Raw genomic sequence first — 144179 nt, 5'->3', positions numbered from 1 at the left:
TTGTTACATTTATATTGCATACAATATAAAAAGACTTCTTTTTAAATATTTATTTGTTGTTTTTATAGAGAATGCACCCAAATTACCTCAAAAACTACTCTAAATTGACAGCACAGAAGAGAAAGATTGGGACCTCCACCCATGCTTCCAGCAGCAAGCAACTGAAAGTTGACTCCGTTTTTCCAGTCAAACATGTGTCTCCAGTCACTGTGAACAAAGCTATATTAAGGTACATCATTCAAGGACTTCATCCTTTCAGCACTGTTGATCTGCCATCATTGAAAGAGCTGATTAGTACACTGCAGCCTGGCAGTTCTGTTATTACAAGGCCTACTTTACGCTCCAAGATAGCTGAAGCTGCTCTGATCATGAAACAGAAAGTGACTATTGCCATGAGTGAAGTTGAATGGATTGCAACCACAGTGGATTGTTGGACTGCACATAGAAAGTCATTCATTGGTGTAACTGCTCACTGGATCAACCCTGAAAGTCTTGAAAGACATTCTGCTGCACTTGCCTGCAAAAGATTAAAGGGCTCTCATACTTTTGAGGTACTGGCCAGCGCTATGAATGATATCCACTCAGAGTATGAAATACGTGACAAGGTTGTTTGCACAACCACAGACAGTGGTTCCAACTTCCTGAAGGCTTTCAGAGTTTTTGGTGTGGAAAACAATGATATTGAGACTGAGGCAAGAAGGTGTGAAAGTGATGACACTGATTCTGAAGGCTGTGGTGAGGGAAGTGATGGTGTGGAATTCCAAGACGCCTCTCGAGTCCTGGACCATGACGATGGCTTCGAATTCCAGCTACCAAAACATCAAAAGTGTGCCTGCCACATACTAAACCTAGTCTCAAGTGTTGATGCCCAAAAAGCTCTCTCAAATGAACACTACAAGAAACTCTACAGATCTGTCTTTGGCAAGTGTCAAGCTTTATGGAATAAAAGCAGCCGATCGGCTCTAGCAGCTGAAGCTGTTGAAGCAGAAAGCAGGTTTCAGCTTTTAAGGCCAAATCAAACGCGGTGGAATTCAACTTTCATGGCTGTTGACAGAATTCTTCAAATTTACAAAGAGGCAGGAGAAGGTGCACTTAGGAATATATGCACCTCTCGAGGTTCCAAAGTAAGTGTTTTTCCCCTCTATTGATGTAAACAAATTTAGGTGGTTGTTGTTGTATACTCTTTGATTATGCCGATTTCTCCTGTAGGTTTAATCCAGCAGAAATTCTGTTCTTGACAGAGCGGGCCAACACAATGCGTCCAGTTGCAAAAGTACTCGACATCTTGCAAGCGGAAACTAATACACAGCTGTGGTGGCTGCTGCCTAGTGTCCATCAGTTAAGCTTGAAACTTCAGCGAATCCACCATTCTCTCATGTACTGTGGCCACCTTGTGGATGCCCTACAACAAGGAATCCAAACACGATTTGAAGATCCTGAGATCATCGTAGCTGCCATCCTTCTCCCTAAATTTCGGACCTCTTGGACAAAGGATGAAACCATCATAAAACGAGGTAAATGAATGCAAGCAACATACATACTTGACGAATTCTAATCTGGGCAACATTTGAGCCATACCAATGTAGCGTAAGGTACACTTATACATTTCAATTAAAGAAGTGAATTTATAGTATCACCTTATCACGAATCCTGGAATCTTGTAGAACTCAATTTCTGTAATAATTGGACGCAGACACCAATTCCAAAGATATAAATTGTCAAATTTATTCAAAAACAAAGACTAAATGTAGCACTACACTAATTATACAAAAGGGAAAAACTAATTAAAATTCAACTCTAGATCAACAAATCAAAGACAAATCACTTCCGTGACCAAATCAAAGACCATGGGATCGCATATGATAACACACAAATCGTTAAACAAAAAAAGTTATAAACACATTGACTACAATACCGGTTAGTAAGACGAAGGTGAGTCTCCCATTAGTATTGTTAGTCAGACATTAAATAACTACGCAGGTTAGTATTTATGTCGGGTAACTTTTCGTTATATATATATCAGTCTCATTTACGTTTAGGTGCCGAGAAAGATCCTATCATTACTTGTTACCACAATTTCCCTTAACTGATTATTATTCAATGATTAAGGATAGGCAGGGCCACCAATAATCTAACGTCTATTAACTTGTGTCAATTTCAGACTAAATAGTTAAACAGGAATGAGAAGATATTTCTCGGCGTTGACAGATTTTATTTCTAAAATTATCAACAAAACTGTTTAATGCAACACACATTTATATTTAAGAAAACTAAATGATATTACACATTCTAGAGTTATGAATCACAGATTAACATTTCTAATTGATTTCTCAAATGTCATGAATCATGAACTCCAAACTGTTAAACTTATCTGAAGTTCGTCGCAGAGGCCTCTCTGGCTTCGGGCTCAGATAACAGCACACGGCACGAGGTCCGTGTGGTTGGAACAAAAGCAGTCCGGTTCGGCTTTGTCCAAGAACTTCCACTCAGTCGATGCACCTGGAAGTTGGGGTTTCGCGAATGTAGAGTCTTTTCCAAACAGATTTTCCACTGGTTTGAAGGCTCCAAGGTTGTGCACAAAATCTTCTTTGTAAGCAGGGTTCCACTGTAGTTACTTGAAGACAAAGTCTTTGAGGAAAGCAGGGCCCTGTTCGTTCCAAGGGTCAAGTTTCTTAAGACTCAAATAGCTATTTAAATGACTGACACTTTCGTATTCAGTCGACTTAATCAATTGTCCAGCTGTAAAACTCCACTGATCAGGTGGGCACAGGCGGGCATGCGCAGTCTGTAAAGTTCTTTATTTAATAAAATCCTTTAAAAGAATTCTTCGTACGGCTCAATCTCCTTCTCCCTGTTTAACTCTTCTGTTGCCGGCAAAGACTTGGTTGGTTTCTGGTTCCGGTTCTGGCAACAGAGCTACAGGTTGAGCTGTGGCAGCGAGTTTCTGGTTCAGGTGAGAGAGAGAGAGAGAGAAAGAGGCTGTGCGCTGTTCTTTATAGTCTGTCAGATCAATAGGTGATTGGTTCTTGAGTTTTTGAGATTGGATTTCGGTTTCAGCCCCCAGTGTCCTATTGGAGGGGGGTTTGATTTATGACTGATGTCAATCCATGCCATCTTTTGGAAATGCCGGTTGGCCCGGGTTCGTAGCTCTATGTCGGGATTTCGGCTCTCGTCCACTTCAAAGAGTTTTTTTTATTACCTACAGGCCCCTTTCTCCAGACATCTCATAGCAGGATTCCAAACTATTTGGCCTATTCTCGGTGCCATCCTCCCCAAAACTGTCACTTTGGAGGATGGAGATTTTGTCTAGGACTAGCAGGAATTCTGTTGCAGGAGGAGCCAGGTGGGGCCAATTAGGTGTGAATTGGGGGTAGGTAGACAAAAGCTACTTAAAGCAGCTGTTGAGAAAGAGCTGTGCTGTTTCTCGCTGACAAAAGTTAGGCAGTTAGGAACCAAGAGACATGTGAAAAAACAAAAAACAAAAAACAACAAAACAAAAAAACAAGTAACATTTAGAAGCATGTGGCCACTACAGTGTCAGTCTTGCAGAATGATTGCCTTCCTGGATTAACTCATCCAAGAGGGCTTCATTTGTGAACGTTGTCGACAGGTTGAAATCCTAGAGATCAAGGTTCGTGATCTTGAGTCTCAGCTTGTCGATCTGTGCTGTATTAGGGATATAGAAGAATTGGTCAATCAGCCCATGAGAGAGATGGTGTGCACGCCAAAACCTAGGAGAGTTGAGACCTTAGAGCAGGACAGCGTAGAGAACTGCTGGGTTACAGTAGGTCGTAACCGCAGAAAAGGGCGTGCACAACCCCTAGAGACACCCCAAGAGCTTGAATTGCCCAACAGGTTCCAACTGCTGTACACCGAGTTGGACAATTACAGCTCAGAGGGTGATGGGGGGGCAGTTGAGCACCAGAGCACCATGGTGCCCACTCCCCCCCAGAAGAAGGAGGTAGTTATAGTAGGAGACTCAATTCTTAGAGGTGTAGATCACACAGTGTGTTCTAGTGACAAGGAGAACCGCATGGTATCTTGCCTGCCTGGTGCTCAGGTTGCAGATCTCCCTAAACTAGTAGACGGGCTACTGGCCAAAGCCGAGGGGAATCCACTGGTCATGTTCCCCATTGGAACCAATGACATAGGAAAAGGTAGGACAGAGGTTCTGCAAGACAAATTTAAAAAGTTAGGAACAAAACTAAAGAGCAGAACCTCCACGGTAGTTTTCTCTGAAATACTTCCGGTACCACGTGCCAGGCCAGGGAGACAGACAGAGATTAGAAAGCTTAATACGTGGTTGAAAGCTTGGTGTAGGGAGGAGGGGTTTAGGTTTATGGAGCATTGGTCTTTCTTCTGGGATAGATGGGACCTGTACAAACTGGACGGTCTACATCTAAACAGAAGGGGGGCTAATGCATTGGGAGAGCGTATGTGCAGTGAAATTGAGAATCATTTAAACTAGGAACCAGGGGGGCAGGGAACTCTGACAATGGGAGATGTTCCACTAAGGAAAGAAAATCAAGGGAAACTGCTAGTAGGAAAGTCCTGAAATGTTTGTACCTCAAAGCCAGGAGTATAAGGAACAAGATGTTAGACTTGGAAGCCACAGTGCTGGCGTGTGACTATGATGTTGTAGGAGTGACAGAAACATGGCTTACAGAAAATGATGGGGATGAATACAAGTTGGAAGGATACACACAGTTTAGGAGAGACAGGCAAAATCGAAGAGGGGGTGGGGTAGCATTATATGTGAAAAATGACATTGAGGTAGAAGAACTCAAATTAGATCCCAGTAACGGAACAGAATCTTTGTGGCTGAAACATTTGAACAAGAGATCTGGAGGATTAGCAGTAGGAGTGTGTTACAGGCCACCAAACTCAGATATTCAGAAAGATGCTGCATTGTACAGTGTAATCAGGACTGCATGTAGCAAGGATGTGGCTGTTATAATGGGGGATTTCAATTCCCCAAACTTAGACTGGGAAAGCCCAGTGGGGACTACAGAAGCAGAAATGGAAATGGTTGAGATGGTAAATGACTGCTTCTAACTCAATTTGTCAGGGAACCAACCAGAGAGAGCGCATGTATTGACTTGATCTTTTCAAATGACCAAGATAGAGTCAGGGGGACCGTAGTTAGAGAACCAATGGTAAATTGTGATCACAATATGGTTAGCTTTGAGGCATTCTTTCAAAAGACAAGGTCCAAGTCTAAAACAATGGTCTAATGGTTTAGAAAAGCAAACCTTGAAGGTATGAGAAGAGGAAGACTGAAGCACATTGGATACAGAGTCAGTTGAAAATGGATGGGTATATTTTAAGAATATACTACTTGAGGCTCAGGAGCAATTTGTACCAAAACTTAGCAAATTGAGGACCAAAAAACACTTTCCAAAATGGTTTAATAGAGGTATGCAAAAAAATATCAAGAGAAAGAAAATGTTGTATAGCGCATACAAAAGGGATGGTGACGAAACAAAATACATAGAATATGTTGAGCTGCAAAGAGATCTTAAGAAAGGGATCAGGAAAGCAAAGAGGGAAATAGAAAGAAACATTGGTCTTAGAGCTAAAACCAATGCAAAGAGCTTTTTTCAATATTACAACAGCAAGCGGTCAATAAAGGTGGAAGAGAAACAGATATAGGGCAAACGAACAAGATGTGGCAAAAGTTCTAAATTAGTATTTCACAGAGGTTTTTACAAAAGAAAAGACAGATACAGCAGATACAATCTTGGCAGCACAGGCTATTCAGAGGGACTTAGATAATATTCAGTTGTGGGCTGACACCTGGCAAATGAAATTCAATGTGGACAAGTGCAAGGTAATACATGCAGGTAACAAAAATGTCCACTATAATTACACTATGGGAGGTACAGATCTAGATCTAGTAATGCATGAGAAAGACCTAGGAGTCTATGTGGACTCCTCACTTTCTCCATCCAAGCAATGTGGGGAAGCAATAAAAAAGGCAAACAGAATGCTAGGGTATATTGTCAAAAGTGTAGAATTTAAAACAAGGGAAGTAATGTTAAGACTGTACAATGCGCTAGTTAGACCTCATCTGGAATACTGTGTACAGTTCTGGGCACTACACTTCAAGAAAGATATCGCTGCTCTAGAGGCAGTTCAGAGGAGAGCAACTAGACTTATTCCAGGTCTGAAGGGAATGTTCTACTTGGAGAGACTGAGGGAACTGAACCTTTTCACCCTGGAACAGAGGAGACTACGTGGGGACTTGATCCAAGTCTTCAAAATCATGAAAGGCATCGACCACATCAAACCAGAGGAGCTTTTCCAGATCAGCAGGGACACACGCACCCGGGGACACAAATGGAAATTGGGCTTCCAGGCATTCAAAACGGAAAACAGGAGACACTTCTTTACACAGAGAGTAGTCACAATCTGGAATAAACTACCCAGCGATGTGGTAGAAGCTGAAAGTTTGGGAACATTTAAAAATAGACTGAATAGGATCCTTAGATCACTTCGATATTAATGAACACCAAACGAGCACGATGGGTCGAATGGCCTCCTCTCGTTTGTAAACTTTCTTATGTTCTTATGTATAAATATAATATAAACTGTAACTGCAAATGTAAAGCAGAATCAATAACAGCTGTTAGACAACTTTTTTTAAACACGCTTGATGTTAATTAGTAATTAAGGGTTTCACATTTCTGGACTAGAAAATAACACTGTAGCCGACAAGTATTTTATATTTCTTTGTTTTTTCATTCAACACCATATTTACCTTCAAAGTTAAAAGAAAAAAACTGCTATTTCCAGTTAAACTGAAAGTTGTATTCTTGGCTTCTGTTTTTACATAATAAAAATGTAGTACCTTCATTGGAAGATTCCAGGCAACATAAACATTTTTTTTGTAGTCATCCATCCACACCTCAGCCACACGCAGGGCGTTTCCTTTCAAGGTGACTCTGAGATCAGGGAGATAGGGCTTGTGGGCTCTCTCAATGTGAGCTATCCTGGAACATGGCACAACTTCAATACTGCCTCCACACAGCCACACCTAGGTCAAGCATAATAGTCTTTAATTTAGTTACCAATTGTAGTTGCAAAGTGTATTTTCTGTCCAATTCCATCAGCAAGAGATTATTATAAGTTATAGAGAGTAATTTGTGTGTACAGATACTCATAGACATTACATTAACAGTGTGTTGAACTTCAGTCAGTAGTTAATAGATTATCAATATGTATTTAATATTCAATTAGGCCATGCAATCTAGAGCATTGCTCAATTATATTTCTTACTTCTACAGCATACATGTGAAACTGTAATCCTGTTCAGCTTCACTGTAAAACATTTTGCAGTGTTTTTCCTATATAGGTGTCACATGATTCACCGCTCACTGTGGTTTTTGCATTGCACATTTTAGCACTTCCTTATGATGTAATTACATGTTTTGTTTATTTGAGTAGCCAAATTATTATTTACAATAATTCAAGATGTATTTGGTGTTGTAGCAGCATTTCATTTAAAAACAATAAACAAGATTGAAAGTGATTTTGCAGCTGTTGCCATTCTTTGTATCTTTTTCTTTTTGCTATAAAGAACAAACTATTAAGATAATTGCCAATATAAACCAGAGCCACTATATTCATGTCAGTTATGGACTGTGTACAAAAAATACTATGAAATTAAATGTGTTTGGTGTTTTGACCTTATTAGGTAGTTTTTGTATATATCCTTTTCCTTTTTATACCATACCAAGTTTAGTTGATTGTACATTTTGAAGACAAACAATGAGAATGCTATTCTTATTTTAATTATGATGATTATTACGGTGATAATGATGATGGTGATGACACAGAATAAATTATGTGCTCCTGCAATCCCAATCCCCCCTCTTTGATTCACTATCCAGGAAGTGATGAAACTATCCAGAAAACTGCTTTTTGACATCTGCTATTGTGTGGTGAGGGATATACTTTTAACTGTTAATATACCAAACTTGAACAGACAATCATAGATACTTTACTTATAAAATGCAACAAACATACAAGGACAAAATAAACTTTTTTTTTTTTTTTTAACGGTTGTCTTCAAAAATGTCCAGGTACTTACACGAATTCCGAACTCTACATTTTCTCCTCCGTAGATTTTCATTCCACCGTCTAAACCACCAATTTCTTCAAAAAACATTTTGTCCACAATAAGAATACCCATAATGGAGGGGCTCCTTCACAGACAAAAAACAAACAAACAACAAAAAAGGTCAGTCAAATGTCACACAAATTCATAGGAAACATTTACTGAACATGTTATACAAACTACATATATATCTGAGAATGAAAACAATTTGTTGATTACTAAAAATCATGTTGTATTGTTAAAACTAATGTAATGAAATAAATTCATCCTGTCACGTCAGCTTTACAGTCCTGTGTTTACAATCCAAAAATTCATGTTTGATAGTCACTAAATGCTACTGTATTTCTAAAATCAACAAGTATTTAACATTATAAAGTGTGCAATTGGCTGCAAATGGCAGTTTTATTAATGCTGTAATCAGAGAGTGCATAAGTGTAATTGTTACATTTATATTGCATACAATATAAAAAGACTTCTTTTTAAATATTTATTTGTTGTTTTTATAGAGAATGCACCCAAATTACCTCAAAAACTACTCTAAATTGACAGCACAGAAGAGAAAGATTGGGACCTCCACCCATGCTTCCAGCAGCAAGCAACTGAAAGTTGACTCCGTTTTTCCAGTCAAACATGTGTCTCCAGTCACTGTGAACAAAGCTATATTAAGGTACATCATTCAAGAACTTCATCCTTTCAGCACTGTTGATCTGCCATCATTGAAAGAGCTGATTAGTACACTGCAGCCTGGCAGTTCTGTTATTACAAGGCCTACTTTACGCTCCAAGATAGCTGAAGCTGCTCTGATCATGAAACAAAAAGTGACTATTGCCATGAGTGAAGTTGAATGGATTGCAACCACAGTGGATTGTTGGACTGCACATAGAAAGTCATTCATTGGTGTAACTGCTCACTGGATCAACCCTGAAAGTCTTGAAAGACATTCTGCTGCACTTGCCTGCAAAAGATTAAAGGGCTCTCATACTTTTGAGGTACTGGCCAGCGCTATGAATGATATCCACTCAGAGTATGAAATACGTGACAAGGTTGTTTGCACAACCACAGACAGTGGTTCCAACTTCCTGAAGGCTTTCAGAGTTTTTGGTGTGGAAAACAATGATATTGAGACTGAGGCAAGAAGGTGTGAAAGTGATGACACTGATTCTGAAGGCTGTGGTGAGGGAAGTGATGGTGTGGAATTCCAAGACGCCTCTCGAGTCCTGGACCATGACGATGGCTTCGAATTCCAGCTACCAAAACATCAAAAGTGTGCCTGCCACATACTAAACCTAGTCTCAAGTGTTGATGCCCAAAAAGCTCTCTCAAATGAACACTACAAGAAACTCTACAGATCTGTCTTTGGCAAGTGTCAAGCTTTATGGAATAAAAGCAGCCGATCGGCTCTAGCAGCTGAAGCTGTTGAAGCAGAAAGCAGGTTTCAGCTTTTAAGGCCAAATCAAACGCGGTGGAATTCAACTTTCATGGCTGTTGACAGAATTCTTCAAATTTACAAAGAGGCAGGAGAAGGTGCACTTAGGAATATATGCACCTCTCGAGGTTCCAAAGTAAGTGTTTTTCCCCTCTATTGATGTAAACAAATTTAGGTGGTTGTTGTTGTATACTCTTTGATTATGCCGATTTCTCCTGTAGGTTTAATCCAGCAGAAATTCTGTTCTTGACAGAGCGGGCCAACACAATGCGTCCAGTTGCAAAAGTACTCGACATCTTGCAAGCGGAAACTAATACACAGCTGTGGTGGCTGCTGCCTAGTGTCCATCAGTTAAGCTTGAAACTTCAGCGAATCCACCATTCTCTCATGTACTGTGGCCACCTTGTGGATGCCCTACAACAAGGAATCCAAACACGATTTGAAGATCCTGAGATCATCATAGCTGCCATCCTTCTCCCTAAATTTCGGACCTCTTGGACAAAGGATGAAACCATCATAAAACGAGGTAAATGAATGCAAGCAACATACATACTTGACGAATTCTAATCTGGGCAACATTTGAGCCATACCAATGTAGCGTAAGGTACACTTATACATTTCAATTAAAGAAGTGAATTTATAGTATCACCTTATCACGAATCCTGGAATCTTGTAGAACTCAATTTCTGTAATAATTGGACGCAGACACCAATTCCAAAGATATAAATTGTCAAATTTATTCAAAAACAAAGACTAAATGTAGCACTACACTAATTATACAAAAGGGAAAAACTAATTAAAATTCAACTCTAGATCAACAAATCAAAGACAAATCACTTCCGTGACCAAATCAAAGACCATGGGATCGCATATGATAACACACAAATCGTTAAACAAAAAAAGTTATAAACACATTGACTACAATACCGGTTAGTAAGACGAAGGTGAGTCTCCCATTAGTATTGTTAGTCAGACATTAAATAACTACGCAGGTTAGTATTTATGTCGGGTAACTTTTCGTTATATATATATCAGTCTCATTTACGTTTAGGTGCCGAGAAAGATCCTATCATTACTTGTTACCACAATTTCCCTTAACTGATTATTATTCAATGATTAAGGATAGGCAGGGCCACCAATAATCTAACGTCTATTAACTTGTGTCAATTTCAGACTAAATAGTTAAACAGGAATGAGAAGATATTTCTCGGCGTTGACAGATTTTATTTCTAAAATTATCAACAAAACTGTTTAATGCAACACACATTTATATTTAAGAAAACTAAATGATATTACACATTCTAGAGTTATGAATCACAGATTAACATTTCTAATTGATTTCTCAAATGTCATGAATCATGAACTCCAAACTGTTAAACTTATCTGAAGTTCGTCGCAGAGGCCTCTCTGGCTTCGGGCTCAGATAACAGCACACGGCACGAGGTCCGTGTGGTTGGAACAAAAGCAGTCCGGTTCGGCTTTGTCCAAGAACTTCCACTCAGTCGATGCACCTGGAAGTTGGGGTTTCGCGAATGTAGAGTCTTTTCCAAACAGATTTTCCACTGGTTTGAAGGCTCCAAGGTTGTGCACAAAATCTTCTTTGTAAGCAGGGTTCCACTGTAGTTACTTGAAGACAAAGTCTTTGAGGAAAGCAGGGCCCTGTTCGTTCCAAGGATCAAGTTTCTTAAGACTCAAATAGCTATTTAAATGACTGACACTTTCGTATTCAGTCGACTTAATCAATTGTCCAGCTGTAAAACTCCACTGATCAGGTGGGCACAGGCGGGCATGCGCAGTCTGTAAAGTTCTTTATTTAATAAAATCCTTTAAAAGAATTCTTCGTACGGCTCAATCTCCTTCTCCCTGTTTAACTCTTCTGTTGCCGGCAAAGACTTGGTTGGTTTCTGGTTCCGGTTCTGGCAACAGAGCTACAGGTTGAGCTGTGGCAGCGAGTTTCTGGTTCAGGTGAGAGAGAGAGAGAGAGAAAGAGGCTGTGCGCTGTTCTTTATAGTCTGTCAGATCAATAGGTGATTGGTTCTTGAGTTTTTGAGATTGGATTTCGGTTTCAGCCCCCAGTGTCCTATTGGAGGGGGGTTTGATTTATGACTGATGTCAATCCATGCCATCTTTTGGAAATGCCGGTTGGCCCGGGTTCGTAGCTCTATGTCGGGATTTCGGCTCTCGTCCACTTCAAAGAGTTTTTTTTATTACCTACAGGCCCCTTTCTCCAGACATCTCATAGCAGGATTCCAAACTATTTGGCCTATTCTCGGTGCCATCCTCCCCAAAACTGTCACTTTGGAGGATGGAGATTTTGTCTAGGACTAGCAGGAATTCTGTTGCAGGAGGAGCCAGGTGGGGCCAATTAGGTGTGAATTGGGGGTAGGTAGACAAAAGCTACTTAAAGCAGCTGTTGAGAAAGAGCTGTGCTGTTTCTCGCTGACAAAAGTTAGGCAGTTAGGAACCAAGAGACATGTGAAAAAACAAAAAACAAAAAACAACAAAACAAAAAAACAAGTAACATTTAGAAGCATGTGGCCACTACAGTGTCAGTCTTGCAGAATGATTGCCTTCCTGGATTAACTCATCCAAGAGGGCTTCATTTGTGAACGTTGTCGACAGGTTGAAATCCTAGAGATCAAGGTTCGTGATCTTGAGTCTCAGCTTGTCGATCTGTGCTGTATTAGGGATATAGAAGAATTGGTCAATCAGCCCATGAGAGAGATGGTGTGCACGCCAAAACCTAGGAGAGTTGAGACCTTAGAGCAGGACAGCGTAGAGAACTGCTGGGTTACAGTAGGTCGTAACCGCAGAAAAGGGCGTGCACAACCCCTAGAGACACCCCAAGAGCTTGAATTGCCCAACAGGTTCCAACTGCTGTACACCGAGTTGGACAATTACAGCTCAGAGGGTGATGGGGGGGCAGTTGAGCACCAGAGCACCATGGTGCCCACTCCCCCCCAGAAGAAGGAGGTAGTTATAGTAGGAGACTCAATTCTTAGAGGTGTAGATCACACAGTGTGTTCTAGTGACAAGGAGAACCGCATGGTATCTTGCCTGCCTGGTGCTCAGGTTGCAGATCTCCCTAAACTAGTAGACGGGCTACTGGCCAAAGCCGAGGGGAATCCACTGGTCATGTTCCCCATTGGAACCAATGACATAGGAAAAGGTAGGACAGAGGTTCTGCAAGACAAATTTAAAAAGTTAGGAACAAAACTAAAGAGCAGAACCTCCACGGTAGTTTTCTCTGAAATACTTCCGGTACCACGTGCCAGGCCAGGGAGACAGACAGAGATTAGAAAGCTTAATACGTGGTTGAAAGCTTGGTGTAGGGAGGAGGGGTTTAGGTTTATGGAGCATTGGTCTTTCTTCTGGGATAGATGGGACCTGTACAAACTGGACGGTCTACATCTAAACAGAAGGGGGGCTAATGCATTGGGAGAGCGTATGTGCAGTGAAATTGAGAATCATTTAAACTAGGAACCAGGGGGGCAGGGAACTCTGACAATGGGAGATGTTCCACTAAGGAAAGAAAATCAAGGGAAACTGCTAGTAGGAAAGTCCTGAAATGTTTGTACCTCAAAGCCAGGAGTATAAGGAACAAGATGTTAGACTTGGAAGCCACAGTGCTGGCGTGTGACTATGATGTTGTAGGAGTGACAGAAACATGGCTTACAGAAAATGATGGGGATGAATACAAGTTGGAAGGATACACACAGTTTAGGAGAGACAGGCAAAATCGAAGAGGGGGTGGGGTAGCATTATATGTGAAAAATGACATTGAGGTAGAAGAACTCAAATTAGATCCCAGTAACGGAACAGAATCTTTGTGGCTGAAACATTTGAACAAGAGATCTGGAGGATTAGCAGTAGGAGTGTGTTACAGGCCACCAAACTCAGATATTCAGAAAGATGCTGCATTGTACAGTGTAATCAGGACTGCATGTAGCAAGGATGTGGCTGTTATAATGGGGGATTTCAATTCCCCAAACTTAGACTGGGAAAGCCCAGTGGGGACTACAGAAGCAGAAATGGAAATGGTTGAGATGGTAAATGACTGCTTCTAACTCAATTTGTCAGGGAACCAACCAGAGAGAGCGCATGTATTGACTTGATCTTTTCAAATGACCAAGATAGAGTCAGGGGGACCGTAGTTAGAGAACCAATGGTAAATTGTGATCACAATATGGTTAGCTTTGAGGCATTCTTTCAAAAGACAAGGTCCAAGTCTAAAACAATGGTCTAATGGTTTAGAAAAGCAAACCTTGAAGGTATGAGAAGAGGAAGACTGAAGCACATTGGATACAGAGTCAGTTGAAAATGGATGGGTATATTTTAAGAATATACTACTTGAGGCTCAGGAGCAATTTGTACCAAAACTTAGCAAATTGAGGACCAAAAAACACTTTCCAAAATGGTTTAATAGAGGTATGCAAAAAAATATCAAGAGAAAGAAAATGTTGTATAGCGCATACAAAAGGGATGGTGACGAAACAAAATACATAGAATATGTTGAGCTGCAAAGAGATCTTAAGAAAGGGATCAGGAAAGCAAAGAGGGAAATAGAAAGAAACATTGGTCTTAGAGCTAAAACCAATGCAAAGAGCTTTTTTCAATATTACAACAGCAAGCGGTCAATAAAGGTGGAAGAGAAACAGATATAGGGCAAACGAACAAGATGTGGCAAAAGTTCTAAATTAGTATTTCACAGAGGTTTTTACAAAAGAAAAGACAGATACAGCAGATACAATCTTGGCAGCACAGGCTATTCAGAGGGACTTAGATAATATTCAGTTGTGGGCTGACACCTGGCAAATGAAATTCAATGTGGACAAGTGCAAGGTAATACATGCAGGTAACAAAAATGTCCACTATAATTACACTATGGGAGGTACAGATCTAGATCTAGTAATGCATGAGAAAGACCTAGGAGTCTATGTGGACTCCTCACTTTCTCCATCCAAGCAATGTGGGGAAGCAATAAAAAAGGCAAACAGAATGCTAGGGTATATTGTCAAAAGTGTAGAATTTAAAACAAGGGAAGTAATGTTAAGACTGTACAATGCGCTAGTTAGACCTCATCTGGAATACTGTGTACAGTTCTGGGCACTACACTTCAAGAAAGATATCGCTGCTCTAGAGGCAGTTCAGAGGAGAGCAACTAGACTTATTCCAGGTCTGAAGGGAATGTTCTACTTGGAGAGACTGAGGGAACTGAACCTTTTCACCCTGGAACAGAGGAGACTACGTGGGGACTTGATCCAAGTCTTCAAAATCATGAAAGGCATCGACCACATCAAACCAGAGGAGCTTTTCCAGATCAGCAGGGACACACGCACCCGGGGACACAAATGGAAATTGGGCTTCAAGGCATTCAAAACGGAAAACAGGAGACACTTCTTTACACAGAGAGTAGTCACAATCTGGAATAAACTACCCAGCGATGTGGTAGAAGCTGAAAGTTTGGGAACATTTAAAAATAGACTGAATAGGATCCTTAGATCACTTCGATATTAATGAACACCAAACGAGCACGATGGGTCGAATGGCCTCCTCTCGTTTGTAAACTTTCTTATGTTCTTATGTATAAATATAATATAAACTGTAACTGCAAATGTAAAGCAGAATCAATAACAGCTGTTAGACAACTTTTTTTAAACACGCTTGATGTTAATTAGTAATTAAGGGTTTCACATTTCTGGACTAGAAAATAACACTGTAGCCGACAAGTATTTTATATTTCTTTGTTTTTTCATTCAACACCATATTTACCTTCAAAGTTAAAAGAAAAAAACTGCTATTTCCAGTTAAACTGAAAGTTGTGTTCTTGGCTTCTGTTTTTACATAATAAAAATGTAGTACCTTCATTGGAAGATTCCAGGCAACATAAACATTTTTTTTGTAGTCATCCATCCACACCTCAGCCACACGCAGGGCGTTTCCTTTCAAGGTGACTCTGAGATCAGGGAGATAGGGCTTGTGGGCTCTCTCAATGTGAGCTATCCTGGAACATGGCACAACTTCAATACTGCCTCCACACAGCCACACCTAGGTCAAGCATAATAGTCTTTAATTTAGTTACCAATTGTAGTTGCAAAGTGTATTTTCTGTCCAATTCCATCAGCAAGAGATTATTATAAGTTATAGAGAGTAATTTGTGTGTACAGATACTCATAGACATTACATTAACAGTGTGTTGAACTTCAGTCAGTAGTTAATAGATTATCAATATGTATTTAATATTCAATTAGGCCATGCAATCTAGAGCATTGCTCAATTATATTTCTTACTTCTACAGCATACATGTGAAACTGTAATCCTGTTCAGCTTCACTGTAAAACATTTTGCAGTGTTTTTCCTATATAGGTGTCACATGATTCACCGCTCACTGTGGTTTTTGCATTGCACATTTTAGCACTTCCTTATGATGTAATTACATGTTTTGTTTATTTGAGTAGCCAAATTATTATTTACAATAATTCAAGATGTATTTGGTGTTGTAGCAGCATTTCATTTAAAAACAATAAACAAGATTGAAAGTGATTTTGCAGCTGTTGCCATTCTTTGTATCTTTTTCTTTTTGCTATAAAGAACAAACTATTAAGATAATTGCCAATATAAACCAGAGCCACTATATTCATGTCAGTTATGGACTGTGTACAAAAAATACTATGAAATTAAATGTGTTTGGTGTTTTGACCTTATTAGGTAGTTTTTGTATATATCCTTTTCCTTTTTATACCATACCAAGTTTAGTTGATTGTACATTTTGAAGACAAACAATGAGAATGCTATTCTTATTTTAATTATGATGATTATTACGGTGATAATGATGATGGTGATGACACAGAATAAATTATGTGCTCCTGCAATCCCAATCCCCCCTCTTTGATTCACTATCCAGGAAGTGATGAAACTATCCAGAAAACTGCTTTTTGACATCTGCTATTGTGTGGTGAGGGATATACTTTTAACTGTTAATATACCAAACTTGAACAGACAATCATAGATACTTTACTTATAAAATGCAACAAACATACAAGGACAAAATAAACTTTTTTTTTTTTTTTTAACGGTTGTCTTCAAAAATGTCCAGGTACTTACACGAATTCCGAACTCTACATTTTCTCCTCCGTAGATTTTCATTCCACCGTCTAAACCACCAATTTCTTCAAAAAACATTTTGTCCACAATAAGAATACCCATAATGGAGGGGCTCCTTCACAGACAAAAAACAAACAAACAACAAAAAAGGTCAGTCAAATGTCACACAAATTCATAGGAAACATTTACTGAACATGTTATACAAACTACATATATATCTGAGAATGAAAACAATTTGTTGATTACTAAAAATCATGTTGTATTGTTAAAACTAATGTAATGAAATAAATTCATCCTGTCACGTCAGCTTTACAGTCCTGTGTTTACAATCCAAAAATTCATGTTTGATAGTCACTAAATGCTACTGTATTTCTAAAATCAACAAGTATTTAACATTATAAAGTGTGCAATTGGCTGCAAATGGCAGTTTTATTAATGCTGTAATCAGAGAGTGCATAAGTGTAATTGTTACATTTATATTGCATACAATATAAAAAGACTTCTTTTTAAATATTTATTTGTTGTTTTTATAGAGAATGCACCCAAATTACCTCAAAAACTACTCTAAATTGACAGCACAGAAGAGAAAGATTGGGACCTCCACCCATGCTTCCAGCAGCAAGCAACTGAAAGTTGACTCCGTTTTTCCAGTCAAACATGTGTCTCCAGTCACTGTGAACAAAGCTATATTAAGGTACATCATTCAAGGACTTCATCCTTTCAGCACTGTTGATCTGCCATCATTGAAAGAGCTGATTAGTACACTGCAGCCTGGCAGTTCTGTTATTACAAGGCCTACTTTACGCTCCAAGATAGCTGAAGCTGCTCTGATCATGAAACAGAAAGTGACTATTGCCATGAGTGAAGTTGAATGGATTGCAACCACAGTGGATTGTTGGACTGCACATAGAAAGTCATTCATTGGTGTAACTGCTCACTGGATCAACCCTGAAAGTCTTGAAAGACATTCTGCTGCACTTGCCTGCAAAAGATTAAAGGGCTCTCATACTTTTGAGGTACTGGCCAGCGCTATGAATGATATCCACTCAGAGTATGAAATACGTGACAAGGTTGTTTGCACAACCACAGACAGTGGTTCCAACTTCCTGAAGGCTTTCAGAGTTTTTGGTGTGGAAAACAATGATATTGAGACTGAGGCAAGAAGGTGTGAAAGTGATGACACTGATTCTGAAGGTTGTGGTGAGGGAAGTGATGGTGTGGAATTCCAAGACGCCTCTCGAGTCCTGGACCATGACGATGGCTTCGAATTCCAGCTACCAAAACATCAAAAGTGTGCCTGCCACATACTAAACCTAGTCTCAAGTGTTGATGCCCAAAAAGCTCTCTCAAATGAACACTACAAGAAACTCTACAGATCTGTCTTTGGCAAGTGTCAAGCTTTATGGAATAAAAGCAGCCGATCGGCTCTAGCAGCTGAAGCTGTTGAAGCAGAAAGCAGGTTTCAGCTTTTAAGGCCAAATCAAACGCGGTGGAATTCAACTTTCATGGCTGTTGACAGAATTCTTCAAATTTACAAAGAGGCAGGAGAAGGTGCACTTAGGAATATATGCACCTCTCGAGGTTCCAAAGTAAGTGTTTTTCCCCTCTATTGATGTAAACAAATTTAGGTGGTTGTTGTTGTATACTCTTTGATTATGCCGATTTCTCCTGTAGGTTTAATCCAGCAGAAATTCTGTTCTTGACAGAGCGGGCCAACACAATGCGTCCAGTTGCAAAAGTACTCGACATCTTGCAAGCGGAAACTAATACACAGCTGTGGTGGCTGCTGCCTAGTGTCCATCAGTTAAGCTTGAAACTTCAGCGAATCCACCATTCTCTCATGTACTGTGGCCACCTTGTGGATGCCCTACAACAAGGAATCCAAACACGATTTGAAGATCCTGAGATCATCGTAGCTGCCATCCTTCTCCCTAAATTTCGGACCTCTTGGACAAAGGATGAAACCATCATAAAACGAGGTAAATGAATGCAAGCAACATACATACTTGACGAATTCTAATCTGGGCAACATTTGAGCCATACCAATGTAGGGTAAGGTACACTTATACATTTCAATTAAAGAAGTGAATTTATAGTATCACCTTATCACGAATCCTGGAATCTTGTAGAACTCAATTTCTGTAATAATTGGACGCAGACACCAATTCCAAAGATATAAATTGTCAAATTTATTCAAAAACAAAGACTAAATGTAGCACTACACTAATTATACAAAAGGGAAAAACTAATTAAAATTCAACTCTAGATCAACAAATCAAAGACAAATCACTTCCGTGACCAAATCAAAGACCATGGGATCGCATATGATAACACACAAATCGTTAAACAAAAAAAGTTATAAACACATTGACTACAATACCGGTTAGTAAGACGAAGGTGAGTCTCCCATTAGTATTGTTAGTCAGACATTAAATAACTACGCAGGTTAGTATTTATGTCGGGTAACTTTTCGTTATATATATATCAGTCTCATTTACGTTTAGGTGCCGAGAAAGATCCTATCATTACTTGTTACCACAATTTCCCTTAACTGATTATTATTCAATGATTAAGGATAGGCAGGGCCAACAATAATCTAACGTCTATTAACTTGTGTCAATTTCAGACTAAATAGTTAAACAGGAATGAGAAGATATTTCTCGGCGTTGACAGATTTTATTTCTAAAATTATCAACAAAACTGTTTAATGCAACACACATTTATATTTAAGAAAACTAAATGATATTACACATTCTAGAGTTATGAATCACAGATTAACATTTCTAATTGATTTCTCAAATGTCATGAATCATGAACTCCAAACTGTTAAACTTATCTGAAGTTCGTCGCAGAGGCCTCTCTGGCTTCGGGCTCAGATAACAGCACACGGCACGAGGTCCGTGTGGTTGGAACAAAAGCAGTCCGGTTCGGCTTTGTCCAAGAACTTCCACTCAGTCGATGCACCTGGAAGTTGGGGTTTCGCGAATGTAGAGTCTTTTCCAAACAGATTTTCCACTGGTTTGAAGGCTCCAAGGTTGTGCACAAAATCTTCTTTGTAAGCAGGGTTCCACTGTAGTTACTTGAAGACAAAGTCTTTGAGGAAAGCAGGGCCCTGTTCGTTCCAAGGGTCAAGTTTCTTAAGACTCAAATAGCTATTTAAATGACTGACACTTTCGTATTCAGTCGACTTAATCAATTGTCCAGCTGTAAAACTCCACTGATCAGGTGGGCACAGGCGGGCATGCGCAGTCTGTAAAGTTCTTTATTTAATAAAATCCTTTAAAAGAATTCTTCGTACGGCTCAATCTCCTTCTCCCTGTTTAACTCTTCTGTTGCCGGCAAAGACTTGGTTGGTTTCTGGTTCCGGTTCTGGCAACAGAGCTACAGGTTGAGCTGTGGCAGCGAGTTTCTGGTTCAGGTGAGAGAGAGAGAGAGAGAAAGAGGCTGTGCGCTGTTCTTTATAGTCTGTCAGATCAATAGGTGATTGGTTCTTGAGTTTTTGAGATTGGATTTCGGTTTCAGCCCCCAGTGTCCTATTGGAGGGGGGTTTGATTTATGACTGATGTCAATCCATGCCATCTTTTGGAAATGCCGGTTGGCCCGGGTTCGTAGCTCTATGTCGGGATTTCGGCTCTCGTCCACTTCAAAGAGTTTTTTTTATTACCTACAGGCCCCTTTCTCCAGACATCTCATAGCAGGATTCCAAACTATTTGGCCTATTCTCGGTGCCATCCTCCCCAAAACTGTCACTTTGGAGGATGGAGATTTTGTCTAGGACTAGCAGGAATTCTGTTGCAGGAGGAGCCAGGTGGGGCCAATTAGGTGTGAATTGGGGGTAGGTAGACAAAAGCTACTTAAAGCAGCTGTTGAGAAAGAGCTGTGCTGTTTCTCGCTGACAAAAGTTAGGCAGTTAGGAACCAAGAGACATGTGAAAAAACAAAAAACAAAAAACAACAAAACAAAAAAACAAGTAACATTTAGAAGCATGTGGCCACTACAGTGTCAGTCTTGCAGAATGATTGCCTTCCTGGATTAACTCATCCAAGAGGGCTTCATTTGTGAACGTTGTCGACAGGTTGAAATCCTAGAGATCAAGGTTCGTGATCTTGAGTCTCAGCTTGTCGATCTGTGCTGTATTAGGGATATAGAAGAATTGGTCAATCAGCCCATGAGAGAGATGGTGTGCACGCCAAAACCTAGGAGAGTTGAGACCTTAGAGCAGGACAGCGTAGAGAACTGCTGGGTTACAGTAGGTCGTAACCGCAGAAAAGGGCGTGCACAACCCCTAGAGACACCCCAAGAGCTTGAATTGCCCAACAGGTTCCAACTGCTGTACACCGAGTTGGACAATTACAGCTCAGAGGGTGATGGGGGGGCAGTTGAGCACCAGAGCACCATGGTGCCCACTCCCCCCCAGAAGAAGGAGGTAGTTATAGTAGGAGACTCAATTCTTAGAGGTGTAGATCACACAGTGTGTTCTAGTGACAAGGAGAACCGCATGGTATCTTGCCTGCCTGGTGCTCAGGTTGCAGATCTCCCTAAACTAGTAGACGGGCTACTGGCCAAAGCCGAGGGGAATCCACTGGTCATGTTCCCCATTGGAACCAATGACATAGGAAAAGGTAGGACAGAGGTTCTGCAAGACAAATTTAAAAAGTTAGGAACAAAACTAAAGAGCAGAACCTCCACGGTAGTTTTCTCTGAAATACTTCCGGTACCACGTGCCAGGCCAGGGAGACAGACAGAGATTAGAAAGCTTAATACGTGGTTGAAAGCTTGGTGTAGGGAGGAGGGGTTTAGGTTTATGGAGCATTGGTCTTTCTTCTGGGATAGATGGGACCTGTACAAACTGGACGGTCTACATCTAAACAGAAGGGGGGCTAATGCATTGGGAGAGCGTATGTGCAGTGAAATTGAGAATCATTTAAACTAGGAACCAGGGGGGCAGGGAACTCTGACAATGGGAGATGTTCCACTAAGGAAAGAAAATCAAGGGAAACTGCTAGTAGGAAAGTCCTGAAATGTTTGTACCTCAAAGCCAGGAGTATAAGGAACAAGATGTTAGACTTGGAAGCCACAGTGCTGGCGTGTGACTATGATGTTGTAGGAGTGACAGAAACATGGCTTACAGAAAATGATGGGGATGAATACAAGTTGGAAGGATACACACAGTTTAGGAGAGACAGGCAAAATCGAAGAGGGGGTGGGGTAGCATTATATGTGAAAAATGACATTGAGGTAGAAGAACTCAAATTAGATCCCAGTAACGGAACAGAATCTTTGTGGCTGAAACATTTGAACAAGAGATCTGGAGGATTAGCAGTAGGAGTGTGTTACAGGCCACCAAACTCAGATATTCAGAAAGATGCTGCATTGTACAGTGTAATCAGGACTGCATGTAGCAAGGATGTGGCTGTTATAATGGGGGATTTCAATTCCCCAAACTTAGACTGGGAAAGCCCAGTGGGGACTACAGAAGCAGAAATGGAAATGGTTGAGATGGTAAATGACTGCTTCTAACTCAATTTGTCAGGGAACCAACCAGAGAGAGCGCATGTATTGACTTGATCTTTTCAAATGACCAAGATAGAGTCAGGGGGACCGTAGTTAGAGAACCAATGGTAAATTGTGATCACAATATGGTTAGCTTTGAGGCATTCTTTCAAAAGACAAGGTCCAAGTCTAAAACAATGGTCTAATGGTTTAGAAAAGCAAACCTTGAAGGTATGAGAAGAGGAAGACTGAAGCACATTGGATACAGAGTCAGTTGAAAATGGATGGGTATATTTTAAGAATATACTACTTGAGGCTCAGGAGCAATTTGTACCAAAACTTAGCAAATTGAGGACCAAAAAACACTTTCCAAAATGGTTTAATAGAGGTATGCAAAAAAATATCAAGAGAAAGAAAATGTTGTATAGCGCATACAAAAGGGATGGTGACGAAACAAAATACATAGAATATGTTGAGCTGCAAAGAGATCTTAAGAAAGGGATCAGGAAAGCAAAGAGGGAAATAGAAAGAAACATTGGTCTTAGAGCTAAAACCAATGCAAAGAGCTTTTTTCAATATTACAACAGCAAGCGGTCAATAAAGGTGGAAGAGAAACAGATATAGGGCAAACGAACAAGATGTGGCAAAAGTTCTAAATTAGTATTTCACAGAGGTTTTTACAAAAGAAAAGACAGATACAGCAGATACAATCTTGGCAGCACAGGCTATTCAGAGGGACTTAGATAATATTCAGTTGTGGGCTGACACCTGGCAAATGAAATTCAATGTGGACAAGTGCAAGGTAATACATGCAGGTAACAAAAATGTCCACTATAATTACACTATGGGAGGTACAGATCTAGATCTAGTAATGCATGAGAAAGACCTAGGAGTCTATGTGGACTCCTCACTTTCTCCATCCAAGCAATGTGGGGAAGCAATAAAAAAGGCAAACAGAATGCTAGGGTATATTGTCAAAAGTGTAGAATTTAAAACAAGGGAAGTAATGTTAAGACTGTACAATGCGCTAGTTAGACCTCATCTGGAATACTGTGTACAGTTCTGGGCACTACACTTCAAGAAAGATATCGCTGCTCTAGAGGCAGTTCAGAGGAGAGCAACTAGACTTATTCCAGGTCTGAAGGGAATGTTCTACTTGGAGAGACTGAGGGAACTGAACCTTTTCACCCTGGAACAGAGGAGACTACGTGGGGACTTGATCCAAGTCTTCAAAATCATGAAAGGCATCGACCACATCAAACCAGAGGAGCTTTTCCAGATCAGCAGGGACACACGCACCCGGGGACACAAATGGAAATTGGGCTTCAAGGCATTCAAAACGGAAAACAGGAGACACTTCTTTACACAGAGAGTAGTCACAATCTGGAATAAACTACCCAGCGATGTGGTAGAAGCTGAAAGTTTGGGAACATTTAAAAATAGACTGAATAGGATCCTTAGATCACTTCGATATTAATGAACACCAAACGAGCACGATGGGTCGAATGGCCTCCTCTCGTTTGTAAACTTTCTTATGTTCTTATGTATAAATATAATATAAACTGTAACTGCAAATGTAAAGCAGAATCAATAACAGCTGTTAGACAACTTTTTTTAAACACGCTTGATGTTAATTAGTAATTAAGGGTTTCACATTTCTGGACTAGAAAATAACACTGTAGCCGACAAGTATTTTATATTTCTTTGTTTTTTCATTCAACACCATATTTACCTTCAAAGTTAAAAGAAAAAAACTGCTATTTCCAGTTAAACTGAAAGTTGTATTCTTGGCTTCTGTTTTTACATAATAAAAATGTAGTACCTTCATTGGAAGATTCCAGGCAACATAAACATTTTTTTTGTAGTCATCCATCCACACCTCAGCCACACGCAGGGCGTTTCCTTTCAAGGTGACTCTGAGATCAGGGAGATAGGGCTTGTGGGCTCTCTCAATGTGAGCTATCCTGGAACATGGCACAACTTCAATACTGCCTCCACACAGCCACACCTAGGTCAAGCATAATAGTCTTTAATTTAGTTACCAATTGTAGTTGCAAAGTGTATTTTCTGTCCAATTCCATCAGCAAGAGATTATTATAAGTTATAGAGAGTAATTTGTGTGTACAGATACTCATAGACATTACATTAACAGTGTGTTGAACTTCAGTCAGTAGTTAATAGATTATCAATATGTATTTAATATTCAATTAGGCCATGCAATCTAGAGCATTGCTCAATTATATTTCTTACTTCTACAGCATACATGTGAAACTGTAATCCTGTTCAGCTTCACTGTAAAACATTTTGCAGTGTTTTTCCTATATAGGTGTCACATGATTCACCGCTCACTGTGGTTTTTGCATTGCACATTTTAGCACTTCCTTATGATGTAATTACATGTTTTGTTTATTTGAGTAGCCAAATTATTATTTACAATAATTCAAGATGTATTTGGTGTTGTAGCAGCATTTCATTTAAAAACAATAAACAAGATTGAAAGTGATTTTGCAGCTGTTGCCATTCTTTGTATCTTTTTCTTTTTGCTATAAAGAACAAACTATTAAGATAATTGCCAATATAAACCAGAGCCACTATATTCATGTCAGTTATGGACTGTGTACAAAAAATACTATGAAATTAAATGTGTTTGGTGTTTTGACCTTATTAGGTAGTTTTTGTATATATCCTTTTCCTTTTTATACCATACCAAGTTTAGTTGATTGTACATTTTGAAGACAAACAATGAGAATGCTATTCTTATTTTAATTATGATGATTATTACGGTGATAATGATGATGGTGATGACACAGAATAAATTATGTACTCCTGCAATCCCAATCCCCCCTCTTTGATTCACTATCCAGGAAGTGATGAAACTATCCAGAAAACTGCTTTTTGACATCTGCTATTGTGTGGTGAGGGATATACTTTTAACTGTTAATATACCAAACTTGAACAGACAATCATAGATACTTTACTTATAAAATGCAACAAACATACAAGGACAAAATAAACTTTTTTTTTTTTTTTTAACGGTTGTCTTCAAAAATGTCCAGGTACTTACATGAATTCCGAACTCTACATTTTCTCCTCCGTAGATTTTCATTCCACCGTCTAAACCACCAATTTCTTCAAAAAACATTTTGTCCACAATAAGAATACCCATAATGGAGGGGCTCCTTCACAGACAAAAAACAAACAAACAACAAAAAAGGTCAGTCAAATGTCACACAAATTCATAGGAAACATTTACTGAACATGTTATACAAACTACATATATATCTGAGAATGAAAACAATTTGTTGTCTGGAAATGAACTTACAAACTTACAACAGGGGATATTATGTCTGCAATTTACTTGCAAGCAATCACAGCTGTGTATGCTACAGGCTTTCTGTCATGCAACTGAGTTATGTCTGCATTCAAAATGTATACTGCTTTCAGTCCATTGAGAAAGACACTGAACTTCCTTCACAGAAGACCTTTCTATTGGATTTACAATGATTACATTTTAAGGTATTTCTTCAAGATTTGGTAACTCATGATATCCTATATGCACTGTAATAACTGCTTGGTGGCATGGGAATAGCAGGTAAAAAGCCCAATAAAATATATCAATTCCCACCTTTTCTGAATTGTATAATCAACTTAAATAAGCCAATGGATTTAAGTACTTGTATGTTTTGTTTGATTTCTGTGCTTTTAGTAAGGATTCCAAGTGGAAATCCCATTATCTTCCAGTATATTTTTGGTTTGCTTGAGGTTTTTTCTTTTGAAGTCACTTACTTTTCTGGAGCGTATGGATCCTTTTTTTGATACCACTCAGAGTGAAATGACTCATACATGCCCCACAAAGCCCAGTCAAAGGCAACAGCAGCTGCAGCGTAGCCTGTAATCTCAAAATCATCGAAAGCCACTTTGTCAAACACAGGGCTGACTACAACAGTGCGATTCTCTTTAATCTTTGCCAGTGCAGGTTCAGCCCTGCAGATAAAAAGAAAAAAAAAATCTGTAAAGAAAGTATGTTACTAGGTAATCCAAATAATAAGAACAAATCATCCACATTCCTCAATGTAATAGAAAAGCATATTTTTGGGTGGGATCAATCTCTTGTTTTTGTATATATTTTTAGAAGACCTTGTGTTCATTTAATTGAATATTTTTGCGGTTATGCTTTCTTCTAAAAGTTTATAGAACATTAACTGCAACTCACTAACAGTAGCAGGTTATACAAATCTTTATACATATCACTCACAAACTGGCAAACCCATGTCTGACTACAGAATTCATAAGAAGCAACAGCACACATTTTATCAGCTTTTTCCAGAGGTAGTAACACTTTAGATTAGGATACACAGATTGCAGTTTTAAATTATTTATGTTATGTACTGACTCAGATGAACACTGTCAGGTGTTTTTAACATTGAACTTTACGAGAGAAGACATTTTACTTGTACATAGCAGTAACTCAACAGAACAATATAAGTGCCAAACTTCGTAACTGTCTATGAGCTGTAGGCTATTAGAAAACCATTAAATCATTCTCTCAATATACTAACTTGTATTATTTTAATTATTATTGTTATGGAATCTGAATAACCTGATAGTAAACTGAGCTTTGCTAATGCTTAAGTATAACAAGTTTCAAGTTTATAGTTCTTGGTTATGCATCTATCAACCAACATGTGCAAACTCTAAACTAAACCATGTTACCCTCTAATATGTTTCTCATTCATGGCAGAGGGTATAATACATATACGATATTGAGAGAGGAACCCTTTCATTGTCAGATATTTTAACTTACTGCACATTGCACACTTGAAATTTGTGATGATGCAAAAGGACATTTTGTTGTTGTTACTGTTGTTGTGAGCTTCATTCTCTGTGTGTAGTAGATTATTTGATTGATCACACAAATATAGGTCCCTGTACCTACAGTATGCCCTCTTAAACGTTAAATATGAGTGATGTTTATATCCTGTTATTATTCACCAGTTATAAAAAAAAGTCCTTTATTTACATCCAGAAAAAACAAACATTTGTTTCCTTTTTCACTTTTTCCCTTTGGTTTACTCGAAAATTAAATTGGGCCTTGAAGCATGTTGGGAATTCAGAAGAAGTTAGAGAGAAAATATAATGTACATCTTACCATCCCACATGGACTTCAATATGGGCATCAAAGATAGCCACCACGTCACCTGTTGCAACTTTCACCCCAGAGATGCGTGCCTGAGACAGTCCACGCTGCTCACTATGTGTGACTTTCATAACCAGTCCTGGGTGCAGCTCATGTATCGCACTGATGTATTCATCAAGCTCGCCTTTCAGGTCCTCTGTCAATTAAATACAAGGTAATAAAGGCACAATGCATGTCAAAGAATACTGCGCCCAGCAACAGCTGCTCCAGAGCGACCTGTTAAAGTCATTTTCAGCAGTTTTTCTGTGTTAAATTATAGCAGGGGTGTTCACTCCGGCCACAATTTGTCACCTCCCCCAACCCCCCCACCCCCCCGCAGTCAGCACTTTACCTGCCCCCGCATGGGTTTGGCCCTTGTTAAAAATAAGTTCTGCACCCCTGCATTATAGGACATAAGTGATAATAGGAACATAATCCCACAGGTTAAAGCAGGTAAATCCCTTCTGACAATGGTCAGGTTTGTACTGCTAAAAGTTCAGGAATCTGGAATATGAAAGAAATACTGAACCACCCTGAAGTGCACAATTGAATGTTTGTGATTGGTGCTAATTTACTTTGGAAGCTAGTGCATCTTTTGTCTAGTAGACAAATAAATATAAATATTCTACATCATCAAGTTTTCAATTGAACAATCAGCATGTGCAACACTGTCTTTCCCAGGCACTCAGTCGTGGAAAATCCCAATTACCTTGACAGCAGAGACAGTGTGCTGAAGCACTATTGATGACAACACGGCACTTACAGCATTTATTAACATTCATTTATTGAAACACAAAGACAACTATTAACCGACATTGTGGAGATACTTGTTTGCTCTCAAGAGGTATTCTAATTAAAAGCTACAGATTTACAAATGAAACAAGCAAACTAAAAAAAATACTACATTTATTTCATGTGTAATGGTTTTCATAAGATAATTTTAATCACTTATTCCACTGTGTATTGAGAACAAATCACATCTAGAATACATGTACTAAGCATGATATTCAGACTATTTAATTTGATTAAAGAAGGAAAATGTCCTAGTTTACTGCTCCTTGAATGTTTGGGTGTTGTTCGGTCATGTATTTTTAGCAAGTATTCAAAGGTGTGTCATGTAGCATCTTTAGTGAATGAAATGAATTATCCGTAGTGGTATGCAGTTTGTGAACAACTCATTTTTTTTTATCTGCTCAAGTTACGTCTGAATCAATCCTTTTGTGTCAGTGAGTGGCAGAGGTGTAAAGTACTTGAGTAATTTTACTTGATTACTGTACTTAAGTATTATTTTTGGGAATTTTTACTTTACTTGAGTACAATTAAAAATCAATACTTTTACTTAATTACATTTTTTTTAAGTACTTTTTACTCCTTACAATTTAATTTACAGTCAAAAGTACTTATTTTTTGGAGATCACTTCATTCTATTTTCCCTTACTATTACCAAACCAATTGAATTGCGCTGATGCCCAGTTTAATTTAAATATTATTTATTCTGCCAATGAGATTCGTTTTCACATTCCATGAAATTGGTCAGACATGTTCATTGGTCCTTTGGAAGTGACGTCATGTCGCATCTATTACCACAATGCACAGCTTGACCTGGAAATTAGAGAAATTATAACAGTTAATTATTGGAAGAAAATGGAGGAAGAACATGATTCAGCACAGTCCAAAATCAGCCAGAGGATAAAGAGCACCCGTGGCCGTACCTAAGCGAATTCTTTTATTTTAGTGGTATTAATAAGGATTCATACAAGATGAAATGTGTCCTTTGTCTCCCGCTTAATAAGGAAATATCAGCCTTCAAAGTTCGCCATCAAACCTGAGGAAGCATATTGAGGTAAGTACTTTAAGTGTTTTGTTGTACTGATAGGGTTTTTTTTTTTTTTGCATGTTTTGACCTTGACGGCGGCGCACCTTTTATATGTATAGTAGGCCTATTTTCACAAATGCATGCGATTGACAATATAAGGCTCACGTAATAAAATATTAGGAATGCATTTGTAATTGTCTGTAAATTATTTGCTATGGTAACTTTAGTAGCTCCATGGGAAATTTGGCGCCTGTAGCAGTATTGCTTTGAATCATCATTATCGTTCCGCGCTCTCATTGTGTTTGAATTCATGCACAACTCAAGAAAAGATATCCGTGAACTGATCGACCAAGCGAGAAAATGTGTTTCTGCTTCAAGACCTGATTACTAAAAATCATGTTGTATTGTTAAAACTAATGTAATGAAATAAATTCATCCTGTCACGTCAGCTTTACAGTCCTGTGTTTACAATCCAAAAATTCATGTTTGATAGTCACTAAATGCTACTGTATTTCTAAAATCAACAAGTATTTAACATTATAAAGTGTGCAATTGGCTGCAAATGGCAGTTTTATTAATGCTGTAATCAGAGAGTGCATAAGTGTAATTGTTACATTTATATTGCATACAATATAAAAAGACTTCTTTTTAAATATTTATTTGTTGTTTTTATAGAGAATGCACCCAAATTACCTCAAAAACTACTCTAAATTGACAGCACAGAAGAGAAAGATTGGGACCTCCACCCATGCTTCCAGCAGCAAGCAACTGAAAGTTGACTCCGTTTTTCCAGTCAAACATGTGTCTCCAGTCACTGTGAACAAAGCTATATTAAGGTACATCATTCAAGGACTTCATCCTTTCAGCACTGTTGATCTGCCATCATTGAAAGAGCTGATTAGTACACTGCAGCCTGGCAGTTCTGTTATTACAAGGCCTACTTTACGCTCCAAGATAGCTGAAGCTGCTCTGATCATGAAACAGAAAGTGACTATTGCCATGAGTGAAGTTGAATGGATTGCAACCACAGTGGATTGTTGGACTGCACATAGAAAGTCATTCATTGGTGTAACTGCTCACTGGATCAACCCTGAAAGTCTTGAAAGACATTCTGCTGCACTTGCCTGCAAAAGATTAAAGGGCTCTCATACTTTTGAGGTACTGGCCAGCGCTATGAATGATATCCACTCAGAGTATGAAATACGTGACAAGGTTGTTTGCACAACCACAGACAGTGGTTCCAACTTCCTGAAGGCTTTCAGAGTTTTTGGTGTGGAAAACAATGATATTGAGACTGAGGCAAGAAGGTGTGAAAGTGATGACACTGATTCTGAAGGCTGTGGTGAGGGAAGTGATGGTGTGGAATTCCAAGACGCCTCTCGAGTCCTGGACCATGACGATGGCTTCGAATTCCAGCTACCAAAACATCAAAAGTGTGCCTGCCACATACTAAACCTAGTCTCAAGTGTTGATGCCCAAAAAGCTCTCTCAAATGAACACTACAAGAAACTCTACAGATCTGTCTTTGGCAAGTGTCAAGCTTTATGGAATAAAAGCAGCCGATCGGCTCTAGCAGCTGAAGCTGTTGAAGCAGAAAGCAGGTTTCAGCTTTTAAGGCCAAATCAAACGCGGTGGAATTCAACTTTCATGGCTGTTGACAGAATTCTTCAAATTTACAAAGAGGCAGGAGAAGGTGCACTTAGGAATATATGCACCTCTCGAGGTTCCAAAGTAAGTGTTTTTCCCCTCTATTGATGTAAACAAATTTAGGTGGTTGTTGTTGTATACTCTTTGATTATGCCGATTTCTCCTGTAGGTTTAATCCAGCAGAAATTCTGTTCTTGACAGAGCGGGCCAACACAATGCGTCCAGTTGCAAAAGTACTCGACATCTTGCAAGCGGAAACTAATACACAGCTGTGGTGGCTGCTGCCTAGTGTCCATCAGTTAAGCTTGAAACTTCAGCGAATCCACCATTCTCTCATGTACTGTGGCCACCTTGTGGATGCCCTACAACAAGGAATCCAAACACGATTTGAAGATCCTGAGATCATCGTAGCTGCCATCCTTCTCCCTAAATTTCGGACCTCTTGGACAAAGGATGAAACCATCATAAAACGAGGTAAATGAATGCAAGCAACATACATACTTGACGAATTCTAATCTGGGCAACATTTGAGCCATACCAATGTAGCGTAAGGTACACTTATACATTTCAATTAAAGAAGTGAATTTATAGTATCACCTTATCACGAATCCTGGAATCTTGTAGAACTCAATTTCTGTAATAATTGGACGCAGACACCAATTCCAAAGATATAAATTGTCAAATTTATTCAAAAACAAAGACTAAATGTAGCACTACACTAATTATACAAAAGGGAAAAACTAATTAAAATTCAACTCTAGATCAACAAATCAAAGACAAATCACTTCCGTGACCAAATCAAAGACCATGGGATCGCATATGATAACACACAAATCGTTAAACAAAAAAAGTTATAAACACATTGACTACAATACCGGTTAGTAAGACGAAGGTGAGTCTCCCATTAGTATTGTTAGTCAGACATTAAATAACTACGCAGGTTAGTATTTATGTCGGGTAACTTTTCGTTATATATATATCAGTCTCATTTACGTTTAGGTGCCGAGAAAGATCCTATCATTACTTGTTACCACAATTTCCCTTAACTGATTATTATTCAATGATTAAGGATAGGCAGGGCCACCAATAATCTAACGTCTATTAACTTGTGTCAATTTCAGACTAAATAGTTAAACAGGAATGAGAAGATATTTCTCGGCGTTGACAGATTTTATTTCTAAAATTATCAACAAAACTGTTTAATGCAACACACATTTATATTTAAGAAAACTAAATGATATTACACATTCTAGAGTTATGAATCACAGATTAACATTTCTAATTGATTTCTCAAATGTCATGAATCATGAACTCCAAACTGTTAAACTTATCTGAAGTTCGTCGCAGAGGCCTCTCTGGCTTCGGGCTCAGATAACAGCACACGGCACGAGGTCCGTGTGGTTGGAACAAAAGCAGTCCGGTTCGGCTTTGTCCAAGAACTTCCACTCAGTCGATGCACCTGGAAGTTGGGGTTTCGCGAATGTAGAGTCTTTTCCAAACAGATTTTCCACTGGTTTGAAGGCTCCAAGGTTGTGCACAAAATCTTCTTTGTAAGCAGGGTTCCACTGTAGTTACTTGAAGACAAAGTCTTTGAGGAAAGCAGGGCCCTGTTCGTTCCAAGGGTCAAGTTTCTTAAGACTCAAATAGCTATTTAAATGACTGACACTTTCGTATTCAGTCGACTTAATCAATTGTCCAGCTGTAAAACTCCACTGATCAGGTGGGCACAGGCGGGCATGCGCAGTCTGTAAAGTTCTTTATTTAATAAAATCCTTTAAAAGAATTCTTCGTACGGCTCAATCTCCTTCTCCCTGTTTAACTCTTCTGTTGCCGGCAAAGACTTGGTTGGTTTCTGGTTCCGGTTCTGGCAACAGAGCTACAGGTTGAGCTGTGGCAGCGAGTTTCTGGTTCAGGTGAGAGAGAGAGAGAGAGAAAGAGGCTGTGCGCTGTTCTTTATAGTCTGTCAGATCAATAGGTGATTGGTTCTTGAGTTTTTGAGATTGGATTTCGGTTTCAGCCCCCAGTGTCCTATTGGAGGGGGGTTTGATTTATGACTGATGTCAATCCATGCCATCTTTTGGAAATGCCGGTTGGCCCGGGTTCGTAGCTCTATGTCGGGATTTCGGCTCTCGTCCACTTCAAAGAGTTTTTTTTATTACCTACAGGCCCCTTTCTCCAGACATCTCATAGCAGGATTCCAAACTATTTGGCCTATTCTCGGTGCCATCCTCCCCAAAACTGTCACTTTGATGTAAACCAGTTCCAAGCTGATGAGTTAAGGAAATCTGATAACTTTGGGGGGGAGAGGTCTTCTTTAGCTCAGAGCTAAAATGCTCTTATCAAAATACACCCAACATAACGCTACACCAATATTTATTTTTTTGCACTTTTTAGGAATATTATGAACCGATCTTTGGCTGTAATCTCAATATGAATATTGATATATAGTATTCATGCAGCAGGTTCTAGTTATCCCTCAGTGTTTCTTGAAAGAAAAGTCTCATATCATATGTGGCTTGGAAATGCTGTTAGAATTTATGCTAAAATAAGGGATTTGCATGATTTTAGACATTTAGATGTAGATAACTGCACGTAAATGTAGTTAATGACAAAACCCATAAAATGTGTTCCCAGAAGCCCCTCAACCAAACCTTTCTCTGTGTCTGCTCACTCTGCTTGTAGGCATGGACTACATCAGACTGCATCTCGAGCCTTTGGACCACAATAAGGAATTGGCCAACAGTTCATCTGAAGATGAAGATTTTTTCGCTTCTTTGAAACCAACAACACATGAAGCCAGCAAAGAGTTGGATGGATATCTGGCCTGTGTTTCAGACACCAGGGAGTCTCTGCTCACGTTCCCTGCTATTTGCAGGTTCTCTATCAAGACTAATACACCTCTTCCTGCATTGGCTGCCTGTGAGAGGCGTTTCAGCACTGCCGGATTGCTTTTCAGCCCCAAAAGAGCTAGGCTTCAAACTCACAATTTTGAAAATCAGCTTCTGCTTAAGTTAAATGTGAGGTTTTACAACTTTGAGTAGCATGTTGCATACTGGCATTAGATGGTAGTCTAATAGTTTGATAACTAAATACAAACAGTTCTAAAGCAGGATAAAGCCTTGTATGTGGTTCATTCACTTCATGTTTTAAGAGATTAAAAGCTTAAACAAGAATCTCTAGTTTTCATTCTTGCTGATACTTTTACTTCTTTAATACTCAAGTACAATTTTAATGTGGTAATTTTTTACTTTTACTCAAGTACGAATCTGGCCAGATACTTTTACTTTTAATTGAGTAAAATTTTCCCTCAGTACTTGTACTTCCACTTGAGTAACAATTTTGAGTACTTTATACACCTCTGGTGAGTGGTTTTCAATAATAGACTTGCATTATATGATTCAGGTTTGTTTTGGATTCCTGCCATGACATTTGGTATGTCCCCCACTACCATTTGATTGGTAGACAAGTGTAGAAGTTAAAATCAAAGAATTGTATTGTAGGTCAGGTTATATTGACCAAGCAACTTGTTTTTTGAACAATGAAATTACATTTATAGGAAACATCCGTCTAAAATGCAAATGCCTACATTGGAATACATGTCAGAATTAAATGTTTATGTACCATTGGAACCAAGAGATTGTCTAAATGTTTGAGCTATGTTTTGAGTAAATGCCAGATACAACTGTGGATATAACATCCCCAGCAGACACTGGGAATTGAATCAATATTGAAACATGACGTTGAAAGGATATTGATGTATAATAATAATACAGTGTATGTATTTATTTATTTTATTGGCAGACCCCCCTTATCCTGGGTGACTTACAGTTTACATATTACACATTGTAAAATATTACATGCAAATTGCAGTAATACAATGAGTACAAAATACAATATGTATTGTACATAAGCTATAATAACTAACCTAACCCCTCTGCTAAGGGGACAGGACAACTGCACCGCATCAAAGGGACGATGGATGGGGCCATGTACCGTCAAATCTTGGGTGAGAACCTCCTTCCCTCAGCCAGGGCATTGAAAATGGGTCGTGGATGGGGATTCCAGCATGACAATGACCCAAAACACACAGCCAAGGCAACAAAGGAGTGGCTCAAGAAGAAGCACATTAAGGTCCTGGAGTGGCCTAGCCAGTCTCAAGACCTTAATCCCATAGAAAATCTGTGGAAGGAGCTGAAGGTTCGAGTTGCCAAACGTCAGCCTCGAAACCTTAATGACTTGGAGAGGATCTGCAAAGAGGAGTGGGGCAAAATCCCTCCTGAGATGTGTGCAAACCTGGTGGCCAACTACAAGAAATGTCTGACCTCTGTGATTGCCAACAAGGGTTTTGCCACCAAGTAATAAGTCGAAGGGGTCAAATACTTTTTTCCCTCACTGTATATATATATATATATATATATATATATATATACACACACACAAACACAGTTTATTATTGACGTTAAGGAATACAATACTATTGTAAAGAAAAAGCCCTACCTTTAGCTGATTGCTCCAATTCAGACAGAGATGTAGAGGACATGTTGCGACTGCTACTGCTACTATTATCGTCGTCCATGCCTTCCTCGGAATGGGGGGCGTTTTGCTGGGAGACAGGTGTGCTCGATAGGACTCGACAATATGAGACGGGTCACTTGTGGGCTTTGTGCCCAGAATTGCATCAAGTTTGTCAAACCACATGAACTTCTTTTTAACATCAATCGAGCCGCCTGTTTAAAGCATTGGATTGGAGCATTGCTCGCTGTTTCTGTTGAATCCAGACTCTTTTAACTTGGCACTTAACAATGCAAAAACGTCTGCATTCTTGTGAGTTTTGTCTAACTGCTCCTGTATGTTTTCTTCTCTCCATATTTGAATGAGGCACCTCACCTCTTCTGTGTCCCACAACGTTCCCCTGCCACTCATGGTTCTCATGTGTTGAGGAAACAATGATATCGTCAGTGTCATGCATGCGCTCACTTCCTGAACAAGTGCGCACCCGAGTCCGTGTTGCTTTCACATTCAAGCAAACCGCGCCACGGTTCGGGAGCAACCAAACTCAGACCACCTCCTCCAGGTAGTCTCGGGTTCGGTACTCCAGTTGCGGGTCCACATGACAGCGTTCACATTTTCATGCGAACCATGCCCCGTTCCGAACTAAACTGCCAGTGTGAAAGCACCCTTAGTAAAAATCTGACCACATAACCAAGAAAGAATTTGGATACACTGTTGGTTTCTTCAATTATTTATTAAAATTTAAAAATGGATTGCACCTGAGGTTTATAGATTCCTATAATTTTATTACAAACTTGTCATCATAGTACCAGAACATGTACTACAGTTAATAGGCAGCCTGGTAATTAGCCAATAGGATGTTACATATGGGATGTCCTATAGAGCTCATGTTCATGCTCAGTCAGTTGATTGCTCAAAGATTCCCGATTCAGGCGTCTCTATACACGTCTGGACTGAGTCAAGAGCTTCACTTTGTACTCGTCAAAAATACAGATATTCAGTTTGTTTTCCAGATTTCTATAAATAAACCGCTAAACTGTGGATCGTTTGACGTGTGGACATATTTCAACCTCGCCTCCAAAATATAAAAGTGCATACACATAACCAGGGAGGGGGTGCTCACGGTACCATTGCTTGTATTCACCTAGAAACTCCTACATCAGTGGTGGAAACAGCTCATTTCAATATGAAGATGCATATAGAAAATGGTGCATCCTCACCCATTACAATTGCAGAGCTCCACCTAAATAAATCTGTGATTGACAAGCACCAGAAACCGCATTTAGTTTGCATGTATAATCTCAGTTGATATGTGATTTTTCGCTGGTGATGTGTGGTTGTGAAGCAAAGACATGTTTAAGTCCAAATTTTTCAACTTCAAAATGACTCAGAATCGCGCATTTCAGGTCTCCAATTGTCAAAATCTTCTGGGGGAGAACCCCCAGACCCCCTACCCTCAATTCCTCAGTCATCTTTTCCCTCATTTTGCAACATTAATTTTCAACAGTGTACAATGATAAAGGGAAGTAGTAAAGACAAAATCAGACAAAATGCTTGAAAGTTTCTATTACGTTTATCTCTATGCCTACAATAATCTTTAACACATTACAACAATTAAAAGTGGTCTGAAAGTGCTTTAATACTTATATTTAAATCTATTTAAACGTTTTATTTTCATACTTTGTCAAATTAATGTACTAAATTTAAGCAACAGTGTATATTACTAATTCACAGAATTGTGTGTGTTTTGGAAAGGGGCATTTGGAAGTGTGATTTCCCCCACCCCCTGGGGACCCTGAGAAAAAATAATTGACTACCCCTGATGTACTATTTAGATAGGTTTAACATCAGGAAATAGTTTGGGACAACTGTCTGTGTAAGTGTGTCTGCTAAGAAATTAATACAACTATTTAGTACTGTAGGTGGCTTTGATATCAGGCCCCTCCTCCTGAAGATATATAAGAGAAAATCCCAAAGATCCAATAGCAGTGATTCTAGAAACCCTGATTAACTTATAAATTAGCAAACCTTTACATTGGACTGTAGCTTGGTTCTAAACCAAATTATTTATGTCTTTATTCATGGTAATATATACAACATTCCCCACAGCTAGAAGTCAGTGATAGTGTGTTGGATTTCCCAGCCCTGTCCTGTGCAGTTCTGAATTACAAGCGTGCCCTGGTCAACTTCAAGGCATCTTTGTGTTATCTTATTCTTTAATGCCTTTCCCTGTGAAAAACAAACAAACAGACAAAAAAGCTAAATCAAATAAATAAGCCAATAAATCAAATCAAATAAAGTAAGTAAGGGGAGGGGAGGGGAGGGTGTTTTTGTGTTGGCACAGTGAAGTCCTTTGACTAGCCTGTGTATATTTCGGTTTAGTGTATCGTTTTGGTTGGTCCTTGTGCCTGTTTGGTTTGCGTTTAGTTAATAAAAGTATTGTTTTGTTACCTGTGGTCTGTCTCTGTGCCTCCATTCCCAGCCACCCCGCCACAATATATTTATTATTGTATTATTTATTAGTGTTATTTCAAGAGCTTTGCTTACATTGCTGAATCAATGTATCAGATTAAGATTTAGATTAAGATTAACATTAACATTAACATTTCTAGGAAAGACCTTAGACTTGATTTTTAAAAATGTTACCTTTTTAATTGAGCACACCATAATATTGCTGTTTAAGAAAGGTAATGAGCCATCTGAATTATTATTATCAGTGGTGTATATTGATATAACATACAGCACTGAAAAATAAAAACTTAAATGCTAGACCTTGGACATAACTACATGTCCATTATTTTTAGAAACTTTTTTCTTCCCTTTTGTCTCAATGCCTTTTTCATAATTTCCAATAAAATAGGAGAATGATTTGTATGTTATATCCATTTAACATTGTTATGTTATGTTTTTAACTAGACCAGCAAGCCATCTGTTGTTTTTTTTTATTTTATTTTATTTTATTTTAGTCAATACTAACATCATCTCGTCAGGGTCAATCCTGTTTAAGTGTTTATTATAATATGATGGATTTATATTTTAAAACAAATTTCTCAAATGCACAATCAATTCAAACCTGGTTCACTGTACTGTATATTAGATGGAAGTCCTTGCAAAATTAAATCTCATAAGATTACCTGTTTAAAGTTCCATAAGAAACTCATCCCCTTTTCTTTTGCCACATTGCATTCATATAACCCTGGGGTAGTTCCAGAGCCGGGGTCAACTAAACATCTGTTATTGTTATATTTGTGAGACTTTATTCCTCCAATGTAGAGCTGCCCACTTTTACGGAAGTATGTATACTGTAAAACAGAAATAGAGAAAAGTTACACCTTAAAGGTCTTCTATAATGAGAATTCTGAATTTAAAACAAACACAGCCATACGAAAATATTCAGATTATATGGACATTGTTCTTCTTTATAAACATAACAACCCTAGCGATCTGGGGAAAAAACATTTAAATAATCCATGACGCAATTTATTTATTTGTATACAAAAGTGTATAATATGTCATTAATACAACAGTTATTGTACACAGACTGTTCACACCTTTGCATAGGGAAATGGCGTTTTGGTGCATATACTGTAGCCTATTGTTTTCAGTTTCAGATTTTGAGTCAGACAATTAACACAATTGTCAAAGCAGCAGGAACGATAGCATCTTTATTTAGCCAACAAGTAAAATAAACTGTGTTTCATTCACATTATACTTTTACACCTGGTTTCTATGAACTTGGCAGACAACCTTATCCAAATAAATATTCATTTTGCATGGAGGGAACAGGAGAAATAATACATAGGGAGTAACCATGGCAACCAGACTCCTATTTTAGTATTGAACAATTATTATATATATATATATATATATATATATATATATATATATATATATATATATACACTCACCTAAAGGATTATTAGGAACACCATACTAGTACTGTGTTTGACCCCCTTTCGCCTTAAGAACTGCCTTAATTCTACGTGGCATTGATTCAACAAGGTGCTGAAAGCATTCTTTAGAAATGTTGGCCCATATTGATAGGATAGCATCTTGCAGTTGATGGAGATTTGTGGGATGCACATCCAGGGCATGAAGCTCCCGTTCCACTACATCCCAAAGATGCTCTATTGGGTTGAGATCTGGTGACTGTGGGGGCCAGTTTAGTACAGTGAACTCATTGTCATGTTCAAGAAACCAATTTGAAATGATTCGACCTTTGTGACATGGTGCATTATCCTGCTGGAAGTAGCCATCAGAGGATGGGTACATGGTGGTCATAAAGGGATGGACATGGTCAGAGACAATGCTCAGGTAGGCCGTGGCATTTAAACGATGCCCAATTGGCACTAAGGGGCCTAAAGTGTGCCAAGAAAACATCCCCCACACCATTACACCACCACCACCAGCCTGCACAGTGGTAACAAGGCATGATGGATCCATGTTCTCATTCTGTTTACACCAAATTCTGACTCTACCATCTGAATGTCTCAACAGAAATCAAGACTCATCAGACAAGGCAACATTTTTCCAGTCTTCAACTGTCCAATTTTGGTGAGCTTGTGCAAATCGTAGCCTCTTTTTCCTATTTGTAGTGGAGATGAGTGGTACCCGGTGGGGTCTTCTGCTGTTGTAGCCCATCCGCCTCAAGGTTGTACGTGTTGTGGCTTCACAAATGCTTTGCTGCATACCTCGGTTGTAACGAGTGGTTATTTCAGTCAAAGTTGCTCTTCTATCAGCTTGAATCAGTCGGCCCATTCTCCTCTGACCTCTAGCATCAACAAGGCATTTTCGCCCACAGGACTGCCGCATACTGGATGTTTTTCCCTTTTCACACCATTCTTTGTAAACCCTAGAAATGGTTGTGCGTGAAAATCCCAGTAACTGAGCAGATTGTGAAATACTCAGACCGGCCCGTCTGGCACCAACAACCATGCCACGCTCAAAATTGCTTAAATCACCTTTCTTTCCCATTCAGACATTCAGTTTGGAGTTCAGGAGATTGTCTTGACCAGGACCACACCCCTAAATGCATTGAAGCAACTGCCATGTGATTGGTTGGTTAGATAATTGCATTAATGAGAAATTGAACAGGTGTTCCTAATAATCCTTTAGGTGAGTGTATATATATGACCCAAAACAATTTAAATGTACAACATTTACATCTCTGCATTATTATCTTCGTTTTCCTGTAATGTGTCATTCACTTATGTTTCAAAGCTCTAAAAGTTTTAAACAAACAGGAAGGTGTACCTGGGCATAGGGGTGGGTGATATGCGTTAAAAACAATACCACAATATTTTCAACATTATAGATGATAATTACATTTATTCCTGTATGTTAAACATTTGTATCAAGGTTTTTTGAATTATACTTGCATGCCTTCTACAGGATAGCAGGTCAGAGGACATAAATAAGATTAACATTGAAATAAACTGTAGCACAACACGAAATCTGACACTGGACAAATGCCTTGATGTGGCTAAGAACTGACTAGCAAAACATAAAACCTACAATTACAGCACATAGTATGCACTTTTTGTGTATTGTCAGCACTGGTAATATGCAGGAGTTCTGAATGTATTGGATTATCCTTTTTTTACATATTCTTTATGGAATAAAAATGAAACACAGTTACCTGTGGCCCATAGTAGTGGCATCCATAGGCTATGGGTACGGTTCCAGGAACAGGACCTTGATCAACACAGACATTGTCCTTCACAGTGTTCTTCAGCTTTAGATATAAGAAAACATATATACAGAAACCTCCAAATTAAATAAATAACATTGAACAATGATCATGTGTTGCCATTATATTGGTAAATTGCACAAAGTGTTGTGATAAACTGATCTTAATCCAGCAGAATTTTTTAAACAAGAAACAATATATTACCCTGTAGTACTCCAATAAACTATTAATCATATACATTTACTGGACTTGAAGAGCACTGCAAGAATAGTTCTGAACCAGCAGCACAGCAGTTAAGGACAACATTACTATTTTTATTTCCTTGAAATTTTTAACGTAATTAATTTAATACAAAATAGGGTTTTTTTGACAGTAATACATGATAAATGTAATTAATATATGAACTAATTTTTGAAGATCAAGAAAGATTTAAGCTGAGCAAAGGAAATGCCTCCAAGCAAACATGAAATAATAAATTGGCTTACAGCTCCATAGCCAACAACGTCATCCCATGGATCCAGCTGAGGATACACATTTTCTATATACCACTTGAATGGCTTACATTTTAGCTTCTCTCTGAGTTTTTTTCTGTCTGAAACATCCCCAATATCAATTCCATGGTCCTAGAAGGAAAATAAAAGATAATTACATCTCATTATATAAATAAACCTTTGTTATTATTGTTAACAGCTATTCCTGTTAAACAAGTCTGAATTCAATAGATAATGCACTGAATCTTACTGATGTATATCAGTAGAGGTGACTATTGAATCTATGCCAGAAATGTTAGCAAATGTTAGCAAATGTTAGCAATGTGAAGTGACAACAAGAGCCCTTGTCCAAGTGGATATATCAACATCAACATCAAACATGACAGCACTGGTAAGAATTGAGCTTCTGACACCTACAAGGTATCTGGTTCACCTTTCATATATTACAAGATTGTGTAGAAGATATTTAATTTATTTATATTTAGGTTTTCTGTTTCAAGAGTCCCTCCACAGTTTTTTTTTTTTTTTTTTGATATTACCTTATATGGAAGATTCCACGCAATAAGAATATTTTTTTTGTAGTCATCCATCCACACTTCAGCCACACGCAGGGCATTTCTTTTCATTGTTATGCTGAGGTCAGGGAGATAAGGTTTGTGGGCTCTTTCAATGTGAGCTATTTTGGAACATGGCACCACCTCAATGCTGCCTCCACACATCCACACCTGGGGCAAAGATAAATGCGGTGTGTATAGTAATATGAAACTATGATACAGTCTCATTTCTTTCTTCTCTTAAAAGACTGAATTCTTGTCAGCAGCAAGTTCTAACTGTGCTCACTGTTAGCATCCTATTCCTATTGTTAGCAACATTCCACAGAAACACTGTCAACTGTTGTAATCCTCGGGCAACACTGACAAAGTACATTTTCAGACATTTTGTTTCATTTTAAACTTTAGTCTTCCTTTTTCAGAAATTATTTTTTCCCTTATTATTTTTTTTTCTTTTGACCTATGAAAATTAGAGCATCTTGCTCACTAGCATGGAAAAAGCAAATTGGCAGATTTTTATTTAAGAACAAAGAACATAAGAAAGTTTACAAACGAGAGGGGGCCATTCGACCCATCGTGCTCGTTTGGTGTTCATTAATATCTAAGTGATCCAAGGATCCTATCCAGACTATTTTTAAATGTTCCCAAACTTTCAGCTTCAACCACATTGCTGGGTAGTTTATTCCAGATTGTGACTACTCTTTGTGTAAAGAAGTGTCTCCTGTTTTCCGTTTTGAATGCCTTGAATCCCAATTTCCATTTGTGTCCCCGGGTGCATGTGTCCCTGCTGATCTGGAAAAGCTCCTCTGGTTTGATGTGGTCGATGCCTTTCATGATTTTGAAAACTTGGATCAAGTCCGCACGTAGTCTCCTCTGTTCCAGGGTGAAAAGGTTCAGTTCCCTCAGTCTCTCCGAGTAGGACTTCCCCTTCAGACCTGGAATAAGTCTGGTTGCTCTCCTCTCAACTGCCTCTAAAGCAGCAATATCCTTCTTGAAGTGTGGTGCCCAGAACTGTACACAGTATTCCAGATGAGGTCTAACTAGCGCATTGTACAGTCTTAACATTACTTCCCTTGTTTTAAGTTCTACACTTATGACAATATACCCTAGCATTCTGTTTGCCTTTTTTATTGCTTCCCCACATTGCTTGGATGGAGAAAGTGAGGAGTCCACATAGACTCCTAGGTCTTTCTCATGCGTTACTTCATCTAGATCTGTACTTCCCATAGTGTAATTATAGTGGACATTTTGTTACCTGCATGTATTACCTTGCACTTGTCCACATTGAATTTCATTTGCCAGGTGTCAGCCCACAACTGAATATAATCTAAGTCCCTCTGAATAGCCTGTGCTGCCAAGATTGTATCTGCTGAGCCACCTATTTTAGTATCATCTGCAAATTTGACAGTCCAGATCATTAATATAGATTAGAAAAAGCAAAGGCCCTAATACTGATCCCTATTTAACTACTTACTACATATTTGAAAAGGTTTGGAATTATGTATTTCTGGGTTAGAGACAAGGTCATTACAGAGATATAGATATTAACTGAACTCCACCTAATTCAAACATTTTTATTTTATTTAAACATCTTATTAATACCAATATTACACAATCTTGATACCAGAAGTACATTATATTATTATAAGGAATTATACTGGTAGTTTTGTAATTTAAACAGATTAAAAATAATAATATAAAAAGGGATGAGAGAATATTAAAACCCCTAATTGAAAAACAAATGCCTTGAGTGACTTACTCGAAGACCCAGTTCTACATTTTCTCCACCATAGATTTTCATTCCACCATCTAAAACACCAATTTCTCCAAAGAATTTTCTGTCTGCAATAAAGATACCCATAACTGAGGGGCTCCTTAGGAGATAAAAAAACAAAACAAAGAGGTCATATGAACAATATAATCAATTCACAGTTATGCATGGAATCAAATAAACAAAAATGATCAGGTGTCCCAGTTGTTTCTTGTTTGCATTAACATGTTCTGTGGATCATTTTTGAATGATTAAATTTGTAAATTTGCACACACATTCTGAAAAGAAAGGTCCCACTACTTCTTGGTGTGTGTTATAGTATAGTAAGATACATACCACTCTTCCAGATTGAGTCCATCATATAAGCAACTAGGGCTGGGTGGATATGGCCAAAAATGTTATCACGATAAAAAAAAATCATATCAGTCGATATCGATAATTATCATAATAAATGACCAATCATTATTTATTTCAAGTTTAAAGGCTAATTTTTGCTTCTGAGTGAAAGTTGAAGAAACCAGATGGTTAATTGTGGTTTTAAACTATGGTCAGAACATGACAAACAGTTGCCAAACAGAGGATCATTTCACAGATCTGAGGTAGAACATTAAAAACAATTATAATGATACAATATTTTTTCAACATAAAAATATGCATGAGTAAAATTATGTAAAATCCCTTTTCAGTCCTTTTTCCTCAACAAAATAAATATCTGCAGTCTGATGTATAACAGCCCCATAGAGAATCAGCATGAACACGATTTAGTTACCATGTGTCCATTTACAAGTTAAATGAATGAATTAATAAATAAATAAATAAATAAATAAATACAGCAGATCTGGGTTTCCCTCAAAAATATTAAGGACTGGTTTATAAATGCGTCCATAAATACCATGACTGAAACATGCACACTTTTAATTAAACCTGCTATATTGTAGCTGCTGTTACTGTATGATTAGTCATGAAATGTGTATTTTGTTTCAACTGTAAGTTTGCTAACTATCCCAGAGTCCAGATCATTAAGCAAAGCAAAGGCCCTAGTACTGATCCCTGTGGAACTCCACTAATAACCTCACTCCAATTAGAAGTGACTCTTCTAATCGACACCCTCTGTTTCCTATAAATCAACCAGTTCATAATCCATCTACTTACATTACCCTGAATGCCTACAGCTTCCAATTTGAGGATCAGTCTTTGGTGTGGAACCTTATCAAAAGCTTTTTGGAAATCTAAGTATATCATATCATATGCTTTCACGTGATCTACAGCTGCAGTTGCATGTTCAAATTTTTTTAATAAATTAGTAAGACATGATCTGCCTCGTCTAAACCCATGTTGACTATCTCCAAGAATATGGTTTTCATTGAGATGCTCCTCTATTTTCTGTCTAATAATTTTTTCCAACATTTTACAGGTGATGCAGGTGAGACTGATTGGTCTGTAATTTCCTGGCTCAGTTTTGTCCCCTTTCTTGTGGATTGGTATGACATTTGCTGTCTTCCAGTCAGTTGGCACATCCCCTGTTCTAAGTGTCATTTGGAATAATCGAGTTAGCAGCCTATAAATAATTTCCCTCATTTCTTTAAGTACTGTTGGAAATATCCCATCTGGCCCAGGTGATTTGTTTGTTTTTAATTCTGCTAGTCCCTTTAGTACCTCCTCCTCATTTATCCTGATCTCTCTTAGGGTTTGACTGAACTGATTGTCAACCTGTGGCATGTCATCTGTTTTTTCTTTTGTAAAAACCTCTGTGAAATACTCATTTAGAACATTTGCCACATCTTCTTCATTTTCCAAGATACCTCCATTTTTGCCCTTTATCTGTTTCACCTCCTCCTTTATTGAATGCTTGCTGTTGTAATATTGAAAAAAGCTCTTTGCATTGGTTTTAGCTCCAAGAGCTATGTTTCTTTCTATTTCCCTCTTTGCTTTCCTGATCCCTTTCTTAAGATCTCTTTGCAGCTCAACATATTCTATGTATTTATTTTCGTCACCATCCCTTTTGTATGCGCTATACAACATTTTCTTCCTCTTTATATTTTTTTGCATACCTCTATTAAACCATTTTGGCCAGTGTTTTTTGTTCCTCAATTTGCTAAGTTTTGGTACAAATTGCTCCTGAGCCTCAAGTAGTATATTCTTAAAATATACCCATCCATTTTCAACTGACTCTGTATCCAGTGTGCTCCAGTCTACCTTTTCTAAGTGCCGTCTCATACCTTCAAGGTTTGCTTTTCTAAAATTGTAGACCATTGTTTTAGACTTGGACCTTGTTTTTTGAAAGAATGCCTCAAAGCTAACCATATTGTGATCACAATTTGCCATTGGTTCTCTATCTACTGTCCCCCTGACTCTATCTTGGTCATTTGAAAAGATCAAGTCAATACATGCACTCTTTCTGGTTGGTTCCCTGACAAATTGAGTTAGAAAGCAGTCATTTACCATCTCAACCATTTCCATTTCTGCTTCTGTAGTCCCCACTGGGCTTTCCCAGTCTAGGTTTGGGAAATTGAAATCCCCCATTATAACAGCCACATCCTTGCTACATGCAGTCCTGATTACACTGTACAATGCAACATCTTTCTGAATATCTGAGTTTGGTGGCCTGTAAAACACTGTAAAATACTGGGATCTAATTTGAGTTCTTCTGCCTCAATGTCATTTTTCACATATAATGCTACCCCACCCCCTCTTCAATTTTGCCTGTCTCTCCTAAACTGTGTGTATCCTTCCAACAAGTTTTTATTATTCCGATGAGTGTTTAGCTGACTGGATAGTTGGATAGCAGTTATGGTCAATGAGGCCAGTACACACTTTACTTTAAGTAACTGAATATTTTACATTTACTAACTTAACATGCTCTTATTCATTCTTACATTCAAAAGAAACAGGAAATCAAATGAAAGTTCAGCATAGTTATGTTTCTGCAGATTTCACATCCAATGCTGAGGATCCAAGGCCGTTTGAGGTGATATCACTGGGTTGGCAGGGTAATCGGCAAATCAAGTGATCCAGTGCAGCTCCTCTAACAACATGAACAGCCCTAACAAGGCTCTCTCTCGAAGAAGAAGAAGAAGAAGAAGAAGAAGAAGACACGGGTGGCTATCCTAAACGAAGGTTGACCACTGCAGTCCACATCAACCCCTTCCAGGCGCTGAATCACACTCTCTAAACAAAAACTTTCTAATTATATTGTTGCTTCACAGCGTAAGTGAGTTTGTTCTGTCGAGAATATAAGTTTTATTTCTTCTAATAAGCTCAGTCCCGATTCTGGATTCAATAAAAATACAGTACACTAGCAACTATTTCCCTTTCAAAAGTTGTAGTCACGTTTCAGTTTTAAAAAAAAACAGCCATCAAATGCCATTACTTGTGTTTCTTTTCACTCTTTACTTTCTCTTATCACAAAGCTTCACGTACAGGTGCACTCTGCGTCTACGCTATCCTTTGCCCTAGCTTTGTCCAAGCAAACTCACTAGTCCTCTTAGTTCAACATGGGCTCTCCTTAACTGTGAGTCACACGGTTCTAGTTAACTTTGCAAGTCTCTTTTCAAAAAAATAAGTAAACCTGAAAAAAAACACAATCCCAGGCTGATACAGTGTTATTGGTGTTAAAAAAATCAAAGTTCTTTGTTTTCATATAAAAAACCTTTTTTATTTTTTCTCTTCACACTTCACATCTCCAATTAGTACACTCAACTAATCATGGCGACTACTGTTCCCGTACTACAGCCCACCCTTCTTCTCGAGGAAGCTACATTCTGATTGGCTAGAAGGTTAGGCGATTCACTAATTAAATTGATTGTCGAAGCCAGTCATAACAATACCATATTTTGAATAAATTAATATCCCTTACATTAATAATGTGGAAACTGAGTGTAACATAAAAACAAACATACACTATAACAACACATGAACATTCATAAAACTATGATTTTAGAACCAGTGGGACCTTTCTTTAAATCCTAATCAATTAAAGTAGTTTTTGTACATAGCACACTAACATAGCACACTAATGGAATCCAATTAACAATTGAAATTGAAAGCCAATCTCTTGAGGATTGGAACTGTGCAGCCCTTTTCTAAACTGGCACTGATTGTCTTCAGAAAGCTTTAGTCTGTCAGTTGGTGAGTGACTTACTTTCCTGGCATGGATTTATCATTCAGTTTATACCACTCCGGCTGAAATGACTCATACATGCACCACAGAGCCCAGTCAAAGGCGTGAGAAGCTTCATTGTAATGGATAACTTCTAAATTGTCGAAATTCACCCTGTCGAACACAGGGGTCACCACCACGGTGGGATCTGCTTTTATTCTCGAGAGCACTGGCTCAGCCCTGCAGATGAAAAAAGATAATCTCTGTCAGAGGCCTGTCACTGCAACACTGCAACATAAGAACATAGGAACATAATAATGTTTACAAATGAGAGGAGGCCATTCGACCCATCATACTCGTTTGGTGTCCACTAAGTGATGCAAGGATACTATCCAGTCCATTTTTAAATGTTCCCAAATGTTCAGCTTCAACCATATCGCTGGGGAGTTTGTTCCAGATTGTGACAAGTCTCTGTGTGAATTCCAGTTTTTCCCTCATTATAAACAGTCTGATAGTATCAGAGCCTACCACAGCTCTTATGTAAACTGAACCCTTAGCACATATCTATGCTTAAACATACTTTTCTTCACAACAGTAGTCCTCAACATAGCCATGTAAATTACAAGTTTTTTTGATTAATTAAACTGTGGAAACACTTTATTGAGGATGTGTATACTTATAAAAGGCAATATGTGCCAAAACCTGATATTTTTTGCATAATCTCTCAATAAGGTATTACACCGTTCGTATTAAGATAATACTTCAATATTACAGAGTTGTTGTAACATTACAATTGGAACAATTTACAGTTTCATAAATTAAAATTATTCAGGCCAGAGCCTGAATTCAGAGCTTCGTCATGTTGGAAAAAATTATTAGACAGAAAATAGAGGAGCATCTTAATGAAAACCATATTCTTGACTCTGGGATAGTTACCAAACTTGTCAAATTTGCAGATGATACTAAAATGGCTGGCTCAGCAGATACAATCTCGGCAGCACAGGCTATTCAAAGGTACTTAGATAATATTCAGTTTTGTGCCGACACCTGGCAGATGAAATTAAATGTGGAGAAGTGCAAGGTATTACATGCAGGTAACAAAAATGTCCACTATAATTACACTATGGGAGGAATGGAACTAGATGAAGTAACGCATGTGGGGAAGCAATAAAAACAATAGCAATAAAAAAGGCAAACAGAATGTTAGGGTATATTGTCAAAAGTGTAGAATTTAAAACAAGGGAAGTAATGTTAAGACTGTACAATGCACTAGTTAGACCTCATCTGGAATACTGTGTACAGTTCTGGGCACCACACTTCAAGAAGGATATTGCTGCTCTAGAGGCAGTTCAGAGGAGAGCAACCAGACTTATTCCAGGTCTGATGGGAATGTCCTACTTGGAGAGACTGAGGGAACTGAACCTTTTCACCCTGGAACAGAGGAGACTATGTAGGGACTTTGATTCAAGTCTGCAAAATCATGAAAGGCATCGACCACCTCAAACCAGAGGAGCTTTTCCAGATCAGCACGGACACACGGACCCGGGGACACAAATGGAAATTGGGCTTCAAGGCATTCAAGACGGAAAACAGGAGACACTTCTTCACACAGAGAGTTGTCACAATCTGGAACAAACTCCCCAGCGATGTGGTTGAAGCTGAAAATTTGGAAACATTTAAAATCAGACTGGATAGGATCCTTGTATCACATAGTTAGAACATAAGAAAGTTTACAAACGAGAGGAGGCCATTTGACCTATCGTGCTCGTTTGGTGTCCATTAATATGTAAGTGATCCAAGGATCATATCCAGTCTATTTTTAAATGTTCCCAAACTTTCAGCTTCTACCACGTCACTGGGTAGTTTATTCCAGATTGTGACTACTCTCTGTGTAAAGAAGTGTCTCCTGTTTTCCGTACTTCTAGATCTGTACCTCCTATAGTGTAATTATAGTGGACATTTTTGTTACCTGCATGTATTACCTTGCACTTGTTCACATTGAATTTAATTTGCCAGGTGTCGGCCCACAACTGAATATTATCTAGGTCCCTCTGAATAGCCTGTGCTGCCAAGATTGTATTTGCTGAGCCAACTATTTTAGTATCATCTGCAAATTTGACAAGTTTGCTATCTATCCCAGAGTCCAGATCATGAATATAGATTAGAAAAAGCAAAGGCCCTAGTACTGATCCCTGTGGAACTCCACTAACAACCTCACTCCAGTTAGAAGCAACTCCTCTAATCGACACCCTCTGTTTCCTATACATCAACCAGTTCATAATCCATCTACTTACATTACCCTGAATGCCTACAGCTTCCAATTTCAGGATCAGTCTTTGGTGTGGAAGCTTATCAAAAGCTTTTTGGAAATCTAAGTATATCATATCATATGCTTTCACCTGATCTACAGCTGCAGTTGCATGTTCAAAACATTCTAATAAATTGATCTGCCTCGTCTAAACCCATGTTTACTATCTCCAAGAATATGGTTTTCATTGAGATGCTCTATTTTCTGTCTAATATTTTTTCCAACATTTTACAGGTGATGCAGGTGAGACTGATTGGTCTGTAATTTCCTGGCTGAGTTTTGTCCCATTTCTTGTGGATTGGTATGACACTTGCTGTCTTCCAGTCAGTTGGCACATCCCCTGTTAGTGTCATTTGGAATAATTGAGTTAGCGGCCTATAAATAATTTCCCTCATTTCTTTAAATACTGTTGGAAATATCCCATCTGGCCCAGGTGATTTGTTTGTTTTTAATTCTACTAGTCCCTTTAGTACCTCCTCATCATTTATCCTGATCTCTCTTAGGGTTTGACTGGACTGATTGTCAACCTGTGGCATGTCATCTGTTTTTTCTTTAGTAAAAACCTCTGTGAAATACTCATTTAGAACATTTGCCACATCTTGTTTGTTTTCCAAGATACCTCCATTTTTGCGCTTTATCTGTTTCACTTCCTCCTTTATTGACCGCTTGCTGTTGTAATATTGAAAAAAGCTCTTTGCATTAGTTTTAGCTCCAAGAGCTATGTTTCTTTCTATTTCCCTCTTTGCTATCTGATCCCTTTCTTAAGATCTCTTTGCAGCTCAACATATTCTATGTATTTTGTTTCGTCACCATCCCTTTTGTATGCGCTATACAACATTTTCTTCCTCTTTATATTTTTTTGCATACCTCTATTAAACCATTTTGGCCAGTGTTTTTTGTTCCTCAATTTGCTAAGTTTTGGTACAAATTGCTCCTGAGCCTCAAGTAGTATATTCTTAAAATATACCCATCCATTTTCAACTGACTCTGTATCCAGTGTGCTCCAGTCTACCTTTTCTAAGTGCCGTCTCATACCTTCAAGGTTTGCTTTTCTAAAATTGTAGACCATTGTTTTAGACTTGGACCTTGTTTTTTGAAAGAATGCCTCAAAGCTAACCATATTGTGATCACAATTTGCCATTGGTTCTCTAACTACTGTCCCCCTGACTCTATCTTGGTCATTTGAAAAGATCAAGTCAATACATGCACTCTCTCTGGTTGGTTCCCTGACAAATTGAGTTAGAAAGCAGTCATTTACCATCTCAACCATTTCTATTTCTGCTTCTGTAGTCCCCACTGGGCTTTCCCAGTCTAAGTTTGGGAAATTTAAATCCCCCATTATAACAGCCACATCCTTGCTACATGCAGTCCTGATTACACTGTACAATGCAGCTTCTTTCTGAATATCTGAGTTTGGTGGCCTGTAACACACTCCTACCGCTAATCCTCCAGATCTCTTGTTCAAAAGTTTCACCCACAAAGATTTTGTTCCGTTACTGGGATCTAATTTGAGTTCTTCTGCCTCAATGTCATTTTTCACATATAATGCTACCCCACCCCCTCTTCGATTTTGCCTGTCTCTCCTAAACTGTGTGTATCCTTCCAACTTGTATTCATCCCCATCATTTTCTGTAAGCCATGTTTCTGTCACTCCTACAACATCGTAGTCACATGCTAGCATTGTGGCTTCAAGGCAGTTATTAATGGACACCAAACGAGCATGATGGGCCTCCTGTCGTTTGTAAACTTTCTTATGTTCTTATACTATCTTTATTTCTGTGGACTAGCAGGAAAAAGTTTATCCCTGTCTTAATTGAATTAGTTCCATTATCTAAAATCTTTACAATTTTCTCTAGGCTGTGCCAGTGTTCAACACTGTACATCAATTCTCAAAATATATAATTGATAAATTATATAATAGAAATAAGTATAGATTAATTAACCATATTTATTAAATGAAATGAATCTCCAAATCACATTGTTTCAAATGAAGCAACCACATCAGTTATTATTATAAGTCCTAATCAACACATTAGTTAGTCTGAATAGCCTCAGTTGGTGACAGACATTTACATGGTTACATTCCTGAATTCTGTATCTGTAAGTTGTGTGTTTAGAATGGAATACATCCTACCATTCCACATGGACTTCAATATGGGCATCCAAAACCGCCACCACATCACCTGTTGAAGCTTTCCACCCAGAGATCCGTGCCTGAGTAAGCCCCAGCTGCTCACTGTGTGTGACTTTCTTCACCAGTCCTGGGTGCAGCTTGTTTATCACACTGATGTACTCATCAAACTCCCCTTTCAGGTCCTCTGTTGATTAAATACAGGACAAAGGGATAATGCATTTGATGGCTTTAAAGAAATACAAAAAAACTCCATACATATATTGCTAAGGAATATGAAAAATGAAAGGTAAGTTTCTGTGTGTGACAAACCATTTGTACTGTGGTCATCGATAAGCACAATCTCCTTCAGCAGATGCGCTGGTGTTCTGTCAATGATGCTGCGAATGGCTCTCTTCATTACAGACAGGGCTTCATTCAAATAAATCAACACCACACTGATAGTAGGGAGATCGTTGGGATATTTTTTCTCCAAGCATCTGTTTGAAAAAAATCATCTGCAACAGGTTATTTTTATGGAAGGTTTCTGCTATATAATTTAGATTTTAGGGACTGAAGTATTGCGGTTATCAATAATATATTTTCATAGTACATGTAAAATGAGTGGTAATCATCAAGAGGAATATTTAAATGACTGTTATACAAAAAGGCATGTACATTATGGTTTGTTTATAAAAATCTGATTATCGTTATTCTAATTTGCAAGACTGAAAAACTGTAGCAAGTTATTGTTAGACGATTGCTAAACACTTAATTATGTTTATTTAAAAGAAATGCAATAACAAAGCACAGTTGTAATGTCTACACTCTGAACTTTTCCAATACTCATCACCAGATGTCACTCCTATCTCAATTTGCCTTAGTTCCCTCTGAATTATCCCATTATTGAATTATCAATTATCAAGTTAAAGCCATTGATAATCAACCGATTGGTTCTGGCCAAGTCTCCCAGCGGACCATCCGGATTATTCTGCAGATTGGTCTTCTTCATACAGAAGAAATCTCTCTATTAGTGATCGACTCCACAGGCGCTGACATTATTTTGGGTCTACCATGGCTTTCTTATCACAATCCTATTATCGGTTGGAAGAGAGGAGATATTCTTTCCTGGAGTCCCCACTGCATGTCTCACTGCATTTCAGTCCTGTGTCACGCCACTCACATTAACAGTCCTTTACTATCTATGCTGTTTGAGAATATAAAGACCTGGAGGCTGTTTTCAGCAAATCCCATGCCACCCGTCTTCCTCCGCATCGTGCATGGGACTGTGCAATTGACCTTCTTCCTGGAACCTCTCCTTCCAGGGGCCGCATCTATCCACTATCTTTCCTGGAATCCCAGGGTATGGAGGAATACATCAGAGAGGCTTTGGATTTGGGCATTATTTGCCCTTCCACTTCCCATACAGCAGCTAGTTTTTTCTTCATTGCCAAAAAAGATGGTGGACTGTGGCCTTGCATTGATTATTGTGGTCTCAATGACATTACTATAAAATACAGATATCCACTACCTTTGGTGCCTGCTGCATTGGAAGAGGTCAGGGGAGCCAAATATTTCACGAAACTGGACTTAGCGCCTACAACCTCATAAGAATTTGGGAGGGAGATTAATGGAAAACAGAGTTTATCATGCACAGTGGTCATTATGAGTATTTGGTTATGCCTTTTGGTTTCGTAATTGCACCTTCAGTGTTCCAGTCATTCATCAACAAAGTATTAACAGAATTTCTAAATAGATTTGTTATAGTTTACATCAATGATATTCTTATATATTCCCCGACTCTTTCTGATCACATTGCCCATGTTCAAAAGGTCCTGCACTGCCATCTTGCAAATTGACTGTATGTAAAAGGAGACAAGATAAAGGCAGTTACAGAATGGCCCCAACCCCAGACCATCAAAGATCTACAGCGATTTCTGGGCTTTGCTATTTTTTATTGCCATTTTATTCGGAAGTTTAGTTCTGTGGCTTCCCCTTTGACCGCAAACTTCTGGCAATGAAAATGACTTTGGAAGAATGGCATCACTGATTGGAGGGTGGTCAACATCCATTTCTAGTCCTCACTGATCATAGGAATCTAGAGTATATTCGCTCTTCCAAAAATCTTAACCCAATATTACTCCTCTCTCACCACCATGTCCCAGGAACCTATCCTGGATCCAGCTTGCATTGTGGCCCTCATTCAATAGATCCATCTTGCATCAGAATATAACCCAACTCCATCTAATTGTCCAGTATCTCGCACTGATTCCCAGCTTCCATGAGACCTAAGATTCTACAGTGGATTCATTCTACTCCAGCCTCAGGACATTCTGGTGTTCGTCACATCTTAACTCTGGTCCAGAACAGATTCTGGTGGCCCTCTTTATGTATCTGATGTGACTCGCTTTGTCAATGCATGTCCATCTTGTGCTCAAGCAAATGCCTCTCACCAATTCCCAGCAGGTCTTTTGGAACATCTTCCAATTCCACATTGACCCTGGTCCCACGTTTCAATAGACTTTATCACTGATCTTCCTTGTTCACAGGGCAACACCATACTTGTAGCAGTAGACAGATTTTCCAAATCCTGCCGGCTTGTTCCTTTGAAGGGTCTACCCATAGCCATGGATATAGCTAATTTCCTTTTTACTCAAGTTGTCAGGTTCTATGGGTTGCCTGAAGAAATTGTGTCCTCACTCCACACCTAATCTATGTACCTGTTAGGATTAACTTTCTGCTGATATTTGCTTCAGTAAACATGAAATGACAACATTAGTTATTTTGATATTTGGCAGACACTGTTAGGCTTGAACCTAATTTGACATACAGTACTTATTTATTTCTAATTATGTATAGACCGTTATTCCAAATGACACAGAACAGGGGATGTGCCAAATGACTGGAAAACTGCTAATGGCATACCTATCCACAAGAAAGGGGACAAAACTACATGGACTGCTCACTTTCCCCATCCAAACAATGTAGAGCAGCAATAAAAAAGGCAAGCAAAATGCTTGGGTATATTGTCAAAAGTGTAGCATTTAAAACAAGGGAAGTAAAACTGTACAATGTACTAGTTAGACCTCATCTGGAATATTGTGTACAGTTCTGGGCACCACACTTAAATAAATATATTGCTGCTCTAGAGGCAGTTCAGAGGCGAGCAACCAGACTTCCAGGTTTGAAGGGAATGTCCTACTCGGAGAGACTGAGGGAACTGAACCTTTTCACCCTGGAACAGAGAAGACTTGGGTCAGGTCTTCAAAATCAAAAAAAGGCATCGACCACATCAAACCAGAGGAGCTTTTCCAGATCTGCAGGGACACACAGACCCAGGGACACAAATGGTAATTGGGCTACAAGGCATTCAAGAAAAAAACAGGAGACATTTCTTCACACAGAGAGTTGTCACAATTTGGAACAAACTCCCCAGCGATGTGGTTGAAGCTGACAATTTGGGAACATTCTAAAATAGACTGGACGTGATCCTTGGATCACTTAGTTATTAATGGACACCAAACAAGCATCATGGGTCAAATGGCCTCCTTTTGTTTGCAAATGTTCTTATGTTCTTAGGTTTCTCGCATTGATAGCGGCCTCCATTACTGTAGTTACAAATTCAAAATGCAGTGGCGTTGGAGCTGGCTACGTAAGGGATGTAACAGTACATGCTCCAGACCAGTATGGGACTTAGCTGGTACGATTTACGAAACAGTGCCTCCTGAAACTCATGAGGTGGGCCATAGTGGAAACGCCCTGGACTCGACCGGCCACGCTGAAGTGTATCTAAACGTGACTAGTGGAACCTGTCCACCTCAAACCCCCCTGGTTTGAAAGATGTGAATCATTCATAGACATATTTTTACTAGGTGTATGGGGGTAAAATCTTCACCCCACTCATTGACATGTCCCTCCCTGTTTGACCATGTCAGATTTTTAAAATGTTGAAAATAACCCTGGAAGCACCTGATTTTTTAAAAGTCTTGAATGTCTCCTGGTCACAAAGGAGCTTAAATATGATCACTAAAAAGTATAAACTAACTTTCCATTTCCATGGAGGCTGATGTGACCAAATATCTCTTTAGATAAAAAATATAGAGCAAAAATATTAGTGTACCTGGGGTTCCTGGTTTCAGGAAGTGTTCTATTCAGCGGCAGCCTGTCACTTAGAAACACATTGTATCCATATTTTCTATACAGTGTTTCTGCCTCTGTTTGCTCCTCTTCTGATAAGTGATCTCCCCACTTCTGAAATAGGTATGACTTCGGGTACAGCTTTTTATATACATTCTTCTCTTGTATTTTTCCTTCTGTCTCTTCTGCAATCTCTTTCTTTTCTTGATCACGATTTTTTAATTCTCGATCTGTAAGTAAAAATGTGATTAAACATCTGTAAGTGTTGCAGATAGAACTTATGTAAGATGATGTCATTTCTTTCAACTTCAATTCTAGCACATAAGCAACTTTTATAATGTAAACCTCATCAAATATTGGCAGGTGCCAAAAGCTGGCATGTGTGCTATTTCAGGGTTTTAGAATGTATCGTGTCATAACTTCCTGGATTGTGGACACAGTGAAAAAAATACAAAAACACGACGTCTCTCATCATTATTGATATTAAATTGAGTATTAACGTTACTCCTTGATAACAGTTAACCTCTTCAGCTGACACTAAAAAAATTGAATGTCCTCCTAAAAGAACCGGCCCAATTTCAAAAACCCATAACTCTGTAAATATTTGCATCACATGCATATGGATGTTATCTTATGAAAGGAAATTGCTTGAATTTTATTTATATATGATCAAAACATAGCTTGGAGTAACACAATAGACATAACACAAGATCATATACAGAAGTAGTTTTTTCTGCACATTGTATCAATATGCAAAATAATGTTTCACATCAACTAAAGAAGACACCTGTATAGTAGGCTGAATCTCCACATATCCCTTCAGTGGCGTCTGGACAACAACTTTACTCGATTTGTGTGTAGATAGGACAAACAGAACCCACTGTACGAGGGTGTTTGTGAGAGATGTCTAGGTGCTGTCCAAACACATACCCAAGTGGCAAAACAAAATTATAGCTGAAATAATACAAATAACCAAATAATACTATTTACAGATTGACCACAGAATCCAATCTTTCTAAAAATAGCGCTCCACAGCTCAGCCGCATCTTATGTGTCACCAGGCCCTCTGTGACTGAACCCGCACGCAATGATGCTGTACGGTATTGTTACGCATTCGTTTGAAAGCTGAGTTTATTGGATACACACTCGTGTCAATCTCACACACACAGAAGACAGCGTTTCAGTGTCACTATGGTGGCCCGGGGGGGAAATGGTGCAGGCAAATGAAGGGGGACTGGTAGCTTTTTATGTTTGTAAATTTGTGTGTAGTTAGAGACCTGTGTTCATGTTTTAGTTTAGATAAAAAAATGAGATAGAGTTGTATTTGTTTTTTGTATGTGCTTTTGTTTTGATCACCATGCACAGTAAATAAAAAAACACTTTTTTTACAGAAGCATATTGCTGTCACAGAATACAAGTCTTTCGCTAGCTGGCTTAACACTCTACTTTGCTGGAATTACCTGTGGTTCCTGTGGTGTGCGGTATGAACCCCAAGCAAGGAACTCTAGCTACACTTGCAATTAGTACTTTGTCTGGTACATGTTTCTAATTAGTATATTTTGTAGCAGAATTTTGTGTTTAATGAAAACTACACAATTAAATATAATAGGCTTTTAACTAAAGAGACATTTTTAGAATGATTTGCAGGAGCAATACTTTTTAAATTTCTATCCTTACTATCCTGTTCTGTTGTATCGCGGGTTTACCTATAAGAACTAGAAAAAAGATTAAACACATGCACATGTAAATATCTTAGAAGGTGCTGGGTATCGAAAGAGATCATATAGAATAAAAAGAAAGAAATACCTGCACACTTACTACAGCTCCAAAAAATAAAAAAAGTATTTATTTAGCCCATGTTTTTAGCAAAGATTCGATCTATCAGAGATCTTCATCAGGATATGAAACACATTTGCAAACCATCTGGTTAAATACTTAATTAATTAGTCAAATACACACAGGTGATTAAAAACACTAATTCAATCTCATTAACATTAATGAGAGCTAATACATTAATGAGAGTATTAACTGTCATTAATGAGATTGAATAATTAGTGTTTCCAAAGTGGATCAAAAAGGCTCCAACCATTTGGAGGGATAATGAACAGTTTTGTGATAAATGGTGCGAGATTACCAACAATTGTTCTTTTGATCTAATGGATTTGATCATTCAGGAGTCTGAAACACAACTTGCGACCATCCATCCATCCATTTTCAAATATCGAATATTGTATCGAAAACCAACTGAAAGAAACTCTCTGCTTATAGTGGCCAGTGCAGTTGAGGAAAAGTCTCCCTTTAAAGGGGTCATGAACTGAGAAATCTAAATTCCCTTGATCTTTTGACATATAAGAAGTCATTGTACTATGAAAACATCCTGTACATTTCAGAACTCAAAACTTTCTCGTTTGTCTAAAAACAGTTTATATTGAAGCCAATCTGCAAAAACGTCAGGATTTGGAATGTGCCACTTTATTACATAATAGTGTGGCAAAACCCCGCCTCCGCAGAAAAAGATCAATGCCTGCTTCTACATTACTGCCTGCTTAGCCCCGCCCATCGATTAACGCATATAGTAGGTAAATAACGAGAGAGGCAAACGCAGGTCTATGCAGAAACCAAACGATAAAGATGGCTCCGAAGACAACAAGATGCTGTGCATTGCCAAGTTGTGGAAAAACACAGTCTTTGCATTGCCTTCCTTCTGATCCCAACATTAGGAAAGAGTGGATGAACTTTATTTTGAATTAAGTTCCAGACCGTGTCAGTTAAGAACTTGGTCCTTTGTTCACTTCATTTTACCGCGGATTGTTTACAAACAAGGCACATTTCGATGCAGGATTTTCAGAAAGATTGAAACTAAAAGACGATGCTGTACCGACTATATTGGATCCGACAGTAATGTCGCACCACATAAGTTTGAGCAACTGTTTTTATTACATGGTCACTATTGCTTTGTCTGTTATTACAGATCGTTTGATATGTACTTAATGCATTTTAACCTATATCACAGCAGCGTCCATCTCTGAAGGATGTAGGCTGTCAAACATACATGCAGTTTTCAAAACAATTCCACACGTGTGCTGACGGTGGAGTTGAACATTTTTAAATATGCAAAACTGTTAGCCAATCATACCAGTGGGCGTTTACTTCCGAGTCTACAATCCGCCACACCTATTCAAACGGTGTGTTCCGATGAGGGGGGTCAAAACAGGACAGAAAATAGCTTATTACTTCTAAATTATGATGTTTTTTGATGTAAAAATATTGATAACATTATAAGTGGACCTCGGAGAACAGTACAAAATAATAAGAAAAGGCAGTTCATGACCCCTTTAAGTCAGCTCAATAGACTACGCAGGATCTGTAGTTAAGAAGAGAGACATTTACATCAGTCCAACATTTTAAAGACTTGTTTTAAAGAAAGGGGTTACTCTGATGACTGGATAGATGTGGCTGCTGATATATTTAGTTCTATCTCACAAACCAGTAGTTTACGACCTAAAGAAAAGATGGAACATGTTCAACCAGTACAATGTATTCATCTTTAGGACTTCATTTTAAGAAGGTTATTAGACAACATTGGCACATCATAAATTCTGACCCTTCTTTAAAAGATTTTCAGACCATCAAATCTTAGACTTAATGATTATTTATCTATTTATTTATTTATTATTTATTTATTTATTTATTAGCAGATGCCCTTATCCAGGGCGACTTTCAAAATAATTGATAATTCAGATCTGCCTCCTGTTGTCCGCTCCACTTTTTTAGCGATATCCCTGATGGTAATTATAAATGTGGACACTGTGCACAATGTAACTTTACCTACAAATATTCCTCATTTTGTCATCCTGTATCTGGTAAAACTTGTAATCGCTTGTAATATGCATATGTATTTATGTATATGTTTAAATGTCCCTGTGGTCTAGTAAACAAAAAGGAGTTTTAAGACTAGGATTAGCGAACACAGAAGCAGTATACGTAGACAAGAATTATTGAATCCGGTGTCACTACATTTTTTACAAAGAAAACATCCTATTGCATCCTTAAAATATATAGTGATTGAATGCCTTAAGACAGAGGCGTTGCTAGGATTACAATACATTTGCGGCTTAGCCCAGAGTTCAAACCCAAAGGGTGCGGGGGCATTCTCCCTTGGAAGAAAAAAAGTGATTTTGAACAGGTAAATGTATTAAAATGGTGCAATTTTTAATTAGTATTAATAAAAAAGATGAACTAAGATTTTGGATGAAAAAGGTTAGAAAAACTGATCTGAAAAAAATCTCCAGCCAGCAGTAACGTTAGCTAGCTAGCTAGACTTATACATTTGTCAATCAGACTCTTTCACTGAATATTAAATCATAAATATCTAGCTTAGCTATAAGCACTGACATTGTGTGGAAAAAACACCCTAATGTCTACCTTCTGTCTCTTTGCTGATTCAATCTTGTTGCTTAGAAACTAATTGGCTAGCTAGCTGGCTACCTCGTCACATTCAACGTCGTTAGCTGGCATAGGCAGTCTCACTACCGCCGGCAGTACTGAGGTAAACAGACCGCATAAGTCACACCTACAGCAGTGCCTCCATTTGAGAGGACACAAAACATACTTCAGTAAAATGAATATAAGATGTGGGACACTGCTCTACCAAAAGGTTCCGGTTAAGTGTGTAGGCTGGCTTTCACAACATGAAATAAAAATTAACAAGATGAGTGTTTCAATCGCTAAATCAGTTGCAGAGATGCATATGAGTCATGGCTTGGAGACTTAAATTGGATTATACAAAGGCAAAGTAAGGTCATCCCACTTTCTTTCTTATTCTTTCTAGTCTTATTTATGGTGATTTACATAGCTTAATCATATGTAAAGGTGTGCCTTGGAAATACTTGTTTTCATAAATGGTGTGCCTTGTGACAAAAACATTTCAGAACCACTGAGCTAGACTAGCTAGCTAGCTAGCCTTAGCTAAAGAGCCCTCTTCTTCGCCAACCTGAGTTTGTAACGTTAGATGAGGCATTGGCACTCTCACGTCCTGACTCATCTGCTGCTACAGCTATGGGAGATAACTCGTCCTCATCTTCCACCTCCTCTAGCCTTGCCTGCACCTCCTTGCAACAATGACAAGACCTGTAACTGGTGCGCACTCTCTCTCTCTCGGCTCACACAAAATGTGTGCGTGCCAAGTAGATGTGCTGCTTGAATGACACACATAATTGCATTTTTCATCAACGATATCATTATTTTCGAGGACTTTAATAAATGATTGGAATGACAGATGAATAGATCCAGGGCAATTTTTTTATTATTATTATTTTTGTAAAAAAAAAAAAAAAAAAATGTTTTTTGAGATCCGGGGCTATTCATAAAACATTCAGGGCTGTAGCCAAGGACACCAAGGCCTAATGACGCCACTGCCTTAAGACATCAAGAAGTGGGGGGCGCATTAAGCGATTGCTGTTATGCTGAGAGACATTTTGGATTTGCATTTAAATAGGATGTCTCCCAAAGGATTTAATGAAGAATTTGATTTAAAACCTTTTTTGTAAGGGGAAAATATATTTGTAAATATTTGTATGTTTTTTTTTTTATTAGGAATATGATAAATCTTAAAAAATCCAAGAAAATAACCCTTTCTGATGTTTAACAGGTTTTTGTTTGATATGAAATTGCATGTATCTTATGTGTATTTATTCATGTGTGATTTCTTGTGCCATGACTTAATTATTTAAACCTTGTCTTGTGGTATTTATCAAATTAAAATGATTCTAAAAGAGACGATGGTAGCAGATATTTTGATGGAATTGTGGCAAAATGATGTGTATTAACTCACATTAATGAGATTGAATAATTATTGTTTTTAACCACCTGTGTGTATTTGACTCATTAAGAATTTAACCAGATGGTTTGCAAATGTGTTTTATATCCTGATGAAGATCTCTAGTAGATCAAAATGTTGCTAAAAACCTGTGAAGCATGGGCTAAATAAAAACATTTTATTTTTTGGAGCTGTAGTAAGTGTGCAGGTATTTCTTTCTTTTGACCAATAAGAACTACAAATGATAAAAACATATATATTTTTTTCATGGCAACAACACGCACCCATTTTTTTTATTTATTTTTTTATTGAAAAATCCCTGGCAGCAATACAACCCCAAAATGAAAAAAAAGGTTAGGGAGTAACGGAATACACGTAGCAGTGTTATATAATCAGATTACAGAATTTTGAATTCCGGAATACAGAGTATTCGGATTACCATTTTTTTTTTTAAAGAGTAAGAGATTACTGATTACTTCTAGATCATTCACATGGTAGTGTACACGTTTAAGGGAATTGCCTGAATCTGAAGGGTACCACGTGTAGTATTTTTAAAACATTGTTTTTATTTATGTGTTTCTAGTTATTTATGTGATTCGGTGCCATTCTACAACAAGCAGGCATGGAAGCTCCTAGTAAGTCAGCATTTAACAGGTGGAAGTACAAGAAATTATTCTAGTTCAAAGAAGAAAATGGAAAAAATATTAAAGTACTGTCTGCTTCCAAGGACTCAACTTCTAATCTAAAAAATCATCTTGAGTTAAGATTTTATTTTTTAAATATGTGCAGCTATCGTAATACATTTATGCTTGACTTTCTAGTAGAATTTTTTTATATAAATAATAATAAATATGATTTAATTTAATAATATTTTTATGAAAGAATATTAAGCAAAATGGCAGTATAGGCATACTGTATAACCAAAAACTGCAAATACAAACTATTGATAACGATAATACATTATGCTTAATCTAAATTTAAAATAAATCCACGTAAATTACAAATAGTTCCTGTGTAAGCTGGTTCTGTGACCTTAACAAGGAAATACTTAATACCAAAATAACAACATACAACGTGTTTATAGCCTAAAACAAATCACTCAAACTGAATAAACTAGTCTTAACCAGTTTCCTGCCGTCAAACCTTTAAACCTTTACAAACCAATATATATTACTTAAAAGAAGGTGAGACGTCAATATTAATTGCAGAAACAAGGTGCATAACATTCCTCCCGCGTTGATACTTAAAGATAACGCCCTAATTGCTTTGATTTCCATCTGTGTTTTCGGTACTAGGTGAATTGGAAACTGTGACTCCATTTCTCATCGATAGAATAATGTAATTAATTTAAATCCCTCTTTATTACAGCAAGTTGCTTGATTTGTGTATCTTCACAGATATAAAATAAACTGTAGTCTATATAAGCATTTTACACATTTAAGGTACCTGTTTAAGTTTTCATGAACATGCGTTTCATGATATCAGTGATTAGCAGAGAACTGAAACCAATGCCTGCATTAAAATGACGGTGAACATGATACACCTTCTTTGACAATTAACGCATTATTGACATGTCTTACCTCATTTTAAGTGAGTCGGAAGCACTGCCCAAGGGGGAGGGGTTTCTGCGCACTTCCGCGAGAACCTGATCGAAACGTCACTCTATCAAAGCTGCCATTGGCCCCTGCGCTCGTCACTCAGAACAGGTCCCTTCCCACTTCCTGTGCTATAAAACGTGATATCAGCACAGGTTCATCCTCTTTTGCCTCTTCGCTGGACTCAGGAACGTAAGCTCTCTCTGTGTGTGTTTGTAATAAACATTCAAACTGCGTATTTCGGCTGGCTGGCTCACTTCATAGTGTTGTTCACCACCGTTTTCGCTACACATCATCTCTGTCTTGTGTGTGTTTAGTTATTATTGATAGCTAATCCTGATTCTGTCCCGTCCATGCACCGGAGGTCCGGCTGCACTTTCGGTTTCAGTTTTGTTCACAAGAAGAGCCTTTTAAAAATAATAATTGGGTTTATATAGTGCTTTATATATTCTGACTTCTTGCTGTGTTGGTTTTTTGTCCACAGGGCTTTTTCCTCTACAGCAGGAGCGCTAGCAGCGGCAGTAAAATCCACGGCCCGGCTGCCCAGCTGGAGCCGCGGTGTGTCGTAAGAGATCTCGCCCACGTGAGGTGCTCCTCCGCCGGCTTGCGCCTGCACTAGAGCCCGCACCTGCGGCTGTAGGAGATCTTGCTCTCTCGGTTTGCCGAGAACGAGCACTGCTAGCCCTCCCGTTCTGTGCGTGCGTGCCTTGGTTTTAGATCCTGCTACGGCTGGTGGTCTACTGCCCTCGGGCCCCGCGGACCCCAGACTCCATGTCACCCGGTGTCCCCAGAAACCCCGGCACACGCGGTGTGGTTAAGCCTACGGGCCTACACGGTGTTTGTTTCCAGCACCTGGTGCTTGGTATACACAGTGTTCAGTCCGGCAACAGCAAGGTTGCGTGTGGTTGGTGTCGCAGTGCCCCCTTGCATATAAACGTTTGCCGGGTGGAGACGCACTTACAGCGGCAGGCCCGCTAGGTGCTCCACTTCTTGCAGAGGTGTTCCAGTTATTGTGTGCCCCCAGTGCAAACACTGATCGGTGCCTCTGCTGCACGTTTCCCTGTGCACGCGCGTGTGTGCTCGGTGCTCGGCGATGAGCTCCTCTCACCCTCACCACTGTGCCGCTTGCGGCCACCGCACCTTGCCCGCCTGGAGTGGGGAAGTCTTATGCCCCATCTGTCTGGGCACCGACAGTGGGTGCGATTTGGCCACGACTTCCAGGTCCGCTACGGCACTCCCAGAGGTCTGCCATGTTACTGGGCGCCACCACAAGTTTCAAGCAGTACTCCTTGGACTGTCTCATTTCCTGCCAGTCCTATGGGACAGACATGTGCTGGTCCGGATGGACAACACAGCGGTATCAACAGGCAAGGAGGTTTCTGGTCGCACAGACTGTAGTGTCTAGCACGCCATCTGCTTCTGTGGGCGCAGCCATGGTTCCGCTCCATCAGAGCAGTTCACCTCCCAGGCCTGTCCAACATGGCAGCGGACCTCCTTTCTCGGGGAGGCCCCCTTGTCTCAGAATGGCGCCTCCACCCGCTTGTGGTACAACAACTGTGGAGCCGGTTTGGCAGGGTGGATGTGGATCTCTTTACCTCGTTAAGTGTCCACACACTGCCCACTATGGTTCTCCATCCAAGACTGCTCAGGAACCCTATGGATCGACACGCTAGCCCACACGTGGCCGTGCTGTCTCCTTTATGTGTTCCCACCGTTCCCCCTTCTCCCGGTGATCCTGGAGAAGGTCAGGAGAGAACGAGCAACAGTTCTGGATAGCCCCGCGGTGGCCTCGCAGATTCTGGTTCACGGACCTGATCGCCCTCCTCCATGGAGAGCCTTGGCAGCTCCCAGTGCAGGGAACACTTTGGCACCCCAATCCGGGCCTCCTCCAGCTCAGGGCCTGGCCCATGAGCGGGAGCGATTGATTGCCTGGGGTCTGTCGGACGTGGTAGTTGCCACTTCAGTCGGCGAGAGCTCCCTCTACGAGGTCGCAGTATTCCTACCGCTGGCAGACGTTTAGCACCTGGTGCCAAGATGGCGGTCAAGACCAGGCGGTTAATTGCCCCATCGGGGTCATATTTCAATTTCTACAAGAGCTGTTGGACCTGGCCAAGTTGGACCGTCCACACTCAAAGTGTATCTGGCAATCATCTCCAAATGTCATGTTCGGATTGATGGCAAGCCTCCTGGGTCTCATTTTCTGGCTGTGCAGTTTCTAAAGGGAGCTCGATGGCCTCCTCGAAGCCTTTCACTGGCCACATGGTGCCTTGATGTAGTGCTGGATCCCCTTTCCTAAGCCCCATTTGAGCCACTGAACTCAGCTGATGTCACTTAAGACTGCGTTTTTGCTGGCAATCACCTCTGTAAAATGCGTGAGCGAGTTACACGCCCTGTCCTTACACCCATCGTGTGTCCGTTTTGCGGGAGATGGCTCCAGGGTCATGCTACGGCCTAACCCTGCATTCCTCCCGAAAGTGCTGTCTCCATTTCATGTCAACAGGACTATTGAGTTGATGGCTTTTCATCCTACTCCTTTCGCTTCAGAGCAAGAGAGTCGGCTTGACCTGCTCTGCCCTGTGCGGGCCCTCAGGTGCTATTTGGAATGCACTAAGGACATTCGGCACTCAGACCAACTGTTTGTGTCTTATGGAGCACGGACATAGGGCCAGGCGCTTTCAAAGCAGCGCCTCTTGCATTGGATTGTGGACAGCATTACCATGGCCTACGAGTCTACTGGGATCCCGGTGCCTGATCACCTGGTGGCCCACTCGACTCGAGGCGTTGCCACATCGTGGGCCCTTTTTCAAGGTGCCCCCTTGGCAGACATTTGTGTGGCTGCAGCTTGGGCCTCGCCGCTTACATTTGCCCGGTTCTACAGGTTGGATGTGACGGGACCAGTCCCTTCCATTGGGAACCCGGTGTTGGCTGCAGTTGAGCCCCAGTATCCTATGGGCTCTGGCTCCTGCCTTTTCCTCTCCCAGTCTGCCCCTGTAACTGCTTCCTAAGGGAGCTAGTGAACCATGTCTTTCCCTTCCCCTGTTCCCAGCTGATGATGTTTGAGTTTCACTGCCTCGCTGTGTACATAGTTCATTGGTCAGCAGGTCTGTGGCCCGCTCTGGCTGTGTGCCATAGAGCAAGAGTCCGCTGCTGCTGCCTTCAGCAGTAAGTACGTGGGCAGACTCTCGTGTTCCACTGTGTATATAGTTCCTTTGTTAACATGGTAGAGCTAATGTTGCCCTGCGTTAGCCGGTCTAACCAGCAGGCGTCAACTGCTCCTGTGTTCCATGGGCGGCGCATGAGTTCATTCCTGCGCCCCGTGGTGTATATAGTTCGTTTGTACGAAATGTAATTGTCAGCACAATGGAGCTCTTTCACTCTGTACTGTTTAATTGAGTTGGATGCTCTTTTGCTGCACGCTGACAGCATGAAGGTCTTGCTGTCATGCGATTTGTATGTATTGTGTATTGTTCAGCTCGGCTACTCTGTTGACTAGCCAGCTATGTATTATATTGTATTTTCCTTATTGGGTCTGTGGCCCCGTTCCTATTGGATTAGGGGTCCACTGCCAAGATATTGCACGGAGGCCGCACAAGTGCTTGATTTCCCGCGCCAGACATTGTGCAAGTAGATTCGGCCTCGCTCCTAGCTGCACTAGTAGAGCAGCCGGCCTTGCTCTTGTAAGCGGAGGGCGTAAGAGTTGACCTCTGTAGCCCCACTTTGTATATGCTGATTGCAGACAGTCCCTGGTAGAGCGTGACCATGGTCCTCGCTCCTGGATGGCTCAGGTGTGGCCCTACGGGGCCCCTAAGGTTACTGTCTGGAGTTGTGTTGCCGAGGTCCCCTAGCGTTGCACCTCAGGGCAGGCTCCCTTATCAGCTCACTGCGCTCGAAGTAGGCCTCCATAAAGTCGTGCTGGCCTCCTGGGATTATAAGACCATCTGTAGCCAGATGAGATCTACCCAGGAGACCAGCCGGATAGAAGATTTCCCTCCCGAAACCTGACGGTTTATCTGGGCTAACGCTACGCACGTTTGCCTCACGAATACACAGAAAGATGTCTCCTGGATGGCTGTGAGTCGGTGTCTCCCCACCCGAGTGTTCATGCACAGAAGGGGCATAGCTCCTTATGACACCTGCCCCTATAAGGGTTGCCTGGGGAAGGAGACGGAGGCTCATATCTTTAGGGATTGCCCCTCCGCCTGCAGGGTCTGGCTCCTGTTTTTCCCGTTCCTCCGCAGGTTTGCCGTTCCTGTGCGGACGACCGCCCAGCGGATCCTTTATGGCCCTGCCAAAGGAATAACTTCTCCCTCCCTGAGGTGCTGGTGGCGTGTCGTCTGCGCAGTGAAGCAGGCCCTGTGGGAGGGACGGAACATCTGCCTTTTTAATAAGCAGGAGCTGGACCCGATTGTCACCACGCGGAGGGGCATGGTACTCATTCGTGAGTATGTCAATCTGGAGGTCCATCAGAGGGGCAAGGAGGAAGCCTACAAGATCTGGCACATAAAAGATCTGGGGGAGCTTAGGATCCCTTGATGGGACCCACCTCCGGGGACGACCATCTCCCCCTGCTGGAGCCCGAGCCAAGATCTTTTAATTATTTTATGAAAGATTATATTTTAAAATGAATTTTAAAAATGGATTTTAATTGTTTTTAAAGATTTAGTTGTTTTTAAAAACACTAGTTTGATTGGTTTTTTGGGTTGTTTTTGTTATATTTCTTTGTCAAATGCATTGGCAGTTTGTTTTTAATTTTAAATGAATTGGACTGTTTTGGTTTGTTTTTTATTTTTCTTGTTTTATTTTATTTTTTTGATTTGTCTGATTCATTTTCAGTTATTTTCAATGTATTTGACATTTTTTGTTGGTTAGCAGGTTTGCTTTTAGCACATTTGTTTTTCCTTTTATGCACATGTTCAGTTATTTTGAATTTAATCACTTTGAGATTTTAAATTTTTTTAAGTGATTTTAGTAATTGATTAAAAAAAAATTTAATCACAAGAATTAAAATTTTGAATGTTTTTATCTGTAAAATGTAAACTACGTTCACTTAATAAACAGTATTATCAGCTCACTGCCTCCTCCCTTGCGACGGTTTTGTTATACAGTAATCCCTCCCCCTTGGGGGTTGCGTATGCAACCCCGGTTATCTGAAAAAGGAAGCACTGCCCAAGGGTTCAAGGTTGCGCGGGAGTCCTGGCTCCCAGCAAAAGAGGACGAACCTGTGGTGACATCATGTTTTATAGAACAAGAAGTGGGAAGGGACCTGTTCTGAGTGACGAGTGCAGGGGCCAATTGCAGCTTTGATAGAGTGACGTTTCGATCGAGTTCCCACGGAAGTGCACAGAAACCCCTCCCCCTTGGGCAGTGCTTCCTTTTTCAGATAACCGGGGTTGCATACACAACCTATCGTTTGTAAAAGTTTAAATTACTTAATTGAACCCTTACTTGAAGTAATCTGATTACATTTGACTCTTTAAATTGTGTAAAGTTGGTTCCTTAATAAGATAATTTCCTTATACAATTTTATACTTAACTTAAAACCCCTACTGTTAAAAATAATTAAAAGGCTCTGATTTAGGGAAATATTAGTTCAATTAAGCATTCAATTAAGTATTTGAGAACTCAGTTGGAACAAAAAACAGCAGGTAGGTGGTACTCCAGGACCAGGGTTTGGATCCACTGCTCAAGAGCAGGCCACTGGCTTACCTTAGTAGTAATGAAAATGTAAAGTACTTTCACTTCATGAAGATATTGTACCCACTTTACTGTATTACAGTATTAATATAAGCAAATTAATAATATTTTGTAACCTATTTGTATACAAAATCCAATATGGATAAAAAATTTAGATTTAAGAATATACATATTTAAATTATTTGAATCTGTGACTTTAAACATGTTTCAATAAGTAACATTCATACGTTTTAAGTATTTACACATTTTTTGTATATATTAAGTAAGCATATTTATTAGCCAGTGATGGACTGGCATCCTGGGTGTATCCCTGACTTGTGCTGTGTCTGCAATGTTAGGGTCTTGCTTCCCATTACCCTGTATTGAATGAATGAATGAATGGATATTTATCGTCTCTAAAAAGTATTTGTTGTGCTAAAAAGCAGAATGTATTAAGAAATCTACACCATTTAAGAATAGTTATTTCTGCGTTGGAGTTAGTTTTTTTGCTGAACTATACATACAATCTGTGAAAACTGTTAAGTAATTGTGATAATTGTATTTCAGAGAAAGCATCCCACAAACTATGGCAGTCATCTTTCAAAGGGTTCTTCAAGCAAAAGGCATTCTGATCCAAGGACCATCTGAAAATGAGAAACCTTTCCACCTTGAGCAGCATTGAAGACAGACCACTGAAACAAACAAAGCTTCAAACGTCAATCAGATCATCTGCAGAAGAAAATAAATGCACTTGTGTTCAACTTCATTATTGAATATGTAAAGGCTATCACGGTCACAAGGACCCCAGGGCACGGGAACAGGGAACCCAAGTGCAGTGCTCTTAGATGAGGTTGATTAAGGGCTAGGCAAAGATTAGTCGAGGTCACAGGCATGGGTCAGGATCATGTGGACTTGGTGCTAGGAGACTAAGGCTTGGCGTTGCAGGCAGGGCTGACAACACTTCGCCCCGAGTGAGGGCAGAGAGGGGTTTAAGAAAGGAACAAGAAAACAGGTTGGGAGGTGCAGGGTGAATGGGAACAGAGAGAGAGAACAAGAGTGCACATGGTGTTGAGGAATGTTAATGGGATGATTGGAAGGATGAAAACATGGAGAGAGAGTGAGTGAGAGAGAGAGTGAGAGTGAGAGAAAAGGCAGGGAAACAGTGGCCTCTAGCGGTGATAGAGGGTATGGGCTTGGGAACCATGACACAGGCCTTTTCAGTGTTAGACCAGCCTGCCTTCCGTAAGCTCATTGAGGGACTTCAGCCTGGTAGAACTCTGATGTGCCGCAAAACTGATGGAAAGGATTGAAAGGGCATTCCAGTCCATTAAACAAATCCTAACTACAAACCTGAAGAACATCCAAGCACTGTGCACCACAGCAGACATCTGGATATCTCATAATAGAAGCTTCCTTGGGATGACCTGCCATTGGATTGAAGAAAGCACCCTGCAGTGATAATCGGCAGCCCTGGCATGTGCTAGATTACGAGGTAGGCACACATATGATGTGATTGCCACGAAGCTAAATGAAATTCATGCAGCATGCAATATTCAAAATAAAGTAAAATGTACAGTAACAGACAGTGGGAGCAACTTTGTGAAGGCGTTCAGGGAGTTTACTCAAAATAAAGAAAATGACGAAATAGATGAGTATGGAAGTGACTCAACATTTGAAGATATGAATGAAATTCTTGATATTGAAATTCAGGAACTTAATTCCCTGCTCTCTCCACACCAACGATGTGCTGCTCACACACTCAGCCTTATTGCTTCCAAGGATATTGACCCAGCAATGTCTCGTGGATTAACACACACATTGTACAGAAATGCAATGGCAAAATGCAGTGCTATATGGAATAAAGCTCACAGATCCCCATTGACTGCAGAAGCTGTAAAAGACATTGCTAACATGAAACTCAAAGTTCCATGTGTAACAAGGTGGAATTCTGAATATCGCGCTGTTCAGAAGATCATATCCTTAACAGAATCACAGTTGCTGGAAGTTTGCGAATACCTGGGTGTAGCAAGATTGCAGGCCCTTGAACTGACATTCCTGAAAGAGTACGCAGAAGTGCTTCAGCCTAGTCTCTCAACCTTTTTCAGGGAGAGAAGTCACGTTTTCTTGGCTATGTAATACCAACACTTCTCAGCGTGAAGACTAAGCTGTCTGAAAAGAAACCTCATGTGCGCTTCTCTACACATCTTATTGATGCAATCCTCAAGGTACAATCGTGATGTATGTCCTTTGCCACTAGGTGATGATTGGCTTGAAAACTAAAACGAGTTGGGTCATTAGTTGGGATTTGGGTGGGTCGAGGACCAGCATGCACGCAGCCTGGCGGGAACTGGGATTGATACACCTGGTTGGAAATAAAATATTAGGTTGGAAGCTGTGATAGGTAAAATAGTATGTTGTTAGTTTTGTAATGTATATGTAATGTTTAGTTCTGGTATATTTGGAAGAACAGTTCATCTGTTTAATTTGGTTCTCTGTGAATGTAATTCAGTTAAAGTAACTTGTATAAAAATACAAAAAATATAGTATAGTTCTGATGCATTTGAAAAGTACAACTTCATTTCAGAAAGAACAATGTTTTAATTTAGCTCCTCTGGTTTATCTGAAGACATTTAACAGATAAGATTGTAATGGTTCTAAATTATCTGGAATGACAACCTCATTTCAGGAAGAAAACTTTTTTTTATAGAAGATCTCTGAACAATTTATCCAGCAAAATGTATAATGTCAAAACTTAATTACCATTTAAATTCTTTGAACTGTGGATACAAATAAACAATGTGTAGTATATTTTGTTTTACTTCTTGAACTCAGCTGGTTTTGTTTTTTAATAAAGAAAAAAAAAAGTATTCCAAAAGTAATCTAAAAGTATTCTGAATACGTTACTGACTTGGAGTAATGTATTGGATTAGGTTACAGATTATTTTCAAAACAAGGTAATTGGTATTCTGTAATGGAATACTTTTTAAAAGTAACCCACCCAACCCTGTCCAAAAACATAAAATAAAAATTTGAAACAAGAAGGTGTATGCCGAAATCATATCATCATTGGCATCAATGTGAATAGACTGAAACCAGGTGTTATGATGAATCCTGCACCCTCTGGGTATTGTGCATCCTCTAGCAATCACCTTGATTTCTCACATTCGCAGACCGCTCTAGATTGATTTGGCGGGTATACTGAAATATTTTGCACCCCATCACCCGTCTCAAGGGGGATGCCAAATATTTCCATGTGTTCATGAATGTGCATTCATTGTGGATTGAAGGAGTACACAGTTGTGGGAACATTACAGTTCTAAGGCAGACATGGGAATGCAACATCGTAACATTAATACAATGTGCATATCACCAGTGTAACGTTACGTGGCGGGGCTGTATTTTGATAAGAGCATTTTAGCTCTGAGCTGAAGCACTGATCTAAAGAAGACTTCTCCCCCCCAAAGTTATCAGATTTCCTTAACTCATCAGCTGGGAACTGGTTTACATCAAAAGTGACAGTCTTGGGTGGATGGCACCGAGAATAGGCCAAATAGTTTGGAATCCTCCTGTGAGATGTCTGGGGAAGGGGGCCTGTAGGTAATAAAAACTCTTTGAAATGGACGAGAGCCGAAATCCCGACATAGAGCTACGAACCCGGGCCAACCGGCATTTCCAAAAGATGGCATGGATTAACATCAGTCATAAATCAAGCCCCCCTCCAATAGGACACTGGGGGCTGAAACCGAAATCCAATCTCAATAACTCAGGAACCAATCACCTATTGATCTGACAGACTATAAAGAACAGCGCACAGTCTCTTTCTCGCTCTCTCTCACCTGAACCAGAAACTCACTGCCACAGCTCAACCTGTAGCTCTGTTGCCCGAACCGGAACCAGAAACCAACCAAGTCTTTGCCGGCAACAGAAGAGTTAAACTGGGAGAAGGAGATTGAGCCGTACGAAGAATTCTTTTAAAGGACTTTATTAAATAAAGAACTTTACAGACTGCGCATGCCCGCCTGTGCCCACCTGATCAGTGGAGTTTTACAGCTGGACTAAGTCAACTGTATACGAAAGTGTCAGTCATTTAAATAGCTGTTTGAGTCTTAAGAAACTTGACCCTTGGAACCAAACAGGGCCCTGCTTTCCTCAAAGACTTTGTCTTCAAATAAGTATGGTGAGAGACCCTGCTTGCCAAGAAGATTTTGTGCACAACCTTGGAGCCTTCAAACCAGTGGAAAATCTGTTTGGAAAAGACTCTACATTCGCGAAACCCCAACTTCTAAGTGCATCGACTGAGTGGAAGTTCTTGAACAAAGCCGAACCGGACTGCCTTTGTTCCAAACCACACAGACCTCGTGCCGTGTGCTGTTATCTGAGCCCGAAGCCAGAGAGGCCTCTCTGCGACGAAGTTCAGATAAGTTTAACAGTTTGGAGTTTGTGATTCATGACATTTGAGAAATCAATTAGAAATGTTAATCTGTGATTCATAACTCTAGAATGTGTAATATCATTTAGTTTTCTTAAATATAAATGTGTGTTGCATTAAACTGTTTTGTTGATAATTTTAGAAATAAAATCTGTCAACGCCAAGAAATATCTTCTCATTCCTGTTTAACTGTTTAGTCTGAAATTGACACAAGTTAATAGACACCAGATTTTAGGTGGCCCTGCCTATCCTTAATCATTGAATAATAATCAGTTAAGGGAAATTGTGGTAACAAGTAATGATAGGATCTTTCTCGGCACCTAAACGTAAATGAGACTGATATATATATAACGAGAAGTTACCTGACATAAATACTAACCTGCGTAGTTATTTAATGTCTGACTAACAATACTAATGAGAGACTCACCTTCGTCTTACTAACCGGTATTGTAGTCAATGTGTTTATAACCTTTTTTGTTTAACGATTTGTGTGTTATCATATGCAATCCCATGGTCTTTGGTCACGGAAGTGATTTGTCTTTGATTTGTTGATCTAGAGTTGAATTTTAATTAGTTTTTCCCTTTTGTATAATTAGTGTAGTGCTACATTTAGTCTTTGTTTTTGAATAAATTTGACAATTTATATCCTTGGAATTGGTGTCAATTATTACAGAAATTGAGTTCAGGATTCGTGATAAGGTGATACTATAAATTCACTTCTTTAATTGAAATTTATAAGTGTACCTTACGCTACAGGTGCATGCAGCTTTGTGCTAACTTTTTAACATTTTATTTTCAGGCAAACGATAATGATCGGAAACCTCTAGTTTGGGGAAAGAATTTGTGCAGGCTATTTAGGAGAAGGATGACAAATACCTTCAATTTCTACAGCAGGAAATGCAGGCTGACTGAGAACCCAAAGAAAGATAGTTTAATATGGACAGACAGCAGAGGAAATGCGATGCTGCAATTTCTGCTTCCCTGAATAAAGACTTGATTTCCGTTCTTGGTTCAATTGGCGCAGGCGTTGTTAGAAAAAACACTGCAGAACCCATTTCACTGGACTAAATATTTTAGATTTTGTTTTGTATGTGGTTGTCTTACCTTGTTATATGTGGTATATAGTTGTATTGCACTTTGAAGATATTGTGTATTGTTTATAATTCTATTGCACTTTAAAGTTTGTTTTACATATAGCTTTATTGCACTTTGTATTTAAAAAAATGTAATAAAGTTTGTGTTCCCCAAAGAAGAAACAAAAAATAAAGATGGTAGTAATGTATAACAAATGTATTGTATTGTAATGTATTTGTTAAAATACCAGAAGCATTGTCTCTTACCCAAATAAACAAACTCCAAAAAGCACAAATACCCTGAGCCCCATCAATCTTTCATCCTGGACACTTCAGGCAACATGGGGCCTGGGCTGTGCTGTCACAGGAAGAGGTGGTGGGAGAGAGGGTGGTGGCCTACTTCTGCAGTGCCTTTAGCTGGGCAGAGCAAAACTACTGTGTGACACGGCAGGAGATCCTAGCTGTGGTGCAGTGCATCCTCCATTACCACCCCTTCCCCGAACTGCACCAGCTTCAGACTCTGGATGGACCACACCTCGCGGACCTGACTTCTCAACTTCAAGAATTGAGATGGCTGGAGATCCTGCAGGGCTACGACTTCACCATCGAGCACAGGACAGGGAGGTGGCAGTGTAGCACTATCTCCTGGTGTTCAGAGAGGTGCTGCTCCCACTATTTGCATAATAGGACAAAAGCATTGTGGGAGCACCCCACCCTCACCCCGCAAGGACAGGGGGTGTCACCTTCTGCTGTAATCTCCACTCTCCCCCTTCTCCCTTGACTCAACTTCTCTCAACTTCTCATGGACATCTGCTAAATCTCCTATTAACCGATCTTCCTTTTCTTCATTCTCACCTCTCTCTTACTCTGAACTCTCCTATCTGTTAAGGAGACCATTGTGGAGACGGTGGAGTTCACTCTGGGGAAGTCCACCGGGCCTGCTTCAGCCACACAATGGCTTCTGGCATAGACCTGTTGCTGGACAGTCCCAGGTGGCTCTCAGCTTGTCCAAGAGGTCCGGTAGCAGTGGGAGGGCCCATGTAGGCTGCTGCAGCCGGTGCTCCCTCTCAAAGCTGGAGCTTGGGGAGGTGGGGTCAGAGGGCCAGGGGACCTGCAAGCAGTCCTCGACCCTCTGGCTCTCACAGCTCAAAATCCCCGTTCCTGACTCACAGGAGGAGGAGGAGTGTTGTCACTCAAAGGAGTGGGGGGGGCAAGGCCGGTTCCCCCTCCATGAGCTCCGCCTCCAACTTCATAATAGGCGTAATAGATGGTCCTCCTCCCAGATTACCTGTCTGCGGCCCTCGTCTGTAGTCAGGGCAGAGATGCTCCCCTCAGAGCAGAGTCCAGCGGCACGTGGGCCAGCGGGGGAGACTCAAGTTATGCCATATCCGAGGGAAGGTAGTTTTGAGGATTTTAATGTCAAGGAGATGCATTGTATGATTTTTTAAGGTTTGGGAGGAAAACCGTGCAGCTGTGTCAACTGAAACTCTTGAGTGTGTTATGAATGTTATGACTCATGAGATCGAACACATTTCATGTCTGCCTAGCAACTAGATCTGTAATATGTTTGTAATATCTGTATGTACCTGCCCCGGAACTCTTGGCAATCAGACTTCTGACATGTATAAAAGTGTGTGTTGTTGCAAAAATAAACTGAAGACAAACGATCTGGCATTGTGTCGGTGACTTTACTTCCCGGGCTCGTAGTGCACTGAAGGGTTCCTATTGTTGCTGTGATAAACTTGGGAAGCCATCCACATGTACCTGAAGGGTTTTGACTGGCAGTCAAGTTGTACCTTAACAATAATATATACACATCTCATCAGTGTTACATTTTATTTGTCTTAAAAAGCACACTGTGCTAAACAAGCTCATGATATTGCTACATTTTACATATTCATGTATCTTTGTTTGGTACTGTATGAAGTATTGCATGAACCCAATACAAATCATTATAATAAGAAAAAGACATGATTCAATATGCAGAGTTTATAGTCTACAGCCATTTCTTTCTACACATGGATTTGGCTTGATCAAGACTAATCATACCACTTTAGATTAAAAATATCTCTGTGACATTGTCATATGATTGGCATGCTTGCCAGGCTGACTATTGGCCTTCATGGAGGAAGGAATAAGTTGTATTGCAACTAGAACATTTTACTCTCAGGTAGACTTGTAACTTGTCAAGTCAAGTCTACTAAGAAAACCTGTTCATGATCTTTAGGGTGGTTTCTGGTTCGTCAATGATCTGCATTGTTCAGTCTCTTTTGGAAATCCCAGTATTTCAACAACATGCTTTAATTTAGATATGTGGTAATCAGAACAAATGACCTACCATACAAGAAAGACAAGAAGAAAAGTAAGTTTAGTCACCCCTTACAAAAAAAACATACTTAGAAAGGAGAGGCCAAAGGGATTGAAGAAAGCAATAACAGGTAGGTGGGAGATGTTATAGACTACCAAAACCGATGTACATAGTTCCTGTCAGTCTAAGACCAATGTATTCAAAGCTAGTATATTAATTAAGTGCAATAAACAATACATGTATTTGTTTTAAATAACATGCATTCAAATGTGTGAATCATGTATTATTTGTTAATTCTAAAACATTTTGTCTCCCACGTGTTTGGTGTTATTACAGCCTACTTTTGAGTGAAGAAAGAAACAAGCATTTAGCATTTAAATATTTTATAAATCGAAATATTCATGAATGTAGAGTAGAAGCTTTAATTATTTCTTAAATCTGGAAAAAACATAAGATTTAAATCTGTGAAACAATAACGGTAGGAAAAGTTGAGTTTGACATTTGTCAGCTCATACAACAATCCCCTGCAATTTCACCCTAACTCTAGAATTGGCAAATTACAGCTACAGCTAGTTTGCTCGCTAGTGGGCCTGATAGAACACAGCTGGAGCGCCCACGAACACCCGTTCAGAAACCGGTTCGGTACTGAGAGTAGAGAGACTGGGGATCGGCAGCGGTGGATGGAACAGGAAGCAGGGAAATCCCAACCAAGTAAATCCCACTAACTGCTGACGGAACCCATGATACGGATGAAGGGGAAAGGCTTTTCTGCTCTGGAGCTCCGCAGTGCCGCCGTGTGTGGACTGGAAACAGTCCGGAGTAGCACCGGGTGGATGGATTGTAACTGTGCGCTCTGAACGGACGGAGCGAGAGAAGCAGCACGTAGAATTCTAATGCAAATTCTGTTTTGTGTCGGTTGCTGCTGGGCTTTTATTGAGTTTTTGGAGCGGGGTTAATTAAATAGCTTTTAGAGATGTGTTAGGATTTTAGAGTAGGTGTTTAGTTTATTTTCTGTGATTTATATTATACTTTATTTAGTTTTAATCATCAGCGATTTCGCTGTTAGATATAGACATGTCTTTGTGACATATTGTAGGCTGTGAACATGTGAACAGAATAAATCAAATTGATTGTGTCTCATCAGTCCGTCTTGGGGTCCCGAGCTCAAAGAGCCTGTACAGCGAGCTGTGCTTCTTGGGTCGCTATCCATATATATATGTATTTTATGTGTGTTTGTAATGATTGGCGGACGTCCTATTCAATTGTGTCGTAATTAATAGCGTGTGAAAATGTGAACGGTGTTAATTAGTTGTCTATAAATAACGTGAGAGCGCTCTGTTTGCGAGAGCAGAGTTACAGGTTAAGGTGCGGGTACAGTTTAGTGGGATTTATATTGCATAGACGTGGTTATTTGACAGTTTTGTCTCGTGTGGTATTGTGATTTGCACCTTGTGGTGTTATATTTGATGTTTGCACTATATTGGTTGTTAGTAATATTATTCCCCCCATCGAAACATACCTGTGCGTGCATTGTGTATTTTATCGAACCTGTGCTACAATGAGTGTACAATTGTATCTTTCTATGATCTCTATGTAAAGTATTTTTCTTGGCTGACTCGATTTTATTCTTCCATGGTATTTAGTAACCAGACCATACAGGTATAAATAGGTGGTGGCAGCAACAATATAACAATATAGCAACAATATATATATATATATATATGATAATACACACACACTAGGAAAACAACATTGGAATGTTCGTGATACGGTTTTAAAATACTAAGTAGTTCAACAGTTTGCCATTTTCTTCACATCTTTGAAAACGTCTTAAGCGATAAGTGTTGCATTTACTTTAATACCTTTATATGTTCAGATATTTTATTGTAACAACAATATTTTATAGTTGGCTAAATACTTGAAAGCTAATATTTCGACACCATAGTTTCACTATCATTTTATCATTTTATTAATGAATGGAAACAATGTTTTATTTATTATTGTTATTTGGAGGGATGGGGAATAAAATCAGAACTTACAGAGTTCAATGATGGTGGCTTCCATCCGGTTAATTCTCCCCAAAATATCGGTGTCCTTCCCATTTAGATGTGCTTCTTTCAGCTCAGTTTCATGTTTTACCCGTGTTTTTGATGTGATCAAAAGGACACACGCTACACTGACTAATAGTATTAAATAACAGAGTCTATACAACCACACCACTCTCATATTTTCCTTCAAGTAAATCTTCTCCCGTTTAAGACTAATTTCCCACTGCAGGTCCACATGCAAATTATTCTAGGTTGCTCTAGACAGAAAATAACAGCTGTGATATTGCTGAATGCAGTAACCTTCCCCTAAAGTGTTTCAGATTTGCATAAAGTAATTACAATAACCCACACCCTCAAAGTTGAAACTAGCCAAGAAACCAACACAAACTTAAACATTAGCCAAAATCACCAAGCAGGGTGATGTACCAGTATAAAAAGGCACAACATTAAAACAGTCTAGAATAATAATACAAAATCCTAAATCCTAAATTTAAAAATGGTTTGCCTAAAAAGAGAGGAGACATAGAAACGAATTGCTATACAAGAGTCTTGATCTGCGCTGGGAGAAACCCAAGAAGTGACCCGATGCTTTCTTTGAGAGGAACTGTAGTTATTTGTTGAAAGCGGTCGAAACTTACGTTTCACTGAATCGTGCAGCTAAAGTAACCGGATTGAATGAGACATTGAGCTTTAAAAAAATATATTAATAGAAAAGTATTGAAGCAACGCCACGAAAAAAAAATGCGCCCATTTTCTTCTTCTTTTTTTGGTCTATTTGCTATCTCGTAATTATTACATTGTATCTTGTTATTATGACTTAGTATCTCATAGTTATGACTTAGTATCTAATAATTACGAAACTGTGAAAAATGTCCGTAGTTTTGAAGGTTAATTAACTGTAACAATAATCAGTGTTCACAACTGTAAGTTAACATTTAACAGAATTTCCGTAAATTCTGACGGTTAAAAAACGATGATAATGAAGGTTGAATTTTTTTTTTAATTGAATGTCAAACCACTTTAAATTAACTGTAAACCATTGTAAAACAACTTTTATCAGAATTTCACTCAGTTAGTTAAGGATAAAAGACTACGAATGCAGGGTAAAAACAAACCACCCTAAATTAACGGTTAAGGACTAACACATTTAAAAGTGTTACAATTATGCAATTAAAGTGGATAAATTATTTTAAAATCTAATGTTTAAATATTATGTGTATATCTGTATACCATAAAACAGTGTACAATATGTGTGCTTAAACCTGATGTTACAGCTGAATTGCCTGTCTGATACAAGAATCAAACATTTAACTCAAATACTAGCAAACACATGGGTGGTGGGATTAGCTCCAATCTTGGACTGTTATTAACATTTAGTAGTCTTAATTTTGTAATTCTAATTAGTAGTGCTTATCACATAATAAAAGTAAATTATCCCACTACACCTGTATAATTGTGACCTGCTCATATACTAACATCGATCTTACATCTTCAATAAGAGTGAAACTGCTTTTAAAATGATAATGAGAATCACATAACTGCATAAAAACTATCAAAACCCTAATACATAACCCTAATACATAATACATATTTTCACACAGATTTGTATTTTTTCCAAAATAATGGGGTAATAACGTGAACAGCTTCTTTCATTGTCAAACTCCTACTGATGGTCAACATCTGGGGAAGCTGCTACAAGAGTTCAAAGTTTGACAAGAGGGACAGTGAGAGCGTTGCTGTACTTTTCTGTAAATTCTGTCTACTCTGCTTTAAATAAATATATTTTAAAAATCAATGTTGCATTGTGTTCTTTATTCGTATTTGTGATTTCTGTTTTGATAATGTTATAAAGCTGATATTTTGCTAAAGCAATTGAGGAAATGAAATAATGAAGTTAAATTGTTGAACTTTTAAATTGATAAATGTTAAACTACTGTCAATTAAATTGGAACATTAACAACTGTTAATTGTCCCATTTAATTTACAATAGTTTAACATTTATATTTTTAAAAATAAAATGTAAAAAAAGAAGTTTAAACACAAAGGTAAATGTATTTACTGGGCACCACTCAAAAAACGTATGCACAATTCAATTTATAAGACAGTGATGTAAATATCGTAAATCATCTTGAATTTTTTTTCTCTAATTACATTTGGAAGGATAAGAATATAATTAGTAATATTTCAAAAAGTGAACGATTAATGATGTTACATCTAAACAACTTAACAGAAGAGCTTTGCACCGCATCCCAAAATAGGGGGAGAAAAAAGTTAGTGGGAACCTGAAAAGATCTGAAAGATGCTTACTTTCACATCCCCATTGCACGGGCGCACAGGAAGTTTCTTCACTTCGTCTTCGAGGGCCGAGCGTTCGAGTTTGGTGTTCTCCCCTTCAGCCTGTCGCTAGCTCCATGCACTTTTGGGCCTTTGGGTCAATCGAGAGAAGAGCCGCCTGATGCCAACTCAGCAGGCACAGTTCCTCGGACTGAGCCTCGATTCCATTGCCATGATAGCTATGCTGGCACCAGAGAGAGTTGCCTCCATACGCACGTGTCTCTCCCTCTTCTGACTGAGAGTGCCTGTCAGGGTGTCCCTTTGCCAGAGGCTGCTGGGCCTCTTAGCGGCTGCAACACAGACCCTCCCCTTCAGCCTCCTTCAGTTGAGGACGCTGCAGTGGTTCAGGTCTCTCAGGATGCATCCTTGCCGCGATCGAGCACGCCGGGTCACAGCTACTCCGGTGTGCTTGAAGGCACTCCGTTGGTGGCGGAGCCCTTATAATTTAACCCTCGGTGTGCCGAGCAGTCATGACGACAGACGCCTCCAAGCAGGGTTGGGGAGCAGTCTGCGACGGACGTGGAGTCTGAGGCAGGTGGACGGAGCCAGCACGGGCCCTCCAGGCTGTACTCCTTGGACTGTTTCATTTCCTGCCGGTCATGCGGGACAGATGTGCTGGTTTGGTGGTCGCCTATATCAACAGGCAAGGGGGTCTCCGGTCGCGCAGTGTGCCATCTGCTTCTGTGGGTGCAGCCACAGTTCCACTCGATCAGAGCAGTTCACCTCCCAGGCCTGGCCAACACGGCAGTGGACCTCCTCTCTCGGGGAGGACCCCCTGTGTCAGAATGGTGCCTCCACCCGTCTGTGATACAGCAACTTGCGGAGCCGGTTCGGCAGAGCGGACATGGATCTCTTTGCCTCAGCAGAGTCCACACACTGCCCACTATGTAGTATTCCTACCGCTGGTGGACGTTTAGCACCTGGTGCCAAGACGGCGGTCAAGACCCAATGAATTGGCTTATTGGGGTCATATTGCAATTTCTAAAGGAGCTGTTGGACCAGGGCAAGTCCCCGTCCATGCTCAAAGTGTATCTGGCCGCCATTTCCACATGTCATGTCCGGATTGATGGTGAGCCCCCTGGTTCTCATTTCTTGGCTTTGCAGTTTCTAAAGGGAGCTCGACGGCTGCGGCCTCCTCGCACCCCTTCACTCCCCGCATGGCTCCTTCATGTAGTGCTGGACGCACTTTCCCAAGCAACCTTTGAGCCACTGAACTCATCTGAGTGTGTCAGTTTTGAGGGAGATGTCTCCACGGTCACTCTACGGCCTAACCCTGCGTTCCTCCCAAAAGTGCTGTCTCCATTCCATGTCAACAGGCCTATTGAGTTGATGGCTTTTCATCCTCCTCCCTTGGCTTCAGAGCAAGAGAGTCGGGCCCTCAGGTGCTATTTGGAACGGGACTTTCAGTGCTCAGACCAACTGTTTTAGTCTTATGGAGCGCGGACACAGGGCCAGGCACTTTCAAAGCAGTGCCTCTCGCATTGGATTGTGGACACCATTACCATGGCCTACAAGTCCACCGGGACCCGGTGCCCGAACACCTGGTGGCCCACTTGACTCTTGGGCCCTTCAAGGCACCCTCTTGGTAGACATTTGTGCGGCTGCAGCTTGGACCTCGCTGCTTACATTTGCCCGGTTCTACAGGTTGGATGTGACGGGACCGGTCCCTTCCATTGGAAACCTGGTGTTGGCTGCAGTCGAGCCCCAGTAGCCTACAGGCTCTGGCTCCTGCCTTTCCTCTCCCAGTCTGGTGAAGAGGCCCCAAATTCCTCACCCGTACATGAGGTTACCAAAGAGCACATATTGAGACCAGCTTCTACCAGTTTGTACCAGATGCATCTCTCTGCACACACACAAAGCAAATTTAGTACAGAACGCACGTGTGTTATTCAGTGGGTCTGTGGCCCCGCTCCTCCAGGATCAGAGGTTTACTGCCACGTTAATGTGAGGAAGGCACACAAGTTGCTTTATTGCCCTCACCATATTTTGTGAAAGGAGATATACGGCCTCGTTCCTAGATGCACTAGTAGAGCAGCTGGCCTTTCTATTGTAAGTGCATTTTCACAAATAAGAGACCAGTCATCCAGGCTAATTTCTTCCTGAATACATTCCTCCAATTGTCTACGAAGATGGTTAGTACTGTCAGGGAGAGGGTCCACCAGCAAGGAGTACAGTTTAGAAATAAGTTTGGCCGAGCTCCCAGACTCTTTAAACACCCTCTCCAAACTTGAACTTGGATCTGATTAAAAGAGGAAAGTGATCCTTCCTGAAATAAGTGTCTGAATTCCTGTATACCCCAGGTCCCATCATTGAATATGAAGAGATGGATTTCTGCAAATAGGCACAAAAGGCGAAAGGGAACAATTCCACTTAATGTATTTGTGTGTTGCCTTCCATACTCAAACTGAATTAAGTATTAATGGGTTGTCAGTAAGTTTTCTAACACACTTAACCCCAAAGTAAGGAAGGTACATTAGATTGTAGCATGAAATGTCAGAAGCCTCAATCCTAACCCAAGAAGCTGGTTGATTGCCAAACCACTGGTTAATAGGTCTGAGTTGTGCTGCCCAATAGTATAGCTTAATATCAGCTAGGCCTAGACCCCCTAATTTGTATGGTAGATTAAGAATAGATGATCTGACTCTTGGAGCCCTACCCTCCCACACAAGGCATGAGAAAAAGACATGGGTAAGTGGAATTGGCAGAGCCTGAAAGATAGTTAAATCTTGGTAAAAGATACATTTTAACAATATTAACTCTGTCCATCAGAGATATGTTAGGATTTTTACTAATACTAATGAGAGACTCACCTTCGTCTTACTAACCGGTATTGTAGTCAATGTGTTTATAACCTTTTTTGTTTAACGATTTGTGTGTTATCATATGCAATCCCATGGTCTTTGGTCACGGAAGTGATTTGTCTTTGATTTGTTGATCTAGAGTTGAATTTTAATTAGTTTTTCCCTTTTGTATAATTAGTGTAGTGCTACATTTAGTCTTTGTTTTTGAATAAATTTGACAATTTATATCCTTGGAATTGGTGTCAATTATTACAGAAATTGAGTTCAGGATTCGTGATAAGGTGATACTATAAATTCACTTCTTTAATTGAAATTTATAAGTGTACCTTACGCTACAGGTGCATGCAGCTTTGTGCTAACTTTTTAACATTTTATTTTCAGGCAAACGATAATGATCGGAAACCTCTAGTTTGGGGAAAGAATTTGTGCAGGCTATTTAGGAGAAGGATGACAAATACCTTCAATTTCTACAGCAGGAAATGCAGGCTGACTGAGAACCCAAAGAAAGATAGTTTAATATGGACAGACAGCAGAGGAAATGCGATGCTGCAATTTCTGCTTCCCTGAATAAAGACTTGATTTCCGTTCTTGGTTCAATTGGCGCAGGCGTTGTTAGAAAAAACACTGCAGAACCCATTTCACTGGACTAAATATTTTAGATTTTGTTTTGTATGTGGTTGTCTTACCTTGTTATATGTGGTATATAGTTGTATTGCACTTTGAAGATATTGTGTATTGTTTATAATTCTATTGCACTTTAAAGTTTGTTTTACATATAGCTTTATTGCACTTTGTATTTAAAAAAATGTAATAAAGTTTGTGTTCCCCAAAGAAGAAACAAAAAATAAAGATGGTAGTAATGTATAACAAATGTATTGTATTGTAATGTATTTGTTAAAATACCAGAAGCATTGTCTCTTACCCAAATAAACAAACTCCAAAAAGCACAAATACCCTGAGCCCCATCAATCTTTCATCCTGGACACTTCAGGCAACATGGGGCCTGGGCTGTGCTGTCACAGGAAGAGGTGGTGGGAGAGAGGGTGGTGGCCTACTTCTGCAGTGCCTTTAGCTGGGCAGAGCAAAACTACTGTGTGACACGGCAGGAGATCCTAGCTGTGGTGCAGTGCATCCTCCATTACCACCCCTTCCCCGAACTGCACCAGCTTCAGACTCTGGATGGACCACACCTCGCGGACCTGACTTCTCAACTTCAAGAATTGAGATGGCTGGAGATCCTGCAGGGCTACGACTTCACCATCGAGCACAGGACAGGGAGGTGGCAGTGTAGCACTATCTCCTGGTGTTCAGAGAGGTGCTGCTCCCACTATTTGCATAATAGGACAAAAGCATTGTGGGAGCACCCCACCCTCACCCCGCAAGGACAGGGGGTGTCACCTTCTGCTGTAATCTCCACTCTCCCCCTTCTCCCTTGACTCAACTTCTCTCAACTTCTCATGGACATCTGCTAAATCTCCTATTAACCGATCTTCCTTTTCTTCATTCTCACCTCTCTCTTACTCTGAACTCTCCTATCTGTTAAGGAGACCATTGTGGAGACGGTGGAGTTCACTCTGGGGAAGTCCACCGGGCCTGCTTCAGCCACACAATGGCTTCTGGCATAGACCTGTTGCTGGACAGTCCCAGGTGGCTCTCAGCTTGTCCAAGAGGTCCGGTAGCAGTGGGAGGGCCCATGTAGGCTGCTGCAGCCGGTGCTCCCTCTCAAAGCTGGAGCTTGGGGAGGTGGGGTCAGAGGGCCAGGGGACCTGCAAGCAGTCCTCGACCCTCTGGCTCTCACAGCTCAAAATCCCCGTTCCTGACTCACAGGAGGAGGAGGAGTGTTGTCACTCAAAGGAGTGGGGGGGGCAAGGCCGGTTCCCCCTCCATGAGCTCCGCCTCCAACTTCATAATAGGCGTAATAGATGGTCCTCCTCCCAGATTACCTGTCTGCGGCCCTCGTCTGTAGTCAGGGCAGAGATGCTCCCCTCAGAGCAGAGTCCAGCGGCACGTGGGCCAGCGGGGGAGACTCAAGTTATGCCATATCCGAGGGAAGGTAGTTTTGAGGATTTTAATGTCAAGGAGATGCATTGTATGATTTTTTAAGGTTTGGGAGGAAAACCGTGCAGCTGTGTCAACTGAAACTCTTGAGTGTGTTATGAATGTTATGACTCATGAGATCGAACACATTTCATGTCTGCCTAGCAACTAGATCTGTAATATGTTTGTAATATCTGTATGTACCTGCCCCGGAACTCTTGGCAATCAGACTTCTGACATGTATAAAAGTGTGTGTTGTTGCAAAAATAAACTGAAGACAAACGATCTGGCATTGTGTCGGTGACTTTACTTCCCGGGCTCGTAGTGCACTGAAGGGTTCCTATTGTTGCTGTGATAAACTTGGGAAGCCATCCACATGTACCTGAAGGGTTTTGACTGGCAGTCAAGTTGTACCTTAACAATAATATATACACATCTCATCAGTGTTACATTTTATTTGTCTTAAAAAGCACACTGTGCTAAACAAGCTCATGATATTGCTACATTTTACATATTCATGTATCTTTGTTTGGTACTGTATGAAGTATTGCATGAACCCAATACAAATCATTATAATAAGAAAAAGACATGATTCAATATGCAGAGTTTATAGTCTACAGCCATTTCTTTCTACACATGGATTTGGCTTGATCAAGACTAATCATACCACTTTAGATTAAAAATATCTCTGTGACATTGTCATATGATTGGCATGCTTGCCAGGCTGACTATTGGCCTTCATGGAGGAAGGAATAAGTTGTATTGCAACTAGAACATTTTACTCTCAGGTAGACTTGTAACTTGTCAAGTCAAGTCTACTAAGAAAACCTGTTCATGATCTTTAGGGTGGTTTCTGGTTCGTCAATGATCTGCATTGTTCAGTCTCTTTTGGAAATCCCAGTATTTCAACAACATGCTTTAATTTAGATATGTGGTAATCAGAACAAATGACCTACCATACAAGAAAGACAAGAAGAAAAGTAAGTTTAGTCACCCCTTACAAAAAAAACATACTTAGAAAGGAGAGGCCAAAGGGATTGAAGAAAGCAATAACAGGTAGGTGGGAGATGTTATAGACTACCAAAACCGATGTACATAGTTCCTGTCAGTCTAAGACCAATGTATTCAAAGCTAGTATATTAATTAAGTGCAATAAACAATACATGTATTTGTTTTAAATAACATGCATTCAAATGTGTGAATCATGTATTATTTGTTAATTCTAAAACATTTTGTCTCCCACGTGTTTGGTGTTATTACAGCCTACTTTTGAGTGAAGAAAGAAACAAGCATTTAGCATTTAAATATTTTATAAATCGAAATATTCATGAATGTAGAGTAGAAGCTTTAATTATTTCTTAAATCTGGAAAAAACATAAGATTTAAATCTGTGAAACAATAACGGTAGGAAAAGTTGAGTTTGACATTTGTCAGCTCATACAACAATCCCCTGCAATTTCACCCTAACTCTAGAATTGGCAAATTACAGCTACAGCTAGTTTGCTCGCTAGTGGGCCTGATAGAACACAGCTGGAGCGCCCACGAACACCCGTTCAGAAACCGGTTCGGTACTGAGAGTAGAGAGACTGGGGATCGGCAGCGGTGGATGGAACAGGAAGCAGGGAAATCCCAACCAAGTAAATCCCACTAACTGCTGACGGAACCCATGATACGGATGAAGGGGAAAGGCTTTTCTGCTCTGGAGCTCCGCAGTGCCGCCGTGTGTGGACTGGAAACAGTCCGGAGTAGCACCGGGTGGATGGATTGTAACTGTGCGCTCTGAACGGACGGAGCGAGAGAAGCAGCACGTAGAATTCTAATGCAAATTCTGTTTTGTGTCGGTTGCTGCTGGGCTTTTATTGAGTTTTTGGAGCGGGGTTAATTAAATAGCTTTTAGAGATGTGTTAGGATTTTAGAGTAGGTGTTTAGTTTATTTTCTGTGATTTATATTATACTTTATTTAGTTTTAATCATCAGCGATTTCGCTGTTAGATATAGACATGTCTTTGTGACATATTGTAGGCTGTGAACATGTGAACAGAATAAATCAAATTGATTGTGTCTCATCAGTCCGTCTTGGGGTCCCGAGCTCAAAGAGCCTGTACAGCGAGCTGTGCTTCTTGGGTCGCTATCCATATATATATGTATTTTATGTGTGTTTGTAATGATTGGCGGACGTCCTATTCAATTGTGTCGTAATTAATAGCGTGTGAAAATGTGAACGGTGTTAATTAGTTGTCTATAAATAACGTGAGAGCGCTCTGTTTGCGAGAGCAGAGTTACAGGTTAAGGTGCGGGTACAGTTTAGTGGGATTTATATTGCATAGACGTGGTTATTTGACAGTTTTGTCTCGTGTGGTATTGTGATTTGCACCTTGTGGTGTTATATTTGATGTTTGCACTATATTGGTTGTTAGTAATATTATTCCCCCCATCGAAACATACCTGTGCGTGCATTGTGTATTTTATCGAACCTGTGCTACAATGAGTGTACAATTGTATCTTTCTATGATCTCTATGTAAAGTATTTTTCTTGGCTGACTCGATTTTATTCTTCCATGGTATTTAGTAACCAGACCATACAGGTATAAATAGGTGGTGGCAGCAACAATATAACAATATAGCAACAATATATATATATATATATATGATAATACACACACACTAGGAAAACAACATTGGAATGTTCGTGATACGGTTTTAAAATACTAAGTAGTTCAACAGTTTGCCATTTTCTTCACATCTTTGAAAACGTCTTAAGCGATAAGTGTTGCATTTACTTTAATACCTTTATATGTTCAGATATTTTATTGTAACAACAATATTTTATAGTTGGCTAAATACTTGAAAGCTAATATTTCGACACCATAGTTTCACTATCATTTTATCATTTTATTAATGAATGGAAACAATGTTTTATTTATTATTGTTATTTGGAGGGATGGGGAATAAAATCAGAACTTACAGAGTTCAATGATGGTGGCTTCCATCCGGTTAATTCTCCCCAAAATATCGGTGTCCTTCCCATTTAGATGTGCTTCTTTCAGCTCAGTTTCATGTTTTACCCGTGTTTTTGATGTGATCAAAAGGACACACGCTACACTGACTAATAGTATTAAATAACAGAGTCTATACAACCACACCACTCTCATATTTTCCTTCAAGTAAATCTTCTCCCGTTTAAGACTAATTTCCCACTGCAGGTCCACATGCAAATTATTCTAGGTTGCTCTAGACAGAAAATAACAGCTGTGATATTGCTGAATGCAGTAACCTTCCCCTAAAGTGTTTCAGATTTGCATAAAGTAATTACAATAACCCACACCCTCAAAGTTGAAACTAGCCAAGAAACCAACACAAACTTAAACATTAGCCAAAATCACCAAGCAGGGTGATGTACCAGTATAAAAAGGCACAACATTAAAACAGTCTAGAATAATAATACAAAATCCTAAATCCTAAATTTAAAAATGGTTTGCCTAAAAAGAGAGGAGACATAGAAACGAATTGCTATACAAGAGTCTTGATCTGCGCTGGGAGAAACCCAAGAAGTGACCCGATGCTTTCTTTGAGAGGAACTGTAGTTATTTGTTGAAAGCGGTCGAAACTTACGTTTCACTGAATCGTGCAGCTAAAGTAACCGGATTGAATGAGACATTGAGCTTTAAAAAAATATATTAATAGAAAAGTATTGAAGCAACGCCACGAAAAAAAAAATGCGCCCATTTTCTTCTTCTTTTTTTGGTCTATTTGCTATCTCGTAATTATTACATTGTATCTTGTTATTATGACTTAGTATCTCATAGTTATGACTTAGTATCTAATAATTACGAAACTGTGAAAAATGTCCGTAGTTTTGAAGGTTAATTAACTGTAACAATAATCAGTGTTCACAACTGTAAGTTAACATTTAACAGAATTTCCGTAAATTCTGACGGTTAAAAAACGATGATAATGAAGGTTGAATTTTTTTTTTAATTGAATGTCAAACCACTTTAAATTAACTGTAAACCATTGTAAAACAACTTTTATCAGAATTTCACTCAGTTAGTTAAGGATAAAAGACTACGAATGCAGGGTAAAAACAAACCACCCTAAATTAACGGTTAAGGACTAACACATTTAAAAGTGTTACAATTATGCAATTAAAGTGGATAAATTATTTTAAAATCTAATGTTTAAATATTATGTGTATATCTGTATACCATAACACAGTGTACAATATGTGTGCTTAAACCTGATGTTACAGCTGAATTGCCTGTCTGATACAAGAATCAAACATTTAACTCAAATACTAGCAAACACATGGGTGGTGGGATTAGCTCCAATCTTGGACTGTTATTAACATTTAGTAGTCTTAATTTTGTAATTCTAATTAGTAGTGCTTATCACATAATAAAAGTAAATTATCCCACTACACCTGTATAATTGTGACCTGCTCATATACTAACATCGATCTTACATCTTCAATAAGAGTGAAACTGCTTTTAAAATGATAATGAGAATCACATAACTGCATAAAAACTATCAAAACCCTAATACATAACCCTAATACATAATACATATTTTCACACAGATTTGTATTTTTTCCAAAATAATGGGGTAATAACGTGAACAGCTTCTTTCATTGTCAAACTCCTACTGATGGTCAACATCTGGGGAAGCTGCTACAAGAGTTCAAAGTTTGACAAGAGGGACAGTGAGAGCGTTGCTGTACTTTTCTGTAAATTCTGTCTACTCTGCTTTAAATAAATATATTTTAAAAATCAATGTTGCATTGTGTTCTTTATTAGTATTTGTGATTTCTGTTTTGATAATGTTATAAAGCTGATATTTTGCTAAAGCAATTGAGGAAATGAAATAATGAAGTTAAATTGTTGAACTTTTAAATTGATAAATGTTAAACTACTGTCAATTAAATTGGAACATTAACAACTGTTAATTGTCCCATTTAATTTACAATAGTTTAACATTTATATTTTTAAAAATAAAATGTAAAAAAAGAAGTTTAAACACAAAGGTAAATGTATTTACTGGGCACCACTCAAAAAACGTATGCACAATTCAATTTATAAGACAGTGATGTAAATATCGTAAATCATCTTGAATTTTTTTTCTCTAATTACATTTGGAAGGATAAGAATATAATTAGTAATATTTCAAAAAGTGAACGATTAATGATGTTACATCTAAACAACTTAACAGAAGAGCTTTGCACCGCATCCCAAAATAGGGGGAGAAAAAAGTTAGTGGGAACCTGAAAAGATCTGAAAGATGCTTACTTTCACATCCCCATTGCACGGGCGCACAGGAAGTTTCTTCACTTCGTCTTCGAGGGCCGAGCGTTCGAGTTTGGTGTTCTCCCCTTCAGCCTGTCGCTAGCTCCATGCACTTTTGGGCCTTTGGGTCAATCGAGAGAAGAGCCGCCTGATGCCAACTCAGCAGGCACAGTTCCTCGGACTGAGCCTCGATTCCATTGCCATGATAGCTATGCTGGCGCCAGAGAGAGTTGCCTCCATACGCACGTGTCTCTCCCTCTTCTGACTGAGAGTGCCTGTCAGGGTGTCCCTTTGCCAGAGGCTGCTGGGCCTCTTAGCGGCTGCAACACAGACCCTCCCCTTCAGCCTCCTTCAGTTGAGGACGCTGCAGTGGTTCAGGTCTCTCAGGATGCATCCTTGCCGCGATCGAGCACGCCGGGTCACAGCTACTCCGGTGTGCTTGAAGGCACTCCGTTGGTGGCGGAGCCCTTATAATTTAACCCTCGGTGTGCCGAGCAGTCATGACGACAGACGCCTCCAAGCAGGGTTGGGGAGCAGTCTGCGACGGACGTGGAGTCTGAGGCAGGTGGACGGAGCCAGCACGGGCCCTCCAGGCTGTACTCCTTGGACTGTTTCATTTCCTGCCGGTCATGCGGGACAGATGTGCTGGTTTGGTGGTCGCCTATATCAACAGGCAAGGGGGTCTCCGGTCGCGCAGTGTGCCATCTGCTTCTGTGGGTGCAGCCACAGTTCCACTCGATCAGAGCAGTTCACCTCCCAGGCCTGGCCAACACGGCAGTGGACCTCCTCTCTCGGGGAGGACCCCCTGTGTCAGAATGGTGCCTCCACCCGTCTGTGATACAGCAACTTGCGGAGCCGGTTCGGCAGAGCGGACATGGATCTCTTTGCCTCAGCAGAGTCCACACACTGCCCACTATGTAGTATTCCTACCGCTGGCGGACGTTTAGCACCTGGTGCCAAGACGGCGGTCAAGACCCAATGAATTGGCTTATTGGGGTCATATTGCAATTTCTACAGGAGCTGTTGGACCAGGGCAAGTCCCCGTCCATGCTCAAAGTGTATCTGGCCGCCATTTCCACATGTCATGTCCGGATTGATGGTGAGCCCCCTGGTTCTCATTTCTTGGCTTTGCAGTTTCTAAAGGGAGCTCGACGGCTGCGGCCTCCTCGCACCCCTTCACTCCCCGCATGGCTCCTTCATGTAGTGCTGGACGCACTTTCCCAAGCAACCTTTGAGCCACTGAACTCATCTGAGTGTGTCAGTTTTGAGGGAGATGTCTCCACGGTCACTCTACGGCCTAACCCTGCGTTCCTCCCAAAAGTGCTGTCTCCATTCCATGTCAACAGGCCTATTGAGTTGATGGCTTTTCATCCTCCTCCCTTGGCTTCAGAGCAAGAGAGTCGGGCCCTCAGGTGCTATTTGGAACGGGACTTTCAGTGCTCAGACCAACTGTTTTAGTCTTATGGAGCGCGGACACAGGGCCAGGCACTTTCAAAGCAGTGCCTCTCGCATTGGATTGTGGACACCATTACCATGGCCTACAAGTCCACCGGGACCCGGTGCCCGAACACCTGGTGGCCCACTTGACTCTTGGGCCCTTCAAGGCACCCTCTTGGTAGACATTTGTGCGGCTGCAGCTTGGACCTCGCTGCTTACATTTGCCCGGTTCTACAGGTTGGATGTGACGGGACCGGTCCCTTCCATTGGAAACCTGGTGTTGGCTGCAGTCGAGCCCCAGTAGCCTACAGGCTCTGGCTCCTGCCTTTCCTCTCCCAGTCTGGTGAAGAGGCCCCAAATTCCTCACCCGTACATGAGGTTACCAAAGAGCACATATTGAGACCAGCTTCTACCAGTTTGTACCAGATGCATCTCTCTGCACACACACAAAGCAAATTTAGTACAGAACGCACGTGTGTTATTCAGTGGGTCTGTGGCCCCGCTCCTCCAGGATCAGAGGTTTACTGCCACGTTAATGTGAGGAAGGCACACAAGTTGCTTTATTGCCCTCACCATATTTTGTGAAAGGAGATATACGGCCTCGTTCCTAGATGCACTAGTAGAGCAGCTGGCCTTTCTATTGTAAGTGCATTTTCACAAATAAGAGACCAGTCATCCAGGCTAATTTCTACCTGAATACATTCCTCCAATTGTCTACGAAGATGGTTAGTACTGTCAGGGAGAGGGTCCACCAGCAAGGAGTACAGTTTAGAAATAAGTTTGGCCGAGCTCCCAGACTCTTTAAACACCCTCTCCAAACTTGAACTTGGATCTGATTAAAAGAGGAAAGTGATCCTTCCTGAAATAAGTGTCTGAATTCCTGTATACCCCAGGTCCCATCATTGAATATGAAGAGATGGATTTCTGCAAATAGGCACAAAAGGCGAAAGGGAACAATTCCACTTAATGTATTTGTGTGTTGCCTTCCATACTCAAACTGAATTAAGTATTAATGGGTTGTCAGTAAGTTTTCTAACACACTTAACCCCAAAGTAAGGAAGGTACATTAGATTGTAGCATGAAATGTCAGAAGCCTCAATCCTAACCCAAGAAGCTGGTTGATTGCCAAACCACTGGTTAATAGGTCTGAGTTGTGCTGCCCAATAGTATAGCTTAATATCAGCTAGGCCTAGACCCCCTAATTTGTATGGTAGATTAAGAATAGATGATCTGACTCTTGGAGCCCTACCCTCCCACACAAGGCATGAGAAAAAGACATGGGTAAGTGGAATTGGCAGAGCCTGAAAGATAGTTAAATCTTGGTAAAAGATACATTTTAACAATATTAACTCTGTCCATCAGAGATATGTTAGGATTTTTAGGCTTCCATGTACGAAGTGCTGGAAGCTTATTGTTTTTGTTAGGATTTTTATTATTATTAGGCTTCCATGCACGAAGTGACACATGCATATGCCACTTCATACACATGCATACCTTATTCCCCACTATTAGGCTTGTTCATCAGAAGTTGCTTGGTCACACGCTTTGTCAGCCATGTTGCATTCTCTGATTCAAGCTATGGTGTCTTCTACTCCATGCCACTATTACCCACTGTGACACAAATTGGCATGCATTACAGTAGTATAGAGTACTACCATGGTTGTTAAAGGTGAGTTGCCCCAATGAAAAACATGGGTGCTGTGGGCCAATGAAAAGAAACGTATGCACTGCGTCAGACACACTACACATTTCCTGCACACTGGAATACATTACACACATGAAACTCTGCACGTACAGCTCTGGCAAAAATTAAGAGACCACTTAACATTGATTTCTGAACTTGGAGTGGTCTCTTATTTTTTTCCAGAGCTGTATGTATAGGCCTATGCCTTCAACATAAAACCAGAGAATGAAGTTTGTGGGGTACATGGTTAAGCCGCAATGTTGGATTTAACATGTGTCCGTGTTCGAATATGAAAACAGCTACTGCTCCGGAACTCTAAAGTCCAGTGCCCTGAAACTTGCATATCTTACATAGATAATGCTTTCTATCAAATCTGCAAGAGGCAAGTGACTGCGTGCAAGAACATGGCAGTGACAAGCAACTGACTGTGCACGTATGCAAAATATGCGTATGTATAAACGCATGAACTTTGACCACAAAAAAATCATATAAGCCAATTTCAAAAACTCACCAAACTTGGTACAATAATAAATAGCAATGTTTGCTTGATTGTGGTGAGTTTCATCACAATGGGTGATTATTTTTTCCAGAGCTGTATATATTGAAGGATCTAAGAACAGGGCCTTGGGGTTTAGAAAATAGTAAACTGAATGGGCAGTATTAAAAAAAAACAACAATGATCAACTGGTTTGTCTAGAAAATAACAGTACCCTGCAAATTAATATATTTACAAATAGTAAAGATTCAGTTTGGTTCTCTTTTTACTTTTTCCTGAACATTGTTTAAAAAAATATCAGATTTGCAATGAAATGAACATTTACAGTATTAGATCTAGAGATGGCTTTTTTTTAGATAGGTGTTTCTAAGGCTTACTTTAAGAGGCAGTAATGAAACCTTATAGTGACACATGCCTGAACCAAAATTAGCAGCTGTTTGAGCTGTAAGGAGAGTTGACTCAAGAAAAGCTGAAGATGTTCTTACTAAAAAATGGGAAATTGAAATATCAGCATCTGTTAAACCTTTTATTTGTTACTACATCATGCTGTTGTAAGGAAAACCAAGAGGTAAATATAACATGTATTGTTTGTAAGAAATTATTCGAAAACTTCTCTGTTTGATGTTTGAAGAGAATATCTGTAATACAAGTAAATCTGGTGAGTGATTTAAACTGTAGCAATTGATTCATTAAGTCTGGAGTAAAGGTAGTTAAAATGTCTAACCCAAGAAAACAATAAACAACCCCATAGATAAGGACACGTTAATGGTGATTGGGTGAAACCAGAGATAAGGTGCTTAAATTAAATAGAACGAGTGTAGAAAAGTGACAGTTATTGGAATATCTCTGCAGAGAGCTCCCAACACATGTTGCTGAAACTGCAAGCTAACTGTTAAACAGAGAATTTACTCTACACTCTACACAGGCCATAGATTTGCTTGCAAACACGGTGTTTGCTTTTATGTGAAAAGTCCTGTATTAAGGTATCTTTTCCACAGAACTATAGGAAACTTGCAAAGTTTTACATATTAATTTTGTATATTCAATACATTAGGTACTCACACAAAGCACTGACATTTAGAATGAGTAAACTTCACTTCAGTTTCAATGCTTTTCAAATAAGGCATCCCTTCCCTTTAAAAACCCATGGCTTTATACTGATGAATAGCTGCGAAGAACAGAGAAATACATGAAATAAAAGGTGCACACAATTACCTTTTGTGCGATAACTGCAAAGAAAAATTTCTGTTGACTGTAAGCTGGAAAGCCCTGACCTTAAAAATACTTGAAAGCTTAAAAAAAAAACACTGAACATTCAATTGTATTGTAACGTATACCAGTAAAGAAATAACAAGGGACAAAAAAGAGGTACAACATTAAAGTCATACAAAGTGCATACAACAAAGTAAACATGGAGTCCTCTAGCCACTCATTCCTACTTTCACTACTACTAATAATATAGAATTTATATTGAATAACAATAGCAGAATATTATAATTTTCCTAAATTTTACCTTAAACTTTTTTTGAATGTGTATATATATCTCCTTTACAATACAAAGAATAAAGGATAACTTACATGTATTTAATTACAGTGAAAAGACACATGGGAGTAATATGATTAAGACTAAATTTCAGTGCAGGAAGCGTATTGCTGCCACACATAAAAAAAAAAAAAATATATATATATATATGTATATCACATAATTACATGATAACTATCACGTTTTTACGTGTTAGGGACTTATCATGTAATTACGTGTTAGGGAATTATCAAGTTTTTACATGTTAGGGAATTATCAAGGTTTTACATGATAGGGAATTATCACGTTTTTACGTGATAGGGAATTGTCACATAATAACAGACTGAACTAGAATACAGGAGACAAAATAACAATGTCAGACGTTAGTGATTTTGTACGAAATTACTTTAGGTTGGGATTTAGCCCCAGGGAAATGTTACAGTATTTGGCTCATGTACACCATGTAATAATAAACATTAGGAAACTCAGGTGTATCCTTAAGAAACAACAATTATTTTGCAAAATGTTTATCTTAAATTAAGCAAAACGTACATTTTTTGTACAAAGGTTGACATTTTAATTTAAGTTTTTCAACAAAGCTGTTTTATAAACTAAATACCATAATACTGCAATTTCACTATGGTAAAATACTAATTATACTAGACATTTCAAGGAATGGAGGTCATATATTCAGAAAATACACATATTAGGTTCAGCATGTGCATAGGCATGTATTGTGCGTGTGTCTATGTATGTTTGTTTTACTCAAGATAATAATAATGTGTAAATGTTACAAATAAGATTGGGGAGTCATACATACTGCGTGTATGTATGTTTCCAAACAGGCTAAAATGATAGTCTGACGATATAAATACTGTGCATTTGTTCAGGATAATTCATATTGAGTATTTTCTATTTTTAAGTTATTAGATTATTACTGTTGTCTCAATAGAATGTGTGATGTCCCAGATTCAATTTGATTGACATGCTCTGATTGTCCATGATCACATTCATATTCCTGATCTTCAAATAGTAATGTTTGTAGGAGCCAATTTATGTATTAATAAACATTTTTAATAATATATGTTTTGTTTAACTTGTATTTCTGTATTACATCAATTTTGAGGACAAAATGTTCATTTGCTGCCTAATATATTCCACCCACTGACAGGTGCCATGATAACGAGATTATCAGTGTTATTCACTTCACCTGTCAGTGGTCATAATGTCATGGCTGATCGGTGTATAATAAATAATGTTTGCTTGTATTCTAGTAACAATGGTATTTAAGCTTTTAATATGTCACAAGGTTTCTGTGGGGCAGTAATGTCACATATTTGTTTGTTTGGGATAATAATTTTAAAATATATATTAAAATATTCTGTCTGGAATTTGTTATTCAATAAAAATAATGTAACACACACACACACACACACACACATATATAAAACATAGAAATGGATGATTGCTTCCTCTTCTGAATATCTCTTTATCCATCATTCTTACAAATATTTTCTACAAAACATGAATTAGAATGAAATTCCAGTGGAAGTCTATATTTTAATAGACATTGTGTTAATTTCTCAAATCTTTAGAGACATGAATCTTCCCATATAAGAACACAAGATATTCTCTCAACATGGCATACACACTCCTTCAAGCAAATATGTATACAGCATAGGATACACACTTTGGGAATGAAGCAATTCAATCACATGGGACACAATTTATATTTTCATACCAGTCCTAGATTAAGTGCGTTAAATTGTGCTTTTTTCTGGCATCCTACCATTCTTAATGAATGTATTCAGAGCCAAAGTACTTATTCAGAGTACAAACATAGGCTTTTATTTGATTTGCTTAGGCATATCGGATATTATCAGTTCTCTAACATTAAGCAAGGCTTGGCCTTGTTTGGATAGAATGCATTACTTTAAGGATCTGTATTTAGTTCTTTAGTATTAGTTCTGTATTTAAAGAAGGCTAGGTTGCCACCTTGATAAAATAAAGTCTTACAGAAATTCAGTTCAATTCCTATCAGGAATCTTGAGGGAAACTAGACAAGAAATGGTAATCTAGGTTCATGAAGATAACCACTAGCCCATTACTGATGTCTAATGTATTTTCTTGTTGGATTTAGATATTTAGAAGGGGTGGAATTATCAAACAACGTGATCAATGAAGTGCTTTCCAACATTTCCCATCATGGCTGTATGCTTTAGAACTAATTTGGTTCTTACACAAAAATACTTTCCCATACTTCTCCAGAACAACATGCTTCTATTGTCAGTCGAGAAAATGCAGTCAGGATGAATTGCCCCAGGAGATTTAAAAAACAAAATTCAACAAAGAGTGACTACCCAGTGGTTAGCTTTGAGGCATACTTTAAAAAAAACAAGGACTAAATCTAAAACAATGGTCTACAATTTTAGAAAAGTAAACCTTGAAGGTATGAGGTGGCACTTAGAAGAGACTGGGGCACACTGGTTACAGATTCAGTTGAAAATGGATGTGTGACAGCACGCCATCTGTCACTGCTCGGCTGCTGCTGATGCATGCTAATTAGGTGCTCATGTGCTGCAGCCGTGTTGTCTGCTGCCTTGCAGACAGCCTGCGAGCTCATGGCTGCAGCATATGAGCACTCAGGCGACTGTGATGTCAGCGGCAGCTGTGCATCAGCTATTTTGTCCCTCTCCTTCCCTGAGTGTGGTGGCTAACCATTGTGAAGGAGGACTGGCGCTCCTACCTTTTGCCTTGATTACCCTTTTTGTTTTCCTTGTTGGACTATTGAGCTAACCACAATAAAGCCCAGACACATCTATCAGAGTTCTTTGAACATGCAACTGCAGCTGTAGATCATGTGAAAGCATATGATTTGACATACTTAGATTTTCAAAAAGCTTTTGGTAAGGTTCCACACCAAAGACTGATCCTCAAATTGGAAGCTGTAGGCATTTAGGGTAATGTAAGTAGATGGATTATGAACTGCTTGATGTATAGGAAACAGAGGGTGTTGATTAGAGGAGTTGCGTCTAACTGGTTGTTAGTGGAGTTCCACAGGGGTCAGTATTAGGGCCTTAGTTTTTTCTAATCTATATTAATGATCTGGACTCTGGGATAGTTAGCAAACTTGTCAAATTTGCAGATGATACTAAAATAGGTGGCTCAGCAGATACAATTTTGGCAGCACGGGCTATTCAAAGGGACTTAGATAATATTCAATTGTGGACAAGTGCAAGGTAATACATGCAGGTAACAGAAATGTCCACTATAATTACACTATGGGAGAAATAGAAGTAGATGAAGTAACGCATGAGAAAGACCTAGGAGTCTATGTGGACTCCTCACTTTCTCCATCCAAACAATGTGGGGAAGCAATAAAAAAGGCAAACAGAATGTTAGGGTATATTGTCAAAAGTGTAGATTTTAAAAGAAGGGAAGTAATGTTAAAACTATGACAATGCGCTAGTTAGACCTCATCTGGAATACTGTGTACAGTTCTGGGCACCACACTTCAAGAAAGATATCGCTGCTCTAGAGGCAGAGAGCAACCAGATTTATTCCAGGTCTGAAGGGAATGTCCTACTCAGAGAGATTGAGGAAAATGAACCTTTTCACCACGGAACAGAGGAAACTACGTCGTGGGGACTTGATCCAAGACTTCAAAATCATGAAAGGTATCGACCACATCAAACCAGAGCAGCAGGGACACAAACACCCGGGGACACAAATGGAAATTAGGCTTCAAGGCATTCAAAACAGAAAACAGGAGACACTTCTTCACACAGAGAGTTGTCACAATCTGGAACAAACTCCACAGCAATGTGGTAGGAGCTGAAAGTTTGGGAACATTTAAAAATAGACTGGATAGACTGGGGCAATGGTGCTGGCTGCTCCCTCAGCTGTCTTACAGTGGTCGGGCTCTCATCATCAACAACCTGGCAGCATTGACACTGTGGCACCGGCTGGCCTGCCCGGAGTCGCCGGCGGGGCTGCTGTACATCCTGCAGAGGGAGCCGTTGGGCTTTTTTTGGACTGGGCTGCACTGGCTGCGACAGGGAGTACTATACCTGCCCTGTGAGGAGGCGGGGCAGGGGCTGGTGGATGTGGAGAGCAGGATGGCTGCTTTCCGTCTGCAGTTCCTGCAGAAGCTGCTCTAAGGGCCGAGCCTCATGTCCTGGAGGCCGCTGGCGTACGCCCTGCTCTGTCAAGTTGGATACGCTGCAGGTGGACAGGGCACTGTTCCTGATTGACATTAGCAGGCTGGCAGCAGGCAACCTTCCAGGATTCTACCACAGTTTGCTGAGGGCCTGGCAGCTGCTCGCAGCCCGACCCGTGTACAGCTCCCTCACCCTGTACTGGCTGCTCCAGATGCCCATCGTCCAAAATCCCACTCTGGACATTGAGCTGACCCGTTCTCAGGGGACGACTGCCCTGCTGCTCAGAGCCAGGGTTTTTCAGCTACATCATCTGCTGGCTGAGGGGCTGAGTGGCTGGCGGAGTGCAGAGAGCCTGGCAGAGAACCTGGGTGTGTGCTCCCTGCGCTGGATGGGCAGTCTGCTGGCACAGGCCAGTGCCGCCCTGCCCTCTGAAGGGAAACTGCTGCTGAGGGAGTGTTTTCTCCAGCGCCAGACCCCATAGCCCCTGTCCGAGTTCCCCAATTTGCTGGTCTCTCCTGCACTGAGGTCCGATGGGGCCCCCTCAAGGACCCTGTTGAGGAGGGGTCCACATGATTTGTCCCTGGATTGTGCAGAGGGTAAAGCTTTCTATGGGGCCTGTGTGAACCACCAACCACAGCTCTTGCCACTCCCTGATATGCCCTGGAGGGACAGGCTTGGGGAGGAGGGGACGGGGGGGGCAGTGTGCCACAGTGTGAATATGAGACCTGGGGATCTGCAGTGGAGGGTGCTCCACGTCATCATTAATATCAACTCCTTCCTGTTGCTAATTAACCCTGCACAGTCTGATGGGTGCCCTTTTTGTGAAGTGCGGGCGTGTTTCATTGTTTTTTATATTGCACCCGCCTACAGCCTCTCTTGAGTGTCTCTCAGTCAGTAGAGTTTTTAATGGTCTTAAACTGGTTTTTAACTAATCAGTTTTTTATAAATGGTGTTCGGGGTGCGTGGGAGACAGAGGGTTGCAACTTTCACCTTGGGGCAGGCCAAATTGGCCATTTATAAGTCAAGAAAAATGAAAGTTAGTACAAGAGCAGAATCATGTTGCGCTTTTTAAATGTTTTATTAAGGCCGCCAGGATTTTACTTCATTATAGGTTTTATACACTTGAAAAGGACCTTGAAACTTTTAGTCGATTGTGGTGCATAGATGATGCACTATGCACCCTTAGAGGGGGGGAACTCATCTTTTTGTTACCATTTTAAGTTTTTTTATGTTGTTTAATGCTTTTACTGATTGTTTCGTGGTTCCTTGGTGTTTGTTTCAATAAAGTGCTTTGTAAACTCTCTCTCTTTCTGTGTGCGTCCGTCTGTCACTTGAGGCATTTGTTGTCCCCATCCAGTTACCCCTTTTACTAAATCTTTCCGTGGAGGAGAATATGCATGAGTTTCTACCATTTTTTGGAGGCTCTGCCCTGTTGGGGCGGAGCTGTGATCCAGGTGAACAGCAGATCAGGCATAGGTGGTCATGTGGGCAGTCAAGCAAATAAGCTTGCTAAGGTACGCAGGAGCAACAGCAAGCAGCAACCACATCCAGCCAGCCAGCCAGCCAGGCTGGCAGTGAGTGATTGACAGACGGATGGGTAGCAACGGAATGTACATGCTCTGTGATGTCATAGCAGTCAGATGAGAGAGTTTCATGATGTCATCGCTGAGCTGGCAGTGTGTGTGTGTGTGTGTGTCTGTCTGTCTGTCTGTCTGTCGTCGGCCTGTCGGTCTCTGTGTGTGTGTGTGTCTGGCTGGCTGGCTCTGTGTGTGCATGTGTGTGTGTGTGTGTGTGTCTGCGTGTCTGTGTGTGTGTGTGTGTGTGTCTGTCTGTCTGTCTGTCTGGCTCTGTGTGTGATTGGACATACATGCATACATACATACATACATACATACATACATATGGAAAATAAATAATAGAATTATAAATCACAATAAGATGTAATAAAGTACAGAAAATCTAAATGTAATAAAATGTGATCTTTAATACATACAAATAAAGAAAATAGGTTTACTATTTCCAGATTCCTTTTTTGAAATACAATGACATGCATTACAAACGAGTATTTCCATTTTATTTACAGCCGGTACTCATGTGTCACTGTGCCCCTCAGGCTGTGGCAGTCGGTGACATATTGGGCAGTTGGTTGGTTGTTTAGTTACGAATTATATATCTTGCACCTGTATTGGAGCAGCGACTGTTTGTTAGTTAATTTAGCAACTTACGGAGCACACTTGACACGCCCTGTCTGCAATCAGAAGCGTTACACTGTAGGCTGTGATTTAGCATTTATTTAGCATTACTACGAGCTATTGTTCAGTGTAACTGCGTGTGTCTTGCACTGTCTTTGTCTGTATTCAGACATCAAGCGGCCATTAATTGTGCTATTAGCAGTCCTGCGTGGGAGGGAGGCACATCCTGACCAGCCTTGTGTCATTCAACGCAACGCAAGTGTGTGCTATCCTAATTAGATACAGGTGAAGTACTTAACAGCCCCCTGGACCCCTGCGCCAGCAGCCTTCAGTGCCCCCCTTCCGAAGGGCCCCATCTCCAAATGGCAGGGGCTCTAGCTGTAGGACTCCACCAAGGAGAAGACTGTGTGCTTGCACAGCAACAGCAACAACAAGCAACTATGACGATCTCTCCGATTCCCGTCCTGCTCTCTCCGTCTTCTCGGCATGCACCTGCACGCCATTGCTTCCCTAATCCCTCTAACCTAATTTCTCTGCCTCTCCCCTCCTCCACCCTTGCTTTCACTGCCCTCACTCTCTTACCTTCCATTGACTGTTTTTCTGGTCTATCTGTCAACTGTGCTACCTCCTCTTTGTTCTCCTCCCTCCTCCCTTGACTCTCTCTGTCCTCTCACGTCTCACCCTGCCCGTCCCTCCCCTCCTCAGCCTTGGCTCTCTGCTGTTCTCCGCTCAACCCGAACTAGCCTGCGTGCCGCTACACAGAAGTGGAAAAGGACCAAACTCCCAGCTGCCCTCGAAGTCTACCGCTCCCTACTGTCTACATTTTCCTCCTCGCTCACCTCAGCCAAGAAGTCTTACTTAATCACTCTTTGAATCCACTGTCAACAACCTCCACAAACTCTTCTCCACCTTCTCCTCCCTCCCCCTCCTCCTAAACCAACCCTTGACGCCACCTCTCCTCAGAACTACCGCCCTCTCTCCCTACTCCCCTTCCTCTCCAAGACTCTCGAGCGGGCAGTCCACTGTCAGCTCTCGGAATTTCTGTCCCAACACTCACTCCTTGATCCTCTGCAATCCGGCTTCCGCACAGCTCACTCCATGGAGACGGCTCTCCTGGCAGTCACTGACTCCCTCAGCTGTACTCGGGCGGCCTCCCTCTCCTCAGTCCTCATCCACCTTGACCTCTGCGTAGCATTTGACACTGTCGATCACTCCATCCTCCTCTCCTGCCTCACTGACCTTGGAATCTCTGGGACTGCTCTCACCTGATTTTCTTCCTACCTCAGCGACCGGACCTACCAAATGACATGGCGAGGTTCCTCATCCACCCCCTAACCTCTCCTCATAGGCGTTCCCCAAGGCTCCGTCCTGGTCCCCCTCCTGTTTTCTCTGTACACTCGCTCCCTGGGCCCCCTCATCGTACCCCATGGTTTCTCCTACCACTTTTACGCTGATGATGCCCAGATCTTCCTGTCTTTTCTCTCTTCTGACCCTCTCATCCCCTCTCGCATCTCTTCCTGCTTGTCTGTTATCTCCCCCTGGATGCACTCACACCACCTCAAGCTCAACCTCTCCAAATTGGATCTTCTGTTTTTCCCCCACTCTTCCTCACCTTCTGCTGACCTCTCCATCTTGATTCTCTTGGAATCCACCACACTCTCTCCTTCATCTTCTGCTATAAATCTCGGAGTCACCCTCGATCCTGCGCTCTCCTACACCCAGCACATCACCACACTGACAGCACCTGTAGATTCTTCCTGAGCAACATACACTGAATCTGTGCCTTCCTCACTGACTACTCGACACAGCTGCTCGTCCAGTACTGGAACTCTCCCCTTCTTCCAGAGCCGCTCCTTCTCATCCCTGGCCCCTAAATGGTGGAACGACATTCCCACCGAAGTCAAAACAGCAGAGTCCTTGACCTCATTCTTGCACTTACTCAAGACACATCTTTTCAGACAGTACTTATAATATTAGTCCTTTTAATCCCCATTAAATAGCACTTCACAGATTTTTATTATGCTTCTTGTGTTCTTGATTGTTTTCCTCCTTGCCCCCTTTCCTGTAGCCCTTGACAGCACTTAGCTTTACCATCCAGGATGTATGACCTCACTTACTGTACTTGTCTGTGTAAATTGGAAGTTGTAAAATGTATTATTTTGTATTGCTATGTTTTATGTAAATTGAATTTGTAATGATTGATGCCTTTACTTAACTGTATTTTTGCACTTTGTTTTGCACTTCTGTTGTAAGTAGCCTTGGATAAGGACGTCTGCCAAGAAATAATAATAATAATAATAATAATAATAATAATAATAATAATAATAATAATAATAATAATAATAATAATAATAATAATTTACAGCCAGTGCTCGTGTGTCACTGTGCCCCTCAGGCTGTGGTTTCTTTTTTCTCAGTTTTGTCAAAGGTTGGGTGGGTATTCATTATTTTGTTAAGGAATGTGTCCCTTATTTTGGGCATCTCTCTCTCTCTCTCTCTCTCTCTGTCTATCTCTCTCTGTGTGCTCTCCATCCAGTGACCCCCCCTTCACCCCCCCGGCCCCCTGGAGCGTGGCCTGTGGGCGGAGGGAATGCCCGGGGGCTGGTTGGAAGCATCTTGGACTCGGGTTTCCCTTCATTGCGAGAGAAACCTTTGTCTAGCAGGGGCCAACGCACAGTTAATATTTTGACAGTTTTTTTTCTTCTGATTGCAGGGAGCTGTTCCACCAGGCCAGGCCAGACCAGATGGGGAGATTCCGGTTGACAGAGCTGCAGAGTCTTGGATCCTTGGAGCGGTCCGGAGGCCGAGGCAAGAGGAGATTGGGACAGACCGGGACCGACAAGGGACCTAGCCAGAGGAGTCAGCGGACTCCTCATGGAGTGTGTCCCAACCAGAAGCCCAGCCGACCATCTACCCGGAGCCCGGCCTGACCAAAACAGCTCCCCGCTGACAACACCAGCTAGGATCCAGGAGAGGCCTCAGATCCCAGGGGCCGACCAGGCTGAATGGCGAATGGCCCTGAGGGAGGCCTCCTGCAGCCAGGGCCTGGACTTCTTCCCGCAAGGCCTGCTCCCTGCAAGAGCCCCGGAGGTGGAAGCAGCTCCCCAGCCAGGTGGACTTGCCCCGATCTCCAGATTGAGAGCCTCTGGATCGCTTCCGAAGGTAGGAACGAGCAGCATGGCCCAGCAGACGGCCGGAGTGAGGCCCCATAATGCAGTCCGCCTTAGCCGAGAGGCTGAAGGCGAGACAGCGGCCCTCACCCAGCTGGAATTCAGCAGGTCCGTGCTGCAGGGGGGCCTGTGTTTTTTAATGAAGTATGATGTAGAGGTATGGCTGAGGAGACACTGTGAGATCCTTTCAGAGAGTAGGACAGTCAATGATGAGGATGGGGTTTGGACCGGTGCTCGGCGGTGGCAGGTGTGCCTGCAGGTGGAAGTGGCCGCCATCAGTGGAGTACGCCACCTGCCGAGCACCGTAGTTTTAGGTGCAAACAGGGGGCTTGTCTTCTACCATGGCATGCCCAAGCTTTACAGGAACTGCGGGGCCCTGGGTCATTTAGCTGCAGCTTGCACTGTTATTAAGTGCAAGGTCTGTGGAGGGGAATAAGCAGGAGAGGGCCTGCAACCTGTGCAGTGGGGGAGGGCACCTTTTTAGGAATTGTCCCTCCTCCTATGCAAATAGGGTGCGGGCCGTCAGGGGGAGTGGAGAGGAAGAAAAAATAAAATAAAGGCTCCTGTAACGGAGATACCCCAGGATGTGGGTAGAGAGGAAACAGTCCTCTGGAGTCTCAAAGGCTCCCTCTCCGACTCTGGGTCGGAAGTGGAGGTAGAGGGGGAGAATTTGTGGACATTTGTGGCAGGAAAAGAGGAGAAGGGCAGAGAGGAGGAGAGTGAGTGGGGGAGTGTGATGAGTAAACGGGTCAGTTCTGCTAGCTCCCTTTCCCCCCTGCCAGCTGCAGCCAAGAACTCTTCCCCTCAGTTTTATACGCCCCTCTCGGTGTCTGGAGCGGAGAGTTGTGGGCGTTGTCCACTTCCCCCTAGTGGAAAGGCTGTAGGCAGCCTGGTGGAGGACTGGCCCCCTAATAGTAACATCCCTCCTGCCCCACGCCCTAGACTCTCTCAGGGGAAGGGACAGGTCTGGCCTCCCGGTGGTAGTGTGAGAACCACAGGTCCTCAGGAGATACTGTTTTATTGTATATAGTATTTACATTTACATAAAAACAATTCAATTTTTTAATACTTATGATTAAAATCTTTTAAAATCAATTCTTAAAATCACTTAAAAAAATTTAAAATCTTTGTGATTTTAACGAAAAACAAAACAATTAACTTCAAATAAACGTGCACAAAACAACAAAACAAATGTGATTAAAGCAAAACTGCTCACCAACATAAAAGTCAAATACATTGAAAATAATTGAAAATGCATTGGACAAAATAAAGAAACAATTAAAAAGGTCCTCAGGAGAGGAGAAACAGTGTCAGTGTCCTCGACCACAAAGACCTTAGGACAGCAATGGCAGAGTCACTGGCGCTGGGGGTGGAGGCCTGTGGCGGCAGAGAGCCGGGGAGGGAGAGACCGGCCCCCTCCCCACTAGTAATAAGATCATCTAGTGGGGTCTATCCTCCTCGGTCGCACACAAGGCCTCTGCTCTGCCACCTGCTCGTCGGGCCTCGGCTGCAAAGGAACCAGGAAGAACCTCCAGCACCACAGGCTCTGAGCCCAGTGGAGTTTCACCAGCCTTACCGAGTGGCGTGACCCAAGCCCCCCCATGGGCATCCTAGAGGATCATGCGGTGAGGCAAATGATTGAAATCATGGGTGCGAGTGCTAAGCTAGGTGAGGGAGAAGAGAGAAGTGGGGAGAAGGAAGGGTTCTTTACATGATTGTTATGGAGCAGGTAATTGCCCTCACCGCCATTATGGCTTTAGTTATTATATCTATAAATGTGAGGAGCATTGCTGAATTGAAAAAGAGGGACGATGTTTTGAATTCTCTGGCTGGGATGAAGGCGGACATCATCTTTTTACAGGAGTGCGGCATCCCATTCCAAAAAGAATACAAAGATCTCCGGGACAGTTGGACCCTGGTGAGTCCTTCTGGTCTGGGTCCAACATGTCCCAAGCAGATGGAATTGCCGTACTCCTGAAAAACCCCTTCATAGAGGTAAAACAATTCAGAGTGATAGAGGCGGGCAGGTTGGCCAGCCTCGACTTTAAATACAACGGGGCTGTATTGAGGCTGGTCAATGTCTATGCCCCCACCAGCCAGAGAGAGAGAGTCCTCTTTTTCCCTCAGCCCGCTCCTGATCGGCACCTTACCAGTTATCATTTCAGGTGATTTAAACTGTGCCCTGAGGGATGTAGACTGGAGTAAGCCCCGCAACGATAGATCCAGCAGGGATGTCGATGCATTCGTGGTGGACTTTGAACTCTGCGACGCAGGTCGGGACCTGGTCCCCTTGTTCAGCTGGGTGAGTTCTTCTGGCTCCTCCTTCTCCAGGATAGATCTCGTCCTCCTCAGTAAACCACTGTAGAGGACCGCCATGTCTTCAGAGGCGGTCTTGTTTTCAGACCACAGGCTCCTGACGACAGAGGTGCTCATCCCGAGCACACGGGTCTGGAAGCTCATCACCTCTCTGCTCGATGACCTTTGTGTAGTTAAGACCTTTGGCAGACACCTCGAGGAGTGGAGAACCCTGAGGGACCTTTTTGATTCTCCCATAGAGTGGTGGGAGAATGATGAAGACAAGAACCAAGGGCTACTTCATTCAGCTAGGGAAACAGAAAGCTCGTGAGAGGCAGTTGAGATATTCCCATCTGAACACCCGTCTCCAGCACCTGAGTCTTTTACATCTCAGAGGCTTCGACCTGACTGATGAGGTGGCCCGGGTGAAACTGAGTCTCTCTGCTCTCTATCGGGAGGAACAAGAGAAGATCAAGGTCCTTTCCAGGGTCCGCATCATGGAGGACGACGAGAAATGCAGCCACTTCTTCTTCAAGAAAACGAAGGAGAGGCGGCCTGCAATGTCCTCCATGATCGACTCCTCGGGGCAGGAGGTGGAGGGCAGAGAAGCTGTTGAGACAGTGGTGCGGGACTTCTACAGGGAGTTGTACAATCAGAAGGTGGTGTATTAAAATCTGATCCAGCACTTTCTGTCCCTGTTGGAGTCCCGCAACGGGTGCTTCAAGAAGATCTGGCACAGGTCTTGGGGTCGGTGTACAGAGAGGGTAGACTGGCTCCTTCTATGGAGAAGAGTATTCTTACTCTTCTCCATGAAGGGAGATCCCAAGGATCTGAAGAACTGGCGGCCTCCTGTGCACCGACTACAAGATACTGGCCAAAGCACTTATGCTCTGGCTACAGCGGCCACTCCCTCAAGTCGTGGGTCTGTGGTCCCCGGGGGCGATCGAAGCCAACAACGCCATGCTGCTCAGGGATGTCGTGGCCTACTCGAACGAGAGAAGGCTTCCCCTGGTCCTGATCAGCTTGGACTAGGAGAAAGCCTTCGATAGAGTGGGCCACGAATACCTGCAGCTTGTTATGGAGAGGGTGGATGGTTATGGATGGGTCTCGCTCTTGGCCTGAGGAGATGGGTTAAGATCATTTACAGCAGCCTAAGCAGCAGGGTCCTTGTGAACTGTCACCTGACCAAACCATTTCCAGTCAGGTTGGGGGTTCGACAGGGTTGACCCGTCGGCCCTGCTGTACGTCCTCTGTTTGGAGCCATTCATGCAGACGATACGCTGGGACGCCCGGGTGACAGGTTTCCATCTCCTGGGCGCCGGCAGAGAGCAACTGAAAGCCCTGGCCTACATGGACGACGTAGCTGTGGTATGCACGGACGTGCCGTCCGTGGCCAGGGTGGAGGAACTGCTGGACGGCTTCCACAGGGCGACGGGGGCTGCTGTCAATAAGGCCAAGAGCAAGGTCTACCTCTCTCAGGCATGGCCTGTCGGCTGGGGCCCGCCAACTGTGTTCCCTGTGAAGCCGTTCATCAAGGTTCTGGGGATCACGATTGGGCACCCGGAGCTGGGCGGAAGCCTTATCTAAGGTTCAAAGGAAAATCCACGGCTGGAGCACAAGGACCTTGACGATGGCTGGTAAGGTGCTGGTCGTAAAGGCCATCCTCTTCCCTATCCTTCTCTACGTCTGCATGATATTTCCCCCAGACAGGCATACTGCTAAATTGATACATAGAATTATACTGGTGGTGTGTCGTCTGCGCAGTGAAACAGGCCCTGTGGGAGGGATGAACATCCGTCTCTTTAACAAGTAGGAGCTGGACCCAGTAGTCATCGCACAGAGGGGCATGGTCTTAGTCCGAGACTATGTCAATCTGGAGATCCATAAGAGGGGCAAGGATGAAGCCTTCAAGAACTGGCAACTTCAAGATCTGGGGGAGCTCAGGATCTCGTGATGGCACCCCACCTCCGGGGACGGATACTCCCCCTGCTGGAACCAGATTCCGAGATCTTTTATCGTATTTATTGACTAATAATTGTTTTTAATGATTTTTATTTATTTTTTAATGAATTTTGTTTTTAAAATGCACTTGTTTGAGTTTTGTTTTGAATGTCTGGTGTTTTTGTTTTTTTGTTTTGTCTAATACATTGACCGTATTAATTGCTTTAAATGCAACAGATTGTTTTGGTTTTATTTTTGTTGTTCTTTTTTTTTTTTTTTTTTTTTTATCTGGTGCATTTCCTGTTAATTTACAATGTATTAGACATTTGTTTTTGTTGCTTTGGCAGTTTGCCAAAATTTACACATTTAATTGATTTAATGCTTTAGTGCATTCCTTAAGTTCATTCACTTTGTAATTTTGGTTTATGCACGTTAAGATTTTAAACGTTTTTAGAAATGTTTTTATGAAATTGATTTTAACAAATTTAACAAATTAAAATTCTGTTTTAATGTTTTAATGTAAAATACTAAATCAAATAAAACAGTATTTTATTTCCGTGGAGGGGAACGTGGATGAGTTTGTACCATTTTTTGGAGGCATACATATACAGTATATGGAAAATAAATAATAGAATTATAAATCAAAAAAGATGTAATAAAGTACACAAAAACAAAATATAATAAAATGTGATCTTTAATATATACAAATAAAGAAAATTGGTTTACTATTTCCAGATTCCTTTTTTGAAATACAATGACATGCATTACAAAACGAGTATTTCCATTTTATTAACAGCCGGTGCTCGTGTGTCACTGTGCCCCTCAGGCTATGGCAGGCGGTGACATATTGGGCAGCCAGTGGGGCTGTGTGTCCCTCCCTCAGGAGGACTGACCGATTTTCTTTTTACTCAGTTTTGTCAAAGGCTGGGTGGGCATTCATTATTTTCTTAAGGAATGTGTCCCTTAGTTTGGGCATATGTATTGCAGTGCATCTCTCTCTCTCTCTCTCTCTCTCTCTCTCTCTCTCTCTCTCTCTCTCCCAAGTTTGTACCATTTTTTGGGATCCAGGTGAACAGCAGATCGGGCATAGGTGGGCATGCGGGCGGAGCAGGAGGGGCAGTCAAACAAATAAACTTGCTAAGGTACACAGGAGCAGCAGCAAGCAGCCCGTGGTGCTTTATTGACATGACCAATACATTTGTATTGTCAAAGCGATTGGACATACATACATACATACATACATTCATACATACATACATACATACACACATACCTGCATACATACATACATACAGTGAGGGAAAAAAGTATTTGATCCCCTGCTGATTTTGTATGTTTGCCCACTGACAAAGAAATGATCAGTCTATAATTTTAATGGTAGGTGTATTTTAACAGTGAGAGACAGAATAACAACAAAAAAATCCAGAAAAACACATTTCAAAAAAGTTAAAAAAGGGAAATAAGTATTTGATCCCCTATAAATCAGCAAGATTTCTGGCTCCCAGGTGTCTTTTATACAGGTAACAAGCTGAAATTAGGAGCACTCTCTTAAAGCAATCAGAAGCAATCAATCAATCAGATTCCAAACTCTCCACCATGGCCAAGACTAAAGAGCTGTCCAAGGATGTCAGGGACAAGATTGTAGACCTACACAAGGCTGGAATGGGCTACAAGACCTTGGTGAGCTTGGTGAGAAGTTGACAACAGTTGGTGCGATTATTCGCAAATGGAAGAAACACAAAATAACTGTCAGTCTCTCTCGGTCTGGGGCTCCATGCAAAATCTCACCTCGTGGAGTTACAATGATCATGAGAATGGTGAGGAATCAGCCCAGAACTACACAGGAGGATCTTGTTAATGATCTCAAGGCAGCTGGGACCATAGTCACCAAGAAAACAATTGGTAACACACTACGCCGTGAAGGACTGAAACCCTGCAGCGCCCGCAAGGTCCCCCTGAAGGTCTGAAGTTTGCCAATGAACATCTGAATGATTCAGAGGAGTGTTGTGGTCAGATGAGACCAAAATCGAGCTCTTTGGCATCAACTCAACTCGCCATGTTTGGAGGAGGAGGAATGACCATAAGAACACCATCCCCACCGTCAAACATGGAGGTGGAAACATTATGCTTTGGGGGTGCTTTTCTGCTAAGGGGACAGTACAACTGCACCGCATCAAAGGGACGATGGACGGGGCCATGTACCGTCAAATCTTGGGTGAGAACCTCCTTCCCTCAGCCAGGGCATTGAAAATGGGTCGTGGATGCGTATTCCAGCATGACAATGACCCAAAACACACAGCCAAGGCAACAAAGGAGTGGCTCTAGAAGAAGCACATTAAGGTCTTGGAGTGGCCTAGCCAGTCTCCAGACCTTAATCCCATAGAAAATATGTGGAGGGAGCTGAAGGTTCGAGTTGTCAAACGTCAGACTCGAAACCTTAATGACTTGGAGAGGATCTGCAAAGAGGAGTGGGACAAAATCCCTCCTGAGATGTGTGCAAACCTGGTGGCCAACTACAAGAAATGTCTGACCTCTGTGATTGCCAACAAGGGTTTTGCCACCAAGTACTAAGTCGAAGGGGTCAAATACTTATTTCAGTCATTAACATGTAAATCAATGTATAACTTCTTTGAAATGCGTTTTTCTCGATTTTTTTGTTGTTATTCTGTCTCTCACTGTTAAAATACACCTACCATTAAAATTATAGACTGATCATTTCTTTGTCAGTGGGCAAAAGTACAAAATCAGCAGGGGATCAAATACTTTTTTCCCTCACTGTACATACATATATGGAAAATGTATTATAGCATTATAAGTCACAATAAGATGTATTAAAGTACAGAAAAACAAAATAGAATAAAATATAAATGCCCTTTTATATCTAGAAATAAAGAAAATAGGTTTACTATTTCCAGATTCCAGTTTTGTGAAAGGTTGGGTGGGCATAAGGAATGTGTCCCTTAGTTTGGGCATATGTATTGCAGTGCAGAAGGGAGTGCATCTCTCTCTCTCTCTCTGTCGTGAGTGTGTGGGAGAGTGTGGGCGGAGAGTGGTGTTCGCTGGATAGAGTGCGCTGGAGGTCTGGACTGATTTTACCTTGTCTTTTTTCACAGTTTTTTTACACTTTTGTTATTTATTTATGGTGGTGTGTTTTTCTCACAAGAGATGTTTATACATTAGATCGTTGTCTCTGTGGGGGGTTCATGAACGGCTTGCCGCGGGTCAAGAACTCCCATTTGAGAAGCTGACCCGCCGGCACGGGGTGAAGATCGCCCCCGAGGTGTCCTGCTCTGTAGAGGAGTGTGTCCTCGCCATGGGAGAGGTGATCGGGTGTGAGAATATCCGCTCAGCCTCTTGCATAAATAGCGCGGTGGTGGTGTTTGTGTCTTTCACTGATCTGGTGATTTTTTTAGTTGAGCACGGTGTTGTGGTGAAGGGATCGTACATGCCGATCCTCCCTCTCGCTGCCCCGGCTCGGAGAGTCACCCTGTCTAATGTCCCTCCCTTTATGAGCAATGATGGGCTGGAGCGAGAACTCCGTCATTAAGCGGATCCCTCTGGGGTGTAAAGCCCCGCAATTGAACCATGTCATCTCTTTTCACAGACATGATTCTTAAGAGCAGTGTTACCTTTCTCACTTCTGTTGCAATTATAAAACCATAACTCAGACAGATAGTGGAATTTTTAGGCCTTCTCTCCAAAGAAGCCAAGGGCCAGAGAGTCCTACCCGGCACGTCTGAATCCCTGGGGTAACACCTAAACATCAATCCAAACACAATACAATTATGGCCAAAGAAAGGAGTATAAATCAAGCAAGCAACCTCTAAACACATACAAAATAAAGTCCCATTAAAACATTGAATTTCACTTTCATCACAAAGGTGCAGGCTGTCAGTCTATATCACATATCACGTATATACACACTTTTTTTTTACCCTGAAAATGTAAAAGGTAAATTACACAACTAAACTTGGTGTAGAAAAATATAACATATAAACATGTAACTTTCCGTTGAAATTTCTCTTTTACAGTAGTCACTTAGAAAATGACTACTGTAAATGACATTTTTCGTATTATAAATCAGAGGAAAACATAAATAAAACAAAAACATACTCAACTTTTAAACCTAAAGCTATCTAACTATCTTTGCAACGGCATAGCTTTCCCGTTTTTTTTTTATTTTTTACTTCAGATCAACCACCCAATCTCCGTATCTATCAGGGGATTTCCTGAATCTCTTTGGACAGTCTTTTGGGATCAAGGGAAGATGGCAGTTGGGTCCTCTTCCACAAGGAACAGCCTGAATGGTTTTGAATATAAGGTGTTCAGACAAATCTGGACAGTTACCCCCACCAGCTTCCAACTCCGAAAGCTCAAGCAAGGAATCGCTCTCCGCAGGAGGCTGCAGGTTGTTAGAAGAGGTTGTGGGACACTCCTCTGAGTGCATATATGTTTCCACCTCTGGCATGGGCTCTCCAGAGTAAAACATGTTTGCCTCTACGAAGACCCAGCTGTTATCCAAAGGTTCTCTTGGTTTAAATGGTTTCAGTTTGTCGTGATGGACAATCTTCGCTTTAGAATGAGGACTTTTCTTGATTCTGTATACTAAGTCATCTAACTGATTCAGTATAAAGAATGGTCCTATGTAGGAAGGAAGAAATTTACGCACTCGGTTCTTCATGCGTTTCGTACCCTTCACTAGGTACCAGACGGCGTCCCCTACCTGGTAATTGAACTTATGAGCCCTTTTGTCATATTCTTTCTTCGCTCTCTGCACTGATTGAGCAAGTGTCTCTCTGGCGATGTTATGTGCCTCCCAAATGTGATCTCGTAGTTGGCTCTGAAATTTCCGAGTCATGATCCGGAGGTCGACCCACAATGAGGTCAATAGGTTCAACGATTTCCCGACCAAAAAAGCATGAGATTTTGAGTCAATCCTGTGGAGCTATGCTTGGTAGCTAGATAAGCCATTAATACTAATGGAATCATCAGGTCCCACTCCCAGTGACACCGTTCAGCTGTGGTTGCCAATATCTTTTGCAAGGTAGCGTTGAATCGCTCAACTTGGCCATCCGATTGTGGATGAAAGGGGATTGTTCATGTCTTCTCTATGCCCCAGAGCTCACACATTTTCTGAAAAAACTTTGAACCCTGGTCACTGTGTAGTGTTTGTGGCGCACCATACCTACTCACCCACTCATCAGAAAGGACGTTGGCAACAGTGATAGCCTTCTCATCAGCTCAAACAGTCCTGGACCAACAAAATGTAACGATTATGATGGTCAGTCTCATTTATAGGTCCCATATCTACAGCTATACGTTCCATGGGTCTTCCAACATGGACAGTCCACATCATTGCACGTGGGGTCTTGCTAGGTCGTGCTTTAGCTGCACACCTGGCGCACGTCTCGCACCACAATGCAATGTCTTTCCGCATTCTTGACCAATAGTATGTGGCTTGTATGTGGGACAAAGTTATCTCGACCCCAAAATAGCCACCCACAGGTCCATCGTGCAGTTGCTCCATCACCTTCCGATGTAATACCCTAGGCAGTATTATTTGGGGATGCCCCTTAAGTGTGTCTTTTGTGAAGAAAAGCTGAACCAGGATTCCTGGTTTCCCGGCATGGCCGACAGGACATGCAGTCAGCATTGTTGTGCAAACGCCGTGCCCGGTGTTCCACCTGAAAATCATACTCAGCAAGCTTCTCAAGCCATCGTGCCAACTGGCCTTCAAGGGTCCTTCACCCGAAGTAGCCAACGCAAACTGCTATGATCAGTCATGACCATGGTCCTGAATGGACCACCCAGTAAATACTGTCAAAAATAGGACACAAAAACCACAATGGCAAGTAGCGCTTCACGTGTGGTGCAAGAATTATGTTCTGTTGCAGATAGTCCTCTGCTGGCGTATGCCAGAACCCATTCCTGTCCTTCCTGTACTTGAGACAGGACGGCCCCTATGCCTGTGTTACTGGCATCCGTGTCAAGCACCATGTGGCCCGTGTCTCTGGGATAGCCCAAAATTGGGGCTGAAGTCAGTAGACATTTCAGATGTTCAAATGTATTCTGACAGACATCCGTCAACCTAAAACGTGCGTTCTTTTTAGTAAGAGCATGGAGCGGTTCAGCGATAGATGCGAAATCCTTCACAAACCTCCTATAATAGGAAGATAAGCCAAGGCACCTCTGAGATGTTTCGTGGTGCTGGCCATTGTTGCACTTTCCGAATCTTTTCAGGATCGGTAGCCACACCCTGTTCAGAGATGATATGTCCTAAGTAGGTCAACTTTCGTCTAAACAAGCAGCATTTGCCAGGCTTCAGCTTCAAGTTGGCCCCTTGCAAGCGGTCAAAAACTTGTCTCAGTCTCTCTAACATCTCTTCCACCGTTTGTCCTAAAACAATGACGTCGTCAGGATACACAAGACAAGTTTCCCACTGAAGACCCCGCAACACACGGTCCTCATTCCATTCAAAAAGTCCTTTGCGCATACAGAAAGCAGTGGCTTCGCGGGCCCTTGGTGTCATTTCCACCTGCTAATAACCTGACGCCAGGTCTAAGGTGGAGAACCATGTTGCGGGGGATAGCGTGTCTAATGTGTCCTGGATTCGTGGTAGAGGATAGGCATCCTTAATGATCCTCTCGTTCAAAGAATGATAATCCACACACAGCCTCAGTGTCTGGTCTTTCTTGTGAACCATAACAATGGGCGAAGCCCATGCGCTGTTGCTTGCACAGGCCAAGCCGGCCTGCACACTTTCCTTGATCTGCCTATCGGTGTCAACTTGTCTTTCCCTAGCTAAACGCCTGGAGGGTTGTTTAATAGGTGGACCACTCACCTGGATGTCATGTTGTACCAGTTTTGTATGGCCCAAGTTAGACATCGGAATAACAGCACAGTAAGCTGGCCAGTTTAAAGCTGAAAGTTCTTTTGAGCTTTCCTCATACAACGCCTCCAAATACACAGGGACAGTATTATAAGGTGTTTCTTGATCCTGCACTACTGATTTAACAGTGTCATTGCTCTTTTGAGGTGCTATTGGCTCTGCAGGCTGAATTAAACCAACAAACTCCCCTTTCTTGAGCATTGCAGCTTCATTTCCAGGGTTAAACACATGCTCTGGAACTGTGTTTTTAAAGCAATCTGTTAAAAGCAATGTGCGCGCAACCAAAATTTTGTGTCTCCCCACAAAACCGCATGTGGGACTTAATAAAAGAGACCCTTTTGTATGAGAAAGGTGACAGACCTTTCCAGGAATTATGTATTCTTCTCCAGGCTCCACCACAGCTGTGCGTGCTAGCCTGACAGTTGATGTTTTACCCTTGTTTTTAGAATCAAAGTATGGAATCAACTCAACCAAAAAGAGTAAGACAGTAGTCGCCATAATCCAGTCTGGCCTTTGCCTGCTGTAGAAATGGGTGACCTAGAATTACATCATCCCCATCAGCGATGTCAGCAACCAGGAAGTCCACCATAGCAATCCATGACCCGACTTGGATCGATATCTCCACCTCTCCAGTCACTGACACCTCAGCATTGCTGATGCCCTGCAATGTCTCCACCTGGGATGTTTTCAAGACTGGCCTGTCTTGTTCTGGCATACTCCTGAAGCTGCGAAGAGACAAAACATTACACCGTGCTCCACTGTCCAGCAGATCATGTACCTGGGTACCATAAAGGGTGATGTAAATACACATTTCCAGTGAAGGGTTATTTACAAAGTTAGAGCTGTTTTCCCCCTCTCCTTTCAAAACTTTTTGGTAGCTAGGCTTGGGAGAATTAGCATTTGACACACCTGCACAGTTGTGACACTGTAAATCCAAGTCTTATCTTTAAACGTTCCATCGAAAGTCGCTCAATGTCACGCTTAATTTCCTTGAGAGTAAGATGGCCTGTCTCCTCCTCTGGTTCAGTGTTACTTTTAAGGTCCAGCATATGTACCTTGCGGTCATTGCATACCTTAGTCTCACTACTCTGCATAAAGGTAGTGGGTTGAGCTTCCAAAACCTTCTGTATAACTTCCGAGTCACACAGAGCATTAGTGAATACTTCAACCCCAATAGTCTCCTGCTCTGACTCGGAACGATTAGCGTAAACAATCGCAACTTTCTGATATATGTCATCTCACAGTGATTGTAGTGCTTCATTTGGCTGCCGTACCCGCTGATGGAGCTCAATGCCTAAAGCAGTGGCATGGGCTGAATGTGGCCCATACACAGCATCAGCTTCGTTTATAATACAATCAACGTTCCATTGATCTGAATGGGGGTTCTTATGTAAAATGGCTCCTGCTGCACCTGTCAAACTGTGTCTGAGCTGCATAGCCATGGTCCTTCTGGACCAGCAATTTGCCTGTGCAAAATTCTCAAACCGCCGTAGAAAATCATGCCAGGATCCAGAACCATTAAATTGTCCCGGTTTTAATACAGGTACTCTTTCCCTCTCTGAAGATCCCTCACTGTCACTTCCTTCCAAGGCCGACCTGAAACGCACCATCATACGCTTAAAGCTCCTGCCCTTGCCCTTGTGACAGATAAGCATATTAGGGGAATTGTATAACCAATTCCTACTTTCACCTGAACGAGAGAAATCAACCCTGTCAGCATCCACTGGGGAAAGAAAAAGACTTGCTGTACCCCTCAGTCCTAGGTGAGTTGGACTCAAATCCCCACCTACTGGTCGTTTGGGTGTCATAACCTGATTCAGGTTCCAACTGAACTTCCCCAAAACACTGGGAAGTATGATAACCAGTTCTTTGTACAACATAGTCCCAAAAGGGGTTGCCTCCACTCTGCCTTTCATTAACTGGATCCCCTGAAAAGAAAGGGTCAAGTGCTGAACATGTACCAGTGCCCACAGTGCTGCATGGTTGCTGTATGGTAAATGGATTGAAGTTAGCTGGGGATCTTTTATTGTTGTTCAAATCAGACATTGGAAAACTATTTGAAAGAAAAGGGTTTTAGCGGGCAGACAGGGCAGATTCCCTCCTCTCTAAGACTCCTTACTATACATTGCACTCAAAATACCAAGAACAACTGTAACAAACAATAAATTACTGGGCCAAAAAAATAAACGTGTGTTTGAAATCGTGGACGAGCCCCCAGTGTTACCTTTCTCACTTCTGCTGCAATTATAAAACCATAACTCAGACAGATAGTGGAATTTTTAGGCCTTCTCTTCAAAGAAGCCAAGGGCCAGAGAAGCTGAGTCCTACCCGGCATGTCAGAATCCCTGGGGTAACCCCTAAACGTCAATTCAAACACAATACAATTATGGCCAAAGAATGGAATATAAATCAGTATTTATCGGTATTTATTTAGTAACAATGTACAACTCAGTTGGGAGAAGAACATACACTGACATTGTGTACTGTTCCCCTTATTCCACAGTAAGAGGAGACATACATTTAATAAATAAAAGCACAAAAGAGGAAAATATGGTAATTGTGGCAAGAAACAAACAAAATAAAGAATGGAAAACGTATATTACAGGGATTACGGTAATTACCGTAGACGTATCAAAAATAGTGAAAATAAACCGTATTTTAGTGGAATTACGGTAGGAACACAGAAGAGGCAGTGCGCCCTCTGCTGCCAGTCTCATGTCATTACGCAGTCACTTTCCTCTTGGCCCAGCAGGACGCTTTTGGGTTTCGATTAAGAGATAACTGAGACCTTCACAACGCAATAGCAATCGACGCATCTACTAATGAGATAGATTAATTAGAAACAGCTCGTAATCGCTTGTTTACTACGTAATAAGTGAGAGCTCTTACCCCGCCTGCACCCGAGCAGAGCTGGCAGCACAGAGAGCGCGCGAAAAAGAGCACGAACCAGTCAGACTGCATGAGTGGGCGGGACCAGAACAACCCAACCCATAATTGGCAAAGAACCAAGTCATTCTGTAAGTTAAAGGACCCCAGCCCAATTCTACTTCTGAGGGGAAAGAACACGTGGCCATCTATAAAAAAATATATATCGATTTATACAACAGCAGTCAGGAGGATTTAAACGTTTGTTTAAAATTCAAGATTGAAGGTCATGATTATGCTATTTTTGTAACAACCGATGGATGAAGTGCTTCAATTGCGGGAGCGAGGTTCATATTGTGCGGCATTGCCCCGAGCGCCGGAAGAGACCCGAGCGGGGGGAAGCGGCGGATGCAGGGCCGAGCACAGTGCGGGCTGGCGGGCGGTGGGGAAGCCGCTGAACAGGCAAGGGTGGAGGAGGAAGAGCAGGGAGGAAGAGATGAGTCTCAGGGAGGTATGGCGGGGGATGTGGAGGAGCAGGTGGATCCCGGTGTGGGAGATGAGGTGGTACAGAGCATGGAGGCGGAGCAGGAGAAGGTGACAGTGCAGGTGACTGAGAGCCTGTGGGAGGACATGGAGGGATTGCAGCCTGAGGTGCTGTTTAAGAGACCGCAGAGATTTAAAAGGAAGCGGGAGGCTGAGGACGGGGCGGCAGTAAAAAAGCGTAGTATGGAGGGAGCTGGGCCACTCCTGGGGGAGGTCTACTGCTGAGCAGCGCCGAGGGAGCTGAGGGGAGCACCATCGAGGAGCTGTGTGGCTCTGACAGTGACAGAGAGGGAGGGCTAATGGACTCCTCTGTCGCCTCGGGCGGGAGTCAGGAGTTTCAAGGGGGATATTCCTTTCAGAGGATCAGGAGCTTTCTGGAGACATCAAAGGGGAACAGAGGGACAGTGCACTAGAGGCGGAGTGGGTCAGGGATTGGAAAGGCGAGATTTTCAACGACAAACGGCAGGGAGAGAGTGGGGGTTTTAAAACAGCTTGACAATATTCTGGAGAACTGCAATATTGACGATTACCTGGGTTGGGTGGAGATTTTAATTGCACCCTGCATGACAAGCTTGACAGGAACCACACTGAGCCGCACTCCCAGTCTGCCAGAGAGATGAGGGCGCTGCAGGAGAGGCATGACCTGCAGGATGTGTGGAGGAGTTTGCATGGGGCAGAAAAGCAGTATAGCTGGTCGCAGGTGTGGGGGAACACTCTCTCCCTAACCAGGCTTGACCGGTTTTATACTTTTAGTCATCATTTTAGTGTTTTTACTGCCAGTTTTATCACACCTACTTCTCTGTCTGACCATTGTTTAGTGTCGTGTACCTGTTACATTCCAACAGTTAAGAACAAAAGCTCCCATTGGCATTTTAACAGCATTTTAACCAGTGATAAACATTTTAAATCTTGTTTCATTTATTTTTGGATAAGATTAACTATTTTTTTCTCTGTGAGGGAATGGTGGGATGTGGGCAAGGTGCAGATCCACCAGTTCTGTCAGCAATACACTGGGAGTGTCACCAAGAGCATTAATGAGTCAATGAGGTCCCTGGAGACTGAGATTGTGGAGAGCGTGTTCTGGATTCCACTGGAAACAGGGGGCTGATTGATGCTCTCAAAGACAAAAAGACTGCTCTGGCTGACCTGCTGGGTGTCAAGGCGCAGGGGGCTCTGGTCAGGGCGAGGTTTCAGTGTATGTCTCAGAGCGATGCCCCCACACAGTATTTTTTCAGCCTGGAGAGGAAGCAGGGCCAGAGTCAGCTGATCCACTGCTGATCCACAGCTGCAGGACGTGAGCTGCACCGGCCCGAGGAGATCCGCAGCAGGGCTGTGGAGTTCTACTCCCAGCTGTACTCCAGTGAAGTGAGTGAGCCACAGACCAACATGCAACGTTTCCTCTGAGACTTGCCACAGGTGCCTGAGGAGGAGCAGGTTGGGCTTGGAGGGGGAGCTCACCCTGCAGGAGCTCACTGCTGCCCTTCATGGGCTGAGCACAGGGAAGGCCCCGGGCGACGATGGCCTGCCATTTGAGTTTTATAGGACCTTCTGGGGTGTGCTGGGGCCTGACCTGCTGGCAGTGCTGCAGGAGAGCATGCAGCAAGGGGCACTGCCAGTGAGCTGCAGGCGTGCTGGCCAGTAGGCTGAGGCTGGTGCTGGTGCTGGGGCACCTGATCCACCCTGACCAGTCCTACTGTGTGCCTGGTAGGTCCATAGAGGACAACATCCTGTTGATTAGGGACATTATGGATGTCTCCAGGCTGTTGGGCTTAAAGATTGGTCTCATTGTGCTGGACCAGGAAAAGGCTTTTGACCGGGTGGAGCACCAGTACCTGTGGCGGACGATGGAGGCTTTTGGGTTCAGCCCTGGTTTCATATCTGAAGAGGCCCCAAATACCCCCCCTGTACATGAGGTTACCAAAGAGCACATAATGAGACCAGCTTCTACCGGTTTGTATCAGATGCATCTCTCTGCAGACACACAATTCAAATTTAGTACAGAACGTACATTCTAGTAAAACCACAAGAAGATGGGGAAGTGGGCACACAACCCCCCTTTGCCTATCTAGACATGCGTTAGATACGTGTGGAATATAAATAACAAAATGGTCACATACTGTATGTCTCCATATTTGGGCATAAAATAGAAAATGTGTTTAAGCTTATCAGGAAGATAGTGAGGATATCATAAGATAGGGAGTTGTCTTCCCCTTATTGGTTCAAACTCACCCTGTCCAGGATATTGCAGTATGTATATAACATCATGTAAGCTCTATGATTTTAGGGAAGTAAGGACAGAGACCTGCATGTCTGTGTGTATTAATTTTCTCCAAGCAGCTTGAATAAAGACTTTTTGATTCAATCTACTCTACAGTCTGATTTTCTGAAGGCAATTAAAATGACGTGGTGGTGCTGGTGGGATGCCAAGGGGATGTGGACAGACTCAGCACCTCGCTCTCAGACTTAAACAGACTCTCTTCGGCCAAAGTGAACTGGTCCAAGAGCACGGCGTTGCTGCTGGGGGAGTGGGGGGTGCAGGGAGGCCTGCGACTCCCAGGGGGATTACAATGGTGCAGAGGTGGACTCAAGTACTTGGGGTTGCACCTGAGGGATCAGGCCACGGAGCAGAGGAACTGGGAAGGAGTGTTGAAGGGGCTGCGGGGAAGGCTGGGGCGCTGGCGCTGGCTGCTCCCTCAGCTGTCTTACAGGGGTCGGGCTCTTATTATCAACAACCTGGCACCATCAACACTGTGGCACCGGCTGGCCTGCCTGGAGCCGCCAGCGGGGCTGCTATCCATCCTGCAGAGGGATCTATTGGGCTTTTTCTGGACTGGACTGCACTGGCTACCACAGGGCATACTATACCTGCCCCGTGATGAGGGGGGGCAAGGGCTGGTGGACATGGAGAGCAGGATGGTTGCTTTTCGCCTGCAGTTCCTGCAGAAGTTGCTCTATGGGCCGAGCCTCCTGTTCTGGAGGTAGCTGGTGTGTGCCCTGCTCCGTCAGGTGGCTACACTGCAGGTGGACGGTGCAATGTTCCTGATGGACATTAGCGGGCTGGCAGCAGGCAACCTTCCAGGATTTTACCGCAGTGTGCTGAGGGCCTGGCAGCTGCTCGCAGCCCAACTCGTGTACAGCTCCCTCACCCTGCACTGGCTGCTCCAGATGCTCATCGTCCAAAATCCCCCGCTCTCCGGGGGTGACTGTCCTGCTGCTCAGGGCCGGGGTGTTCCAGCTACAGCATCTGTTGGATGAGGGACCGAGTGGCTGGTGGAGTGCAGAGAGCCTGGCAGGGAAGCTGAGTGTGCGCTCCCTGCGCTGGACGGGCACTCTGCTGGCACAGGCCCTTGCCGCCCTGCCCTCTGAAGGGAAGCTGCTGCTGAGGGAATGTTTTCTCCAGCACCAGACCCCAGAGCCCCTGTCCGAGTTCCCCAATTTGCTGGTCTCAACTGCACTGAGGTCTGATGGGGCCCCCTCAGGGACCCTGTTGAGGAGGGGTCCGCATGAGTTGTCCTTGGATTGTGCAGAGGGTAAAGACTTCAATGGGGTCTGTGTGAAGGCCCGGCACCAAGCGCAGCTCCTGCCACTCCTGCCATGCCCTGGAGGGACAGGCTTGGGGAGGAGGGGACAGGGGGGGCAGTGTGCCGCAGTGTGTATCAGCCACCGCTGAATGAGAGAGCTGGGGATCTGTAGTTGAGGGTGCTCCACGCCATCGTTGCTGTCAACTCCTTCCTGTCGCTAATTAACCCTGCACAGTCTGATGGGTGCCCTTTTTGTGAAGAGCGGAAGATTGCAGTCAGTAGAGTTTTTAATGGTCTTCTACTGGTTTTTAACTATTCTGTTTTTATACATGGTGTTCGGGGTGGGAAGGACCTGCATGGGAGACAGCAGCTCGCTACTTTCACCTTGGGGCAAGCCAAAATGGCTATTTACAAGTCCAGAAAAACCTTTAGTCAATTGTGGTGCATAGGTGATGCACTATGCACCCTCAGAGAGGGGGAACTCGTCTTTATGTTGCCATTTTTGTTGCAAGGTTTTTTTAGCTTGTTTAATATGGTATAATTGTTTTTACTGATTGTTTCATGGTCCCTTGGTGTTTGTAAATCTCTCTCTCTCTCTCTCTCTCTCTCTCTCTCTCTCTCTCTCTCTCTCTCTCTCTCTCAATTAATTTGTATTGTCAAAGCAATTGGACATACATGCATACATACATACATATATATGGAAAATAAACAATACAATTATAAATCACAATAAGATGTAATAAAGTACAGAAAAACTAAATGTAATAAAATGTGATCTTTAATACATACAAATAAAGAAAATAGGTTTACTATTTCCAGATTCCTTTTTTGAAATTCAATGACATGCATTACAAACGCGTATTTCCATTTTATTTACAGCTGCTGCTTGTGTGTCTCTGTGCCCCTCAGGCTGTGGCAGGTATTGGGCATATTGGGCAGCCAGGGGGGCTGTGTGTCCCTCCCCCAGGAGGACTGCCGTTTTTCTATTTTATCGATTTGATCAAAGATTGGGTGGGCATTCATTATTTTGTTAAGGAATGTGTCCCTTATTTTGGGCATCTCTCTCTCTCTCTCTCTCTCTCTCTCTCTCTCTCTCTCTCTCTGGGTGTGTTGCATGCTGGCAGTGTAGGAAGTTTCAGTGAGTTGTGGGGGGTGACTCACGAGAGGTTTTATAGAATGTTTTTTCTTTGTTCTAATTGTTCATTTGTTAGGTTACTGTGGTGGTCTTTTTTGGGCCATTATGGCCTAAAGCGGGGGGGTCCCCCCTCCATTTTCATTTGAGTCTCTGTCCCATAGACACGGGGTGAGGATCGTTACAGAGGGGTATGTCTCTGTGGAGGAGTGTGTTCTTGCTGTGGGGAAGGTTGTTGGGTGTAAGCATGTCAAGTCCACGTCCCGTATGAATCGGGCAGTGGTTATATTTTTAGGTAGCGAGATGCTGGTGAATAGAGTCGTGGAAGAAGGCGTTATTATGCATGAAGTTTTTTTTCCCGTTTTGCCACTTGCATCACCTGTAAGCAGGATCACCATTTCTAATGTCCCACCTTTTATGAGGAATGCGGTTCTGGAGCAGGAGTTGCTTCTATATGGTAAATTAATGTCCCCGATCAAGTGCCTAAACCTGGGGTTTAAAGCACCAGAAATCAAACATGTAATTTATTTTCGGAGGCAAGTATTATTGATCTTGCATGACCCGAACATGGTGATAAACACTGTGATGAAATTTAGTGTGGATGGCAGTTTATAATGTGCTTGTAACCTCTGAGGACATTAACAGTTTGTAAATCATGTGTAAAAACAAGGGGAACAAAATGGATGTGACACTTTTTCTTCATTCTGTGTCACGGTTGGTTTTCTGGTGTGTTGGGTTGTCTCTTTTTCCTTTATTATTTATGGATGCATTAATTTTAGGTACTTTTAATGTGAATGGGGCTCGGAGTGCAAATAAAAGAGCTAGTGTTTTAGAAAGTCTGAAGGAGAATAGAATAGATGTGTCCTTTCTCCAGGAAACACACAGTGACTTAAATAATAAGTGTGAGTGGACACAAGAGTGGAAAGGAGGGTGTGTGTTTAGTCACGGCACAAACTTTAGCGCTGGAGTGGCAGTCCTGTTCTCAGAGAGGAACGCTGCTCAAATCCTCTCCTATCAGGAGGTCGTTGTGGGGAGGCTGGTGAAAGTTAAAGCGAGGATTGATAAGCATAGTTTTTGCTTTATAAATGTTTACACTCCTAATGAGGGTAAGGAAAGGGTTGAGTTTTTTAAGGTTTTGAAACATGTTTTATCTGAATGTCAACCTGGAGATGATTTATTTCTGGGGGGGGATTTTAATTGTACTGAAGATGATGTTTTAGATCGGAATCATACTGAGCCACACCCCCAGTCGGCTCAGCAGCTTTCTGCTGTCTTGCATAGTTTTGATTTGATGGATGTGTGGAGGAATAAAAAAGGTCAAGACAGGCAGTATACTTGGATGAGAGCAGGTGATATTAGTTTATCAGGTGCCAGGTTGGACCGGGTGTATGTCTGTAAAGACCAGATACATTTTATTGAGGACTGCAAAATAATACCAAATGGGCTGTCGGACCATAGCATTATGTTAGCTAAAGTAGGTTTTCCTGATTCTAGAACTCGCAGCCCTTTTTGGCATTTTAATGTTGGGCTTTTGGGACAAGTGGAGAGGAGAAAGATTGTGTTTTCCCACATGGCGGCAATGGTGGGATGTGAGGAAAATTCAAGTGCAACAGTTTTGTCAAAGCTATACTAAGGATGTTGCTCTGAGCCGTAGTGAGGTCAAGAAGCAACTGGAGGCTGATATTATGGGGTTAGTTGAGAGTATGGAATCTCAGCAGAAAACATTTTTCATTGAGCAACTATGTCAGAAAAGGAAAATGTTACAGGATTTGTTAGACCTGAGGGTACAGGGGGCGTTGATATGTTCTCGTTTTCAAAAATATCAATGAAATTGATGCCCCATCACAGTACTTCTTTGGTCTAGAAAAAAGGGCAGCTGAGAGGAAGCAGATTCTTTGTCTAAAAACTGACTCCGGGGAGGAATTGCGGCAGCCGCCAGCAATACGATGCTCTGCTACTGAGTTTTACAAGCAGCTTTATATGGCGGACACTGTTTATCAGGGTGTGGAGGAGCAGCAGCTTTTCCAAGGACTGCTGCAGGTCCCTGAGGAGAGCCGGAGAAGTCTTGAGGCTTCTTTCAGCCTGGAGGAACTGTTTACTGCCCTTGGGGGACTGCATAATGGGAAGGCTCCTGGTGTTGATGGTTTGCCAGCTGAGTTTTTTAAAGCCTTCTGGGGGAAGTTGGGTGAGGATTTCGGGCAGGTGCTGGAGGAGAGCATCAAAGAGGGGCAGTTGCCTCTGAGGTGCCGGAGAGCTGTGCTGACTCTGCTGCCCAAGAGGCAGTCTGGCTGGCAGTGACTGAGTGGTTGACAGACGGCAAGCAACGGAATGTACGTGCTCTGTGATGTCATACCAGTCAGCTCAGAGAGAGGTTCATGATGTCATCGCTGAGCTGGCTGGCTCTGTGTGTCTTGCTGGCTGTGTGTGTGTGTGTATGTGTGTGTGTGTGAGAGAGAGAGAGAGAGAGAGAGAGAGAGAGAGAGAGAGAGTGTGTGTGTGTGTGTGTGTGTGTCTGTGTGTGCGTGTGAGTGGATGGGTGGGTGGCTGTGTTAGTGTCTGTCTGTCTGTCTGTCTGTCTGTCTGTCTCTCTCTGTAGATGCATCATAGGGAACATATGTTTACCAAAAATGTGAATGAACGTATTTCAAGTGGGTTTTGCCTGGGTTGGAAACGTTTTAAGATTATTTATGAAGTGTAAAGTGGATTTGTCTCAATTCTCCGTAGTTTTCAATGTATATGCCATTCAGTAGTGTTCATGTTACAGATGTGCCCTATGCAGTGGTAGGGTCAATAAAATGTAAGTAAAACTTTATTTTAGCAATTGTGGAGGGGAAGAAATGCAAATAGAGGGTCCCCAGTAATTATCTAATTTACCAACAACGTTTAAAATTAGGTCTTGCTAAGCTGCCAAGAAATGCAGTATAATCGTATGTGTGTTCATACTCAGGCTGCTAAAGTCTGATAGCTTTGATTATATATTTTTCTTTCTCGGGGACCACAAATGCTATTTGCTTGATTTTTACAGAGTAAGATATAAATACCATTCTTATGAAGCCTGACAAATTGTATGCTGTAATATTAAATATTTTCAAAGTTAAATAATTTGTTTGTTTTTCCAATCATGTTACAAATGTTCCCTATGTGAAAAATGCATTATATATTAATAACGTCTAAACCATTAAAGATATACCGATTGTTATTTTCGGTAAAGTTATAACACATTGCTATTAACTATGTGTGTCATTAAAAAAATTAAAAATCCTAACAGTTTTTTATTGATTTATTGATCATATTCGGTTTGGAAACCGTTTTTTTCTATTTGTGTATGTGAAAGATATATGTCTATACAACATCTTAACTAATACAGATAAACACAGTATTAGTCCGGCATTGTTAAAGCACATTGGTATTACCTATGTGTATCTTTAAATGTTAGAAATTCCTAGAGGTTATTTATTGATCTTGCAAAATAAGTGTTTAGGGAACATTTGTAACATAGAGTTAGGATTAGCCACTGGGTAAGGGTTACATCTTCAACAGTAAGTTTATTCATGTTAATTATTCTCATCAGTGTTAAAGAACAATAAGTTCAATTATGTGTGTCGATAAAATGCTGATATTCCATACCGTTTGCTTGTGTGTTCTGCAAAACACATATTTAGGGAACATTTGTAACATTAGGGTTACGATTTGCCATAGACTCAGAATGAGTTTGATTGTGATGTTAAATAAGGTTTAAAGACTCGGTGCTGATTATTATTGCTGTGTTTCTCCACTTCTACTCCACGCTTTGGAATGCCCACATCCAGTGACGTCAGCGTTCGGTTCCAAAACCGGTGGAAAAGCGGTCCGCTTCACAAAAAGATCAGCTGCATCCCAGGCCGAGCAGCGGCTCCGGCTCCAGCACCGGCACAATGTCAGTGGAAAGGGCTAAGTGAGCTCACAGTGAGCTCAGTGTAATGTCTGCTTTGGTGAGCTCACTGTGTGACCTAGTCATGAGTTCACGTCTTCACTGGGTAGTCCTTGACAACTTAATTGACTAAATTCTTGGGCTTAATTGGTCAAAATGACCATTGGTTGAAGATACTCAGGGACTGATATGTACAGAGACTTATTAAACCTGCAGGATTGTGGTTTTCCCAGAACAGAATTAACCAGCACCACAAGGGAACATTGTAGGTGCTATTGCAACATGGATTACTCAAATACATTGAAATCCAAGTTTGCAGTGGTCATTGGGCCATTGTGTGGTGATCCAGATCACTTCAGCAGGAAATTTGCAGTGGTCTGGTCTACAACTCCAGGGACTACTGTGCAGTGGTCCGGTCCTCAGAAACTGTAAGCATAAGAACACTGAAGTAGGCATCATAACTGTAGCCAATACATTGTGGTTAAAATACTTAATTTAATCCCTGTATTGTACAGAATAATAATAACAACTGTAAAACATAAGAAAACGGCCTAATAATAAATACAATACACAATAGACTAGAACCCTTAGAATATAATAATATTAAAAACATCTTCATGATTAGTATGATTGTAGTTTGGATAATATATTAATGCAAGTTGATAACATATTTTACAGAAAATGGGTTTTAGGAATTATTTGCACAGACTGGCATAAATGTCCCTTATAACTAACCAAATGCCATTTTTGTTGTTTCAAAAGTGCCCAACATCTTTTAGTATGTCACAAAGGTTCCCTAATTCGTTTTACAAATGTTCCCTGTATGTTACGAATGTTCCCTAAGCATGTTACGAATGTTCCCTAATTTATGTTACAAATGTGCCCTAGCACCTCTCTCTCTCTCTCTCTCTCTCAATTCAAATTCAAATTCAAATTCAAATTCAAAGGTGCTTTATTGGCATGATCTATCGCAATATTGCCAAAGCAGATACAAATGTTCTATCAAACAAAACAAAACATAGCAATACAAGATTCAGTGGAACAAATATCGTACACATTGAAATAAAATAAAGTAGAATATAAACCATATTTGTTTGTCATTTTTGTGTCATGACAACACAAAAATCACTATTTTTATTTTGTTTTGCAAAAGGAGTCCCACAGGCTGGTGTCTACACACTGTCCCTTAGGCTGTGGCAGGTGGACACATATTGGGCTGCTAAGATGGCAGTGCACTCCTCCTCTCCCAGCAGGACGGGGAGTTTGCAGCTATCGGGGATCATGCTGAACTCAGGGATATGCATTTTGAATATTTTGAATATTTTAAAGTATGTCTCCCTGATTTTTGTGTATTTAGTGCAGGACAGCAGGAAATACGCCTCAGTTTCGACCTCCCCCAGGTCACACTGGCTGCACAGCTGCTCTTCTCTGGCCACCCAGAATTTTCTGTAGCAGCCTTTTTCAATGGCGAGGCTGTGGTCACTGAGCCTGTATTTAGTTAGATCTTGTCTCTCTTTTATATTTTGGATTTTTAATTATTCATCCAATTTAATGTTTCTATTCAGGGCCCGGTAGCATTCCAATTTGTTTTGTAATTCTAATTCGTGTCTCGATTCTTTTGTATATTTGCTTTTCAGGTACATGTACATTTTCCCATTTGTTGTTGTTTTGGTCATTGTGTGTTCGGGTTCTGTGTGACCGGGCTCTGTGAGCCTCAGAGGCAGCCAGCCAAGGGGGTCCTTGTCTGGGGAGAGGTGGTTGCTCAGTAGGGCCTTGTATTGGTAGGACTGGGTCTCTGCTGTGTTTAGGTGCAGCCAGAACTTGGCTGCTCTTTTTTGTATGGTTATGTGCAGAGGGAAGAGTCCTAATTCGGCTCTGCAGGCGATGTTGGGGGCTATTCTGTGTATGTGTAAGATGTTTTTAATAAATTCTAAGTGGAATATTTCCGTGGGGCTTTTGTCCCAATTTTTGTTATTGAGGTTCATGAGGGGATCCCACACTTCGCTCCCATTAGCAGGATTGGTTGGATGATGGAGTTGAATATTTTAATCCAAATAGTTATTGGCATTGTTGTTTTCCCAAATCATGTCTTTATGGCATAAAATGCCCGGCGTGCCTTGTCTTTTAATGCGTTTATAGCCAGGCTGAAGCTCCCTGATGCACTGATGGTCAGGCCAAGGTAGTTGTATCTGGTGCAGTGCTCTAATACAGTGCTGCCCAGAGTGAAGCGGTACCTGTTTCCCTGAGATCGGGCTTTTTTCTGGAAAACCATAACTATGGTCTTGTCCAGATTGACTGCCAGGGATCATTTCTGACAGTACTGCTCTAGCAGCACCATGCTCTGTGGGCGATAGCAGCACCAGGTCGTCTGCGTAGAGCAGGAACTTGATCTCTGTGTCGTGGAGAGTGAGGCCGGGGGCGTCAGACTGCAGCCCTGTCTCACTCCCCACCCCTGAGTGAAGAACTCTGTTCTTGAGTTGCCAATTTTAACTCCGCATTTGTTTTCAGAATACATTGATTTAATGATGTCATAAACTTTACCCCCTACACCACTCTGTAGAAGTTTATAAAATAATCCTTTGTGCCAGATTGAGTCAAATGGTTTCTAAAGTCTACAAAACAGGCAAATATATTTCCATTATTGTTTTGGGTATATTTATTTATGAGGGTGTGTAGGGTGTAAATATGATCGGTTGTGCTGTGTTTTGGTAGGAAGCCAATCTGACTCTTACTCTGGACACTGCGCTTGGTAAGGAAGGCCAGTATCTGGGCGTTGATGATACTGCAGAACACCTTCCCCAGGTTACTGCTCACACAGATGCCCCGGTAGTTATTGGGGTCTAATTTGTCTCCACTTTTAAAAATCGGGGTGATCAATCCTTGATTCCAGACCTCAGGGAAACACCTGGCTCTCAGCACCAGGTTAAAGAGTTTGAGCAGTGCCTCCTGCAGCTGCGGGCTGCTGTGCTTCAGCATCTCAGGGCTGATGCTGTCGGGGCCGCTGGCTTTCCTGGGTTTGAGGATTTTGAGTTGATGTTTTAGTTCCTGTATTGTAATTGGGTTATCTAAGGGATTTTGATTATTCTTAATGATTTCTTCCAATTTATTTAGGTTTTCTAATATTTTAACCTGTTCTGGGTTTGGATTGTTTTCAAAATTTTGGTAAAGTTTTTCAGTGTGTTTTCCAGATTTCTCCATTTTGGATTGGTATTTCATTTTTTGTTTTTGGTGTATTTATTTTTTTGTATAGTTCCCAGAAAGAGTTTTGGTCAATAGCCTCTTCAATCTCTGTCAGTTTTCTGCCCATATAGTGGTCTTTTTTCTTCCTGAGGAGTTGCTTGTAGTGCCGCAGGGCCTGGTAGTAGCTGAGGCGAGCCTCCTGGTTGTCGGGCTCTCTGTGTTTAGTGTTGGAGAGATGTCTCAGGTGTTTCCTAGAAGTTTCACACTGCTGGTCAAACCACTGTTCTTTTTTTCTTTTAGACAATTTCATATTTTGGTTTTTAATTGTTTTAATGTTTGATTTTAAAGCCAGTCTTTCAAATATTTCATTCAATGTTTTGGTGGCAGAGTTTATTCCGTTTTGGTTTATTTGATAGTGTGAGAATTGATATCTGTCTAACATGTTTTCAATCTCATCACTATTCAGGGCTCTTGTGTAGTTCTCTGTGCTGGGCTCTGACCATCTGTAACTGGGGGGCAGGGAGACCAGTTTTAGGGAAGTTTGGCTCTGATTTGTGGCTGCGCTGATTTTTTCAGGTAAAGTGTTATTTGGCTGTGGTCTTATAGTGGAGATTGTTGTCTGACTATAAACGCATTGATGGCTTGTGGGTCCAGGTCAGTTATGGCGTAGTCCACCACACTGCTGCCCAGAGCCGAGCAGTATGTGAATCTCCCCAGAGAGTCCCCCCTGGTCCTGCCATTGATGATATATAGACCCAGGCTTTTACATAGGCGCACTACCTGCTTCCCGCTCTTGTTTACCACGCTGTCGTGGCTGTGTCTCAGTGTGGAGGTGTGTGTGTGGCACAGTGGGGAGTCTCCGAACAGGTGTGTGTTCCCCTCTGTATTGATGTAGTCCATCTCTCTGCCAGTCCTGGCATTGAGATCGCCACACAGCAGTACAGAGCCTAGGGTCTGGAAGTGGCAGATTTCTTTCTGAAGCTCTTGAAAGCCTTCCTCATTATAGTAGGGGGAGTCTGTGGGTGGCATATAAATTGCACATAGGTATATATCTGTGTTATTTTGTAGGGTGTCTTTCTGATTTTCTGTGTGTCTCCTCTCTGTGCTGGGCATAGGGCTGCTCGGAGCTCCTCCGTGTACCACACGATAATCCCCTCCGAAGCCCTGCCACACCTGACTTTGGGGTTTTTATAGGAGGGCACAATCAGCTCCCTGTATCCATTGGGACAATGTGTAGACATATCTGCATGGCACCAAGTCTCTACAAGAATGAAAACATCATAACTATTTACAGTGTTAATCAGTTCAGGGTCTGTGCTCTTCATTCCAAAAGTTGAGTAGCGCAGACCCTGGATATTCCAACTGCTTATTTTAAAGGACATGTTAATATATTTTATTATACTTGTCTCTTCTACATAAGAAAGTTTAATTTGTGGTCTACAACTGATATTATATTACTATTAATAGTTATATATGGATATACATAATGTATAGAATTCATTATTATCATTGGTAGCGTTATCACTCACTGATTTTATCTTTGCATCAAAATATCAGAATAATTAAATCACATTGTTTCTTACTCTCTATCTCCACAACCATATATATGTGTGTTGAGGCTCAGTTAACTCGGAAGTGTGGTACAGATGACACTGAGGAGTTGCCTTATCTGGGCCAACTGGGCGGCATCGGGCCTCCAGGCTCTGGAAGCCGCTGCTGCGTAGCTGTGTGGCTGTGCTGGTCCACGGCTGTCCGCTCTGCTGTGCTGTGTTTAAAATTAAGTCTTCAGCTGGCTGTGCTGGGGTGTCCTGGTCAGCTCCTCCCTCGCTCTGCGCAGCTCCATCCTCAGGGTTTGGCTCTGCTCCTCCAGGTCTCTCACTGCTGCTCTCAGCTCATGGATCTCAGCCTTGTGCTGCATGTTTAGTCTGTGCATCTCATCCCGGAGCTGATCACACATGGAGGTCTGGGCCAGGGTGCTCAGGGTCTGCTCCCTGAACTCCGCAAACTCCAGCTCCAGCACTGATAGGCATTCCTTTAGTGTTTTAATGTTGCTGGAGAGTTTTGGGGAGACAGTTTTTGGGCAGTCTGTGGGAGATGGGGCACTGTCTGGCTCTGTGTGGCTGGGTTTAATGGAAGCAAGCAATGCAAGCAATGGAATGTACGTGCTCTGTGATGTCATACCAGTCAGCTCAGAGAGAGGTTCGTGATGTCATCGCTGAGCTGGCTGGCTCTGTGTGTCTTGCTGGCTGTGTGTGTGTGTGTGTGTGTGTGTGTGTGTGTGTGTGAGAGAGAGAGAGAGAGAGTGTGTGTGTGTGTGTGTGAGTGGATGGGTGGGTGGCTGTGTTATTGTCTGTCTGTCTGTCTGTCTCTCTCTCTCTCTCTGTAGATGAATCATAGGGAACATATGTAACAATCTCTAATTTTTTTTACCAAAAATGTGAATGAACGTATTTCAAGTGGGTTTTGCCTTGGTTGGAAACGTTTTAAGATTATTTATGAAGTGTAAAGTGGATTTGTCTCAATTCTCTGTAGTTTTCAATGTAGCGTTCCTGTTACAGATGTGCCCTATGCAGTGGTAGGGTCAATAAAATGTCAGTGAAACTTTATTTTAGCAATTATGTGGGGGAAGAAATGCAAATAGGGGGTCCCCAGTAATTATCTAATTTACCAACAACGTTTAAAATTAAGTCTTGCGAAGCTGCCAAAAAATGCAGTATAATCGTATGTGTGTTCATATACCGGCTGATATACACTTACCTAAAGGATTATTAGGAACACCATACTAATACTGTGTTTGACCCCCTTTCGCCTTCAGAACTGCCTTAATTCTACGTGGCATTGATTCAACAAGGTGCTGAAAGCATTCTTTAGAAATGTTGGCCCATATTGATAGGATAGCATCTTGCAGTTGATGGAGATTTGTGGGATGCACATCCAGGGCACAAAGCTCCTGTTCCACCACATCCCAAAGATGCTCTATTGGGTAGAGATCTGGTGAGTATGGGGGCCAGTTTAGTACAGTGAACTCATTGTCATGTTCAAGAAACCAATTTGAAATGATTCGACCTTTGTGACATGGTGCATTATCCTGCTGGAAGTAGCCATCAGAGGATGGGTACATGGTGGTCATAAAGGGATGGACATGGTCAGAAACAATGCTCAGGTAGGCCGTGGCATTTAAACGATGCCCAATTGGCACTAAGGGGCCTAAAGTGTGCCAAGAAAACATCCCCCACACCATTACACCACCACCACCAGCCTGCACAGTGGTAACAAGGCATGATGGATCCATGTTCTCATTCTGTTTACGCCAAATTCTGACTCTACCAGAACAATAAGTTAGAACATAAGAAAGTTTACAAACGAGAGGAGGCCATTCGACCCATCGTGTTCGTTTGGTGTCCATTAATATCTAAGTGATCCAAGGATCCTATCCAGTCTATTTTTAAATGTTCCCAAACTTTCAGCTTCTACCACATCGCTGGGTAGTTTATTCCAGATTGTGACTACTCTCTGTGTAAAGAAGTGTTTCCTGTTTTCCGTTTTGAATGTCTTGAAGCCCAATTTCCATTTGTGTCCCTGGGTGCGTGTGTCCCTGCTGATCTGGAAAAGCTCCTCTGGTTTGATGTGGTCGATGCCTTTCATGATTTTGAAGACTTGGATCAAGTCCCCACTTAGTCTCCTCTGTTCCAGGGTGAAAAGGTTCAGTTCTCTCAGTCTCTCCGAGTAGGAATTTCCCTTCATACCTAGAATAAGTCTGGTTGCTCTCCTCTGAACTGCCTCTAAAGCAGCAATATTCTTCTTGAAGTGTGGTGCCCAGAACTGCATTGTACAGTCTTAACATTACTTCCCTTGTTTTAAATTCTACACTTTTGACAATATACCCTAGCATTCTGATTGCCTTTTTTATTGCTTCCCCACATTGCTTGGATGGAGAAAGTGAGGAGTCCACATAGACTCCTAGGTCTTTCTCATGTGTTACTTCATCTAGATCTGTAGTGTAATTGTAGTGGACATTTTTGTTACCTGCATGTATTAACTTGCCCTTGTCCACATTGAATTTCATTTGCCAGGTGTCAGCCCACAACTGAATATTATCTAAGTCCCTCTGAATAGCCTGTGCTGCCAAAATTGTATCTGCTGAGCCACCTATTTTAGTATCATCTGCAAATTTGACAAGTTTGCTAACTATCCCAGAGTCCAGTATATCATATCATATGCTCTCACGTGATCTACAGCTGCAGTTGCATGTTCAAAGAATTTTAATAAATTAGTAAGACATGATCTGCCTCATCTAAACCCATGTTGACTATCTCCAAGAATATGGTTTTCATTAAGATTCTCCTCTATTTTCTGTCTAATCATCATTTTTTCCAACATTCTACAAGTGATGCAGGTGAGACTGATTGGTCTGTAATTTCCTGGCTCAGTTTTGTCCCCTTTCTTGTGGATTGGTATGACATTTGCTGTCTTCCAGTCAGTTGGCACATCCCCTGTTCTAAGTGTCATTTGGAATAATTGAGTTAGCGACCTATAAATAATTTCCCTAATTTCTTTAAGTACTGTTGGAAATATCCCATCTGGCCCAGGTGATTTGTTTGTGTTTAATTCTGCTAGTCCCTTTAGTACCTCCTCCTCATTTATCCTTATCTCTCTTAGGGTTTGACTGGACTGATTGTCAACCTGTGGGATCCCAGAGGAAAATTGTATTGCTCAATGGTTGATCTTCTAAAGCTCAGGAGACAAAATTGTGAATCTCATTTCAGCCTCATTTTAGTTTCAGTGTTGTCTGACCTGTTTCTCATACGTTGCTCCTAAAATTCACTAAGAGAAATAGGTGAGACATAGCATTTAGCAGCAGCAGTCATAGTTGAGACTTGAAGGAGATATCTTGCTCAGTCTCATTAATGGCTCTTTTTTTCTTCTTAGGAGAAGAAAATGAGCAGTACTACAGCTACTATGGAGCAATATGTGAGTCATGCATTTTATATGTGTAAATAAATCAAGGACACTTTCACAAATGCTGAAACAAATTAACCCTTTATTAAAATGGTCACGTTTACCCTACACAAGACACAGCAATGCTCTGCGTATTAGTGATTTGTTTTAAACAGAACAAGTAGAATAATGACAGAGCTATAAGCTTGACATTTTTTTTTAAAAATTCAGAAAAAAGTGACTTCAGATTGCATTTATTATTATTATTTTTATTATTTTATTACATTTATCCAGGGCGACTTACAACATAAGTGCAAACAAAGTGCAAAAATACAGAGAAGTACAAGGCATCAATCATTACAAATTCAACTTAGCTAAAACAGCAATTCAAAATAATACATTTTATAAATTCCAATTTACAATTTAAACAAGTACAGTAAGAGACTTCCTACATCCTGGACGGTGAAAGCTAAGTGCTGTCAAGATGTAGGGTTACAGACGAGGGCTACGGGAAAGGGAGCAAGGAGGAAAACAATCAAGAACGCGAGGAGCATAGTAAAGCTGAAGTGCTATCTAGCAGGGATAGAGGACTAATATTAGGTGCTGTCGGAAGAGATGTCTTGAGTAAGCACCGGATTGAGGTCAAGGACTCTGCTGTTTTGACTTCGGTGGGCAGGTCCATTTAAGGTTCAATAACTGGAGCTCGCTGTCCTGAACAAGCTAGTCCATGTATATCTCGTCTTGTGACAATAGATGAGTGGTGGAACATAAATACACTAATAAATTGAGATCTGAAAAACTGAGGTATAGAAATTATACAAATACATTTTTGCAGTATGCTATACCCTATTCGTTTTGAGTGTGGAATATGAGGCCCAAGCTTGTTCAATTGTATAAAAAAATAAAATGGTTTAATATGCTGCAAATAGAGTAGCGTTTTACGTTTTTTTATAATTAATTTAGGCTACTAGGTAGAGCGCAGTCTGCATGACTACGCTCTACCTAGTAGCCTAAATTAATTATAAAAAAACATGTACAGTTAAATGACAATGATTCAGTTACCCTCCTGGTCATCTTTGGGTGAGCTGGGGTCTGGTTCATAAAATCTCATCTTCTTCGTTAGGATGCATGCTCTTTTGGGCATCTCTTTTTCTTAATTTCCCACTTGGCATTCCATGTAAAATACATAAAGGTACAATGCATGTGTAGCGTTATGTTGGGTGTATTTTGATAAGAGCATTTGGGCTCTGAGATGAAGCACTGATCTAAAGAAGACCTTAACTCATCAGCTTGGAACTGGTTTACATCAAAATGACAGTTTTGGGGAGGATGGCACCGAGAATAGGCCAAATAGTTTGGAATACTGCTATGAGATGTCTGGAGAAAGGGGCCTGTAGGTAATAAAAACTCTTTGAAGTGGACGAGAGCCGAAATCCCGACATAGAGCTACGAACCAGGACCTCGTGCCGTTTGCTGTTATCTGAGCCCGAAGACAGAGAGGCCTCTCTGTGACGAAGTTCAGATAAGTTTAACAGTTTGGAGATTGTGATTCATGACATTTGAGAAATCAATTAGAAATGTTAATCTGTGATTCATAACTCTAGAATGTGTAATATCATTTAGTTTTCTTAAATATAAATGTGTGTTGCATTAAACTGTTTTGTTGATAATTTTATAAATAAAATCTGTCAACGCCGAGAAATATCTTCTCATTCCTGTTTAACTGTTTAGTCTGAAATTGAAAGTTAATAGACATTAGATTATTGGTGGCCCTGCCTATCCCTAATCATTGAATAATAATCAGTTAAGGGAAATTGTGGTAACAAGTAATGATAGGATCTTTCTCAGCACCTAAACGTAAATGAGACTGATATATATATAACGAGAAGTTACCTGACATAAATACTAACCTGCGTAGTTATTTAATGTCTGACTAACAATACTAACGAGAGGATCACCTTCGTCTTACTAACCGGTATTGTAGTCAATGTGTTTATAACCATTTTTTGTTTAACGATTTGTGTTATCATATGCGATCCCATGGTCTTTGATTTGGTCACGGAAGTGATTTGTCTTTGATTTGTTGATCTAGAGTTGAATTTTAATTAGTATTTCCCTTTTGTATAATTAGTGTGGTGGTACATTTAGTCTTTGTTTTGAATAAATTTGACAATTTATATCTTTGGAATTGGTGTCTGCGTCCAATTATTACAGAAATTGAGTTCTACAAGATTCCAGGATTCGTGATAAGGTGATACTATAAATTCACTTCTTTAATTGAAATTTATAAGTGTACCTTACGCTACAGATATAAATCCCTAACTCCGAAACATGATGTCCAAACTAACAGGTATCCTATCCACTCCAAATTATAGTTGGGCACTTCTAATGTACCCTGGCATGTCTGTGCCAAATTTCAGACCCCTGTCATCAACGGGGCAGTTTTTAGGAAGTTCTGAAAGTGATCTGAGTATATGGCATCAATAAACGCATATAAACGTATGTGTTGTTACTTCCAATCATGTGATATAAATCCCTAACTCCGAAACATGATGTCCAAACTAACAGGTATCCTATCCACTCCAAATTTTATTTGGCCACGTCTAATATACCCTGGCATGTCTGTGCCATATTTCAGACCCTGTCATCAAAGTGGCAGGTTTTAGGAAGTTTTAAAAGTAATTTTAGTGTATGGCATCCATACTCGTATATAAACATATGGGTTGATACATCCAATCATGTGATATAAATCCCTAACTTCGAAATATGATGTCCAAACTAACAGGCTTCCCTTTGTCTGTGCCAAATTTCAGACCCCTGTATTCAAAGGGGCAGGTTGTAGGAAGTTTTGAAAGTGATCTGAGTGTAAGGGATCCATACTCGCAAATAAACATATGGGTTGTTACATAAAATCATGTGATATAAATCCCTTACTCTGAAACTTGATGTTGAAACTAACAGGTGTCCAATCCACTCCAAATTGTAGTTGGGCACCCCCAATGAACCCTGTCATGTCTGTGCCAAATTTCAGACCCCTGGATTAAAAGGGGAAGATTTTAGGAAGTTTTCAAAGTGATCAGAGTGTATGGCATCCATACTTGCATACAAACGTGTAGGTTGTTCCATTCAATCATGTGATATAAATCCCTAACTCCGAAACATGATGTCCAAACTAACAGGAGTCCTATCCACTTAAAATTTTAGTTGGGCACCCCCAATGAACCCTGTCATGTCTGTGCCAAATTTCAGACCACTGTATTCAAAGGGGCAGGTTGTAGGAAGTTTTGAAAGTGATCTGAGTGTAAGGAATCCATACTCGCAAATAAACGTATGGGTTGATAAATCCAATCATGTGAAATGAATCCCTAACTCTGAAATATAATGTCCAAAGTAACAGCCTTCCCTTTGTCCTGTCCACTCCAAATTTAAGGTGGGTACCCACAATGTACCCTGTCATGTCTGTGCCAAATTTCAGACCCCTGTATTCAAAGGGGCAGGTTGTAGGAAGTTTTGAAAGTGATCAGAGTGTATGGAATCCATACTCGCATATAAACTAATGAGTTGTTAGATCCAATCATGAGATATAATTCCCTAACTCTGAAATTTGATGTCGAAACTTACAGGTGTCCTATCCACTCCAAATATTGGTTGAGCACCCCCAGACAACCCTGTCATGTCTGTGCCAAATTTCAACCCCTGGATTCAAAGAGGAAGTTTTTAGGAAGTTTTTAAAGTGATCAGAGTGTATGGCATCCATACTCGCATATAAACGTCTAGGTTGTTCCATCCAATCATGTTATATAAATCCCTAACTCTGAAACTTGATGTCCAAACTAACAGGTGTCCTATACACTTCAAAATTTGGTTGGGCATCCCCAATTGTCCTATCCTGTGATATCTGTGCCAAATTTCAGACCACAGTATACAAAGGGGCAGGTTGTAGGAAGTTATGAAAGTGATCTGAGTGTTTGGCATCCATACTCGCACATAAACATATGGGCTGTTACATCCAATCATGTAATATAAATCCCTAACTCCCAAATATGATGTCCAAAGTAATAGGCTTCCCTTTGTCCAATCCTCTCCAAATTCAAGGTGGACACCCCCAATGTACCCTGGCATGTCCGTGCCAAATTTCAGAACCCTGTATTCAAAGAGGAAGATTTTAGGTAGTCTTGAAAGAGATTTGAGTGTATGACATCCATACATGCATATAAACGTATGGGTTGTTACATCCAACCATGTGATTTAAATCCCTATCTCCGAAACATGATGTCCAAACTAACAGGTGTCCTATACACTTCAAAATTTGGTTGGGCACCCCCAATTGTCCTATCCTGTGATATCTGTGCCAAATTTCAGACCACTGTATACAAAGGGGTAGGTTGTAGGAAGCATTGAAATTGATCAGAGTGTTTGGCATCCATACTCGCACACAAACATATGGGCTGTTACATCCAGTCAGGTGATATAAATACCTAACTCTGAAACTTGATGTCGAAACTAAAAGGTATCCTATCCACTCCAAATATTGGTTGGGCACCCCCAGATGACCCTGTCATGTCTGTGCCAAATCCCAGACCCCTGTATTCAAAGGGGCAGGTTGTAGGAAGTTATCAAAGTGATCTGAGTGTTTGGCATCCATACTCGCACATAAACATATGGGCTGTTACATCCAATCATGTAATGTAAATCCCTAACTCCCAAATATGATGTCCAAAGTAACAGGCTTCCCTTTGTCCAATCCTCTCCAAATTCAAGGTGGACACCCCCAATGTACCCTAGCATGTCTGTGCTATATATCAGAACCCTGTATTCAAAGAAGAAGATTTTAGTTAGTCTTGAAAGAGATCTGAGTTTATGGCATCCAAACTCGCATATAAACGTATGGGTTGTTACATCCAATCATGTGATATAATTCCCTAACTTCAAAACATGTTCTCCAAACTAAAAGGTGTCCAATCCACTCCAAATTTTGGTTGGGCACACCATATTGTCCTATCCTGTCATTTCTGTGCCAAATTTGAGACCCCTGTATACAAAGGGGCAGATTGTAGGAAGTTTTTAAAGAAATCTGAGTGTATGGCATCCATACTCGCATATAAACTAATGAGTTGTTAGATCCAATCATGTGATATAAATCCCTAACTCCGAAATATGATGTCCAAAGTAACAGCCTTCCCTTTGTCATATCCTCTCCAAATTCTAGGTGAGCACCACCAATGTTCCCTGGCATGCCTGTGCCAAATTTCAGACCCCTGGATTTAACGGGTAAGATTTTAGGAAGTTCTCAAGGTGATCAGAGTGTATGGCATCCATACTCACATTTAACCGTATGGGTTGTTACATATAATCATGTGATATAAATCCCTAACTCTGAAACTTGATGTCGAAACTAACAGGTATACTATACATTCCAAATTTTAGTTGGGCACCCCCAATATACCCTGTCATGTCTGTGCCAAATTGCAGACCCCTGTATTCAAAGGGTAGGTTGTAGGAAGTTTTGAAAGTGATCTGAGAGTATGGCATCCGTACTCGCATATAAACTTATGGGTTGTTAGATCCAATCATGTGATATAATTACCTAACTCCAAAATATGATGTCCAAAATAACAGGCTTCCCTTTGTCCTATCCATTCCAAATTTAAGGTGGGAACCCACAATGTACCCTGGCATGTCTGTGCTATATATCAGAGCCCTGTATTCAAAGAGGAAGATTTTAGGTAGTCTTGAAAGAGATCGGAGTGTATGGCATCCAAACTCACATATAAATGTATGAGTTGTGACATCCAATCATTTGATATTAATCCCTAACTCTGAAACTTGATGTCGAATCTAACAGGTGTCCTATCCACTCCAAATTTTAGTTGGGCACCCCCAATTTACCCTGTCATGTCTGTGCCAAATTTCAGACCCCTGTATTCAACGTGTTGGTTATAGGAAGTCTTGATAGTGATCTGATTGTATGGCATCCGTACTCGCGTAAAAACGTATGGGCTGTTACATCCAATAATGTGATATAAATCTCTAACTCCAAAAATGATGTCCAAAATAACAGGCCACCCTGTCTCATATTCACTCCAAATTTGAGGTGTGAACCTCCAATGTTTGCCGGCATGTCTGTGCCATATCTCACACCCCTGTATTCAAAGGGAAAAGCTTTAGGGACTTATGAAAGTATTCTGAGTGTATGGCATCCATACTCGCATATATATGTATGGGTTGCTACATTCAATCATGTCATATAAATCCCTAACTCCGAAACATGATGTCCAAACTAACAGGCTTCCCTTTATCCAATCCACTCCAAATTAAACTTGGGCACAACCAATGAACCCTGGCATGTTTCTACCAAACTTCAGACCCCTGTCTTCAAAGGGAAAGGTTATTGAAAGTTTTGATAGTGATCTGAGTGTTTGGCATCTAAACTCGCATATATACGTATGGGTTATTAGAT

General features: G+C 41.2%; 1 protein-coding gene and 1 long non-coding RNA gene across 5 annotated transcripts in view; both read right to left on the bottom strand.

Annotated features, from left to right (window-relative positions):
* Positions 1-15587, bottom strand: part of LOC136722695 (uncharacterized) — a 28086-nt gene extending 12499 nt beyond the window's left edge. The window contains exons 1-3 of one of the 2 annotated variants that reach the window (XR_010806385.1): positions 15408-15587; positions 8093-8207; positions 6851-7036 (exon numbers count right to left, since the gene is read on the bottom strand). This is a non-coding gene — a long non-coding RNA (uncharacterized LOC136722695). Of the gene's footprint in view, positions 1-6850; positions 7037-8092; positions 8208-8643; positions 10014-15407 lie in introns of those variants that run through there. The other variant, XR_010806384.1, reaches the window with a different exon arrangement.
* Positions 15588-28108: 12521 nt separating this feature from the next.
* On the bottom strand, positions 28109-79942 carry LOC136722694 (probable polypeptide N-acetylgalactosaminyltransferase 8). Of its 3 annotated transcripts, none has more exons than XM_066697450.1 (11): positions 79385-79940; positions 56433-56679; positions 52646-52812; positions 52337-52520; positions 47937-48134; positions 43784-43898; positions 42013-42198; positions 41468-41605; positions 40932-41027; positions 38428-38595; positions 28109-28920 (listed from the first exon to the last, which is right to left on the bottom strand). In XM_066697450.1, exons 1-11 carry the CDS (start codon positions 79569-79571, stop codon positions 28885-28887), a joined length of 1722 nt encoding a protein of 573 aa, XP_066553547.1. In that variant the 5' UTR covers positions 79572-79940; the 3' UTR covers positions 28109-28884. The 3 variants fall into 3 exon arrangements, with proteins under 3 accessions (XP_066553547.1, XP_066553546.1, XP_066553548.1); XM_066697449.1 differs by lacking the exon at positions 28109-28920 and adding an exon at positions 36008-37522; XM_066697451.1 differs by lacking the exons at positions 28109-28920; positions 42013-42198 and adding an exon at positions 36008-37522 and having other exon boundaries at positions 79385-79942.
* Between the last annotated feature and the right edge of the window lie 64237 nt (positions 79943-144179).

This window comes from Amia ocellicauda, unplaced genomic scaffold (assembly GCF_036373705.1).
Source record: "Amia ocellicauda isolate fAmiCal2 unplaced genomic scaffold, fAmiCal2.hap1 HAP1_SCAFFOLD_144, whole genome shotgun sequence".
NCBI classification, from domain to species: Eukaryota; Metazoa; Chordata; class Actinopteri; order Amiiformes; family Amiidae; genus Amia; species Amia ocellicauda.
This window is presented reverse-complemented; position numbering and strand designations above follow the sequence as displayed.

What these genes read in the sequence shown, in the direction of transcription:
- LOC136722694 (XM_066697449.1), bottom strand. Translation starts at nt 79,571, where the DNA reads ATGAGAGTGGTGTGGTTGTATAGACTCTGTTATTTAATACTATTAGTC. An exon ending in CGATGACCACAGTACAAATG is followed by an intron (nt 52,521 to 52,645) that starts GTTTGTCACACA and finishes TTTAATCAACAG; the next exon opens with AGGACCTGAAAGGGGAGTTT. An exon ending in GCCACTACTATGGGCCACAG is followed by an intron (nt 38,596 to 40,931) that starts GTAACTGTGTTT and finishes TCTGTTTTACAG; the next exon opens with TATACATACTTCCGTAAAAG.